The following is a 144179-nucleotide window of genomic DNA, read 5'->3' on the forward strand; positions in this document are numbered from 1 at the left end:
GGCTTCCCCCATCACACGCCATCACTCCCTGTCCCCTGACCCGGCCTTATCATGGCACTTACTCTTCCTGATCTCGCATGTATTGATGGTCTTGCCCAGAGTGTCGGCTTCATCGAGGCAGAGACCTTGTCCTGCTCTCTTTCGAGTTCTCAGCCCCTATACAGGGCTTCTCACTGACACTGAAAAGTAAATGTTGCGAGGAGAAAGAGCGGGAGGGACGGACACTGCTGTGACTCACCAACCGTGGCACATGTGAGAGGGCTTCCAGCTGGAGGTGTCCTAGGGCCGGGACTTACAGGAGGATTTGCCTGGGGTGGAAAAGAGAGGACCAGACAGCCAAGCAAAGGAAGTGGTACGTACAGGACTAAGGAGGTTGGAAGGAGGTGAGGCTGGGGGCAGGTGGGAATACGGCTGAAGGCCCTTGAGGCCAAAAAGGGGTCACGGCCTCGTCCCTGAGCTGTTGGGAATGATCCAGAGTGATTAAGCAGAGGACAAGAAAGGGACGGGTGTGCTGGGGTGGGGAGAGATGGAAGGAGGCCTGTTGGCCAGGAAGCACTTGATTTCGCAGTTTTCAGGTGGCGCCAGCAGGGAGGCAAGTTCTGGGGAGGGGGCAAGGGGTCCCCAAGTGCAGCCCAGTTGGGGCCTGGAGGGTTTCATGGAGAAGGTAAGCCCGGTACAGGCTCTGGAGCCCACACCAGATAGTAGGATGGCCGGAAAGGGGAAGAGAGCAGGGCAGGACGTCAGGCCAGCTCCCCATGGCTGACATGCCCACTCCTCCCACCTCTGCCTCCCCGTGATCACCAGCACGTTCACTCCAAACAGTCAGCATGGACTGAGGCTAATTATCCAGCCAGGAAATGCCTGCGTGGACAAGGCCACGTCTCCTGACAGCCCCAGCCCCGCCCGGGCGGCCTTGAGCGTTCCCTGCCTGCTCTCCTCGTCTGGTGCCAGCCCAAGGCCGGGGACTCACCCTAGACACAACTCGGCCCTCACCCTGCTCCGGACCTTCTTAGCTCCACCCTGACCCTCCACAACCCTGGCCCCCTCCCCATGACTGACCCTCCCCACCCTCAGAGGAGGCTTGGGGTTTCAGTCTCTCTGGGACCAGCAGGGCCTGAGCGAGAAGGGATGCAGGGCTGGGCTCCTCCTGCTTCTGCCCTTCAAAGGCCCCGCTTGGCTCCATCTCCCTCTCTGCCCTTCCTTCCACCTGCACTCAGGGAAGGAGGGCAAGGTACACCCACACAGGGCCCCCTGGTGACCCACCAACAAGCCCACGCCAGGCCTTGAGGAGGGAGATGAAGTCCGAAAATTAGCACGTCCAGAGATGCCACCCACCTCGCTCGGGGCTGGGGGAGACACATCATACTTACACAGCACTGCTCCTTATAGCTCCAAAGTCACTTTTTGGTGCAAAAGCGTGAAAAATGTATTATGTATGACTTGGTATCACATTTGATATATTTAGATAATTTTTCAGAAATGAAAACTAGCAAAACCTCTCTGGGAAAAGAAATTCCCATTCCCCACCCCCCCCCACCACCACCACCAAACTTTCAGGGTATTTTTGTGCCTTCCTGGCTCTGCTCTGGGGAGGGGAGGAGCTGGAGACACCACCACCACCCCCGCCAACCTGGGAGCCCACCCCTGGGAGAGGGGAGCGTGCAGCTAGCTCTTCCCGGGTGTGTGGCCCCACCAGGGATGTCAAATTGATTAACTTCATCATGGTAGTGAGCTCCCTAATGTTTTTCTTTGCAGTATCTCGGCTCTAAACGATCGTGACCCAAGGCAATTTACAGTTACTTCCATTTTTTTTAATGAAGTCTGATTTAATAGTCGGAATGGTTAATGGCCTCGTCTGTCACACATAATAAAACAGAGCCTAATTGTATTTTAAAAAGGCCCTTTTGGTATGAACAGAAGCAACAACTTGATTGCCTTGTGAGAGAGGGCTTTGCTGTGCGCTGAGATGCCTTCCCAAGGGCGCCACTTTCTCCCTGGGTCACCATTTCACCCTCCCCCACAGTTTTTTCTTCTAAAAAGGAATTCCTAATTCCCCAGCCAGTTAAAACCCTTGGCCATCCTGCCAGCTTCCTCAGGCTGCCCCATCCTCAGGCTCCCAGGGTTTTATACCCCTGCATAATTACAGCCCTTCAGGCCCTCCCCTTAGAAGCAAATAGCCTAACACCCATTTTACAGCTGGGAAAACTGAGACTGGCTTGTCCTACTATCCCAGAGCCCCAGGGTGGTGAGTCAGGGCCTCTGTGGTCTGGCTCTGTTACCAGCTCCCACCACTGACCCTCCCCTTTCAGACAGATAGCCCATGCCGGCTCCTCCCCTGTGACAGAACAAGGCCCCTGTGAGCAGGCCAGAGCCCTGGGCTCTCAGAGTCACTGTGCTCTGTGGGGAAACTGAGGCAGGGACGAGTGATTCCCCCAAGAGCCCAAGGCTTGTTCAAAGGGCCCTGAGATCTAATTTTGGTCCTTGAGCAAATAACACGCTTGCCTCCTATAAAATAAGAAAGTTTGGGAAATCCTACAGAAACCTGGCCATAGCCACTCCCCCAACCCCGCCCCCCGAGTCTCCTGGTCTTCTGTCCTCAGCGGCCTGTGTTCAGAGCCCTGCTTCCCCCAGCCTCAGCGCCCCCTGAGCGAGCCCACTCTGGAGCCTTCAGTGAGGTTTACCAGTTGGCCAAGCAGGTGTCCCAGGGGAGCCAGAAAGCTTAGTTGATACCACACTGAATGCATAGTAATCCTCCCCCTGGAAGTGAGGGATATCTAAGACAGGACCATGGACTTTGTGCTGTGAGCCATGTGACCCTGAATGTGAACTCCCTCTGTGAAACACAGTCACATCTGTCTCTCCCTCCCCTTGACAACCTCTGGCTGTGGGGGCATCTCCACAGCCCTGCCTTCAGTGGGCTCTTTGTTGAGGGCGTGGGGGTGCCAGTTAGGCCCATAGCGCCCCTGTGGGCTGGAGAGAGGCCAGAGTCCCATAGATGAAGTATCTGGCGAGGGGAGCGGCTTGAACCAGTCACAGTGTGCAGCCTGCAGGCTTGGGAAACAAGGCCTGCTGGACACTCCTGCCCTTCATCCTGGACCTCCCTTCAAGTGCCCAAGCCTGAGCAGAGGCCGAGGAGCAAAGAGCTTGTGGGCTCTTGTCCAGTGTCTTGGGCTGGAGGCGGGATGGGTAAGCTGGGAGATGTAACTGCTGCTGCCCCTCTGAGCAGGGCGCGGGCTGGGGCCTATCTGGCTTCTCTGAGAAGGGGAAGGAAGTTGTGGGAATGGGGACCCTTCTAGTCCCTCGCGGTAAACTACGGGGAGAGGTGGGCTTAGAGTCGAAGGACCAGGCTCCAGCCTGCCCAACTCCTGTTTGGAATGGACAGGCGGTGATTGTCAGGACCTGGAGGCTGTGGTCAGACCACACAGGACCATCCTCACCCACGAACGTGGAGAATCCACGGGAAGCAGAAGTCCTCCCTTCCCAAAGGGCAAAATGGGAAAGGAACCTGTGTCTCATTCGCTCGCTCTCTCCCTCCTGTCAGCTTCAATCTGAAAAGGACAAAACAAAAGTCGGTACCTAGAATAGCTGTGGCAGAGGCTCTGCTGGAATGAAAAATGAAAATGAGCCCTCGCGGAGAGGAAGCTCAGGGCCCCCACTGCTGCCAGAGCTGCACCTGGACACGGGGCACCCCCTCCTCGGGGATGCCAGGAGGAGCGCTTCGTCCCGACTGGCTCTGGCCACTCTCACAAATACTAGGGAGGAGCCTTGGGGTGAATCTAGCATCTCCCTTATCTCCCTCGTCATCCAGCTCAGGCTTCATTAAGCACACCCTCAACGTCCTGCATTCCCTCTCTCAGGCCTCCCTAGCAAAACCCCAAGAGTCTGTCCTCCCTGGACCTGCACTGGGTGAGATAATACAGTTGGAGAAAAGCAAGCTGTATCAGTCAGCAAAGGTCGTTTGTTGATCGGTTGCTAAGTCATGTCTGACTCTTGGTGATCCCATGAACTGCAGCACTCCCAGCTTCCCTGTCCTTCTCCCAGAGCTTGCTCAAATTCATGTCCACTGAGTCAGTAATGCCATCCAACCATCTCATCCTCTGTCACCCCCTTTTCCTCTTGCCCTCAGCATAAGTTATGCAGCAACAACAACAACCCCAGGTCTCAGGGCCGACAGAGAGCAGCTTCACTGCAAGCTGATGTGGCTCTGATCGCCAGCAGCAGGTGACACCATCATTTTCATTCCATGCTCCCTGAAATTGTCTCACGGACAACACTTTTCCTTTGTTCTCCTCCTACTTCACTGGTCATTTCCTGTTAATCTTGTGCTGTGCTGTGCTGTGCTAAGTTGCTTCAGTCGTGTCCGACTGTTTGCAACCTTATGGACTGTACTCCACCAGACTCCTCTGCCCCTGGGATTCTCCAGGCAAGAATACTGGAGTGGGTTGTCATGCCCTCCTCCAGGGGATCTTCCCGACCCAGGGATCAAACCCACGTCTCTTACGTCTCCTGCATTGGCAGGTGCGTCTTTACCCCTAACCGGAAGTTTAAGATGAGTTGAATCTCCTTACTAGGAGGTTTGCTGTGGGTGTCTTTAACTCATCTTTCCGACCCTTAAACCTTGGAGAATCCAAGGATTAATCCTCATACTCCCTTACTGCCCACACCCACTTCCTCAGTGGGCTCATCAGGCACAAGCATTGAGCATCACCTTTGCCAATATCTCCTCCACTTATATCTTTGCCCAGTCATCACCACTAAATTTCAGATTTGTACATCCAACTGCCAAATCAACAGCTCCACTTGGACAGGTGAAAGATGTTCAAAACTAAACTCTTGATTTTAACCCCCGAACCTACTACTCCTGACCCCTGGTCTCCCATCCTAGGTATTGGCAACTCCATTATTCAAGTCATTCAAGTCAGAAACCTCCAGGATGTCTTGACTCCACATCCAACTCATCAGCAAACTGTTTGCCCTGTCTTCAAAATACACACAGAATCTGAAATTTTCTCATCACTTCTGCTACCACCCTGATTCAAAACAACCAACCTCTCTCTCCTGGGCTATTACTGCAAGAGCCCTTTAACAGTTCTCTGCCCCTGGCCTTGCCCTTCTTCAGGATAGAGTGATTCTTTAAGTTAAATCAAGGCACTCCTCTCCTCAAAATCCTCAAGGGCGTCCATTGCAGAGTAAAATCCGGTGTGCTCACCACAGCCTACGAAGACCTACGTGACCCGGCCCATTGCAGCTACCTCCTTGGCGTCACCTCACACCATGCCTGTGTCCCCAGACTCACCAAGCAGCTTCCACATCACTTTGTACTGGCCCTTCCCTCCTCCTCGAATGTACTTCTCCCAGAGACTCACATGGCTTGCTTCCAGGGGTCTCTGCTTAAATGTGACTTTATTAGGGAGGTCTTCCCTTACCTTCTATACAAAATAGGATCCTCACAATTTCAGACACTTTATATTCCCCTGTCCAGCTTGATTGATTTTCATATTAGTTGTCATCATGGCCCTTTTCTGTCTCCCCAGAATACCAAAGAGAAGTGATTTTATTTGTTTTGTTCATTGGTGTAGCTCCAGCCCCTATAGCTCCAGCCCCTAGAGCAGTGCCTGGCATGAAGCAGGCACCCAATAAATATTGTTATTTGTCAAATGAATGAATGTGTGAATGAATTAATGGGGGAGAGAGCAGAGTACAGTGGCAGGAAGTCACTTATGTCCTTGCAACACAGGGCTATTTTTGGCGTCTATTTTGTGAGACATTGAGCTTCTTCACTATTTAGTCTAGTTTCAATTGAGTTTCTGTTCTTTTCAGCCAAGGATATCCTAGATGAATCACTGCCATTCAGGCCAACTGGCAGGGAGCAAGAGTGCACGGGTCCCAGCAGGAGACTGCTGCCAGCCGTCCTTCTGCGGCAGCATGGGGTCAGGGAGCTGCCCCTTCCAGTACGCTTCCTGGGCCCCTCCCCTAGCTTCTCATCTGATGTGGTGGGACAGTACCTCAGAACACGCCACCAAGCTGGCTGTGCACCACAAAACCTATGGCCACCCAGCACTCCAGGTCCCGGGGTAAGAAGCTTGCAGATGGGGAAAGGTTATAATAGAACTCTGGTACTTTTCCTTGCACACCTATGAACAGCCTCCTCAGCCCTTGCCCATGCTATTACAGGGACCGGGTCAGTGCCAGTCTTCCCTGGAGAAAGATGGAAGCACCAGGCAGTGCAGGCCGCTGCTATGAGCCAAGCATGCTAGTGCGTTTTACCTAGAAAGGAGTCTGCCATAGTGTGCTGGCTGTATCTTAACACCTACCCCTCTTTTTTTTTCTGTTGTTCAACTTCTCTTCAACTCACCCTGATTAGGCTTTCACCCCCTTAACTTCATCCATTAGCTCCTGTCACCGTCACCAGTGACCTCCAGGATGCAAACCTGGGGATGACTTCTTGGTCCTTGTTCAACTTGATCTCTCAGCATCAGCAGTGCGCGATGGTCTGACCCTTCCTCAAAGAACCGCTCTCACTTGATTTTCTTTCTTCCTCTGGCTGTTCGCCCTCCATCTGGCTGTTGGCTCCTCCTCACTTTTCTAATCTGTTGATATAGGAGTACTTAGAAGTACTGCTGTCTCTTCATAACCACTTCCTTGAAGCTCTCGTCCCATGACTTCGTATTAACTCACTGCTATGGATTGAATGTATGTGTTCTCCCCAAATTCATATGTTGAAACCCCCAGTGTGATGGTATCCAAAGATGGTATCACCTTTGGAAGGTGATTAGGTCATAGAGGTGGAGCCGTCATGATGGGATTCGTGCCTTATAAGATGATGAAGAGACCAGAGCCCTCTTTCACTCTGCCTGTTGAGGACAGGTCAAGAAGGTGGCCATCTGCAAGCCAGGAAGAGAGCCCTAACTAGATCCTAACCCTGCTGGCACCTTGACCTTGGAGTTTCCAGCCTCTGGAACTGTGCAAAACAAATTTTTGTTGTTTAAACCACCCCCACTATGGCATTTTGTTATTGCAGCTCAAGCTGACTAAGACACTCTTATATTTACCACTTCCAATATTCTTCATCCTTGTCTACTGCTATCATTTCCCTTCAGCCTGAAGAGCTTCCTTGAACATCTTTTCTGGTATGGGTCTGCAGAAACAAATTCTCTAGGCTTTTGTTTTTCTGAAAATGTCTTTATTTTACTTGCATTTGTTTTTGAGATATATTTTTGTAGGATATAGAATTCCATGTTGACACATCTTTTATCTTTCAACACTTCAAAGGTGTATTCATTGTCTTTTAACTTTTATTTTTCTGATGAGTCAGCCATCATTCTCACCGTTTTGCCCCTATATGACATGTCTTTATCCTCTTGCTGTTTTTAATGCTTTTTTCTTTATCTTTAATATGTTGTTTTAACTGTTAAACGATGTGTAATTAGTATTGGTTTTCTTTGTATCCATCTGGCTTAGGATTCACTGATATTCCTAGATCTGTCAGTTGCTGTTATTGAAGAACCTTGGAACGTTTTGGCTAATATTTCTTCAAATAAATATTTTTTCTGTTCCTTTCTTTCTCTTTTCCTTCTAGAATTCCAATTACATACAGCCCACACTTTTTTATACAAGTCACTGAGGCTCCGTCCTTTTTTTCCGCCAATATCTTTTCTTCTCGGTGTTTTTATTTAGATGATGACTTGTCTTCAAGTCATTTGTTGTAACCAATCCTCTGAATTTTTTATTGCTTATATCGTACAATCCAGTTCTCTGGTTACAATGTAATTCTTTTGCGTTTCCATACTTCTCCCGAAATTTCTTATCTCTTTACCAGTTAATTCATTATTCCTATTGACTCCTCAAAAGACTTATTAAGTTTATTTAGAGTTCCTATCTGCTGATGGCAACATATCTGTTATCTGTGTCTGCTTCTGTTGACTGATTTCTCTTTGACTATGGGCTACATCTTCTTGTTTATTTGAATTTTTTGTAATTTCAGACTATATATAGGCTATCGTAGGTGATTGTAGAGACCCCAGATTCTGTTATCTTCCTCTGAAGAGTATTGTGTGCTGTTCTAACTGTTAAATAACTCTTAGATCATCTTTATCCTGAGATGGCTGAATTTTACGATCTGTTATGGTGACTCTCTTTCAGTTTTGCCCTTAATCGTAGAGTGAGTCCCTTAGTCTTGGGGTATATCTTAACTACCGGAGTCTGGGCTTTCTGGAATTTCAAAGGGAACCCTGAGATCAAGCCCCTGTACATTCAGTGGGAAGCTGCAGCCTCTGCTGAGTTCTATCAGTTTTCCAGTCATCGTTTTCCTCTGGGCAGCTTGGAGTTTTGACCCCCTCATGCTTACCTAAGGAGTCAGGCAGGGGTTTGAGAAGAGCTCGTACACAGATTATGGGACTCCCTGCTCTGTGACTTCTTTCCACCTCAATTGCCAGCTTCTCTAGAAACTTCAGCCTAGTATGACCACTAATTTCTGCTTTAGTTCTATTCATTATACGGTGTATGGGCCAGGGAGTACCCTCAGGAAAATAACCTGTATAAATGTGGTTCTCACGCACCATGCTTCCCTTCTCTCAAGGGCTGAATCTCCTCTAGTATGTGTCTGTTGTAGGTCACTCTCCCATGCCCCCAGAGTTTATAATTATTGTCAGCAAAAGAGTTAGTCTTATGCAAGCTACTCTGTGGTTACCAGAGGCTGAAGCTTTATTTTTTTGGTTTTAGACACTCTATCATCATACAACTCCTGAATGTATGTCTATAGGCTCAGTCTCTCCCTGGTATCCAGACTTGTATATCCAATATCTTCTGAATTGTCAAGTAGGCATTTCAAACTATACATAAGCAGAAGTAATCCCTTGATCATTTCCCCTGCAAGATTTCGCCCCCTGCAGTCACCCCCATCTCAGTAAATGGTACCTCTGTCCTTCACACAAACTTTGAACACATCCTTGGCTCTCCTTTTCCCTTACATCTCACAGCTAATCCATTAGCAAAGTCTTATGCATATCCAGAGTGAAGTAATACCTCTGATGTTTGCATAAAAATAAAATGATAGGAGTGTAATGAAACAAGATCAGCCATAAGGTGATAATTGTAGCAGCTGGGTGACAGGTAATGATTATTTGTTATCCTGTCCTCTCTGTTTTTATAAATATTTGAAAAGAATACACACAGACACAAAATCAAACCACTTCTCACCACTTCCATTATGACCATCCTGTTTCAAGTCATCACCACTACCTGGATTATTGCATGTGGTTTCTATTCCTTACCTCTGTACAGGGATAGTACTCTCACCTCAAAATCTATTAACCCATTAATTGCTTTCCAGTATATTCACCGAAGACCAGCTTAAAACCCTAAGACCTCAGGATAGTCAACAAGGCTCATTGTTATATCCGTCTTCATCTTACTCAATTCTCTACCATTTGATCATAATTATTTTGTAGAACGTCCTCAATTTTGCTTTTTCTGAAGCTTCATCATGATTTGATTCAGGTTATATATTTGGTAGAAAACCCACTCAAACCAATGATCACTTTTAAAAAATATTTTTTTTTAATTTTTAATGTTTCTGGCTGTGCTGGCTTTTTTTCATTATGGCTAGCAGGCTTCTCTTGTTATAGTATTCAAGCTAGTTGCCCTGCAGCATGTGGGATCTTAGTTCCCCATCCAGGGATCGAACCTGCGTCCCCTCCACTGGAAGGTGAATTCTTAACTGCTAGACCATGAGGGAAGTCCCCAATGACCACTTTTTAAAGAAGGGTTCCACCGAGACTCTCCACTGTAAAGATACCATTTTCCTTCTTGTAATTGATAATCTGTGAAAATATGCCAACCCCTGATTAACTTTCACTCAATGGTTTTAGTGCCCAATGACGGTCCTTATGATTTAGTCATTACTCTGTTGGTTACATAATGGTGATTTTCTGCATTTACTGGCTGGTATTCTCTGTAAGAAGTGCTCTCCCCTCTCAGGGTGGGTACTTTTCTAGCTGCTGCGGTTAGTGCTGGCTTCGATGAAGTCTGAGGTGGTAAGTTTCAGTCAGAGACTGAATCGATGTAAGAAAAGTGAACCAGCAACTCCAAGGATAAGAACATGGTCAGCAAAGGAATAGACAAAAGTAAACCCCTGGAGGTGCGCATGCCTCGTGCACCCGAGAAAGAGTGAGAGGGTCTACAAGACTAGAGCAGAGTGGATGGGAGGAGCGAGGTGGCGATAAAGCCAGAGCAGTAGCAGGGCCAAATCTTGAGCACCTACTGGGCCATGCTCCAGGAGCTGGGATTCTAAGAACACAGAAAAAAACAGTGATGATCTTGAGCATAGGAGAGCCATAATCTGATTGACCTTTTTAGAAGATCAAGTCCTCTTACCATTGTTTTCACCTTTCAGATGGAAAAGCTTGAACAAGTTTGATTAATACACTGGGTTGATAAGGGCATGTGGCAAAAGAAATATTCACATTCATAACCTGTGGTAGTACACACTGATAAAAATTTCATGGAAGGTAAGTGCAATAACTCAAAATTATAAATGGAATTTGATTCAGCAAGTCTACCACTGAGAATGTGTCCTACAGATATACTTGTGGGTGTATAAAATGACATAGGTCCAATGTTACTCTTTGTAATATAGTATATAATAGTAAAACACTGGCAACAACCTAAGAATCACCAGCGGCCATTAAATATGGTAGAGTATCCATAACAGTGGATGCAAAAACAGAAATGAGAGTGGACTTTGCTGACTAACATGGAATATTCCCAAGAAATTATAACTGACAAGATTAAGTTACAAAACATTTAAAATGTAGACTCTAGATGGTCATGAACTATATCTTGGAAGGATATAAAAGAAGCTGATAACATTGATTACCTCTTAGGAAGAAGAAAGTAACTTTGATGTCCACCCTGTTAGGCTTTTTCAATTTTATACTTTATCAGTTCTGTTTCCTGTTCAAAAAGAAGATAAAACTAAGAAGACCACTCTGGCTTCTATGTGGAAAAGAGCAGAAACTGATAGACCAGCTGGGGCTGGGGGCTGTGTGGTCCTTCGCAGAGAACTGATGGTGCCTGAGCCCAGCTGTCGTGGGTGAACTGGTGTATCTTTCACAGCCAGTAGAGCCCCTTCTTCTCTAGAAATTCCGGGTGTTACTGTCTCTCAGAGACTGTTTCTGAAAAAAAGGAATAATCCCAATAGAATCTCCTTGTTGGGCCCAGAGAAGAGAAGGGCCTCGCCCAGACCACAGAGCTAGCTGGTGATGAGTCGATAGGAGATTGTAGGTCTTTTGAATCCCAACCCAGTGCTGACTCATTCTAATTACTAGAGTCTTGAAACCAAAGCCCACTTGCCTCCTGTCCCACTTTCCAAGCCTCCACCTTTTCCACACCCTCCCTGTGACCCAGAGGCATCACAGGTCCTGTGGCTTCTGCAGTCTTTTCTCTCTCTAGCCTTCCTTCTGGCCTGCTGCCCACCCCTGCCTTGGACCTCAGTTATCCTCCCCTCCTCCTCTCCGGAAGGCCCTCCACTACACACACACACACACACACGCGCCTGCACACAGGGCTGAACTCTTTCAAAGACCACCACCAAAGTTTCTGCACCCAAGCGACCTCCCAGGATGAGCCATCAGACCCCTGGCTTCTCTCCCATGCACCCACCAGCATCCTCTTCCTCCCATCAGGCTCCAAACTTGCCCATCCTATATTCCCACCTCTTTGAGTCCTTTTGGCTAATCAGTGTAATTAATTTCAATCCTACCTTCCACTCTCATAGAGCGTTTCTCCTACCAGTGCCCTGAGTCAGAGGCATAAGGGGCAGATATTTCAGGCGGCTTGCATTCAGATCCATCAACCACAGAGCTAGGGCACTCCCTATCACACCCCCCCTCCCCACATGTCAGAATGGGACCCAGGCCCCTAAACCCTGTGCCAGCTTTATATTCCTCATTCTACTCATTTAGTCTAATATTTAAAGTCAGAAGTCAATGGATTAATCCTACCCTGGTTTATAAACATCTGCATGTGAACTAGAGACTCTGGGAGCCACTGAAGAGAATAACTAATTCTTCTGTTAGGGAATGACAGTGACTTGGCAGCAGACTGGGGTGTTTTTCCGGAATAGGCTTTCACCTAATTCCAAAGATATTAAACACAAGGTCTCTCCATTCTTTTCCTGGAATGTGGTTGGGCTTGAGGGGTCTATGGCTTGGATACAGTTTTGTACTCTGGAAGCCTTCCTGTACAGACCCTGTCTTGCTCATGCATGGCGACACTTTGGCCCCGTGACACCACATGCACCCATGAAGAAAATAGAGCAGACAGGCTTCGGCATAGGCAAGTAAAAAGCAAGTAAAAGCCACAAACCTCAAAGTGGAAATAAGTTTCCCATGGGCTCAGAGGGACCCTGCCCTGGGCGCTAATGCCATCCTCCCTTGTCCAGTGGGTTTATGCGGCACGGCCACAGAGTGACATAACAAATGCTTTATTGACTATTCAACACACACTGTGCCATTCCCTGATCTGTTTAATGTGCTGTCCTTCATTAGCAAGGTGTGTTTCAGGGTGCTGTGCAAAATCACAACCAGCTCAGGGCACTAACATGACATTTCCATCCAGCTGTCACCATGCAGCTGGGGTAAGTGGGCTCACATAGTTTGTCTCGCTGGTTTTCACTGAGTCAGTATGTGACTACAGCATGTGCAGAAGAGGTCATCTCAAGAGAGCTCAATCAGGATAAGTAAATAAATGAATGAATGAATTTATCTACATTTTAAAACTTTACAGCCCCTCCTTAGTTTGCCAAGCACTTTTGCAGTTTGTTACCCCTGGCGATCCTCTCCTGTCAGTTACAGCCCGGAAAGAGGACCTAAGATTCACACAGACAGGGCCCTGAAGACATCGAAGAGCATCAGGGATCCCCAAGGGCTCCTCTTTTTTGTTTATTTGGCTGCACTAGGTCCCAGTTGTGGCATGAGGGATCTAGTTCCCTGACCAGGGATTGAACCCAAGCCCCCTGCAATGGGAGTGCAGGGTCTTAGCCCCTGGATCATCAGAGAAGTCCCCCAAAGGGCTCTTCTGTCCGAAAAGACTAGAAACCATGAGGGTATGTGCTGCACTCCCCTTTTACATTTGAGGGCACAGCTCTATAGAGACACAAATTAGAAGACAGAGCCCCTGCCCTCAGGGAGCACTGGGAATGTGACTATAAAGTACAGTACTCTGCCCTTATCCATGGGGGATTCTTTCCAAGAATCCTCCTGGATGCCTGGAACAATGAATAGTGCCAAATCCTACATACAAACATACCCATGATGAAGCTTGATGTATGAATTAGGTACAGTAAGAGAAACCACTACTCTTGTACCTTGGGGCCAATAGCTAAAATAAGTGTTACTTGAACTGCTATATAGCCCTGCTATCTTGAAACAGTTCACCTGATAACCTAACTGGCCACTAAGTCAATAAACAATGGGGTTTTTATAAGAGCCTCTTGATGAAAGTGAAAGAACAGAGTGGAAAAGCTAGCTTAAAATTCAACATTCAAAAAAAATCATATCATGGCATCTGGTCCCATCACTTCATGGGAAATAGATGGGGAAACAGTGGAAACAGTGTCAGACTTTATTTTTGGGGGCTCCAAAATCACTGCAGATGGTGACTGCTGCCATGAAATTAAAAGATGCTTGATCCTTGAGAAAAAAGCCATGACAAACCTAGACCGCATATTAAAAAGCAGAGACATTATTTTACCAACAAAGGTCTGTATAGACAAAGCTATGGTTTTTCCAGTAGTCATGTATGTATGTGAGAGTTGGACCATAATGAAAGCTGAGCACTGAAGAACTGATGCTTTTGAACTGTGGTGTTGGAGAAGACTCTTGAGAGTCCTTTGGACTGCAAGGAGAGCAGCAAACCAGTCAATCCTAAAGGGAATCAGTCCTAAATATTCATTGGCAGGACTGATGCTGAAGCTGAAGCTCCAATACTTTGGTCACCTGATGCGAAGAACTGACTCATTGGAAAAGACCCTGATGTTGAGAAAGATTGAAGGCGGGAGAAGGGGACGACAAAGGATGAGATGGTTGGATGGCATCACCGACTAGATGGACATAAGTTTGAGCAAGCTCCAGGAGTTGGTGATGGACAGGGAAGCCTGGCGTGCTGCAGTCCATGGGGTCACAAAGAGTCAGACACGGCTGAGCGACTGAACTGAACATTAGACAAAGGAATGGTTTCATATCTCAGGTAGGATGGAGTAGAATGGAGTGAGATTTCATCAAGCTACTCAAAACATGTGCAATTTAAAACTTCTGAATTGCTTATTTCCAGATTTTCCATTTAATATTTTTGGACCACGGTTGATATGATTAGCTGAAATCATAGTAAGCGAAACTGCAGAAAAGGGAGGATGACTGTACCACAAGTATTCTTAAATCAGTGGATCTGTTATGTTCTGATGAGAGATGCCCTTCAAAGTCAAGAGGGGCAAGGCATTGTCAGGGCTTAGAGCTCAAGCTCTGCTCCTTGAGCCCTGGACTCAAATCCCACCCCACCACTCATCGGTCAAGGGGCCTGGGCAAGATCCCAACCTGTGTGGTTTTCAGTTTCCCCAGCTGTGAAGTGAGGATGTTACCAGGAGTGTTGCAAGGATTCAGGGAGATAATGTACATAGAGCCTTTAGCGCAGTTCCTGACACACCAGCTGCACACCTAAGACAATATGCCTCTGTGAGCCTTGCTTTGCTGGAAATATTTCTGGACTCTAAGAATTTATATCAGGGCTTCCCTGATGGCTCAGTGGTGAAGAATCCACCTGCTAATGCAGGAGATTTGGCCTTGATCTCTGGTCCAGGAGGATCCCACATGCTGAGGAGGAACAAAGCCCGGGGACCGTAACTACTGAGCCTGTGCTCTAGGGCCCACGTTCCAGAACAAGAGAAGCCACTGCGAGGAGAATCCTGCCCGCCACAACTGGAGAGTAACCTCCACTCACTGCAACTAGAGGAAAGCCTGCTCGGCGACGAGAATAAATAAAGAAAACAAATAAAGCTCAGACAAAAATAAATAAATAAATAAATGTAAATAAAGAAATTTAAAAAAATAATTGATATTGGGGTAATTTACAAAGACAGAGAAAGGAAGTCCTATGGCTTTAGTTCTACTTCTGCCTTTATTGCTCATGACGAACAGGCCCTTACGTGGTCATCAACTGGGTCCTTTGGGCTGTTTCCAATGATGAGCCCTCTCCTAGTCAAGAACTGCTGAAGGTGTCACAGGCAGAGCTCAAAGGAGGATTCTCAGGCAAGCCTTCAACAACAGCATCACAGGAGTCAGTCTGTCCTCTGCGTCTTTGTCCTTGGTGGTGGCCAGCGGGGAGGGAGAAGCTCTGTGTTGCCATGGGAACAGGCAGTCTCTACACTGCAGGTCAGGCCTGCAGATCCTCTGGTCACCCCCACCCCCTTCCTTTTATTCAGTTCCCTAAAGCAGTGGTGGATGTCAGTGGGTGGTAAAGGGAAGTCAGTTATCCTGGCTAGAAGCAGGCAGGGTCAGGGGACAGGGGTAGGGGGACGACACCCTTCCATCTGGAAACTGAACCAGGGAGGAGGTTCAAGAAACCCACAGGAGGGGGTTAAAGTAGGCGAGTCAGTCTAGATATGTGCTGTCATGAAGAACAGCCCACCCCTCGCCCCCCTTCTCTGGGGCTAAAGAGCAGCCAGAACCAGAAAGACAATTAAGCACTCTTTTGTCTGTGTGCCAGGTCTCCCAGACCTCCAGGTCCAGGTCAGAGCTCAAAAACAGGGCCGTGACTGCAGTCTTTTAAGAGCTTTGCTGGATGACATCCAAGGTTCAGCCTTGTCTGTCTGCAACTCTCTTAAATCTTCTGAGGCTTCCCCACACAGAGCACTCCCCCGCCCCCTCCTCACCTGATGACTAAGTAGTGAGGGAGATGTCATGTGTTCCTACCACGTACCTGTTACTTGGGTGGAGAGTTCTTCTTAATTCTCAACCCCGAAGAACAAGCTACCTACTTCCTTTCGCTTTCTGGTCTGAGATGTACTTGGATATGGAGTGCTGTGGACTTGCTACAGAAAACATTTTAAGAGGAGACTAGGTACAATGTTTTTTTTGTTTGTTTTTTTTAGGTATAATGTTTTTAATCAATTCTCTTTTTATCGAAGGATAGTTGATTTACAGTGTTGTGTTAATTTCCGCGGTACAGCAGAGTGACCCAGTTATACACATACATACATTCTTTGTCATTCTTTTCCATTATCATTTATCCGAGGATACTGAATATAATTCTCCGTGCTATACAGTAGGACCTTGTTGCTTATCCATTCATATGTAATCGTTTGCATCTACTAACCCCAAACTCTCAGTCCACTCTCTCCCTACTCTTCCCCTTGGCAACCACAAGTCTGCTCTCTATGTCTGAGTCTAATGATTTAAATGTATGATAGATTTCCACCCCATTTGCCAAAAGCCATCCTAAAGAGGGCTGATAAAAGTCTGCTAAATGCTGGTAATTATATAGTGGAAACACGTACCCTTGCAGACATGAAGTCAGAGGGCTCCTACCATCCTGGCTGCCTAGACCAGTTCATCAGAGCACAGTCAGTGAGGAGCCACTGCCAAACACCACAGCCAGATATTGCAGGGCCTTGGAATGGCTTCTCATCCTAGGAAGAAGTAACCTGATGCCAGAATTCGAGGAACCCAGCAAATTTCAAATTGTACACATATGAAAAGAAACTAAACGGCCACCATTCAAGTCATTTCCCAGGTCTAGGACCTCCTGGGTTTTCTCTTTGCCCACTCCTGCTCTCTAGCACTCGCCCCCTGCACCTCCTTCCTCCACGCTCGCCATCCCCACTGCACCTCTGCTCAGGCTTTGTTCTCAAAGGCAGTGCTGCCCACCCTCCCCTCCCCGCCTTGGTCCACCCTGAGTGCTCCTTCTAGGATCCTGAGGCATTTTGTGCCCTCAGACTGTGCTTTTGATCTGATTCCACACTGCTTTATGATCGGAACTGGCTACATCCATGACAGCATCTCAAAGGTCTCTCAAACAGGTAGAGTTGTTCTCCAGTATCCACAGTAACCAGTGTTTCAAAAGACTAGTTGATCAAGCACCATATTTGATGTAGAAATGTAAATAAAAATAGCCCCAGGCATCCTCAGGCGCAGCTAACTGTGCCTGGACCCTCCCTCTGGCACCATCTTCTAGAGTCTGCATCCTCCTCCTTCCCTTGATTTGAGGGGTGCCGCTCCTGGTTTTCTCATGTCAAAACAACTTCTATGTTCTCCAAAGACATAATTATCGACCTGGAGGCTTTTCTGTGGAAGTGAGTACCACTGTCTCCTTAAGGTTTGGAGTGCCCTAGGGTGTTCCTTAGGACCACACTGCAGTATCTGCAGCTTCCACTGAGACCAATCTAACTCCTATTCCCCAGCCCTGAATAGAAGGTAAGGACTAAGCCAAGTTCACTTGGTTTCCAGGGGAAGGACGAGAACCACAAGGCTCATGGCCCCTGTTGCTTTGTAAAAGGCTGCCCTGGAACCCAGAGACGTGCCTTAGCACCTGCAGGTACAATTCACTTCCATGAACTGGGTTGGACTGACCCTCAATCCCAACCTCTCGCCCTGCTCCTACCCCAAACTCAGTCTCATTTCAGGGCTTGCCAGAACCTGGAGTCACCAAGGGAAAAATGAGAACAGCTGATCAAGAGGGAACCCCGTGGAAGGCAATAAAACCAAAAAATAAAAAAAGTGCTGCAGGAAAGAAAGAAGCATACTAAGCATTTTGAGGAAAACAACTTAAAAATTAATGGGCTCTCAAGAAAGAAAGGCATCATAAGAGGATCAATCAGGAGATTTTTTTCTGAGCCCCTGTCAGTTGGTCAAGAAACATTTATTGCATGCCCACTGCTGGAAATGTTGAAGTGGACACAGTGATGTAGGATAGATTTTTTTTTTAAATGTTTGGGAAAAACTGATTTTAGCCTCTGACCCCAAGGAGCTTATAACCTAAGTGGTGCTGATCGAATCTAAACCATTCTTCCCAAAGGCCCTGGTCCTGTTAAACTGTCGAGGTTCCTCTCACGTGTGCCCGTGTCACCCCACGTGCTCCCATGTGAGTTCTCGTGTATCTAATTCTCACGAGGTTCCAAGCGCTGCTGCCAGTTGTTGCCATGGTGGGAGGGAATTTTCAGTCTCGGTGGTTGGGGAAGACTTCACACAGGAGAGCACATTTAAACTGGGTCAAGAAGAGTGGATAAATTTGGAAGTGCCGAGCGAAGGCTGGAGAGCTTTCCAAGGCAGAAAGGAGCTCACGATTTAGCAAGGAAGTTGAGTGTACCTAGGCCTAATTATAACATGATAAATGCTCTCCTACCAGTACAGACACATGACAAAGGGAATGCTTAGAAGGACAAGGAAGTTTGGAGCGAATAGAGAGGTCCATGGTGGGGGTGAGATGTGAACCAGACTTTGGAGGGATGACTAGTGTTATATCAGATTGAAAAGGGAAGGACATTCAAGGTACCAGGACCAGAACAGGCAAACACGGAAGCCAGGAAGAGCAAGTCTGAGGTGAGAATGTCTATGTAGAGCCAACACTTTGCTGATATTAAAGAATCCATCTTCCTCCTACAGTCTTCCTCCTGTGGTCTTCCACTAAAGCTAGGCCCTGAGGCTTAATAATGGCAGGACAGAAAAGGATATATACTACATTAGTAGTAGCATAACTGTGACATTTAGAGTCTTTTTTATTATTTTACTATTCTCCGGCATCTCTAGGATGAAGATAAGGAGTTTTGAATGTCAGGTTTTATTGAGAATGAAAAAGGAGATCATAATTCCAAGAGTTCCATTCACATATCAAAAGCAAAGTTTGGACAACTGAATGCGGAGTTTTCTCTAGAACAGAGATGGGGGAACTTGGGATGTGAAGTAAGGAGAGTCATTTCATAAGGGAGAAAGTGGAATGACTCCTAGGGCAGGGACAGAGGAGGAGTCAGAAAGGAAGAGTAGGGTGTAAAGAAATTAGAACGCCCAGAACTTCATCTTCCTTCCTCTCAGAGTCAAAACTCGTGTGTGTGTGGAGGACGCAGGGTGAGGATGGAGAGTGAGACAGAAACAGCATGATGGGTAAGAGGACCGCTTTCCTAGGCATAACCTGGTGAGCCACTCAGAGAAGTCCTTCTTACGACTCAGAGGCATATGTGCAACACAGCACAGCTTGGAGGCACGAGCTCGGGACTGGCAGAGGGAACTGACCAGATAGTCTGATAATCGCCTGTTGACTCCCCAAACTTGAGCAAGATGCTCAGGACATCCCAAAGTTCCAATCTCCTCCTTTCCCAAGAGTCAACCAGATGAGTTGTCCTAAAGCTGGAAAATGAAGGCTGCTGAACAATGGAGACCTTGAAACCAAAGGCAATGGCAGACTGGGGTCATCAACAGGTTATACCAACATGTGAACAAAAGCCACGGAGTCACTCACATGCACCAGCAGATTCAGTAAGGGCAATAGCCACTGAACAGACAGCAGGATAGATCGCTGGCAGCAAGCCTGCCCAAGGAACTGAGCACACGCACTGGGGAGCCGCTTCCCTGTCACCCACCTGCTAAAGTCACCTCAAGGAGGAAAACTGGAAGATGCGTTGAAAAATGGAGCATTTATTCCAAAGGGGCAATTAGATGCTCGAGAATAAGAGAATGAGTTATCTTTGATTGGCAAGTGTAAGGTCATTTCCCACTTCCCACACCCTCCTAAATAAAGCTAGATGGGGCTCATGAGGAATTTTAAATTAATGATATGAAATGAAGAAAGTGCGACTTTCTTTTGCACGGACTGAGACACAGTGTGTGGGAGGTGGCAAAAGAGAACAGCATGGACAGGGCAAGTCTGAAAGCCCACAGGGGACGCGCTCTAAAGCCGGGGTTTGCTCACTGACCATCACTTCGGGCTTTCTAAAATGCAGCTCCCACGCTCCTTTCCAGACCTGCTCAGTCAAGATTCCTCAGGGGAGGCCAGGGAAGCTACATTTTCAAAGCTCTCCTTGTGACTCCATTTGGGAAACTGGTCATCGAAACCCTGGTATTAATTCAAGAATTAGCCTTGGACAGGACATGGCTTCCTTCCAGTCAAAGGGAAAAGAGCAGTGCAGCATCCAGAGGCAAGTGGAACAGAAAGGTGACTTCAGTAAGACGGTCAAGGGTGGCTGGTACAAACGAATCTCAACACACGTGGTGGGAACAGCGGGACAGTCCTGACAGGGTTGCAAGGACGTCTGTCTGCATTTCCTGTTGTCTTTTAGAGTGGGAGTTACTGGATATGTACAGGCTGTAGGAAGGGGCAAATGGTGACTGAGAATTGAAAATCTGAGAAGGAATGACTGATTGGAAGCCCTTTAGAGAAGCCACACAGAACCACCTGGGCTTGGAGCCCATGGCTTAGTCTTGACACAAGACAAGTATTCCTCTGCCATTGGACTGAGGAGGGGAGGGGAAGGAACTGGTGGTGAGGAGAAGGAAAATTCTGGAGCCTCACGTGGTACTAGCAGGGGGGACATCCAAGGGACAGTAAAGACACCTCTCAGCACGGGGCCTCTCAGAACCTGGAGATAAGATCAACTTTCCTTGCAAATTTTAGCTCCTAGTCCATGTTTAGCAAAGACAAAAATACCAAAGGCTTTTTTCAGGGTGGGCTGTGAAAGTGGATTGGAATGGAAGGAAATTCTTTTTTTTTTTAACCATATCTATGTATTGTTCAGAAGTTTTGATTTTTTTATGAAAAAAAATATCCTTATATAAGTGTGTAGCTTTTTAAAAAAAAATACCAAAGCATATTGTGACAGTTTTAGATTGTATGTAAAATATATACTTTTGGATAATACATTTTTAAGTTGGAAAATAAGACAGAACTTCACCTAATAACTGCCTAAGTGATTTACCAAAACATGAACAAGAAAGTAACCACAAATGGTAGTGTGGCATGTTTAATATGTAAGTCCAACACATTTTCTATGTTCATTATATCTGAACACAATGCTAGTTGATCAACAAAATTCCTTGGTTCCACTGCACACTTTTATTTTAGGACGCTTGCAACAGACATGACAAAGAAACGTTTGGTTCCAAATACAATAACCAAAGTAACTAGTCAAGGTGAGGCACATAAAAATATCATGCATGAAATGTCTAAAATCTGTCCAACAGCAAATTTTTGTGTTGCTCAAAGCAAGTTAAAAAAATACATGTCAATTATGGCTTGCTTAATGCATTTTAGAGATTTTTCTTATGATTTGTAATAGCTTCCTCTAACTAAATGTGTTGCTGGAGATGCTTGAAACATTTCCCATTAAAAATACATATATCCAAAGTAAGGAGGAGAGGAAAAACATGACACCGTGCAGTGGTTTTTTCTCTGGTTTTTATCTGGGTGGGTGATTTTTTTTTTTTCTGCTGGTGTTTTTGTATTTTACAAAAATAATGGGTATTTTATAATGTTAAATAAAAGTAGTTCCATCTCTATGCTTCCAATAAAAGTCCACAAAATATTTTCGTGTATTTACATGAATGTGATCATCAATAGTAGTAGTGACCATTAAAGGGGAGTGTGGGGAGCTCGTTCAAACTTATGCTTGAAGAGAAATACCCAGACTTCTGAGATATATGGTAAGGAAACACTGGGCACACAAAGCTGAAGGCTGAAAAGTCAATTCCACTTTCAGGGGCTACCAAGCTAGGCCGTATCACGAGACGCGCTCACCTGCCAACCTCCTCAACAGCAGAGACTCAGACTCTCCACACAACTGCAATATCTGTAATCAAGAGGACACAGATAATTGCGGTGTTTCTTTTTAAAATGTGTCAGAGTTACGACATACTGTGATCCGTTGTTCTTACTGGTGAAGCTTCCCTAAAGCATGCCAGGTCTCCAGAAAGGGTCAGCGTGAGGTACAAGAGGCAAACAGCTCCTTTGCACGTAAGAAGTCCCAGAAAGGTTTTGAAAGTGGTGTGAATCATGTAACATTCTGTCATGTGATGATGGCCAGGGACAACCGGAATTAAGAACCTAGAGTAGACAGAAAATACATGGCTTTGGTTTTAACTCACCTTCACGGTGTGTATTGGAAGAGGTTTCTACTGAATGCTCCATGGATTGAATACACTTGAGCTAAACAGATCCCAGCGTGGGACCTTCATCTCCTACTCCTCACTGGCAAGTAAGTACAAAGCCTGGGCATGCTGCATGGAGAGCCTCCGGCCCCGATTCGCACCTCCTGGCACCTTCCTCCTCCACTACTTCACCGTGGCGCCTTTCCATGCTGAGCTGAGCCGGGGGCTCCCTTCTGGGGAAGTCAGCAGGGAGGCAGGAGACCGGAAAGTGCCTTGTGGGGCTGAGCCTCCCTGCCGTTCCCCCCTGCACCCTCATGAAAACATGCCTGGGGCAGCTTCAGGAGGATGGCACGCAGAGGGGCTGAGTCAAGTCCCCCTCCCTAGTGAGCCAGGCAAACCTGCAACTACGCAGAGACGCCCCGTCTAAATCGCTGACCTAATTTGTATACTGCATGTTTATAACTGCATGCCACTGGGCTTTTACGGCTGTCGTGAATTACTTCTGTGGCAACCGAGAATTGCCCCCGTGACTCGACATCTCTTGGTATGGGATCTCTCGCAGCTTTTCTGAGACAGGTTGGTGGCAAAGACCTTCTTCCCTGCTACCACCTCCTGAGGCTCCATCGACTGTGGATTCAGTCCTCCAGCACTGAGCTCCTCTTCTGGGTGATCCTCCTAACCACCCTGAACAGCAACTTCCTCATTTTGGAGGATTGAAGGAAAGGAGGAACTTGAAGCAAACTGGTGAAATTATCTAAAGTTACCACAAATTGGCAGAATCAAGGCCCAAACCCAAGACCTCTGATTCTGAGTTCAGTTGTATTTTCCATTACATCAGAAATGATAACCAAGGCTTACAACGAGCAGAATGTTATTCTGTCCAAAGTCATTCAAGACAGAAAAAGTTTGTTTAAAAAGGCAACTGAGTTTTATTTCATTATTCAAGATAACTGAAGTAGTTGACCATTACAGGGCTGTTTTCTTCAAGCATTCCACCCTTAGCACCTTGTTGCTTAAATGTCTTTTAAAACATTGCTATTCACAGTTGAGAAACAGCCCGACAACCAAAGAGACTAAATTATATAAATCTCCCACCATTTCTCAGTTATATCTTAGATTTTATCTTCAATACTCCTCTTCGGCCAATCACTAATTATGTAAATTGTAAATGTGAAGATTAGTTGTTCCTTGGTGGCAACAGAGTGAAATACCAGTGAAAATATAAATTAAAAGAGAATATATGAAATATGTACCCATTTTAAAGGTGATCTTCTGAAAGATGTAATAACAAACCAGACTCTCAGACATCGCTCTCTTTTGTGATTTTGGCTCTTAAAAAAAGTTAGAAACAAATCATGAAATATTCTAAGATAAGGCCGTTTTCTAGGGTTACTTTAACTGCAGTTTATAAGGGTGGGCTGGAAATAGGGGGAAGCAGAACAGAGAATTAAGTAACATTTTGGTGAATGAAAGTCACACCCTTTATTATATACATATTACTAGAAATTTTACTTCAAATTTAGTTTAGCTTGATTTTACTAATATATTTTATACTTAGGTTAAATTTAAGCACCTAGATACTGGGATGATATCTGTTTAGTTTAAAAAGTAGTTAAACTTTTAGAGGACATCTTGTCAGTGGCTGTTGCTTTAGAATTTAAAAATTGCATTTCACTTTGCATCGTACTTCCTTTATACATATAACTTGGAGCAGAAAATTCCTCCTTTAACAACTTCAGAACAAAGCAAGAAACCACAGTGGTTTGCAGGCCACTAATTCTGTTACAGATGAAAGCATTCAATTATCTCTATAAAATTCAATTCCTTAGAAAATGTGTTTGTGATTGACTAAGTACATTTTTAAAATGTGTTAATACCACACGCTATTATTCAAGATCTTGATTTAAAAGTTGGAATGAAGTAGCTTGTGGTTCTTGCGTAAAACAAAGACTCTGTTTTTTTCAATGTAAAAATATTTTCAATACATCTTATAGAAAAACCTGAACGAACTTTTGGGCCAACCCAATAAAAAGGCAACCTAGAATACTTTTGATTCCAGATGTTAAGCTGGGCCTGTGAAAATTATTTTTTTCCACTGCAGCCCAAACATACTTCAAAAATGAAAACTGTTTCAAAGTGAGTCATCGATTATATTCTTATTTACGTAGCATTTATATTTAAAATACTGTGATCAAATACTGCCAAGAAGAAATTAATATCACTCAGAGTCAAGATCTCTCATGAAAAGAAAACCCTTAAACAAGATTTAAAATTAGAGTTAATTCTAAGCTCAAGATGGGTGGTCTCAATGGAATCGCTGCTGGGCAGTAGGTAAGGCCTCTCTGATGAGTACCACTTCTCACCATGAATCTGCATAAAATACATACACAAAATTCTGCATAAAATCTCAGAGGGCTCTCTATAATCCTCTCCAGCTGTGAGCAAAATGTTAAATTCCACTTAACACACACATGTATATGTACATGTTTAAGTTCCCCCTGCCCTAAACAAGCACTCCATCCTGGGCTGGGGCTATGGCTGGTGTTCTCATGTCCTCCAGCCAGCCAGCTCAGCAGCACAGTCTCTATACAGATGGAGACCCAAGGTGTAGAGCTAGCTATGGCTTTTACCTCCTGGCTATCTAGGTTTTATTATTAGGTGCGGGCTTCGCAGTAGCACCTTCCCAGCTCGTGGCTGTCAGCTTCCTGCTCACCACACATAGAGGTTCAGTAGTTGCCCAGCTTTCATGCACATTCAGATTCACAAGTTCTGTTCCAAGATCTCATTTTGACTGGCCCCAAAAGTCCTCTCCATCTCTTTGTGATATTATTTCTTTCCTAAACTACTTTTTAAGCAATCTTATTAGGTATTAATAGGTGCAAAGGCAGCCAACAACAAATGGAAGATTGTAAAATCTACGGCAGATACGTATCCCAAACTCCATTTATTCTGTAACAACCAATAAGGTCACGTAGCTTGGACTCGGACACAGTACTCTGTATTCTCTTGCACCTTCCCAAAGATCGTGTGGTCTTATCACAAACTTGCTACCCGTAAGTCTGATTCAATTTTTTTGCCCTCAGTCAATGTGGTTGACTTTAAGAATGCAAACTAGCATCTCAGTATCTATTCACTGCAGCAGCAAACAGCTTTTATATATGCTGTTTTCTTTTGGACTCCTACATTGGCAAACTTCTAATTTTTAGGTTGGGCTTATCTTGTATTACTTTGATGAAAAGGATGAGAGTGTGTTAAAAAGAAGCTGGACAACTGCATGGTACACATATATTCTTGAGCAGCAGACGAATGTGGTCTTCACTCTAGTTCTTGGGCACACCTGGTGCCGAGAAGGAGTGCACCGAAATACATTTGTTTGATATTAATAGGCATGCTTCCCACACTAGGACTTTCGATCTGTTTTGAAGCAAGTGGGATAAAAGCATTTGCCAAATGTGGAGAAAGCCCAAACATGCAAACAATACTTCTCTCCTACTCTTCGGCCCACTGAATATGTGCAATTAGGGACACGGGGGTTTGTCCTAAAAATCTCATGGTGCAGATAACCAGCATCGCTATCAGTAGGTTAACACGCAGGGATGTTCCCAGGGTGAAGTGACGACAGGAAAAGGATCTGTTTTAGTCATCTGTCAACTGAAGTCATGCTGAAAATCAATGGCTCCTTTTAAATTAATAGAGCTGTATGGTGTAGCAATTTAGGCAGGATTTAAGTAGGTTTCCTACCAATACAAAATTGTTAACAAAATCAAGCTAGTCTCTGGGCTCTTCGGTACCAAGTAGCATAGTGCATTTTAGCTTTTGAAGTCCTTTTTGATACATCCTAAAGTAAGCGTCTTAAATGGTCTGAAATAAACAGTCTGCTAACGATTCAGAAGTATTGATTCATCCTAGGAACTGAGCTCTTGCAAGGCACAAAGAAAGTCTGGTTGATGTAAAAAGTTTGTTTCTCAATTATTTCATAACAATGATACAATTATGAGTATGTATTATTTTTCAATGAAGTCTTTTAAAAATACCAATTGCTTTTTTTGCTAAGAGTACATTTTGAGAGTTAATGTGAATTTCACCTTCTATTCTGTTGTTCACTGAACAATCATGAGTATCAGATCATTAGTTTGGCACAGGAAAGCTCTGAAATAAACTAAAATGCTTAATCAGCTAGCTCTGTGAGGTATGTGCTGTGTGCGTCTATTCCAAGCAGTGTATATCTGTCTGCCAAGGGAGTGGGATAAACTTTTCATATAACACCAAACTTAAAAAATAAAAAGAGTCACTCAATAGCATAATTCCATTATGTGAAATACACACAACAAAACTTTTTGTTTCCATATAATTTAGAGTGTGGTCAGCAAAATATAATCCCCTCTTTAAAAAATCAGTTTAAATTAAGATCAATAAAAACAATAAAAAAATTAGTCCCATAATAACATGGTTAACAACTCAAATGGCTTTTTTTTTAATGCTAGGAAAAATGTTCACCTTTCAATGGTGACAGTACTGTTAACACAGGTAGAGAGTCAACAAGGTAAAAAGTGAAAGCACATACAGACACACACAAATATATAAAATTTGACCAGAAATCACAGGACATTTAAGCAATGTTTTCTTAAGTAGAACTATTTTTTTTTTTTTTTTTGTACTTTAAATAGACTAAAGTATTTGGTGTGGGTGGAGGGAAGGAAATCAGTATTTCACAACTTTAACTTGAAAACCAGCTGAAATAAAGCCTCAGCTCATTGTTTAATTTTTTAAAAATGGAACCACATCATACTTCTGACAATCATAGGATTAAAGCTTACAAAGAACACATCTACCGTCTACATCACAGTGCACAGAGAGGATGCAGTCTGCAGACTACCACAGGGGAACAAGAACAGACTCTGCACCCTTCATATTGCATTACAAAATCAATGCCGTCTTAGAGGAATCTTGCCTCCTGTGTCGGTGTCATAGCTGGCAAGCACCTGAGGGCTAGGAGGCTATCAGAACTGAGGGTGCTGCTCAGAGTGGATCAGAACACCAGTTCCTTGATCTGCCCCTGGCTGATGCATTTAGTAATCACAATACGACATTCACTGAGAATAAACATAAAAATGCCACATTTTGGCTTCTTGAGCAGGACAGTCTGGGGAATGCAGAAGATAGAGCATCAAAGGCCGTATCTTTCCTCGAGAGAAAAAATCCACGCTCCTCAGTTTTCTTTTACCATGAGAATTTAAATTTCAGATATAATAATTTAACCCCATAAAGACATGATCTGTACTTACATATACACACAGGTTCTGAAGAACTTCACTGTCTAGTTGCCTCTTCTGTTTCATTCAACCACCGGGTATCTTTCCTGGATTACTGTTAGTCTCACTACCAAGAGCACGTTGGTGCCATTAGCTATTATTTGTCTTAAATCTCACATTCCATCCACAGTAATAAGTGACCGGAGGACACGTGCCGTAAGGCAATTGAACTTAATTGAAACTAGTACAATGTTTAAGGTGAGGTTAAGTCACAAGAATAGCCAGGGCTATCAGCTCCTCCTTGCTGTGTGGGCCTGGGCTTTCCTGGGTTTAGCACTCACAAAGTTTTGCATCCAAGGGGACCACCTCAGTCCCAGACATGCCAGGGCAGGTTGCCACCCTAAAGAGCACTCCTCATTCCTCCCTTAGGATCACTAGAGGAAGGGTAAGAATCTTCAAGAGCATATAGGGCTACTTATGAGGGAATCAGCTCAAAAATCTTTTTAGGACACCTGCTAATCGCTAGTTCCTAGAAGTCCACAAATATCTTACTTTAAGAACAGGTTGATCGAACTTAAGCAAACTGGTGAGCATGTAACAGTTCATCCTTGAAGCCTGTTTTCACATAAATCCTCTATAGGTTCTTCAGGTTTTGTCCAGTTATATAGTATTTTACTATATCTTTTTGAGATTTTTCAGAGCTAAATGAATAATCCAGTTTTATATCTTTTCATATTCTTTTTTTTATGTGAAAATATTCTTTGCCAACCATTTCCCACGTTTGGGCTTCATATGTTAACAAGAAGACTGCCAACTGGAGCCATTTCCCTCAGATTATAAAGGCCCAGAATTATGTTACTTTTAACTGTGCTCTACCAGAAGGTCTGGCCTTGGGGAGAGACGGCAAAAAAAATATATGCAGATATGCACATTTTTATTTTGCCTACAACGCTATGATCTAGTTCATCAACTGCACAACTGCTTTCATCTTAATCTTTATAGTTTTTCTTGTTTTGCCGTCTTGTATTACAGAAATGGTTAGTGTCACAGTTTCACTATCAGTAATAAAAAGATATAAATATTTATGCCTTAAAGGCCCAGGGTCAAAACAGCAAAAATGAAGCCTGAGGTAAAGCTGGTCTAAGAAATGACCATTTTCGGTTCTACATTTTGCCAAAAAAATAGGGTATTTTTAAAAAATGTAAAATCCATGCATGTTACCTACATGCTATGTATGAGATAATTCTTTCTCCTGATTTAATCTGTGTATATACTAGTTACATAAAACCAACAAATGACTACATTCTTAATGCAGGTACATATACATTCATCAGAAAAGGACCCTAATCTTTTTCACCAACAATTTTTTTTGTTTGAACAATCCAAGAATGTGAATAAAGAAAGTGACAAACAAGTATCATCTTAGGAATTACTGAGAAAGGAAAATCTCTTTGGAAGAAAAAGACTTTAGGAAGACTTCTATGCTGAGAACCAACTTTATGCCACAGCACTGTAAACGGCAGGACTTAATACAGAACCAGAAATACAGCAAGTTACCTAGAGACTAACACTGAAAAACAGCCAAAAGCTTTAAAGCCACAGGGAGAAAAAAAACTGTCAAGTGTGAAATGAAAAATATATAATAGTTAAGTATTTTTACAATTCTAAAACTTCACTTCTGTCCTTAAATCAATATATTATGAATTTCACGGTTCAATAAATAAGCATCTTTAATCAGAAAAGGAAGTAAAACCCTTCCCAGCACCACCCGCACCTCCCCGCCCACCCCCCACCCCAACCCTGCAAAAGAGCAGACTGGAAATTCTGGAGAGAGTAAGAGGTTTTTTTTTTTTTTCTTTTTAAAGAGGGTAGAAGAATATAATCAGGGGTGGGGGGAGAAAAATCTAGAAGTCCTTTGTGTGGAGTTAATGAATACTCATTTCCTTCATCAGCGGCATTATTCTTTCAAAGGGCCCTTACATCTCAACCAACGGTGAAAATCTGGGTCTATTGAGGATTTCATGGCAGTGAACCAACAGACACTGAAGTTAACTCAGGCTAATAATACACTCTGGTCAGATCCTCTGTAAATCAGAAATGACCCAGAGAGTCTTGGAAAATTCATTTCTGCTGAGCACAGCTAAGAAAGTCATCTTTAGGCTATCCTTAATTACAGAAAACTTGACTTGGTAGTGGTACTTCCCAGGTTATCTAAAGCAGCAGTCTTATGCCAGGGGGAAAAAGAGTAGGGGCCCGGGGCACACAACCTAACATTATTATTTAAAAAAATCTTTTATGTAATCTGAAGTCAGTACCTTTCACAGAGACCACTCAAGAGCTTTTTTTTTTTTATGTCAGTTTCAGTTCTGATTCTTAATTGTCAAGCTGCCTAAAAATGGCATACTAACAGAACCACCAAATTAGGACCCTGGCAGAATAAAAAATTTACCCTGATGGTCTGTCCATGAAAGGAAGATGTCTGCAAGCCAACTTAGGAATTTTTTACTGAGATCTAACAAATAAAATCATTGAATACTGTTAAAATGTGTGCAGACAACCCCTACTGTTAAGATTTTTATATGAGTGTATATGTATATATAAATCCATACATACACATTATATAATTTATTTCCTACTAAAAAGACTTAAGGCAGTTATGCTATATATAAAGTTAGCTATAATATCCAAGAGAAAACAGTTCCTACCCAAAAAATTATGTGAACACATCAGACAACTTATCATAAAAGCGATCATGAGGCTATCTGTATCCAGTATAGCTCACATTTCCTGGTTGAGGCTCCCAACACAGGAATTCCACTCCCAAGATAAAATTTGCCCCTCGATCCCCACACACAAAAGGTAGTCTGAACAGACAAAATATTTATAAAAACTTTGAAATGGAAGATATTAAAAAGAACTCAACAGAATTCTGACAACCTCTGGACACCACACTCTACTGTTATTACTCTTGATTGTACTAAACACAACAACTCAAGATGCTCCAAGGTGGAAACTGGGCTGGTATTATGGGGAAATTATTGGCTGCAACTGCTGGAAAAGTTCATAATCCTAAACACAATTTAAACAAAACGTGATGATTCATGCTATTTGATCGTCACACACATACACCACACATATTTAACTGGACAGAATTTCTGAACCACTTATAAGTGACTTAACTAATCTGAACATCAACCTTCGTGGTGAAAAAAGTTAGGACCCTGGGTGTGAACAGCACCATCCTTTTTGGTCTTTAGTAAAGTTCAAAGGATAGAAACACTCTGATGTATGCAGATAAAACATGGTTGGAAAGGAAGGGGGCAATCAGCAAAACCACTAGGGATACATGCTGTCAAGAGAAGCAAGCAAGCAAGAAATTCAGCTGAGGAATATAAAGGGCTCAGTAAAACAAAGTTCATGAAGGAAAGAAAATAGGCAGTTATTTGTTATGTCTAAACCTCAACGCGTTGCACCAGAGTGAGAGACAAGATCATGGGTTGCTTATGTCCACAGACTACTTAATTATCTAAAGAGATACTGGGGGAATGGTGGAGGGGCAGCAATCTGTGAATCAGAACCACTCAGCTATGAAAGTCAAGACTGTACATAAAGACAGATGTTAAGAACAGTGAGGATTGTCTTGCGTTATATTACATCCCACCATCAACCAGACCAGGAAGGCGCTGATTATTGAATAAATGCTCAAAGTATTTAATTTTTTTTTTTTTTAAAGATGTGAAAGATATATTTGGACAGTTTTTGGAAGAGGTAGAGAAACGAACTGGGTACATATACTCTTTTATTTGATTTGAACTAGCAAGAGACTAGACTGATTGTTTTTCACCTTCAAAATCTTAGTCTTGATGAAACTGACAATAAAGGCACAAATAAAGTGAAATTAAAATAATTTTAACAAAGAAGAAAATCTGGCAATGTCTAAAGAACAGATGAAGTAAGCAAAAACGTTAAATATGATTTAAGGTTTAAAAAAAAAAACCTTAGATATTAACAACTTGCAAGTACACACTCAGAATACAGAATAAGAATACAGAACAAGAATATTTAGGTTTCAAGAAAAATTAGGCAGGTCTTCTTCTGACAAAGTGACAGGTCCTGAGGGAGAAAGTAACCCCCACAAGACTAAGAGTCAGTACCAAATCCCAGTCATCTTACCACTCAACGTCACACTGGCTGGGTAAAGAACAGGCATCAGTAAGTGTTCACTGAATGAAGGTATATCATAACGCACAATTACAACTAGTTAGTATGGTGTAGTTCAAACCCAGTCAGGAAAGTCAACCTTTTATTAAGCAGTGAAACTTTAAAAAAAAGAAATCTATGTAGAACTCCAATACAGAATAAAAATGAAGCTGCCACTGGCCAGCCAGGCCAAAGTCAGTGGGAATAAACTAGCCTCCAATTCCCTAAACCAGCCCTAAGATGTATGTAATCCAGTGTGAAAACCACCATTTATTTTGGAAATGTGATAGAGAGCATGATCCTTCAGTTCTCACGTTGTTAAACTGAGGACATTACCAGCACTGTGTAGAAGAAATTCTAAATGATGTTGCTAATTTAAATAAAGACAAAATTCTACAAAGAGGAGATCGTATCACTTAGAAGAACGAAAACAAACCCTGTAAAGGAAAAAAACAATCAGCAAAAATTAGGCCACAGTGGACAAAACAAAATGCAAAACCAGCATCTCATTAAAAAGCAGATTAAGACCACTGAACATATTCATACAAATGTAACCACCCCCACCATCAAGTCAACTGCTTGACTGGTCTAACTACTGAATACAATAGGGGCTTCCAAAGAGCTGAGTCCCAGCTTCATACTATGTAGAAGAATCCCACCACGACTGTAGAGACGTGATCCATTACTGAAATGCTACAGACGGTACTGCTTTGCTGAACATACCAATGCAAGAGTAACAGCCAGGACTTTCCACCATTTTGAGTTGTTCTTTGACCCCAGACAAGGAACAGTATTCCCTAACATCACACAACTTCCCAACTACAAAGGGCAGAGCCTCCACACTTTCAACAGGTCTGAGGGTGGCGATACCTGGGACATTTATACCATCCACAAGACGGGCTGTACAAGTAGTGATCAGTGGGCAGCAGGACGTCTGGAAGCAAGCAGCCAGTTGCGACAACGGTGAAAATTTGCCCAAGGCAGAATTAAAGAAAGGGTTATTCCATTAAATGGTAGTGACCTGGTGCAAGCTTTTTATAGTAAGGACTTGAAGAAGAGGAAACACTAACAAGAATGACACATGAAGCAGTCCATTACAAAATAAGGCCACCATTATAAATTGTAGACCAATCTGATCCTCAAGTTTGGATCTGTGAAGAGGTTTTTGTATAAAGCATAAACACCTAATAAGTGATGAGTTTCCTTTAAAATATGCCTTTGCATTTGATGCCATTTTCTTTGCCAAGAATGCCTATTTTCCCCTGGCTCTCCGCATGGCTTGCTCCTTTCTCACGTGTTAGCTCAATCATCACATTACAGAAGCTTTCCCTCTGCTTTGCTCGATCACAGCCCCCTGTTTATCTCCTTCATAGACAAATACGCTAATTGTTAGAGTAACTGCTATCTCGGCAAAGGTAAGGGCCACAGCTGTCTTGTTCACCTTTATCCAAAGGCTAAGAAAGTTCCTGGCACACGTAACAGGTGAACAATAAATATCTGTAGAACGAAAAACCACTCTACCAAGTTTACACGAACATATACATGCATATACAAACATAGGAAAACGCGGAGTATCTGACAGAAAACAATCAAATGCGGAAAGTACTGAAAATAACACCTGTACATACAGGTGAATGTGGTTATAAAACACAAGTACCAACCAAAGAAAATCTGTCTTTAAAAATATGAAAACTTACTAGAAAGGGACCAGGAGTGGTTACTGGCTGTTTCTATTGAGATGCAAACAAGAAAAGTTTAAACTGGAATGAGTTAACAATAAACTAAATAAAATAAGGATTATCTGCTGTAGAATGACTTCCAACAGAGCTTTTGACACCTCTGGTCGTGCCTGTCCCTGCAGAGCATGAAGTATGGTGGCTTCTAACAGTCACCACATATTCAGGATTAGTTAAGAACAGCTCAGACCACAGGTATTCATAAGATAAAAAACTTGCTAAACGGCTTCTCCCCCAAATTTTACAATTCAGAATTCATAATTATGTAAAATAACATAGATTTTATAAATTTAATACAACATACCTTAAAAACAGATGGCCCCTATCTGCTGATCAGACCTCAGCACCACTTTTCTAGGTATTCTGCCGAAGCAATTACATTTACAAAAGTCCATTTTGTAATACAGTCTGGTGATTAAATCCAATGAAATTCAACTCAAAAGAGGTTTGCTACTGAAATATTTGAAAGTATCTTTTAAAAAGGGGGTTTATATTCTTAGATTGAATTTTCAGAAAGGATAAATATATTGAAGTAATTGCAGTATATCCCTGAAAATAATTATACTGCCACCTGTGCATTTTTTATGAGGTGTAAAGATAAATCAAAAGACTGCCAGGTTACACAAGTCTCTTATTACCTGTTGAAACTGAAATTTGGTGTAAGACAAAGGGACTTACTCCATATGAATTATCACTGTACTCAGAATTAACTGGTGCTGGCAGTATCAGTTCAACCATTGATGGTGATGGATGTCATGCTACACTGTTTTGGTGGAAAAGTAGAAATGGAGGAGAGGTTTAGAAAGATTTCCATAAAGTTTCCTTATAATGAGATTTAGCAGTAAGTAAACAAACACAGAAAGAATGAATATTTAAGACCCACTGAACACATTAAGGTCAAGGATTTCAAAAGTTAATCCACTTTTCTTCCCCCAAGAGTTTATTTTTGGTAAAAGGCAGAAAAATTAGTTTTTCTACAAGGGAAATCTGCTTCTAAATGATAATTTGAAAATCTTGATATATATTATATATTAAAAAAGACACACAAAAATAACAAAAAAGTGGGAATAACAGATTAGGTACTGTAACTTTATAAAGGCTTGCCTAAATCAAGAAGCAGCACACACACACCTAATTTATGCAAACTAAAGATGTATATAAACAGCACAATACTGTGATACTGGATCATGATACATTACCTGTACACATAACTACTACTGTTATTAATAAACCTTTGGGACACTCAGGTTTATGCCCAACAAGACATCAGTAAGTCTTTAAAATCTTCTCTTCCTCCTTTACGGGAGAGTATTTCTAGACATTAATTTTCCCATCTAATATTCGAACATAGGAAACCACTTCCACAAGGTGCTTTAATTGATGAGACCTCAAGTGCTGTTTTCTCTTGAATTTTTGGATAGTAAACAGTCCACGGGGACCACACACAAATACTATGACAGAAGAGTTGGTACATTAAGTCTTTTGATGGGACTTGATTGGTGATGAAGCTTTATGACATGCTTGAGCAACGCACTGAAGGGGATCCCATCTGAGTTAATACTTTGTCCAACCACTGTAGAGGTCCATTCAGATGAAGTTCAATCCAGCAAGGAGTGCTTGTTACCGTCTGCCTTCTGTTTAAAAAAATGAAAGAAAATAATTACGAAATCAAAAGAATAACAGGGATATGGAAGAACTAAGATAAATCAATAGGCTGTATATACGAAAACCTAGATTCTTTTTTGAACGAGTATTAAGTTTGGACATCTATTATTTTGAAAACTGTTTAATCCTTAAAGTCTAACAAAGTACTTATAACACTATAAATAATCACTGGCAGGGCAAGAGATATAAACCAGCACTGTCCCAAGCAAATCAGAATATACACAATCACTTTACTTATTAATCATCCGAAGAATAGAAAATACTCAAACAGAAAATGAAGTCCAAATGGAACAGAGTTCAGACTTAAAGTACATCAAAACAAAAATTCTGACCCAAGCTTACCACAGAATGTTCAAAGCTGGGGTCCAATGTCCCCTGACAAAACCAACAACCAACATCCCTTTTTAGCAAAATCATGCAGGTTTTTAATAAGAAACACCGCAAGTACTTCAACTAAACAAGCTATCCTCTAAAAATCGCAAACTGTTCAAGGACATCCTGTCACTTTCACATACAGATTTTAGTTCTTATTTATTATATACAGTAAGTCAGTAAGTCTATTTGCTTCAACGTGACAACGCTGCAAACATGAGGAAAGGCCATGATCAACTCTTCACCTCCAAGTGACACATGCTCAGTATAACCTAGAACTACCATTGTATTTCAGAGGATGTGGTTTTCTGTAGCAGCTGGTGTTGGTGCTCTGCGACTCCCTTCAGATTCTCAGTGTTCTCCAGCCCACTTCTAACTGTAGGTATCTGCATTTCTGTGCCTGCGAACCTCTGCTCTGTCCATATATGGAACAGACCACAAGTGCCAGTGAATTAACATCTCCAGGAACAGACCTCAACCAATGACACAGGAATTGGCATTTAAATGCCCAGTTTCCTTTCCCTCCAAGTGGCGTAATTCTGAGTGTCCTTTACTCTTCCCAAAGTTTTCCTAAGGGAACAGCTCTAGTGGTATGTGTCATATTCCCTCCCTTGCCTCTCTTCTTTACTTCCTCCTTCCTTGGCAGTGTTCCCTCCATTTCCTGAGTAAACGTCTAGCAGGCAAACCCTTGTCTCAGGGTCTGAGCCTCACATTATCTGTGCCCCTGCCTGATTATTCACTTCAGTACTCACTCACTTAACTGAGACATGAATTCTTTACACATCTGTATTTCCCCTTACTGTGTCTCCTGATTTTTATGCTGGGAATCAAGCTGGCACTTAAAGAAACTGAAAAATAGTTTAGAAATCCAAACATCAAATCTATCTCCTCAGCACCTGTGTCATTAAGGGTAAAAGGTTCCACAGTTCACAGATATATGGGTATCTAAGTTATTTTGATCTGTAAATGTTAAAGGAAACTTTATTATCCAAAGTAGATGTACCTGAAACTCCACTATCCATGAATACATACTGTATATTACTGCTTCTTGTATAGATTTTATATTATCTCTGGGTTAAAGAACAGCAGAGACCACAGTGAATGAAAGACAGTATCTCTTTCCACCAATCAACGTTGGTCTTAGCAGGAGACCCATAGATACACATGGCATTCTCCCTGACCTATGTAACTCATGTTTAATGCCACTCCATTTCTACCATGTTTCACAACATTATAATCTTTTGAAGGAGAAAAAGAATGTCTGACCTAATAAACTGGTATCAGACAGTACTATCCGAATCTAATTTTAATATCAACTCAATCCAAGTTCAAAGGAAAAAAGAAACTTAGCATTGTTTAAAGTTATCCCATCTCAAAGGGGAAATGATTAAAACAAAAGAGAGCTACAGCAAAGTCAAAAAATGAATTCTTGCACTAACATAACTTGGACAAAACAGTGACAAGTCTCACTTTAGATACAAATATATAACACATTGTATATTTTTATAGAAGTAGTCAAACCAGTAGATCTCAAATCTCATCATCACGAAAGTCATACACCTCAAAATTTAAGACAGGGAATCAAGTTCAAATGAAATAAATTCTAAGAAGGGTGCAAACTGCTGAATGAAACAGGAGTATTATTACTATACCATATGAGTATCTTCTTAAGCAGACATTCAGACTGTAAGTAATGTGAACTGGAGAAAAGCTAAGTATTTTATTTATAGTTTTATTCATTTTATTATGCTGATGAACTATTCCCTTTATTTGATGTGGAATCCAATCAACTGTTTAATCTAGCAACAGCCTAATTGATCTTACTCCCTGATGACAGATTGGTTCTGGTAAAACTCAATTATGTAACTGCTACTACTATCCTTAGAGAAGAGTCAAGGAGAGCTTTCCTCAGGTCCCATCTCTACCACTGAGAACGTGTCCTTGGGCAAACTATTAAATCTCACCTAAGCCTATTTCCAAATAAATATTGAGTTTGGACCTTCTTTTTTTTTAAACTTTACAAAGACTGCAACCTTATAAAGAAAGAATAAAAACAGCGACAGTAATTCTTAGCCATGCCGAGAGGCGTGAGATACTGCATTTAAAACACAGCACAGTGTCTGGTACCCAAATACCCCCTTCTATTACTGAATAATGTTCAATCTTTTAACCTTATATTAAAGTCATCTCAACTTCTTTGTCCAGTCCTATTATTCTTTACTTTCTATACTCCAGTCAAACTGAACTGTATTCTACTGCCAGGATCATCACTTTCCACCCCTGTACACCTATGACTACTGATATCCTAGACACCTTTTAGAACCCAGACTCTGGGCCATCTCTACCTCTCCTGGCCCCAGCAAAACAGCTCTCCTTCCATGAACTGGTAACCCTTCCAATATGCCATTTACGGTGTTTAACACTCTGCATTCTGTGACAGTGCCTGTCCATACACGTTTTAATTCTATGTTCTATGGTGCCAGCACAGGAATTTGCAATAGTTTTGAATCTAGAGGCCTCCAACTTTCTTTTGTTATTTTACATAAAGATTTGCTCTCTATAAACTTCAATGAAAATACAGATAAACTTCAGAAGATTCAAGGAGTGGAAGAAAAAGAATTACACTCTAGAAACTTAAGAATTGAATATGTATTTCATACCGGTATTCTGCTCCCCACCCTTTCACAAAACTCATTCTTATGGTGCACATTCTAGTTAGCTGATACACGGCTTCAAAACCCTGATTAACGGACTGAGCCAGCAGAGCAGCAAATTCCTGGTTGTTGAAGATCTTCAGATTACAGCCTACAATTGAAAAAATATATAAAAACATTATGTATGAAGAAGATAGTATAAGAGAATCATTTTAAAAGAGCTATAGATATTAGAATGGTGGTGGTGGTGCAGTTGCTAAGTTGCGAAACCCCTTGGACCCTAGCCAGCCAGGCTCTTCTGTCCATGGGATTTTGCAGGCAAGAATACTGGAGTGGGTTGCCATTTCCTTCTCCAACAGACATTTAAATATGAGCATGCAAATCATCTGATTTCAAAAATTAATAGCAAAGAAAAATTCAGCAAGTTGACATGATAGGCCCATTTATATTGCTGGATCCATACCTGGTGGAATTTTACACACGGTTGCAGGGTGCCAGCCGTATCTCTGATTACAGTTGGGGCTCTGCACAAAGATTGCACTGTCACTTAGGCACTCGGCAAAAACTTCCCCACCTATGTAATATAAGCGCACTCCTCTTCCTACAACGAAATATATATGGAATTAGTTTTACAACATTTACTACTTCAACATCACTTCTGAAGGATTCTTAGAGGAAAAGTAAAATGGTATAAAGTATCGTGATGATCTCTCCCACAGCTAGGCTTTTCTGAAATCTAACTTTGAAACATACTATTATTTTTCCAAGTATTTTTCAACAATGATTTTATTGATTCATAAAGATAGTATGTGCTCATTCCAAGTGCTTAATGTAGAAAAGTGGATAAGCAAAATAAAGAATTTCAAACAAATCATATTTTTGAATAAAGCAATTTAATTTATTTGAAGGAATTAACTAATGTCTAGATTAATATGCCTTCATTAAGATACACAGTTTTTCTTTTTAAAGAACCCACTATGCTTAAGAAAAGAAATAATAAAAATTATCATCTGCCCCTTTTAAAACTATATATTATTGTGGTAACCAGATCTCTATTTACAAAAGCAGAATGAGGTAAGAAAAAATTATATTGGGAGATTTTAATATACCTCTTTCAGAATTTGACAAATCAAATATACATAAAATATAAGAAAGACAAGGATTAAAAAAAAAAAACTGTGCAAAGCAGAATTCTAAGACGGCACTTAACATTCTCATCCCTGGTGTGTTTATCTTCTCAATTATTCAGTCAAACACTAAGTAGTGCTTAAATGAATTTTTCAGATGTATAGTTCTTAAATCAACTGACCCCAAGAAACGAACAGTATCTTCGGTGGGCCTGACTTAATCAGGTGACAAACCTTAGAGGGACTGGGCTGGTCCTGGCAAGAGAGACTCAAAGTGGGAGGGGAAGAACTTAACAGTCTTCACTGCTGACTGTAAAGATGCAGCAGAGCATGCAGCTGGCCTCTAGTTGCTGAGAGTAGCCTCTAGTGGACAGTCTGTAGGAAATGAGGATCTCACTGCTACAACTTCAAGGAAGTGAACTCTGTAGTAATCACCTGTGAGCTTGGAAGGGGACCTCAAGCTTCAGATGAGGTAGGGTGAAAAAGCAGGGTAACCCTACTTATTTAGAAGTAAATACGGTAAAGTTAACCTCCTGTTACATTTCTATGCAGAGCCCTAATGAGAACATAGAAAAATCAGAACTATTTTAAAGAAGGGTTAAACTAGTTAAAGAAGGGTGGATATTCAGAGGCCTTCGTCACTTACAAGACATCTGAGTACCTCAGTGAGATTATGTAAAGTTTATACATCAAGCAAGATCTGAGAAATTTCACACGGAGCCAACAAACATCTCTGAAGTCACTAGCACTTTGCAGTATCACAGACTCTTCAGTGATCAGCATTACTTCTCATAGGAGGTAATGGTTAATTAAATGAAAACAGAAGCACACTATTATTAAAAGAAGTTTCTTTAAGGTGATGAGAATTATGTTCAGTTATTTTAGTAGCACTCAAACTATTTCCCTCATTGTCAAAAAACAAAAACAAACAAAAAACCCCAGTGTGCCAAAATGTTGCTATTCATATGTCTTAAATACATGCAAACTTACCACACTATGTGTTAAAACTAAAGATTCAAAAAAAATTAATTCATTTGAAAATCAAAATAGTAAACTTACTACATATTAACATAAACAAGTTTATGAAAACTAACTATTTCCCAAAGTAAGGAAAAAATTAGTGAGAAGAGTTTTATATCTTTGCAAACCTCTTAATGTCTGGCTTAAGACAGAAGAATTCTCATCAGAGTCTATGTTTAACTTCTTGCAAAATCGCAAGCCTTGTAAGCTCTGGAACACTTCACTGTCGAATCACAAGAGAATGAGAGTGAAAATGGCAAATGGCACCTTAGTACCATTACGAAAACAGTTTTCACCTCATAAACTCCCTGAGACGGTACCTGGGACAACCACATTCTAAGATCCTCTGAATTATTTCTGAACAAGTTAATGGTGGTTTTTGTTTTAGATATCTTGCTTTAGATTAATAGTGTACAGATCTATGAATTCACTGAAGCGGAGAAAAAACTAGGAGATGTACACAAACTGAAAAAAATTCATGATTTGCTAAAATTACAACCCTAAAATCTGAACATGACAACTTTATGACTGGTAGAGGCTCAGCAAAGGAATTTTAACACATATTTACTGACGGACTTCCCAGTGTCGAGGGTGCCAAATAAAGAGAAACTCAAGATAAAAGTTCGCAGAGAGAGGAAGGATCACCAGAATCACTATTGAAGGCGGTGAAGCTGTGCAACCTGACTGCACTTAAGCTGACAGAGAGAAGGCAGGCTTTCCTGCACACAATCTCTTGATGTGGTAAACCACGCAGTGCTCACGTTATGAGTAAACGGCACTGGTTTCTCACAAGGAAAACAAACATACCTATGTGTCTTCTTGTCATTTCTACCGTAGCATTTCTGTTTACGTTGGAGAGTAAACCTAGGCAGAACCTCTCAGAATTTGATGGATCTGTGAAGCCGTCTACGGTGAGCGAGGGCTGTGAGGCATGGAAGGTCTCTCCAACCCTCTGGTTTAATTCATAATATGCTATTGAACACCAAAACGCAGGCTCTGAGTAAGTAACTGGCTGCAAGTCTGGCAGAGGGGAAAAACAAACCCATAAAAGAAATGTTGTGTGAACAATTCAAGCCATGTCAAGCCAAGAATAGACTGAATATCATTATCTTTACATGTTCTATGCCAGCCTATACTGGCAATAGCCCAGGAAACAGACTTAACATCTACATCACGAACCCCAGATTCCAAAGATCACAGCAGATTTTCAGTTTCTCAAATTTCCCCTATCTCCTTAAGTCATCCAAATCTTCAAACATCTTTTTTAGGCTTTATGGTGCATAACTTGTTCCACTAGTAATTCTACCCCAATTGTACCACATGTAAAATAAGTCAATTTGCATTATACAATTAATTTTGGGTAGGATCGAGTAGAACAAAGCTAAAGCAAGGATTAATACATCAACAGCCCAAGATTAAAAAAAAAAAAAAAAAAAAAACCTGTCATGACAGGATACAAAACATGACATATTTTTGACATTTGTCGATTTTAACATGAGTTTCTCACTGAGTTACCCTAATTACAAAAAGAGAAAGCCTGCATATACACAAGAAATAAAAATACAACACAAAGTATGCAAGTGGAAACACAATGTAAATCGAAAGAATCTACGTATTTCATGGGAATACAAAGACCATATATATTTAAGTGCTGTAATTTTGATTAAATTGCGTAAGGAATACCACAGGAAAAAAATGACAATTTTGCAGAATAAATTCCAATGTGTAGAAACTAAAGAGAAATTGTGAAACTGTATAAAATGAAGACCAAGGTGCATATACACCCACAAACATACATATGCACATGTATCAATACAAATACATACACATTAGCAATCACACATATGTATCTCCCATATCACATGTATATGCGAGCAATATGTCTCTATATTTATCACAGTCTCATATTAACAACTGCTATTATAAAATATAATAGAAACTAAATATACCCATAAAGTCTAGCCATATAGGACATAAAATTCCTCATGAACAATGCATATGATTTCCATGAATAAAAATTAACTTCTTATATTCATTATGTGCCAGGAGAAAGGTGTTTTAGTAATATTGAGGCACATTATCAGTATCATTTTTAAAAAAGCACTAATTTGAACAAGCATCTGTTATTCATTGAGCTCTCTTTCTCCTATATATGGAAAATAATTACCAGAAAGGACATTTAAATAAAAAGGTGGAAGAGTACTTCTAAGCATTTGCAACTTACCCAAACTATGATTAACAGGGGAAAGAGTAGTAGGAGATAATTCTGCTGGAGATCCTGAAACAAAAGGATTCAATTTTAAAACAGCTTATGAAAGAAAGTATTTTCAAAACCTTTGACCAAATAATAAAATTTATTGTATCTAGCTGTATTAATAATCATAAATAATAACACAGATAATTTGCCAAGAATTCAAATGCTTAAAGGGACGTTTAATTTTGGGAGCTTCAATATATAAAAGATAGAAAAAAGTCCTGGTTTCAAGTGACCCTCTTGCAAAGGCATCTAATGTTGCCAGTTCTTGGTGTACCTTTCCAGAAATATTCTACAAACCATACAAGCAAATTTCTGTGCCTCCTGCTTTTTATGTACAAATGGTAAACACAATTCTGAACTTTGCTTTTTTATTACATATTCTTCTGTATCAACATCTAGAGATGCTGGTACATTTCCTTACTATTTACTTACACATCTATCCATAACATTACATTATAGTATATTATGATCCCATGTTGACAGGTGTTCAAGAACCAAGATTCCAATGAGCAACTAATCTTGCACATTTTGCATACTCTGAATTGTATCTGAAGAATAGACTCTAAAAGGGAAATTGCCAAATCAAACGACTTTCCATCTGTAACTTGGATAAGTTTTGCCGAAATTGTCATCTACAAAGGTTGTATCAGTTTACACTCCCAGTCACAAAATAGTGAGGGGAGGCTCATGTGTTATTGCTGATAAATGAGAACAAGGTCTCAACAAGTATAGTTTTAATTTGCATTTCCCTTATAAATGACACTCAGCAGCTTGATATTTGTCTATATTTTATTTCCTTCCTGTAAATAGTCTGTTCTTTTCTTTTGCTCAATTTTCTATTGTGGTGTTGATCACTTTTCTCACTGATTTACAGAAGGCTCTTTATGTTTTAGCAATATTAGTCCTTTCATTGTACGGGATGCAAATACTTATTCATCTGTCTTATTTTTCAGCCCGATTTTGATTAAACAGTATTAAAAAACTTCTATGTGACATAATTAATCAATCATTGGGGGGTATGTGACATTTTGATAAAAGTGGTGATGGGGAAATTCTTTTCTTACTCTTAACTTTAAAGAAATACTTCTAGTATTTGCCTGTTAAGTATGATGCTGGTTTTGAGGATAAGAGATAAAATTCTTTATTTAGAAATTTTACATAAATAATCATAAGCAGTAAAGATCTGTAGATTTATGTTATAAGCACAAATGTTATGCTGCTTCATAAAGTCAAGCTAGAAGCTTTATGTCTTTTCTATGTTCTGTAACAGTTTAAATAGTATTGGAATAACATATGCTTTAATAGTTTGGTAGAACTCCTGTGTGAAATCATTTACAGTTAATCATTTTCTAGGGTTTATTCTAAGACATCACTCTATTTCCTCTACGAAAGATGACTGTTAAGACAGCTCTACTCTCTGGAGTCAGTTTCAGCAAACTATATTTTCTTAGAAAAAAGTATTTGTTTCTTCCAGTTTGAGGTAAACTGGTTAAATCTAATCAAGAAAATAAGGAAGGAAGGGGCACAAACACAAAAAGTTAAGAAGAAGAAGGAACACCACAGACAGAAGAGTGAGACATTACTTCACTCAATTTCAGGCAAATTTTGAAACATGTTTGCCGTAAACTGTCGTTAAATAATCATAACTGTAGGATACACTTTGTTTTCTCATTATCCTCTACATATTTTGAGAACGTTACCCAAAAAAGCAAGACCTACAGCTCCCCAGTTTTAAAATTATAGCAATGGCGCCGATGTAGAATAAGGCCAGAAGCCCCCTGATGTGCCCCTCCCTCTCCACACCACCGTGAACTAGAACACCAGGCACACAGGTGAAACGGCGGCCCCCACGCGAACAAACGAACCAACAAATACAGAACAGGTGATGATTTCTGAGAAGCCAGAATAGCCTTCTGTAACAAAGTTCTTGTGTTCTTTTTTGTTCCTCAGTTTGAAAAATCTGTTGGCAAGTCATAACAGGTACAGCTATGAAAGGTCAAAACATATTTAGAACAATGAACTAAAACCCACTGCTGTTTCCTGAAGCTAAGATAAAATAAACAGAGCCACTATTAGAAATGGAGGAAACGGCCCAATTTTTCATATCTTTTAACTGCTTACTCTCTCTATTAAATACTTATTAGAAATGACCAGTAGAGTCATGGTTTATTAATTTTGACTGAGTCCAGTCGTATGTGATGAAAGTTAGAACTGAAGATTATGAAAAGTTGGTTATAATCACATACAAAATTTTTAGAATTAAGATAAAAATGTATTAGGTGGCAGAAGTTTTTAGAAACTTAAAAAAAAAAAAAGAGCCAGGTTAAATCATGATTACTCTGTTAGTTATTCATATATACATGCTTCTACTGAAGTCTGGGACTCGCAGTTATGAGAAGCAATAATCTCACTATTTAAAGCTAGTTTCTATTACTTGCAGCTAAAACATCTAGAGAAATCCTTGTGCACACAAGTTTGCATATATTTGTAGGATACATTTTTCAACAAGCACATGCTGAGCAAAAGGAATGTGAGGTTAAATTTTTATAAGGACCCTCCCAGGACGTTCAGTCCCACCAACAATTTATGAGCATTTCTTCACGCCATGTCACTACCTTTTGACATACAACAATTTGAAAGATTTAAATGGGGCAACTCCTACATTTAAAATTTTTATTTATTTTTATTTTGTTATAAATAGTGCACTCATGTCCTTTATGTCCATTTATCTATTAAGCACTGTCTTTAACCTCTTGATTTGTAGGTTTTAAATCTAGAAATCAATTATGAGACTTCTTATACATATTTCCCCCAAGTTTTTTGGTTTTATCTTTCAAAATAAAAAAATTTTTAATAACATTATTTTTTAGAGCAGTTTTAGCTTTACAGTAAAATCGAGCATTAATAATGTACAAGAGTTCCCATTTACCCACAAATGTACAACCTCCCCTGCCATCAGTGTCTCAGATCACAATGTACATTTACGACAACTGAGGAACCTACACAGACATTATTACTCAAAGCCCACAATTTATATTAGGGTTCATCTTTGGTTGCTGTACATTCTATAAATTTTGACAAACGTATGATGACTTGTATTCACCATTATAGTAGCAGCAATCTGAATACTTATACTGTCCTAAAAATCTTTGTGTATTAATCCCTCCCTCCCCTTGAATCCCTAGCAATCACTGATCTTTTTACTGTTTCTATAGCTGTCTGTGTCTTTTCCACAACGTCATATAGTTGGAATCATAGAGGTATGTCCCCTTTTCAGATAGAGTTCATTTGTAATATGCATTTAAGGTTCCATGTATTTTCATGCCTTTATCTGGCAGATTTCTTTTTAGCTGAATAACATCCCATTGTCTGGATGTGCCATCGTTCATTTACTCATTCACTTACTGAAGGACACCTTAGTTGCTTCCAAATTTTGGCAATTAATGAATAAAGCCACTATAAACATCCAAGTGCTAGTTTCTGTGTGTACCTAACATCAACTTTCAACTTTAGGTGACTACTGAGGGGCATGACTGCTGATTGCATGCTAAGTATGTGCTGCTTTGTAAGCAGCTGCCAATCTGTCTTCCAAAGTGGCCATACCATTCATTTTGCATTCCCATTAGCAATGAATCAGAGTTCCTGATGTTCCACTTCCTTGCCAGATTTCAGATTCTGGTCATTCTAAAGGTATGGAGCGGTAATGTTCTAAAAGTCATTTACTTAAGTTTATCAACCCTTTCTTCTGTGGTTTTATATCTTGCATAATTCTTGCTCAGATTATTTTAAAACTTCAAGTTCTCTCCAAATGGGATTCATGTTGATATGACTTACATATTTAGTATCTATTTTATAACTTTTTGAGAAATATTAAAATTAGTTTGAATTTCTTGAGCAAAATTAATGGCAAAAAAATGTATATTTTACTTTTTTTAAGTTTCAGTATATAAACTAACCATAATTATCATTCAAATAAAAAAATAGACTTATTCTTCCAAAAGGAATACATGGGAGGCCAGAAAAGTTAGTTAAAGGCCTAATTAAAATAATTTCATTTTATCATCTTTAAATTAAAATTACAAAAAAACAGTCCCAAAGAACTAAAATTATCTATGATTTTGTTTTTATACCAAAAAAGGCTTAAACATATGATTTTTTAAAAACTCATTTACTGAATACAGAGACCAATCACATTCACAAACCTTTCAAAAAACTGATCGTCATGCTGGCTTACTCCTTCCACCATATCCCTACCTGATCACCAACCAAATCCTACCTCAGCAAATACTGCAAAAGCAGGCATTTTTCTCCATCTCTTGAGAAACACGCCAGAGGAAGCCTATTGCAATAGTCAGGAACAGAATTTCTAGAATCTGAGATCCTAGGTGCAAATTCCTCTCTTTCTATCTATCCTTCTATGACATTAATTGTGGTACTGCTTTTTATGAATTAAATACCTGCTTTTAATTTTTCATAATGAATATCCACTTGTTGAATAATTCAAAATGCTGCATCAGAAGTTTAATCTGTAAAACACTGTCGAACTTTTGACACAGAATGGTAAAAATTTGAGATTAAGCAAAAATAAGACATAGAAACTACGTAAATCCAATATAAAAACTACATACTTCCTTCGTGTTTCTTTATTATGTTCTATGTGTTTCCAAGTTTTCTATAAGCATGACTTGTGTTCAAAATGAGAATACAGTTGCTCTCCTTTTGTTTTTATTAGTAATTTGTAGAGGGTTCCCCTTATGGTTAGAATATAGAAGACTGTTGGAAAAACCCTTACTCCTACAATAAGAAAGTAACAGAAACACTAAAAAATTGTATTTTTACCAAAAGTGACCCCAAAACTACAGACTCATTTAAATTGTAAGTCATTTACCGAAAGGGATGAGCTCTTCCTACATTAAGTAGGGAGTGGTAACCATTTTCATTGCTGGGAGTATCTGCCAAGTTAGCACACACAGGACTATTCTTGCCAAAGGACAAACCAGCTAAAAATTTAATGGCCACACACAGGCAACTGGAATATGAGAAGCTCAAGCACAGATACAGTCCTCTTCACTAGCCAATTCTAACTCCCATATCTGACTTGTTGAAGGCAGGTGAAAATTCCGAGTAAACCGCACCCTCTATCAGACTAGAAATGAGGGAAGGCGTTCACAGTCTATGAGGTTGGAATGCGGACGTCCCATCTGGGTCCCTGATACACGCAATAGAGATACGAAAACAAGCAAGATCTCTGAACCAATGAAAGCTTGGGTTCATCATTTATACACAACGTTGATGGATGTTTATGTTTATATGAGACACATTTTATAACAAGAGTCACTTCATCAGAAGGATGTAATTCGAAATGTGCACCATTTAATAAAAGACTCAAAATACATGAAGCAAAAACTGACAGGACTAAAAGGAGAAAGAGAGAAACCCAAAGTCACATTTAGAACCAAGTCAGAGTTAAGAAGATTTAAACAGTATCAGCAATGACCTCAACCAACAATGACACCTAGAGGAACACTACAACTGCACAAAATTCTTTTCAACTGTAAGTGGAACTGTAAATCAAAGTAAGTATACCACACCACAGCATAAAATAATTCTTAGTAAATTCCAGAGGCCTGAAATCATGAAACATAATGGAATTAAGCTAGAAATCAACAAGCTATCTAGAAAGCCCCTACACTTCTAAAAAATCATGGATCAAAGAAATCAAAGAGGAATTAGAAAATACTTAAATGATAACAAATAATAATGAAAAATAACATTAAAATTTGTGGTATGAAGCTAAAATAAGGGTTGGAAGGCAATTTTCAGTTTTAAAAGCTTATATTAGAAAAGAATCAATGGGAAAAAAATAGAAAAGAATCAACTATCTAAATTTAAACTACAATGCTCTAAAAAGACCAAATTTAATGCAAAGTTAAGTAGAAGAAAATAATGAAGAATAGAAACAAATCAAGTAGTAAAAAGAGAAACACAATAGAAAAATTTAACAAGCCCAAAACTGGGTATTTAAAAATATTAACTGATACAGCCCCTACAAGATTTATCAAGAAGAAAAAAAATAAATTATCAGTATTTTAAGTAAATAATCAAGATTTGCATGATCTTGCAGACATCAAGGGGATAACAAAACATTAGAAATGACTTTATAGCAATAAAATTTACCTCTCAGATGAAATGAACAAATATCTTTTAAGACACAAGCTACCAAACCTACATGAAAAATAGAAAATAGAGAATCTAAACAACTCCCAATTTTAAAAACCCTTCCCTTTAACAGATGGTTTCTCTAGTAGGAGCTATCAAGTAGTTAAGGAAGAAATAACAATCCTATGCAAAATTTTTCAGAAAATAGGAGAAAATCTCATCCAATTTAGAGTCCATTACTGATATTGAAGCTACACAAAAACATTACATGAAAACTAAAGACCAAAATCTCTTATAAACACAGATTTGAAAATCCTTTTAAAAATTATCAAATCAAACCCACAAAGATTTTTATTAAAGTGCAATTTATCATAACCAAATAAGGTCAAAATTGGTTTGTTATCAGAAAAATCACTTTGTGAAATTCACTTCAAAAAGGAATAAAACTGTATGATCCTCTCAGGAGACGCAGAAAAAGTATGGACAAAATTCCACGGCCATCATTACAAACATTCAAAGCACCAGGAACAGAAAGAAATATCTTCAGTCTGATAATCTATTAAAAATCCATAATAATTAACATCTCACTTATTCAGGAATTATTAAATGTATTCACCCTATGATCAAGAACAATGTAAAAATATCCATTCTTAGTATTTTTATTCAACAGTTTACTGTAGGTCTTAGCCAGGACAGAAAAAGAAGAAAGCATAAAAATGAGAAAGCAAGAAGTAAAACTGTTTTCAGAAAATCTTAGGAATCTACAGAATACTAGATATGAAAAGTGACTTTAGCAAAGTTCAGGAAAAAAAACCAACAGACAATAATCAAATTTTACTCTATATTCTAGGGATAAACAATTAAAAAATAAAATTGAAAAATAAATTTATAATAACAGCAAAAGGTTCAAACAGTGAAGTATGCATCTCATAACAGCTATACATCTATGCTAAAAACTATAAAACACTGCAGAGATGGCACACCCAGTAAGACCATTACTCTCAAGTTCACAAACCTGACCCTTTTTTCCTGGCAAATTACTTTCCTATTTTGAGAAGATCCTAATCATGACAATCAACTGCTCCTGCTCTGAGATCTCAATTCCCTCAATTTATTTCTAATCTCCATGCAGTCAACTTTAATGGTTAATTCACCTTTTTAATATTTTCTCTAAATACACTCATACAGTATTTACTATGAGTTAGGTTCTATAATTATCCCTAGTTTACAGATAAGGAAACTGGTGCCTACATCATCAAGCAGAGAGCAGAGGGACAATTCAAGTCCAGGCAGTCTAGTTCAGAGGCCAGTCATGCTATCCAGCAGCCATGCATCTGGTTAGAGATGCTGTCTTCTGAGTATAGCATGTGAACCTTATCTAGGGGTACACAAAATGACCAGGTTGCAAGAAAAAAAGGTTAGAACTAAACCAAACCTGTATTTCTTATGATGTTCATTCAGCCTGATCCCTAAAGTCCACAAGCTTTAAAGAATGAAGGCTTGACCAGAGAAATTAAAACACAAAGCAAAGCAAAAAATAACATGTACCTGCTCATACAGTTCTGTATTTTACTTTATTTGTCCTCTGGCTTTATTATTATTTTTTTTTAATTTTATTTATTTATTTTGGCCCCGAGGCTTGCAGGATCTTAGTTCTCCCAACAGAGATTAAACCCGTGCCCTCTGAAGTGCAAGCACAGAGTCCTAACCACTGGACCACCAGGGAATGCCCCCAACTATTAACTCCTCCTATTCCAGAAGGGTTTCAAAGATTAATTTAATCATGTCTTCCCTCAGGAAAAGCATGGACCAGAGTTTAAAGAGAGGTCAATTTTGTTCTAAATTGGGATCCTGCAGCAGTCAGAAAATTCTTGTCATTGCACTAAGAGAATAATAGATAGCAGGTGGAGGACTAGTATTGAAGCAACTTTTTAGCATCTCATGAATCAAATATTCACACTGTCACTGTCATTAGAGTAAATACTTTTAAATGTGTCATTTTGAAAAAGATAGTAACATTTCCTCCATTGAAACAGAATTAGAAATATTAGGTTATGTTCAAAGCTAGCCCCAAAACAATGAATTCATTTTGATTCAGCTTATTCCCCCACACTGGATTTTGACCCATTACCATAACTAAGTCATGTCCGACTCTTTGGGCTCCCATGGACTGCAGCATGCCAGGCTTCCCCATCCTTCACTATCACCCAGAGTTTGCTCAAAGGCACGTCCATTGAGTCGGTGGTGACATCTAACCATCCCATCCCCTCTGCCACCCCCTTCTCCCTTTGCCGTCAATTTTTCTCAGCATTAGGATCTTTTCCAATGAGCTGGCTCTTCCCATCAGGTGGCCAAAGTACTGGAGCTTCAGCAGCAGTCCTTCCAATGAAGAGTCAAGGTTGATAGCCTTTAGGAAAGACTGGCTTGATCTCCTTGCTGTTCAAGAGACTCTCAAGCGTCTTCTCCAGCACCACAGTTTGAAAGTATCAGTTCTTTGGCTCAACCTTCTTTACAGTCCAACTCTCACATCTGTACATGACTATTAGAAAAACCATAGCTTTGGCTATACAGACCTTGGTCGTATAGTCATGTCTATATGACACGACTACAGACGTCTCTGCTATCTCTGTATACGCTGTCTAGGTTTGTCACAGCTTTCCTTCCAAGGCAATCATCTTTTAATCGCATGGCTGCAGTCACCGTCCACAGTGATTTTGGAGCCCAAGAAAATAGTTTGTCACTGTTTCCATTATTTCCCCATCTATATGCCATGAAGTGATGGGACCACATGCCATGATCTGAGTTTTCTGAAAGCTGAGTTTTAACTGAGCTTTTTCACTCTCCTTTTTTCACCTTTATCAAGAGGCTCTTTAGTTCTTCCTCACTTTCTGCCATTAGAGTGGTTTCACCTGCATATCTGAGGCTGGTGATATTTCTCCTGGCAATCTTGATTCCAGCCTATGATTCATCCAGCCCGGCTTTTCACATGATGTATGTGAGTTAAACAAACAGTGACAATATACAGCCTGACACAGTCCTTTCCCAATTTTGAACTGGTCCGTTTCTAACTGTTGTTTCTTGACCTGCATACAGGTTTCTCAGGAGACAGGTAAGGTGGTCTAGTATTCCAATCTCTTTAAGAGATCACAGTTAGTTGTGATCCACACAGTCCAAGGTTTTCTTACAGTCTTGTAGTTAGGGATGTCCTTGGCATAGATCAGCTTGTTGGAGGGCAAGTCTTTGCCCAACTTGTGCTTGGATGTGGAGCCAAAGTTCATGAAGGTCTGGGCCACCACCAACAGGCAGTGGCTACCACCATCACAATGGCTATCCGTGAACCTGGTCTTGGTCAAACACAAAGTGTGTTTTTGATCGCATTCATTCAGAAGCACAGGGAAAGCTGCGGGCAGGTGGGCGCATGGTCAGCCGGGCATCAGCAGCCCTTGGGACATGGGGAGAGGAGCTGGCCTGTGGCCTCCCCATCCTCCCAGCTCTGGCCTACACGGTGACCATGGATTTCCATGCAGCTGGGGAGACAGGTCCAGAGAGCCAGGCAGTGAGTGAGGGCTGTTCCCGCTGCACCATTGCCCCACAGTCCCAAGATGAGGTGTGCATACCCAGAGGTGCTCTCACGTGGGGTCACCCATGGGCATGGCCATGGTCCTCTAAGCCTGAACACTTGCTCAGGACTGGGTTGGCTCCGGGAGACACAGCCCTGCAGACAGCTGATCTCTGACCCCAAACACCACCTGTACGACAGCCATCAGCTGGGTTACCAACAGCCTCTAGCCACGTGTCACTGTTTAAATCAAATAAAGATAAAAATTCAGGTTCTTGGCTGCACCAATTATGTCAAGTACTCCTAGAAGCATGTGGCCACGTGGACAGCACACACCTAGAACCTTCCACCATTCCAGAGAGGTCCCTGGACTGTGGCCCACCAGGCTCCTCTGTCAATGGGATTTTTCAGACAAGAAAACTAGTATGGGGTGCCATTTCCTTCTCTAAGGGATCTTCTAGATCCAGGGATGGAACCCAGGTCTCCCACACTGCAGGTGGATTCATTACCAACTCAGCCACCACGGAAGTGCCTAACCAGTGATTATATTCATCTTACTGCTCTTTGGATGTTTCACCTATATTATCCAATGGGCACTAATTGGAATCCTTATGCCCTTTTGTGCCTGGCTTCTTTTACCTAATATAATGCTTTCAAAGTTCATCCATGTTGTAGCATGCACCAGCATTTCATTCCTTTATGTGGTTGGATAATATTCCCAAGTATGGATATAACTCACTTAATTTATCCATTAATCATCTGATAGACAATCTGGGTCATTTCTACTTTCAGACTACTATGAATAATGCTTACATTTATGTGCAAGTTTAGTTTGGAAATGCTTTCAATTTTTTCGGGTGAAACTGCTGGGTCTTATTGTTATTCTATATTAAACTTTGAAGAACAGCAAATCTTTCCAAGGCAACTGAACCATTTTCCCACTAGCAACGTATGAAGACTTTTAACTTCTCCGATCTTCATCAAGACTTCTTCTTATTCTTTTCTGATTACGGCACTTCCTTGGTGGCTCAGTGGTAAAGAATCTGCCTGCAATGCAGGAGACCTGGGTTCAATCCCTGGGTCAGAAGATTCCCTGGAGAAGGAAATGGCAACCCACTCCAGGATTCTTGCCTGGGAAATCCCATGGACACAGAAGCCTGGCAGCTACAGTCCATGGTTTCACAAAGAGGTGGACTTTTTGATTACAGCCATTCTAGAGGGTGTGAAGTGATATGTCATGATTTTATTTGCATTTTCCCTGATGACTAATGATGTCATCAGAGTATATTTTTATGGTATTCATGTCTAAGTGTCACAGAAGCAACTGTCTATCACAGGGCAAAAAGGAACATGGCTGATTTAGGAATACAGTTCTGTGAGGTCCAGTGGTTAGGGTTCTGTGCTGAGGGTAGGGAATGAAGAACCCCATAAGTCATTCAGCCACAATTAAAAAAGAAAGAAAAAGATTCACAACATGCTGTATCAAATGATCATCATCTACTTTTCTTCGTTATTTACTATTCTGAAAAGCTATAAAGTATGATTAGCTATAGCAGAATTTCTTAACTTGGAAATCGAAATAATGAAAGAATTTAAGCAACAGAATTATTGTAAAGCCAACCACCCAAGCCCTTGCCATTTAGAAAATCACTTAGATTATCATAAATATAGAATGCCTTAGTATAAACTGCGTAGAAAAGCTATGCTATAACTTGGCAGGTTGTGATATTAAGCTGTCCAATCCTTAAGATGCAACCAAGATGGAATAGATCAAGATATACAATTACAGGTACATCACAGCTACTTCACTGGTAACCTACTAGTTATGATGGGTTATACACATTCTATTATATAACAACTTTTCTATGTGTGTAACATTTATTACATGTCCAAATTTTTTCTTCATTGTGTTTAAAGTTGACAGCTAAGTATTAGAAATTGAAGTAGGTCAAGTACAATATACAAGGTACTTTATGTAAACAATCTACTATAAGTCAGAACTATTAAGTTAAAAGAGCACTAAAAAGCTGATCCCCCTATCTTACTTCCAAGTTCCTCTGAAAACCTGTTATTGGGTTAATTAATTAGAGTCTTTCATCACAAAGACATTTATTCATAAAGTCCCTAAAACTTTAAACAGAAGCACACTTGAAAACACTTGAAAAATATCTGAGTGTTCCCTGATTTTTATTTAACTCTAATAAGAGAAAATCTTAACAATTATTCTGCAGAGTAGTACATGTTAATCTTTCACTGACAAAGAGGGTCCTCTCTCTGATTGCTCAAGTATGATTAAATCAAAATAAAAGATTCCATTTTTTTGGATAGGCGTCCCAACTTTTCTAAATATAAGGGTTAGTAATAATTTTAGTGAATTTCAAACACGACAAAATTGTGTATTTAATTACTGAGTAATTTTGAAAATATTTTTTACCTGTATCCATACTTTGGTTCAACTGTTGATCACTTGTTTCTCCATCTTCACTGATATATCCAGGAGGTGGCGTTTCTACAAAAGTTTAGAACAAATCAAGCACAGCTTCAATTTAATCTCAATGCCTTTTCTCCCAGCTACCAAAGATACCAACAAATCACTCCAAATAACATATGAACGTTATATAACATCACTATAAAAAGCAGTACTGGATACTGAGGGCTTATGATTCAGGTTCTGACCCAAACCTTATAGGTGAATCCTTAAAACCCACTTGTAACACAATTGAGCTCTCTGTGCATATTTTCTTAGCATTATTTACATATCTGGCTCATTCTCATTTGTATATTTTCTGGGGCAAGAGCCAAAAATATAACTTCAAAGATGCCTGTTCTTAATCAGAATGTTTAAAAGAAATTAGTAACCAAAGAGAATTTTTTAACTAATGGCTGTCGTAAATGGGTACTTAGACACACAACATAGGCACACAGGTTTCAGGATTACAAAGTAATACAGGCTGACATACTATACTAGGTTCTATAGGGCAAAATACGGTAATATAGTTCAGGAATGGTCTAGCCTGAATTCTATCTAAAAAGTGGATTGCTTGAGTAATTTCCAGACAGTAAGTCCTGAATGCTTGAGGCAGAAAATAAAATTCAAGTAAGACTGCTGCTACACAAAACTGAGGTCAATTACTTTCTGAAAATACGTAAGATTCTAATGTGTCATTTCCAAAATGACAAAATGTTTATATTCAGAAATATATGAGCAAAATGTTTATATTCAGAAAGTACTTGAATATCTGAATAAGCTTCATGTAAAATACAAAATTTATACAATTTTACCAATCATAATTCCAAGCAGGAAAAAAAAGTTTAGGTGATACAGGTTAAAGGTCTCCTTCATGAGCTCTTAACAATCTCTCTTCAATAAGTTAATTTCAAGTTTTAACTTAAGTATCAAACTTTTCATTTTAAATGTCAGTGCCCCCCAATTTTTAATATGAGAATAAAATAAATTCCTTCATAGTAATACTCGAACAACAAAGAATATAAAAATAAGAATATATACAGTTATGTGCTATTTTATTTTATTTTTTATTTTTTATTATTTTTTATTTTTTTTTTTTTTTGGGCCTCGATCAGAAGGACTTGGGCCCCCCACAAGCGGCGCCGGGGAGTTATGTGCTATTTTAAAAGTTAAATCAAATAAAATTAAAAACAGCTAAGCTTTGCCAGTTTAACCACAATGTCTCAAAGGTGTAAATAGGGAAAAATACTGAACTGATAAATATGCTATTCTTTTTCATTTTTCTCCATTATTATTTATATATAAAATAGTAAACAACAAAGGTATAATACTAGTGTCTTGGAGGAAATGTTACAATTTCTTTCGCAGTGGAATAAAAAGTGAACACCAAGGTTTTGCTCTCAGTTGGAGCTGGGTAAAGATCCACTGTCCAGAAAAGCAGGTTAAGTATAATCCACATGTGATTTTCCACTTTGTAAAAGACCCATATTTAAACAAAGATGATGGAAAATCAGCCCAAATATCTCCACAGGTAAAAGTCAAACATTTTGATTAACATCCTTCTACATAATCACTGGGTAGGTGTCTTACAAGAGCGAATGCTTACACCTCAGTTTCCTAAGGATTGCTGAATTATACTAATTTCCACATCAGATTTAAGGACTCCCTCAATCCAACACACTACTCACATGTAACTACTTACAGCCAAATTCCTCTCCCTACAAAATGCCTTGTGTTCACCTTGCTTCCACTTGTCCTAGCCCCCATTTTCCACAACAAACTCTTTGCCCCGTACTAACTCCTCAAAATGTTTATGTTTCCCAATAAAAGCAGCTTTAAATCTTCTTTTGGAATAAATAGTAATAAAAGAAAAAAGCATTAAGATAGTCAGAAAACACTTTTTAACCTTAAAATTAGCTGTTTTTAAAAAGTCTTTATTTACTTTATGTTTTCAAAATTACCTCCAATGAACAAGCATTATTTCCATGATGAGACACATTAAGACAATTTCTCACTATAGCTGAAACTTGAAGCTCCTTACACATCTTCAGTGGTATAAATAAAACATAAAAGTGGAATAGATAAATACTACACACGGAGAAAAAAATTCAAACACCAAAAAATCCCATATACAGCTAAATGCTCATGCTTATACCTTTAGTTTATACTGGACATGTAATGTAATAGAGCGGAATTTGAGAATCATGTAGTTCATTTATTTTTCAGCATTACTGAGTCTCAGATGAAAAAGAACTAAAATGTAAGTTTCCTCTACAACATACATGTTGCTATGTCTGCAGAACTAAAATTTTTTAAAAGCCAAACCATAACTTATTATTAATAGATGAATGTTTATGAACAAAATTTGTATCTATCTCACAGTTTAGGAGACTCAGAAGGCAAAAATACCTGGGATATAATTACTCTGTGGCTCGATTCCTGCTGGGAAGTTAGTGTTTTCTGGAATGGAGTGGGTGTAGTCATCCAGAGGGGGCAGTTCCGTTAGGATCTCGGTATGCCGGGGCACCAGCACCGGGGGCAGAACTGAAAGAGCCAAGAAGTCCAAGTCAACGGCAAGCAGGTGAGAGCGGGCCCTGCTACCAGAAGCTTCCACAACAAGGAAGAATTAGCCCGATTACTTTCTGAAGTTTAGGATCGACTTATTTGGTATTATTCGGCTGCTGAGAAACTGACAAACCTGATTATGATTTTAATTTACCACGAAGTCCACAATCTAAATCTCCAAGTTCTGATCTACCTCGTACTTCTGGAGAAAGAGTGATCCTGATCATATTATACGACCACAGAAGTTCATAAATCCTCATTGGAAAGGTTGCAGAAAGATTTGTAAAATCAAGTTTTTTTCCCCCTAAATATAGCAGCATTCTAGTAAGTTTCAAGTACTAAGTAAACTGAGTAAGTAAACTGTAAGTCCTGCTGAGTTTTACTAAACTGCTTAGTTACAAATGGTATCATTAAAGTACATCAAAAAACCAAAGAGCAAAATGAATTAAAACAGTTAATGCAGCAGATAGGTAATGAAACTTACTCAGTTCTAAGCAGACTGCTATCTATAGGATTAGAATTTCCTAGATATGTACGTTGATGTGAAATGTTATTTCAAGAAACTAACATATCTTTCCCTCTAAGATATATTTTCCATAACATATAATCAACATTTTTTTAGTATTTTTAATTACTGCCAAAAAATATACTGAATTCAAGGTAACTTTAATTAGAGTTTTATGCTCCCCTGGGGGGTCAGACGGTAAAGAATCCCCGCCTGCAATGCGGGGGACCTGGGTTTGATCCCTGGGTCAGGAATAAAAGGGAATGACAACCCACTCCAGTACTCTTGCCTGGAGAATGCCACCGACAGAGAAGCTTGGTGAGTCCATGGGGAAGTAAAGAGTCAGACACAACTGAGCAACTAACACTTTCACTTTTCACTATTAGAGTTTTATACCAAAGTTTTCCTGGGTCAATTAGGTGTAAGAGTACCTAATATACTTAAATTCAAGCATTTAACTAAAACGAGGGAAAAAAACTAATTTTCCTACCTGGTGTCTCAACTCTCTGGTAGTGGTAAGGGTTTACACATACTTCATCCTTTTTAAGATTAAAAGCATATTCGCAGTTTTCAATTGCTTTGAGTTCATGATGACTGTGAAGATCAGGCCAGCGCCATAATCGGCAATATATTACATGAGGCAGTCCTTTTCGATGGGACACCTGAAGACGACCATCTAGAGACCTGTTGGGAAGCAAGGGGAAAAGAAAGATGGGAACTTTTAAAAAAATAAACATACTCAATTGGGCTAAACTAGTACATTAAGAGCATAAAGAAAGGAATGACAGACATTTAGTTAGTTTTAGTGAGTACAAGGAAGAAAAACGTACTATCTTATGGATCTGACATAAAGGTAAGCAGCAGCACTAGGGTATTTTTCTTATAAACATGCTACATAAATGACTCAAATGTCAATCAATGAACAGGGAGCCGCTTGGGGAAAAAATGTTTTTTTAAAAAAAGTCTCAAACAGCTACATTTGAAAAATGTTATCAACTTCTATCTCTAGTGACTCAAACTCTTACTTAGGGAGGCTTAAGGACATTACTTCTGTAGGTGACTGAATTATCAAAAAAAGGAACTAGTGTGAAGAATGATAAATACCAACAACAATGTAAAGTAACTTACTAAAACTAACGTAGTTCATTACCCAGTTGTGACCGTTTTGAGTACTGAGGTGTATTTTCTATAGCTCACACATAAATGCAGATGGTGATGAAAATGATGAGATGAAATGGACAAATACCAATATGCTCAAAAAGAGAATAAGGTGATTAAAAAAAAATAAAGAACCAAAACGAGTCAGCCTAGCATTAATTGTGACATAAGGGGTTCAGTAAATAACCATGTACTTATTAGTATAAAGATGAGATTTAGATGACAGCAAGAAATTTAGCAAAAACTGGTTATGTATCTACTGGAAAATTAGGCCAACAACAGATTATAATCTACCCTCACACTAAAATGAGAATATAGTTATCGAAGCTCCTATTCTTTAGGGGATGCAGTAATTTAAAGAAGATTCAAAACTAGAATTTCATTGATCAACACATCAGCGGAAACATTTAATATATTTTTAATACTGGCAAGCAGTTATTTTAAATGCCATGCCTTATTTTACATTAAGGAAACATCCTAGGCAAAATCATACTAAGCAACCCACGTTAGGTCTTCCAAAACACCCTCCCTCCCACAAGATCTCTAGGATTCCATAGAGGGCAGAATATTCACCTGGTTTGTTCAGAGAAGCTGTAAAGGCCTGTTGTATCCCACTGATCTATCGTATTTGGTGTACTCAGTCCCCAAATTTCAGAGCAAGTGCTGTGCATAAATTGAAAAACAAAAAATTGATGTGAACATGGAAGCATGGTTATTCAAATTACCATGATGTAAAACATGGAAAATGTACAGAATACTTCCTTCACCCAGAAAATATACACTGCTTCACTTTTTCACGGGCATTTAGTGCTGATTTCTATATTTTCTATATGAAGGAAGCCAATAAATGGAACATGTGACTCCAGATAAATTATGATTATGTTTTTAAAATGTGAACACCAATGCTCTCTAGCTTAATGAAATCATACCTGTGCCTTTTCCAATTTCCTCTACTCACAACAGAGGATCCTATGCCATTAAGTCTTACTAACAGTGCTTCATTTTATAATGCAGTTTTTAAAAAAAAATCTAAAAATGGATGTCAAATGGTATTTTTAACAAAGATAAAATTTCAATTAAAACAGACATATATCCAGTTAAAATTTCAAGCTTATTTAAGATACATACATATTCAGTTTTACTGAAAATTATTATTGCTCTTAAAACTACAAAGGACAAGGAAATGGATTTTGACATCATCCTAGCGTAGCACACTACCTGAAAATTTTTAAGAAATTGCTACAAGGATTAAAGATATGTGAAAGCACAAAATTTGTAAAAGACACTATGACTAAGTTGCTGTATCTAGTTTTTTTCATCAATTCACCTGAAAGACATACACCAGAAAGATTTTTTGAAAAATCTTATTTGAAATTTCAAAATCAAAATTTTTCTTCCACATTTCTTTCCAGAACAAGGACAGTCCAGATATCAGTCTGCCTATTTTCCCTGCCACCACTTCATCTGTGTGAGACGAGGAGAAAAGAAGAGCTTAATAAACAGTCTGGAATCGAAGTACTGACTGCCAAAGGGGTCTCAGATAGCAAGTCGTACTTTTTAAAAAATGAGAGTCAAAAGACAATTTCTGAAACTCCATTCCAACTTCTTACCTGTTACAAAATCATCAAAACTTAAAGGAAGAGAAAGAAACATCTCAAAACCACTTTTGAGCATCCTTTGCTAACGAGCTCACTCACTCAGCATTTCAAAGGGCACTGGTGAAAAGCGCTGCCTTCCTGAGGCTGGGCAACTCGTCCAGGCCGGTGGGGCTGCTCAGGGCCTCCTGTAGGGTTACTGAGCTGCACTCGCGGTGGCTTTGCAAAATGCATTTTCAGACACTTTGGAGCAGCTTGTTGAGACATTTTTACAGATTCTCTTGGATTTTTTAGGCTTCACAAGTTTAACTTCCACTTCTCAGACTACAAAAGTCAGAAAAGGCCAAACTGGAGGCTAATTCAGACCTTTTTTTTTCTCCCAAAGGTGCACTGACTACAAAACCATGACATAAATGGTTCTTTTATTTAAGATACTTATCAAATATCTACTGGAAACATATAGCACCAAGTGGTTTACAACACAATGAAACCAACCCAACTCTGGTGTTTCATGAATCTGAATTCAAACCTCCGAAGGAACAGTATACACCTTCCTCTCTTTAAAAACAGCCGAAGGAAAATGCCTGAGAAGAGTACATAATGTGGCTATTCTGCTCTTGAGGCTAAAATAAATATTTCACTCAAGAAACTCTGGAACTGTCATGAGAAGCAGAAATATAACAGGGCATGAAGAGCTTAAGCTGTGCTTTATTCAAGCCCTGAAATTTATCAGAGAACAATAAACAGTAGCTGTTAAAAGCGTGCAATCAATCTAGAGGCAGACAGAACTACGTCCCAACTCTTAACTCGGCTACTTTTCCACTGCCATCATGGGGCATTTAAGCCTCAGTTTTACTGACCATTGCAATCAATCTCTCTCATGCAAAGTGGAAGGTTTATTTAAAAATAATAAATTTGCTTCTATCAAGTAAAATTTTTCCTCATTTATATATGAAAATTTTCTTAAAGAATCAATTTATATCAAAATATACAAAATACCTAGGATAAATGTAATTATAAATGTGTCAAAACTACTAAAATAAATGCTTTATTACTAAAGAACATAAAAATCAACCAAAGAGAAAAACATACATCTTCCTAAATAGGAAGCTAACATAGCAATATCAGTTCTGCCTAATTTCTATATTTGATGGACTCTAAACAAGAATTTTAAAAAAAATTTAAGACTCAAACAAAATTGCCCAACATATAACATATCAAAAAAAATTACAAGAATGACCAAGAAAATATCCACGAAGAAGCAACTGGCTCTACTAGTTCCTGAAACACATTATAATCTTCAATAGTGGGAACTGTATGAAATTAATAAAGGAATACACAAACAAAACAGAATGGAGGTTCTGCAGTAGAACAGCCTCAATCAGGCAAAACTTCCTGTGGATAAAAATGACAGCCTTTAAACAAAATATAATAAAATTAACTATTTGAAAACAAAATAAAATCAACTATTTGATAACAGTGGAGAGACAAAAAAAACAGACACAAACTGAAGGAAAGTCAACCTCTCTACGGGGGTCCTGCACCAGGTGAGATGCATTTGCGTGGCTCCGTATCTAAAGGCGCCCCACAGTGGACGCTACCCAGGGGAACCAGACCTGAAGCAGAAAACAGCGCTTTTAACGAGCTGCAGAATCAGAGGGTGGATTTGGGGCTACCGGAAAGGCTGGAAAAAGAAGAGGGAAATCCCATAATGAAGCAAAGAAGCCACAAAGGGGGGGGGGGGGACATCAAAACAGGAGTGTGAATTCTGGCCAGACCCTAAACTGTCCCTGTGGGAGAGGCTCTGGAGGCCTGTTCAAAACCAGCACTTCAAAGTCTAAAAGAACTAAGCTCAGATTTCAGCTACTCCTTTCCTCAGAAGCAGTTTGCACTTTAAGGTCACCCAAAACTATTTGTAAGAACAAAAATCAACACTCTTTAGAGAAAGATAAAGAGAATTTAGTCTCTATGATATTTTGTCCCAAATATCCAATACAAAAAAAAAAATCACAAAATACTAAACATGTGAAGAAATAAGAAACTGTTACCCTCTGGTTAAAAGAAAAAACAGCCATTAGAAACAGACCCACTAAGATGGATCAACAGACAAGAATCTTGAAGTAACTATTATGAGCATGCTCATGGACTTAATGAACCAATAGGAATTTCAGGGAAACTATTAAAACAAATGAAAACTCTAGAACTGAAAACTACAAAGTCAGAAATTAAAAATTAACCTGATGGAGGGAGAAGACAGAAGAGTCAGTGAATTTAAAGATGGATCCATAGACGTTATCTAATTAAAATTGAATAAACTGAATAACAAAAGTCTCAGTAGCATGTGCAGTCCCCAAAAGAGGACAATTAAGAACAGACAAAAATATTTGCAATAATAATAGCTGAAACTCTTCAACTTCAGTGAAAAACTAAACTTATACTTCCCAGAAACTCAGTGAATAATAAGCAGTTTAAAAATAACACCCATGAAACAACCAAAAACACACTAGGGCATATCACTGTCAAACTGCTAAAAACAAACGCTGAAAAGAAAATCTTTAAGCTGGTGAGAAGTATGAAAACTCTTTCGAAACACAAAGGACTCCATCCAAACCTCTGCAGTAGAAGACTTGACCAAACTCTAACATGGCTTCTAGAAACCTAAGGCCTTGTCGTGTGACACAGACCCTTTGGAGTTCCTGTCTGGAAATGCTCAAGACTGCCAAAAGAATTTACCATTTATCCCAGCCAATACTGATACACAGGCTTCTGACCTCCTTTTCCTGCGGAGCATCTATTTAAAAAAGCTTACAATTGTAAATCCTTCCTGTCTCTTTGAAATGTATATATGACTCCTACAACTCAGGAGGGGAAGACCTGAAAACCATTCCTTTGAAATGTAACTGATCATCAGGAAAAAAGGGCCTCTGTCTGCCTCCCAGTCTGCCCTCTAAGGAAAGGCAGAAGCCTAACTTCTGATAAACGCCTTTCGGCAAACACAGATGGCCTACATCAGTGACACTGACCAAACCTCTAGCCTACTTGTGTATATGATTTTTCACTTCCCTGACTATGTTGCAGACCCCACCCTTGACCCCCGTGCTACTCACTATTCCAGTCACCTCTGGGCAAATTGGAATTGGGCTCCCATCTTACCACCCCGATGGCAATAGTTACTGAATAAAATTTGCTTTTTATCACCTTTAACCAACGACACGCAGCTTTAACTTTGACAGCGGCCTAACCACAATTCATACATGGAGAGGCATAATAACAATTTCTCATTAGAAACAATGGAAGCCTGCAGGTAATGGAATAGCAGCTTTAAAGAGCACCAAGGGAAAAAACCCTCAACCTAAAATCCATAATCAACAAAATTCAGGATAAAGAGAAATGACAACAGATGTAAGTTAAACCACAGGGGAAATTTTTAAAAAACTAGAAAGTAGAGGTATGTAAGCAAATATAAAAGATAGTATTCATTTCAGCTCTTCATTTCTACAGAAAGATGATGACGAACAACAGAAAAAAACCTATAACTAAAGGCATGCGGGTATAATTTAAATGACAAGGGCAGCAGAAGAAACAGGAGGCTTTTTAGAATTACTACACTATTGCGAAGCTAAAAATACATACTATCACTGGGAAAGCAACCCCCTACTTAAACAGCCAGTAGAAGACTTGACCAAACTCTAACATGGCTTCTAGAAACCTAAGGCCTTGTCATGTGACACAGACCCTTTGGAGTTCCTGTCTGGAAATGCTCAAGACTGCCAAAAGAATTTATAACTAAAGAGCATAGAGAAAACTATTAATAAAACAAAATACTAAAAAACAAGTCCAACGGAAAGAAAGAATAAATAAGAGATGATAACTGAAAACAAAGTGTAAAGAGTGAAACAAAGAATAGCTCCAAGCCCATCAGCGTTAACATCACATAAACACACCATATACTCCAATGAAGAGAGACGTGTCAGAGTGAATACAGGATGCAAAATGCCTACCAAAAGGGTGTACTTTACACATACAGATGGGCTGAAAACACAAGAGTGGAAATATAGTTCATATAAGCAGTGAGTTTAATAAAGCATAGTACCAGAAATAGTAAGACTCATGTCTAAAAATATTACCAGAGATAAACAGACATATTTCATTGAGAGGGCCAATTCATCAGTAGACCTGTATGCATTTAAAAGTTCAAAATACATGAAGTAAAAACCGACATATCTAAAGACAGAAATGAACAAATCAGTCATCAGAGTTATCTCACTAACTCTTAGGACAGTCAGACTATCAAAAAAAAATCTATATATCATAATAAGAGCTGTACAATACTATCAACGACCATCTAACTGACATTTATAGAATCTGCTTCAAGTACACACAGCATATTTAACAAAGAGAGCAAAACAGTGCCTGACAATCAGCGGGTGGGTGGGTAAGTGCCTGGTTGTTTAGAAGAGGTTAGAAAATTGCCTAAATTTTTCTAGAAATGCTAATTTCTTCCCAGAAATGGCTTTCAATTTACATCACTAAAAAAAAAACCAGACCAAACTTAGGACAATTTTCTCTTTCCTTCTAGTCTTTATGTTCGGGGACATGTAGTTCAAGACCTCCCAAGAGGACTCTGTCAGTTTTCATCATCATGTATTTTAACAAGAATGGCATGTAATGAGAAGTTATCCACAGATCTACGGTATGTTGTTGTTTAGTCACTAAGTTGTGTCCGACTCTTTTGTGACCCCATGGACTGCAGCCTGCCAGGCTCCTCTGTCCGTGGGATTTTCCAGGCAAAAATACTGGAATGGATTGCCATGCCCTCCTCCAGGAAATCTTCCCAACCCAGGGGAACTCTCGTCTCTTAAGTCTCCTGCATTGGCAAGCGGGTTCTTTACCATTGGAGCCACATGGGAAGCAAAAGATCTTCAAAAGCAAAACATCTGGAAAAAGAAGAATTATTGATACAACATGGATGAATCTCAGAAATATTTGATTCAGAGAAGCTGAACATGAAAGACTAGATTCTGAACGATTCCATTTACATAAAGTTCGAGAAGGGACAAAACCAACTGAAAGTGCAAAAAATCCCAACAGTAGTTGCCTCTGGAAAGAAAGAGAAGGAAGAACTTCCCGAGTGACTGAACGAAACCTTCTTTATCTTGATATACTGTAGCGATGGACAGGGAGGCCGGACGTGCTGCAGTCCACGGGGTGGCAGAGTCGGACACGACTGAGCAACTGAACTATGTGCATCTGTCAAATCAAAACCTACTGAGCACCATGATTTGTGCACTTTATGATCTGAAAATTTTACTGAAAAATACAAGCAAGGGGGGGCAAAATTCAGACACTGAAATAATAAAAATGGAAAGTAGCAACAAAAAATTATATATTAATTTAGTATATAATAAAGGTCCCTATGAATTGACAAGGAATGATCTCTCAAATAAAATATTAAGTTGAAAAAATGTACAGTATTTTTAAGCTACTCTGTTTTAAAAAAGAAAGACAGTAAAAATATCTTCCAATGTCTGTACAAGCGTACAGGAAAGACACACACACACACACACACACACACACAGAGTGAACCGGAGTTACTTGAGGTGGGGAGAGGGAGGGAAGAGAAAAATTTTCAATGTTTGTTCATTCTGTTTTTACATATGCATGCATATATATGTTTACACATAAAATATATACAGATTTTAAAACTATGCCAACGTATTGCCTTTTACCAAAATTAAACAAATCAAACAAAAGAACACTGCCACAGAATTAACGTAAGTCAAGTTGTCTTGACATTTCTATTAAAAGATATGCTTCTAACCTTAGATAACTAAGAATAAGAAGTACAGATTGTTATTTTCTATTCTGCGCCATTTCAGCTCACTTAGGGCATTATATAGGAGATAACAAATGCCAGTCTGAGGCCTGTTTATTCTAGCCAAATGTCCTCTTTATCTAACATGAGCCTTTGGTACCCATTTTCTTCCACATGCATTTATGTCAATGGCCTGCACCTAGCCCCCTTTTAACCTGACTACTAATTCTTTAGGTATGCCTAGCAAAACAGGTTAATTTTTAAGACCTAGTAGTCTAGGGGATTTAAATCAGGCAGTTTTAATTACTCCCTCTTCTTTAAAGAGTCTTTCTACCCAAAGTTTTAATTTATGAACAAAATAAACCCCATAAGACCTTGAGCTTCCAAAGGTCTCTGTATCCCTACCACATAGCAAGCAAGGTAGCTGGTGACTAAATTAGTATTTTTATAGCATAAAACTGAATCAGAATGTTCCTGGGCACACTAAATCATAATACTTTAAATAACAGTGAGGAAAAATGGCTCTCTCAGGTTTTCAGTTTGTTAACAAGGAGTGGCAAGTTATAACTGCAAATATGGACAGTTCCTAAAAGGTATTAAAAGAAAAAAATGCAGGAAAAATGTCAGAAAAACAGCACTGATTACAACTACTTTATAAAACTCTTGTACATTCTCTATTTCAATAAGTCCAAAATGCAACATTATCTTATACTAAATAAGGAAAAACTTCCAATTTTATTTATATGATGTGTCCCAAAGTGAAGAAATGTACATCTGAAAACCAGTGAAATAAGTAATAACAATTACCTTTGTAAGTTAGCCAGGCCATATGCCAGGCATAATTAAGACTTTAAATGTATTATGGACCTCATAAGAACCTGCAAGCTACTTGCTATCTCACTTTAAGGTAACTGAGCCTCAGAGGGACAGTAAAACAATCTCCTAACAAGTGGCAGGGCCAAGATTCCAGCCCACTCTTGTCCAACACTTTCCACTTCACCAGGAGCTTTCTGAGTTTTTGTTTTCACAGCACTTCTGTCAGCATTTCTGTGACTAAAACCTGGGGATCCCTGGGCACCTCAAATACAGTACGGTCAGGAGTCTCCAATAATTTTTTTAAGTTGTATTTTCATCCCGAGTAAACAGTAACATAAACCTTCTAGCCACGTGTTCTGGATAACCTGGTAAACACCAATCTCGCTCTGCTGCATCATCTCAGTGCCTCAGTTTGGATCAGGGTTTGACAATCACCTCAGCACCAAAGGTAAGCAGAGAGACTGACTTAACGTGTGAGTGATGAGACCACACCAAAAAGGCCAAATGGTAATAGGATGTGCTACATAAACTATGCTTCCTAGTACTCTTAGAGAAAAGAGGTGCAGAATTTAGCGATACAGGGCAGATGATAATATGCTGACCTTAAAAGAACCTTAGTCATTCAGCACCACAATCACAATGGAAACAAACAATCAATATTAACAAATCATTGACTTAATGCTAGAATTTTCTGTTACAGAACTCAGTATAAACTGGCCTTTTGATAATCATAAACCTTCACTAAATTATGTTTCTACACATTTAAACAACAAGAAATGTCTACATATCACTTGAAAGTGAAACATATCAACGCTTCACTGTTATAAGGAAGAGAGATGGGTCTGAAAACATTAAACGGATAAAAATACTTGATAGGAGAAATTCATATGTTCCAAAGAAAGTATTACACTTTATTAATTACAAAATAAACTGTAGTAATAGCACTGTCCCATACACATTAGCTCAACATCTCCTAAATTTGACTATCTGACTTTAGGACAGTCTAAATACTCAAAAGTTTAAAAAAATTTGTATGCTAATTGGTTAAAAACAAAAACTGGTCTCAGATAAATTCAGCCTGGTCAAAATTTGATATAGATATAGTTCACCAATGCAATTAACATACAATAATATGCTGAACTAAGACACAAGAGACCAAGCGTAAGTCATTTACAAAGCTGTCCTTGCATAGATTCAGTCAGATGAGCAAGCATGTCCATAGCAGAATCTCATGCAAAGTCCTGCAGACCTTGTACCAGAGATTTCTCCACAATAAACCTCATTATGTTTTACTAATTCATTATTTTTCATGACTTTATTGCCTAAAGAGTTTATTTCTTCTACAAATCAAAAGGAGTAAGGATCTAGACCGTCATGGGGAAATCCATATATACAACGCTGAACACTGAGTAAAATTAACAGAATGGCATCAACAAAAGAACTTTTCTGGAGGCTCCAGTTCGATTACTGATGTACTCATGAGATAACGAGGGGTTTCCCAGGTGGCACAGTGGTAAAGAATCCACCTTACAATGCAGGAGACACAGGAGACACTGGTTCAATCCCTGGCTTGGGAAGATTCCCCCAGAGTAGGAAATCGCAACCCACTCCAGTGTTCTTGCTTGGAAAATTCCATGGACAGAGGAACTAGTGGGCTAGTCCATAGGGTCGCAAAGGGTCTGACGCAACTCTCAGCATGCATGCAGGATATATGAACACATATGAAATAATTTGCATTGACCCATCTAAAACTATTTCTACTTACAATAGAGGAGGTCCTTCCATTTTGTATGTGACTAAAAAAGGCTAAAAGTTTATATCAGCTCAGGAACCAAGAGCTGATAACTGTAATAAAAAAATAAATTCTTGTCTCTATAATTCTGTATACTGTATGTATCTGTATACTCCACTTTATCACCATTATACAGCTGAAGTGTGGGATCAGAAAACAGGAAAACGCCTACCTCCAGATAGTGTTTAACCTTCCCTCCATTACCAAGAAAGGAGCTTTAGGAACAACCTTGTTCTTAACAAATTAGCAAAGGATATAAAGGAACAATTAAGAAATTTTCATTGGCTACAGAAAACTTAAGGAAAAACTGCCAACATTTATTTTAAGCATTTGCTATGTACCTGGCACTATTCTTCATATGTATTACATAATTTATACTCGTACCAACCCTATAAAGTGAATTAACATGAACATTGTTTTCATATAAAAAAAATGAATGTGAGCAGTTAAATAATTCAAAAGGTCACAAAGCTACTGAGGTAACAGCCAGGATTTGTATCTACTTCTGGCTGGCTTAAGAGCCTAAATTTTTCAAGGTATACCTTTGCAGAATGATGGTTTAAAATCTGTAGTTTTAAGCTTTTATATGAACATGTATTAACCATATTTTCTCATTTTCTGTATCCTTGACATGCTGGCATCTGGAGCTTTGATTTCAGAGAGACTACCCGCCTCCCAGGTCTAGAGACAGCAAGGGACTCCGTTGAGAGCTCACCTTTCAAACACAAATCAACAGAGCTCACACCTCTACTATTAATCAAACTCTGACACACCAAGCTAATATTCTTCCTGCCCTACATCAACCTAGGGGTATGTTCCTAGACATCTAGGAATCACTCTGTAGCCCAGAGACTGACCAAAATGACTAAAACTTCCTAATCCTAAACTAACTCAGCATGTCCATCCAGCACTGTCACTCCTTCCCTGGAAAACTGCAATGAAAGCGCGGAGCCACGCTGTCCTTGCCCCAGTATCTATTTATCAGTCCATCTTATTTTTGATGTATTCAAAATTAAGTTGTAGATACTTTAAATCTAGACACTGAAAGCATACATATATCGCACTGTTCACTCTTTCTTAGAGGTAACATTTACACAGAGTCAAACAGATCTTAATGGTACCATTTTGTTAAGTTTACATTTTATCAAATACATAAATGGGTAACTGTATCCTGACAAGAAGTCCCCTCCTACCCCTTTCTCAGTCAATCCCTGCCATCCCCTCCCCACCCCCAAAGGCAATCTTTTTTCCACTGCGATGGCGGCTGTGCAGTGGTATTTCACTGTGGTTTCACAATGTGCGTTTTCCCAATGACTAACAATACCACACACTTTCTATTTGCTCAGCGGTCCTTTCCATATCTTCTTTTGCGATGCATCCAAATCCTTTGTCCATTTCTAAAGTAGGCAATTTCCTTCTCACTGCAGAGTTAAGAAATACTTTATAAAGTGCGGATACAATCCTCTTTTTAGTTAGAAATACGTTCTGCAAATATTTTCTTCCACTCTGCAACTTGTTTATTCATTTAATAGTTTTTGATGAAATGCTTTTTAATATTGATGGAAGTCTAACTGAATGTCCTCTTATTGCTTTCCATATCCTTTAAGAAAAAAAAAAAAACAAAACAACACTTTGCCTACGTCCAGGTCACAAACAGCTGAGAAAAGAAGAGAAGAGAAAGGCAAAGGCAAAGGAGAAAGGGAAAGATACACCAACTGAATCAGAGTTCCAGAGAACAGGAGAGATTAGATAGCCTTCTTATGTGAACAATGCAAAGAAAGAGAGGAAAACAACAGAATGGGAAAGACTATAGGGATCTCTTCAAGACAATTGGAGGTATCAAGGAAACACTTCATGCGAGGACAGATATGGTAAAGAAAGGACAGAAATGGTAAGCACATAACAAAAGCAGAAGATATTAAAAAGAGGTGGCAAGAATACACAGAACTATACAAAAAACGTCTTAAGGACCTCGATAACCACAATGGTGTGGTCACTCACTAGAGCCAGACATCCTGGAGTGTGAAGTCACTGGGTTTTAGGAAGCATTACTAGAAACAAAGCTAGTGGCGGTGAGAGAATTCCAGCTAAGCTATTTCAAATCCTAAAAGATGATGCTGTTAAAAAGCTGCATTCGGTATGTAAGCAAATTTGGAAAACTCAGAAGTGGCTACAGGACTGGAAAAGGTCAGCTTTCATTCCAATCCCAAAGAAGGGCAATGCCAAACAATGTTCAAACTACCATATGATTGTGCTCATTTCATGAGCTAGCACAGTAATGCTCAAAATTCTGCAAGCTAGGCTTCAACAGTACATTAACCGAGAACTTCCAAGATGCACAAGCTTAGAAAACACAGAGGAACTAGAGATTAAACTGCCAATATCCACTGGATCACAGAAAAAGCAAGGGAATTCCACAAAAGTATCTACTTCTGCTTCACTGACTAAGCTAAAACCTTTGTGTGGATCACAACAAACTGTGGAAAATTCTTAGAGATGGGAATACCAGACCACCTTACCTGTCTCCTGAGAAACCTATATCCAAGTCAAGAAGCAACAGCTAGAACTGGACATGGAACGACTGGTTCAAAACTGAGAAAGGAGTTTGTCAGTGCTGTATATTGTCACTCTGCTTATTTAACTTATGCAGAGTACACCATGCAAAATGCTGGGCTGATGAATCACAAGCTGGAATCAGGATTGTGGGGAGAGAAACATCAACAACCTCAGATATGCAGATGATAACCATTCTATTGGCAGAAAGTGAAGAGGAACTAAAGAGCCTCTTGATGAAGGTGTAAGAACAGAGTGAAAAGGTGGGCTTAAAACTCAACATTCAAAATACTAAGATCATGGCATCCAGTCCCATCCCTTCATGGCAAATAGATGGGAAGAAAGTGGAAACAGTGGCATTTTATTTTCTTGGGCTCCAAAATCACTGCTGATGCTGACTGCCTGCAGCAATAAAATTTAAAAGATGCTTGCTCCTTGGAAGGAAAGCTGTAACAAACCCTTGTGTGTTTAGTCGCTTCAGTCATGTCTGACTCTTTGCGACCCTATAGACTGCAGCCCACCAAGCTCCTCAGTCCATGGGATTCTCCAGGCAAGAATACTGGAGTGGGCTGCCATTTCCTCCTCCAGGGGATCATCCTGACCCAGGAACTAAACCCACCTTTCTTATGTCTCTTGCACTGGCAGGCAGGTTCTTTACCACCAGAAAGGTTCTGAGAAGCCCTAGACAAACCCAGACAGTGTATTAAGAAGCAGAGACATCGCTTTGCCGACAAAGGTCCAGACAGTCAAAGCTATGGTTTTTCCAGTAGTCATGTACAGATGTGAGAGTTGGATCATAAAGAAGGCTGACAGCTGAAAAATTGATGCTTTTGAACTGTGGTGCTGGAGAAGACTCTTCAGAGTTCATTTGACAGCAAGGAGATAAGCCAGTCAATCCTAAAGGAACTCAACCCTGAATATTCATTATAAGGACTGTTACTGAGGCTGACTTGGCCACTTGATGGGAAGAGCTGACTCTGTAGAAAAGACCCTGATGCTGGGAAAGATGGAAGGCAGGAGAAGGGGATGACAGAAGACGAGATGGTTGGATGGTATCATTGACACAATGGACATGAGTTTGAGCAAGCTCCAGGCGATAGTGAAGGACAGGGAAGGCTGGTGTGCTGCATTCCATGAGCTCGCAGAGAGTCAGACATGACTTAACTGAACAAACGTAATTCAATTTGTTCACAACAAATTAGTCAAAACAAGGTCACAAATTATTTTCCTATACAAGCTTGACAGTTTTAGCTTTTAGATAAGAACTCTGATTCATTTAGAATTACTTTTGTTGAATGGTATAAGATGGGACCAAGGTTCCTTCATCCACATGGACAGTCCAATTCCCCCAATATTATTTGCTGAAAAAGACTTTCCTGTCTCTATTGGATTGCTTTGGCAAACCTGTCAAAAATCAATAACCATTTGTTGGTTGTTCAGTTGCTAAGTTCTGACTGACTCCTTGTGACCCCACCGACTGCAACACGCCAGGCCCCTCTGTCCCCCACTATCTCCTGGAGTTTGCTCAAATTCATGTCCATTGAGTCAGTGATGCTCTCTAATCATCTCGTTCTCTGCTGCCCCCTTCTCCTTTTGCCTTCAATCTTCCCGAGCATCAGGGTGGCCCCAATAACCAAGAACCCACATCTCTTACTGTTTTATAGAACCATCTATTTTAAGGTTCTCTATTTTATCTTATTTATCTGTTTTCATGACAGAATCACAATATATTATTATTGGAGCTTCACACACAGTCAGATAATTTAAGTCCTCGAACACTGTTGATCATTTTCAAAACTGCTTTGGACATTCTAGGTCCTATGTATTTCCATGTAAATTTTAGGCTAAGTGTGTATATTCTATGAAAAACAAATACATATATTTTTAGGGTCTGATGGAGATTGATTTGATTCAGATTAAACTGGAAGAGAACTTAATGCTACTGAGTGCATCAATACACAAATATATGTCAGTTTACGGCATGATAGTTTAACAGGAAGGTTGTCTCAGAGGTGTCTCCATCGGTTTCCTCCTGAGAAAAGGTCCCATTTTCTTTGTTCCTCAGAGGTTGAGTAACTTAAAAGACTGTATGTTGGACGCTGAACATCACATGATGGGGATGCTAGATTCCTCCAAGTGTTAACTGGGTTTGTTTTGGCAGGTAATTAACTTGTTTGTACTCAAACTGCGAACTCTTAAGTCTTCAAGCAATTTCCATCAGTTTTTACCTTCAGCCAGACTGCACTAACTCAACCCCACACACATGTGGGTTTAGGGGTCAGCCTAGTGATTTCGGCAGTTTTACAGGAAAACCTGAGACTCCCCTTCAGTGGCTCTCTCCATGCTAGAATTCTCCGGTCACTCATCAGCAACTCTGGTTGTCCTCAACCCTGATCTCTGCTTTGTCAGGCCAGAAAACGTGAAGTTCATATTGAAATTTTAGCTACTCTATCCATTCTGCATGGATAAAAGCAATAAAAACAGAAAATTTGCCTGTCACTTCCACCCAAGGGTCAAATCTCCTTCAAAATGTCGATTTTGTTTACTCTGTAGTGCCTTATTTTTCTTTGTATTCTGTGCAGAGTTGATAAGGTTTATCTGAGGGAGTGTGAGTCTGATAAAAAGAATTATCTGACTATGTGAGAAGAATTCTCTTACTTATTTAGTCCTTAATTTTTAAGATTTGGAATTTTAATATACAGATCTTGTCTTTAAAAAAATGTATTCTTAGATATTTTAATTGTATTGATGCTATTTATAGAATTGTTTTAATATTAATTCCACTTGTTTGCTGTTAATGTATTGAGTATTTAATGAAAATACAACTCATCCTGTAAAATGCAGCCTTGTTAAATTTACTCATTTGCTTTAGTGACTGTTTTTGTAGATCCCTTGTTTCTTACATAATCACGTCATCTACAAAATGTAAGCGCTCTGACCCATTCTTTGAGCTCTTTATGCCTCTTACATTTCATTTCCCTGCCCCACTGCACTGCCTAGGTCTTCAACTATTGATAAAATGATGAACTGAAGAAGATATAAGAATGGATATCCTTGTGCTCTTAGGGAAAACATGTTATTTTGTAAGTATAATCTTAAGCTGTCAGTTTTTCTTAAATGTGCTTTATCAGACTGAGGAAATGTCTTTACATTTCTCATTAGCTGGGAATGTTTGTCATGAATGGATGATGAATTTTTATCAAATGCTTCTAACCAAGTACAGTGATCACATTGCTTTCCCCCTTTGTTATTGCTCTGAATTACACTGATTAATTTTTGAATATTATAAACTACCCTCTCACTGTTGAGCTAAATCTCACTCAGTCATGATGTGCTCTTTGTATATTGCTGGAGAATATGTGTTTTGTTAATTTTTTATACCTTTGCTCATGACTAATACTAATCTGTAAATTTTCTCCTTTTTGTGCCATCTTTGTCAGGTTTTGGTATTGGGGTTACAATGACCTCATAAAATAACTGTTTTTCTGAGTTTCTGTGAGACTGATGTTATTTCTTGCACAAATGTTTTGAATTTACCAGTAAAACCATCTGGACCTGGAGTTTTCTTTGTGAGAGAGATTTTGATTATGAGTTCAATTTCTTTTTCACTGATATAGGGCTATCCAAATTTTCCACTTCTTCCTGCACCAGCCATAGTAACATGTTCTTAAATTTGACCATTACAAATTACTGGCATAAAGTTGTTGAAAATATATTCATAGTATGCTTTTAATGTCTAGGATCTAGCACAGTATCATCTCTATCATTTCACACACAGCTGATTCGTGGTTATGGGCTCTTTCATTCTTACGTCCATCAGTGTTACAGGAGAGTTTATCAGTTCTACTGACCTTTCTAAAGAATCAGCTTTTGGATTTATTATCTCTATTGTCTCTTTTCTAATCACTGATTTTCTGCTATTTTTTATTTTATCTTCCTTCTACTATTTTCTTTGACCTTTTCTCATTTCCTAGGTGACATCTTAGATAATTTTTCTAATATAATTATCTTAAAGCTATAAACTTCCCTGTAAGCATTGTTTTATCTACATCCCACTTATTTTACATGGTGTAATCTGATTATCCTTTAGTTTTGATATATATTCTAATTTTGCTCACAGTTTTCTTCTAAATAACCCATGGGTCAAAGAATTATGATAATTTCCATTTTTTAATACATGTCTTATTGGTATTGATTTCTAATTTTGTTCTGTTCTTGGCAGAGAACATACTCTGTTGACTTTTAATCTTTTAAAATTTACTGAACCCTGCAAATAGTCTTTCCTGGTGAGGGTACCATGAGTACTTGAAAAGACTTACTACACTGATTTAGATCTACTTTTCTATAAATACCAAAATAGTACTGTAATTTAGATCTTCCATGTCTTTACTCACTTGTTTGGTCTTATTTAACTCTCTATAACTACAAATTTGTGATTCTGATACATTAATTCTATCAAGTTTTACTCATATATTTCGAAACTTTTATTAACTAGATACATGTTTATGGTTATGGCTTCTCAGAGATGTCATTTTATCATCTTCTGGCCCCACTGCTTCTACAAAAGGTTACATGTCCTTCACATCATTATTTCCTGGTATGTAACATGTCACACTGTTCACTGGCTGCTTTCAAGACTTTCTCTTGCATGGGTTTGACTATGCTGCACTTGGTGTAGCTTACCGTCATTTACCCCTAATGAGTTTAATGAGGAATCTGACTATATTTTGATGTTCAACTGTGGAGAGTTTCAAGTTCCACCATGTCTTCAACCCTCTGCCTCAAATGTGAGCAAACTGGTAAAGAAATCCTTGTGGCTGGTCGGAATTTTAAACCAAGAAAAGTTTGGGTACACACAGGAATGCGGGAATTATCAACCCAGCCCCACGACTCCCATTACTTCTTTCTCAAGTAATTTTTGGACCAGTCTGGAAGCCTGTCCTGCTTTTCCCGAAAGCTTTATCATATGAGCAATAATCTTTTTCATTCCCTTTTAATATACGTTTGGCTTCATCAGTCTCACATCAAAATCAAATCTGGGGAGGGATCCATCCCATGTACAGCTCACACAGATCAAGCACTTACTATGTATCGGGCACAGCACTAATCTGTTACATACACTAGATCACTTAACCTCCCAACAGCTCACAAGTAAGGCAGTTCACCCACTTGACAAATGAGATCATCAGAGCACAGAGATAAAGTGACACGTCTAAGGCTGCACAGCTAGCAAGTGGTGGGGCCAGAGGCTGCATTCTTAACTCCCAACTCTACTCTGCCTCTTACACAGTTCAACAAAAATAAAAACATGGCAGATAATTAAACCAATAACTTTGGAACAGCATTTAGATAAATAAAGCATTATAGAATGTGCTTAACTATAAAAACTAGAGCGGTCACTGTAAGAGTTAATTTCTCAGGAAAAAAACATTCTTTGGACAATGAAATTAGTAGAGTCACTCCCAAATCAAAACAGGAGGAGACAACACAATTTCCATAGAGTCTAATAAGATAAAAGGGATACTTTTATTCTTCTTGGTTTGGAACAGCTCTTCTTAGAAACAGAAGAAAGGACCAAGAAATGACTGAAAAAGTTACTGACCTTTCTCTTTAAATGTTATGTTGAAAATACTCTTTGAAATCTTGCTAGGTGCTTCTACTGCCTTTGAAAAATAGCAAAATATCCCCCACACAAATAAAATAGTCCCTATAATTGGAAAGATTTAAATATCAATTCTAAAAATAGTTGCTCAAAATATTTCAAGTTCTTCCAAAAAACAGAAACTATTACTTAAAAAAAAAAGCCAGCACCAAAGTAGGCTCAAGGACATTTATTTTAATAATACAGCTGATGGATTTTTTAAGTTTATTTTAATACATATTCTGTTTTTAACAATTAAAAAAATAGTATCCTAAAAGACAAGAAATCCTAACAAAATATAACTTTGTGGTCATTTCAATCTATTAAATGCATAAAACTTAAAACAAGAATTGCACTACAGAATAGAGTTCTGTAAAAAACTCAACTTATTAATCACACATTATTGTGATGCTGTATTTGGCTGTAAAGAAATGACTTTCTAATTTGACAATTTTAATATTAGCATCCTAGAAGATAAAAATTAACTCACATTTGTATACCACTTTGAAGTTGACAGTGGGATTTTACATGTAGAGGTTAAAATGTTTTACATGGTTAATGTAAATTATATAAGCAATCACATAAAACTTATGGGAAAAATTACTGTAAGTTAATTACTTTTCATTATAAATTTCTGTTCACTATCTAACTCTGAACTTTTACATCATCCTTAATAAAAATACAGCCTCCCTTAACTTCCTCTCCCCCACTGGCCTAGCAAACTTAGGGTAAACCAAGTTACGGAAAAATTATATCCTCTTAATACATAAAAAGCCGTAAACACAAGCAAGGTTCATAAAAGAAAAAAGTCTGGGATGAGGGAGATAATCAAGAATTTTACATGTTTTAGTTCTAATTTAAGCATTATTCATGATAAGTTTCATACGAGTCTCAAGACAACCAATTCACATTGTTTATAACAACCCAAAAGCAAAGCTAAAATAATACTGGATTTTGAGAACAGAGATTGAACAGTTCAAGGGGGAAAAAAAATGTGATGGTAATAAAAGAAAACTCTAGTTGTAATAAAATCGTTCCTGGGGAAAAAGCATCATTGGATAATTTAACAGGTATACAGTCAGATTTTTGTAAAAAAAAAAAAAAAAAGTGTTAAAAGGCTGTGCACTTCATGTAGACATACGTAACATTCCTCCATTCTCCCCACTCAGTTTGCTTGTCCCCAGTGTCACTAAATGTGGATTCCCTAGTTTTCAAAAGGAGAACATAGACAGTTTTTAGAAAACCTGTTCAGTATTCCCATATCATTACCCTCAAGCAAGCTCCTTTTCAAACTGTTTTCCTCATTTCTGCATAAAATCTCAAAAAGGTCACATGGCTGTTCTAGTACACAATATATATAAAGTATATATATATATATATACACACACATATAGTATATAATACATATAATTAAAAACTTCTTTGAAAAAATTTATATTGTACTACTCTCATCTAAATCGAAACTTTTATTCTCTCATTGAATTTTGCTAACTTCAACTCTTCCAGAACTCTCCAGCTGTTACTTTTAAGGGCCCTGTGGGTTCTGGAATAGCAAGAGGGGATTTTAGAGGAGGAGGGAAGAGCCCTATAAGGTCAGAAGCCCAAATGCTACCTTTTTCCTGCAGTTAGTTTCTACTGGAAGAGTTTCTCTGGCTGTCCGGTTTGGGTCACTTTGACTCTCCAAGTTGAGCCTCTTGATCTTTTCAAGATAAGTCAACTTCAACTACCTTAGAAAAGTCCACCTGGCCCATGGGAAACTTCTACGGATACAGAAGCAGCTCAACTGTTCTCTTACTTTTTTTTTAGGCTTTTTCAGGTGACAGTCAAGTACCAGTCTATTTCCCACACCTCAATTCAAACTGAGGAGTTCCCTGACGCCCCTCAATCTGGATAAAAGGAGAAGGGAAATGCCAGAGCAAAAACCTACTCTCTCCAAGTTTTCATATGGGATCTCCCTCACGAACTCATTATCGTGGGAAGCAGGTCAGTAATAGGTTAAACTTAACAATACTTGTCTCAGCTAATCTTTCCTGCAATTCCTGCATAAATGGTATAGCACCTCAATTCTGATTGTAGGTTACTTGTAACCAGTTCTCACATTTGGGGGGGTCTCTGAATATATATCATAAGAAGTCTCACTTTAATTAGCTGTTACAATTTTACTTCCAGGTAAGATATAAGCAGGTCATACATAGCAAGCTAATGTTCCCTGTTGCAAAAACTAGAGGGAAAAAGGTTAACAAAAAAAAATTTATTCAAAGACAACAGTGAGCACAGCGAGCAATTAAAGCAATGAGATCCAAACGAACAAAGACTGAGAGAAGAGAAAACACTTTCTGGTGAACAGAAAACTGTCTGCGCCATTTCCTTCCCTGGAGTCACTTGTACATTCCAGGTACGAGCTGAGCACCAGGTTCAGTCTGGGAAAAGAAACTCTAATGAAGAAAATGAACACGGCCAAACCTGTGACAATCACAAGATTCTCCTCCCTCAAAGATGTCTGCCTAATTTTAAAAATGCAACCATCAGGAGGATCAAGCACCAAACTCAAATTATGGAGGAAGAGTTGATATGAATCTCCCACAATGCTAATGACGGAAATAAATAAATAAAAGGTATGTGCCAGTGCAGACTAAAACAAATTAAAATGGCAACCAAGCCTCAACCCAGATCAGCCACGAAGATTAAAGTGATCAGCCTGTCTACCTAAGAAAAAGTTAATGACTCTTTGGGGAAGACATCATTTGTAGCATCTATAAACATGGCTGCAATTTTTTAGATGCGTATTATTTTAGCTAGGTTGATTCTAGGCAGTTAAGTGAATTTTTCAAAGCAAAATACATCAGGTGAATGGGACAAGAAAAGTGAGGATGATGTTTACTGTAATGAGTGTTAAATTTAAAATTAAATAGATAATAATAAATCTGGGTAATAATTCTGTAATTTTATAAAGGAACCTAGGTTCTAGGGCAGGTATGTTTTCTCTGATAAGGTAAATGATAAAAATGCCCCATGGAAGAATGTATTATATACACACACAAAAGGACTTTGAATACCAGGATCCTACAGCATGTGCTACCTCAGAAAAAATAAAAATGTAAATGTAGGCATCAGATAAAAGTTAAGGATCTTAACAATGTGTCTTTCAAACTGTGTTTCACAGGAGCCTAATGAAGTGTTCATCAGAAGTGCTTTCACAACTTATACACAAATATTGCAGACAGAAAATGACAAGCTGGATGCTGAGGCTGATAGTCTCAAAGTTCTAGTTTGCATTTATACACTGTTTCACTGTTTTGACTAACTGATTTTATATTTTAATAGTTATACTAAATCATGATAATTATCTGGCAGAAGTGTTTACTAAGCAAAGACGGACAATTATAATTCAATATGAGTTCTCTGAGAAAACCTGGAAGGAAAATGAAGACATGGAATACCTGGGAACATTTCAAATAAATCATATTCATGACTATAGTGCTTTATAGCTTATAAACCAATAGTTATAGTATTTCAAAAGACCCCAAAAGAGTACTGTGAAAGAACTCAAGATAGTACTGACCCCTTTCACAGATGAAGAAATAGTAAAAAATACAGTTACACGCCTCAGGATTCACATTCATCAGTACTGAAGCAGCTTACAAGTCACCAAACTTAAAATTCAGAGTTCTTTCTGTCATAGTACTCCATGTATATTATCTCACACACACATCTATGTATGAGGGAGGAAGAATCATTCTTATTTTCTTCCGAAATAAAAAAGCACTAATTTAAGAAGAACAGAAGGATACTATAGTTCAGTTTTTAAAGACTTTTCTTTAATTCTTTCTGGGTTATCCAGAGAAGCAAAAGAGTAGGAATATGAAAATAAAAATAAAAGCTGACAATCTGCATAAAGTTTACTTCAATTACTCTGATGCTTTAAAAATTTGGAAGATGGAAAACAAAATCCCAATGTCAGTGACAGTATTAATGAGATACTCAGTATCCTGGAAGGATATATAAGACAGTAGTAATACAACAAGGTGAGGATATGGGTGATGACAGGAAGGAGAGGGAGGAGTTTTCCCGCTGTATAATCTGTGTTCGAATTTGGAATCATGTACAACACATACATACTAAACTTTTATCTTTTTAAGGAACATACTTTTTAAAGGAAAAAATATAAACACGTGTATAACATGTTAAGAAAATGAAAACATTGTTTCTCTGTAACAGGAAAGTTGACTTAATTTAAAGGATTTTAAAAAATATATAAGAATAGTCTAAGTATTGCCAAAAAAGTTCTTCTTAAACATTTAATTGTGCTGACTACAAAAGTAAAGCATACCTTCATAGATAAATACCAGGGAAAAATTATAGGACATTTCTCTTTTTAGGTAATCCATAAGTAATCACTATTAACAATTTGGCATTACTTCTTCTAAAGTTTCAAGATTAAGCATTAACATTTTTATACTTTATCAACTTATGAAAATTCCTATTCCTAATTTGTTAACATGAGCACTGGATTTTATAAAAAAGCTTTCTAGATCCATTAAGATCAGAGCTTTCATAAATACGAATATGCAGTGTCTCATATTAATGGACCTCCAATAGGTCAATCATACTAGCATTTCTGCAGTAAACCTTACCCACTCATGATTTGGTGGTTTTGTTTTTATAATTTGAGCTTTTTTATTTATAATTTTTGGATCTATTTTTACGAGTAAAGTTGGTACAAACTTTACTTTGCTATTCAATTTTACTTCACCATTCAATTCTGGTATAAAATGAGTTATGTAAGTTTCCTTTATAGTTAAGGGAATTATGGGTTATGATTGGATTTATCTAATTCTTTGCTATTAAAAACAATGCTGAAGTGAACACCAGATATCTTTGACCATATTCCTGACTGTTTCTTTAGGATGAACCATCAAAATGTCATAAATGGTCAAACACAAAGTATCACCTTAGGAAAGTCCTTATAATTGATGTTTATAAAAAAAATTCTGTATTCCTGCTTATTTATGTACAACGACCATTATCAAATTAGCATTCAGACCTCATAGCCTCCTGTTTTTAACTTTACAAGCTCTCCATCTCCACTGCTGTCTGGATTTTGTTTTTCTGTAGATAATATGCACTGAAGGCCAATTTTTCTTCTTTTGACTGATTCGTTACCTAAACATCAATTGCCATTCTGATTTCTGACTGAGTTGTCTCGCGATGGAAAAGCTTCATGAAACTTTATTCATACTATTCAGCTCACTGTAGCTTAGTAGGTTAAGTTTTACCCATGAATCACTTTGTGTCCCCACATACAACAGTAGGAAGGAAGCAGTGACACATATGTGCAGCTACAGCTATCGCTTTCTTCAGAGACAAAGTGATGAAGGCAGAGCTAATTATATGAGGGGGATGGGAGGGACATAAAGTCAGGTCTGGGTTTCTTTCTACCCACAATTTAGTCCCACTCTAACATCAGCAGATGGAAGCAGAGGGAAAGAAACGGTTGAGAGTCAACGAGACACTAACCATTTAAGAATATCTGCCATTTTAAAAATTAAGTAATTTATGCTTCATGTTCATCAATACATGATGAAAACATCAAGACATCAATACCTAAAGGTATTTTATTAACAACTCAGTTGCAATTTTAAGCTAACAGACTTACAGTAAATCCATTTTGCATTACATCTTAAATAATTTTGCTTAAGCTGCGGTTTGGATTCCTCCACAATGGGCCCTTTCTGCACCCACTCTCCCTGTTTTACAGTTGACACCATGACGAGTTGACCAAATGTTTAAGGATATTCAGGAGTTAAGAAATGACTAATAACCTGATACAGTTTTCAACTATTAACAAGAAAGCAAACTTCAAAAAATATATGGTTCCAAACAGTACAAGAAACTTAAATTTTTCGATAACAGCCAATATTAAATCTACTTTTCTTGCAGTATTAAAAAAAAAAAAAAACCACCAAATTAGACAAGCAAGTTTCTAAGCTTCAATGAACTTTTATTAAAGAGTGAAAAACAAGATAGTGGACAATCAACACTTCACTTTCATTAATCGGGTAAAAGTGTTGGGGGAAAAATCTTTAAAGAAAAAGAATGTAAAAGAAAAAAAATCTCTGAAACTAGTGTGTAAAATGAAAAATGGACAAGAAGGAAAAGAAATCTGACTAAGGGGACGTCCACGGTTTAAATACAAAGTCTATACATTTCAATCAAGAGGCTGCTACCTACTGAATCTCCTTAAGAGGCAGGACTGCACGACTCTCCTTGCAGCTCCGCTCCGTCAACACTTCACTGCACTGGCAGCAGAGCCTTAAATGAAGCCGTGCAGAACCACGGCCCCATGTCTTCCTGGACCGGACCGCACCGCTCCCTTGGATGAGGAGGAAACATACTAACCAGTCTCCCACCTCCACTCTTGACAGTCTCACAGCCCTTTTCCTCACGTCTTTCCTAAGACTCTCTGATGTCTCCCCCCTCACCCAATCCCCAGAGCTCAGTGTGAACGGCCAGCATGGGATGCAGCGCTTCCTCACTACCATGCAGCCTCTGAGGCAGGCCGTCTCCCGTCTCCTCCCCTACACTCCCAGGACTCCGGTGAGCAGCCCTCCCCACCCTCCCCACCTCCACTCTGGGTGAATCAAGCTTCTCCTAACTACATTCCTCCTTAACATCCATCCAACTCGGCCACCAATCTTTCTTCAGGAGGAAAATTTTCACAAGCTGCAGAATAGGGAAGGCTTCCCACTTTGGACAGAACTCCCTGAGCATACATCTTTCAGAAATCCTACTGTATGTTATAAAACTATCTTTCTTGTTTTTTCAAGTTTACCTCCCTTACTAGGAAGTAAGCAACTCAACAGCAAAGACTATATGTTGATATTAACAACTGTTTACTGAATTGAAATGCCAGGCATCTATAAATATTTCTAAAATGAAAGAATAAACCAGGAAAAGTGACACTTACTTAAGAAATACATGAAACAAGCAAGGTAAAAGAAATGGATAATTAATCTACCAAACAAGGCAGGAAACATTCTGTTAGTATTTGCAAGTCGATAGGCTGGTGTTACTAGGTCTATTATCAACAAGCATCCACAGTGTATTTCCCAAAACTCATTAGAAACATGTCAAGTAGAATGGCTTCACGTGCCATGTGCTAGCCTGTGTGTGTGACACTGCAAACAGTCATTTTAGAAAATGCGATAAACTGACACTCCCTCACACTCTGTAATGTGCACAACTATGGCAGGACAAATTAGAACCACTTGCTACTTTATTTTAAAACACTGTTTCTGAGAGTGGTACTACTCTGAAAACGATTAAACGTACACTAATAAAACTTCAACCTCTTAGGTAACACATCCTTCTAATACAAGAGGCAGGTCTTCAAGACAGGTTCTGACCAACTACGACACACAGGAAGCTGTCTTACATACGGTTCTTTGTTAGAAGTAATGTTGTAACTCAAATAAAAACTATACAAAATTCATCACAATGTGAGCTGTCTCTGTTAACTCCTTACTGAAGTTTTGACCAAAGGAGGAGAAAATGGCCAGTCACTACTGCGCTAGTGATAGAAAATATTTGACTCTTTATTCAAATTCGATCACAGAAATTACAAAAGTATACAATGAAGCATTTAGGCAATGAAGGTAAACGAAGATAGTGAAGATAAAAATACAATCTAAGTATTTTATTTTGCTTGATTAAACCATCTCACTGTTCAAGAAAATGATATATAAGTCTTAATGAGTCAAAATTAATGTGATAGGTTAAGAACAGCTATCTTATTTTAATAATCACTACTGACTTGAAACTAAAAAAATTTCAGTAACGTTCCCTTAGATTCCTTTAAGCAACTTTCAACAGTAAGGCCCTCAAATTTCTTATCTAACAACACTTACCTTGGTATGGTAACACATTTAGTATTACAATTCTGAGTGGTGATGGCTTTCTCAAGCTCATCTAATCGTCCTGTTTTCTTCAGCTTCTTCACCAAACTTTTAACTGCTTTCTCACACCACTTTTCTTCCTGTCCATTCTGCTCTCCTCCACCAGCTCCTCCAGATCCACCAGCTGACTTCTTCCATCCCAACAGTCTCTTCACAACTGGTGGAGTGAATGGCAAGATGGACGACATGTTCTTACCAAAAGCGGTGGTCCACTCTAAGAAAATATCCTCCTTAATCTAACCTAGAAGAGACACCGAAAGAATAGTTTAGAGGCTAACTTTACGATCAACCACTAGTTTCAGCACAGTACCAAAAGGCAATTATGAAACAGAAATTCAAATTATTACTTTCACAACAGACGTTCAAAAGTTATCTTTTTCACCCTTGAAAATATCTTTACTAATTTAAATGAACTGTGAAAAAAACAAATTCTTCTAAAAACAAGACAATGTTGTAAGTGGATAAATGTAATACTTTTGCAAGTGAAACCTTGCATCTTTATCAACACTGGACAAGTTTCTCATCACCCATGTGACTTTATGTTTAATTTTTAATGGTATCAATAAAACATTTCACCAAAAGAAAGTTTTCCTCACCTTTTGGCATTTCAATCTATTCTCAAAACTTGTTAACAAAAGATACTTTTTAATTTACAAGCCCAACAACCCCAAAGTTTTAAACTTTCATAGCGAAGTATCATAAAGGAAAATCTAAAGTTAAAACAATGGAAAAGGCATCAAGTGTGAAGTAAACAAGAAGGAAGAAATAAAAGTAAAAAGAGTCTGTGAAGAAAAGACTTGGTTCACTTTTACCATTCCCTGAGAAGACTTTTAATTAAGCTTCTTTTAAAAAAATGTTCATTTTTATCTAAGTAACAATATGTATAGGGAATAAAGTCAAATACAGCTCCTCTTCCTACACCAAGGTACAAATTCCCTAAAATCTTTTAAATTTATTCTTGCTATTTATACCTCAGTAATGACAGCCCTTGAAATATCAAGTTGAGATATACTTATCGACTTTTCTACAGGAAAATCAGGATTTACACCACAGCCACTTGCTTTCCTCCAACTTTAAAAATAACCATCTCCCAACTGTAGCTTTGTACCTGATGATATGAGCAGTAAACTACTGTATCATCATGAGCTCCTTTCTGTACAACTCTCTTCCCTACAGCTAACTATGTTAGTTTTCCATTTGCCCAGTTTTCTAAGCAGCTACTGCAAATTCTTCCCACACTCTCCACAAGCCCCTCAATTACAATTTAATGTCAATGGCTTTAATCTCAAAGTAAGACATAAGATAATTTGCCACTTGAGGACAGAACTGGAGAGTTCAGATTTGAGAAGAATGGAAAATATTTCAAAATCTAGCTCTGAGAAATTCAGTAGAAAATCCAACTACAGCAAAGTGAAATAACAAACTTTATCAGGTATTTGCTAGATTATATACCAGAAAGTATTCCATAAAGGAGTTCCACTTCTAATTAGGATGTAAAAGATCACAATAGATCATCACTTTCACCCTAACAATCCAAACAAGACAGAAAAAGATATAAAATCATGGTTTTTCTGAACCCATCAGGAAGTTTAAGATGCAAAGTAACCTGAGTGGAACTAAATTCCAAAAAGTGTGTCTTGATAGAAAAAGGAACCCACAGATGGTCTCTTTCCTGGTGGAGCGGCTATGGAGGAATAATCCCACCACAGTGAGAATAAGCAGAAATCAACCTAAATTTTAATACATTTTAACAGCAACATGTAAGCTGACAAGATATATTAGAATTCCAAGGATTCCACAGAACAAGTCTGCACTACTCAACCACTCAATCCCACAGACCTGCACCAAGTATTGGCCAAAATGTGCCAAAGGGCAGAGGACAAGGCTGGAGAGCTGAGCTAACCCAAGAAGCTAAAGGTCCTCCTCAAAGGCCTTGCAGAGGAGAGGTAAGAGAAATTAATCCAAGAGACTCCAGACATTGAGCTAGGCTGAGGTGGGACAGGAGAGCTGAGACAAGAACTTCTACGGAGATACTCTGTAAATTGAACTACCAAGGCTAGGGTAGGAAAGGATTGCTGAGAGAAAGCACTGGAAGATATAAGAGCCTGGGGCAGCACTCCAGAATCACAAGAACCCAGAGAAAAGCAGAGAAATCACCCACAGTTCAGAAAGCTGATGGCTCAGATACAAAGCATAGGGAGAGAACTAAAATTACAATAAGACAACAAATCTTATAGAATGTGAAGTCTTAACCCTACTCTTAAAACACTTGAGCTTATCAAGCTAAAGTCGCAAACAAGCCGAGAACTAGGTCAACTACACACACATCTTATCACTTAGCCTCACAAGAAATGATGGGCCACTGCATTGATTTTACACAAACATTCAGCATTCACTCAAAAATTACAAGACAGAGAGAGTAGCAAACCACTGTCAAAAGAGGACAGTATTAATATAATCAGATCAGAGGTTCTAGATTTGGAGATTATCAGACATACTTTTAACTATGATGAAAACTGATGGAAGAGACAGCATGAATAACGAAATAGAGATTTTCATCACAGACACCGAGCTATAAAAAAAGATCACGGGGAAATGTGAGAAATGAAAAATACAATATCAGAAATTAAAGATCTCTTTAGATGGATTTAGAAACAGACAAAAATAAGCAGTGAATTTGAAGACAGGCCAAATTAAAGTGCTCAGATTTAAACACGAAGAGAAAAAAAAAGTGTGGAAAAAAATCCCAGAACATCCAACATCAAATGTGAACTTGGGTTTAAGTGGAGTTAAGTGGAGTATAACTGGGGTCCCAGGAGATGAATGGGACAGAAAAAGCATAAGAAGAGATAATGGCCAAGAACATTGCAAAAATGATACCAGACATCAACCCACAGATGCAAAGGAAACAGCTAACAGTCAATCTGCTGAGTATTTCAACCTACTGAATATTAAAGATAAAAGATAATGGAGAGCTCCTCCCCGTTAAGCGGCCATCTCACAGGAAACAAAGGCTTCAGCCAGGAGAGGAGATGAAGGAAAGCCTCCCACTTCCCAGGCCCAGGGGAAGATCCCCTGCCTCAGAGGGAGGAGCAGAACCCCATCTGGGAGGGTGGGGGGAGCCAAACCTACTTGTGCACCTGCCACGCGACAAGCGGCTCACGTGTACCATCCCTACGGTCTACTCCTAGAGGAAGGCAGGAAAGAGCCCCCCCACCAGCAGCAGACAACGTGCCCTGATGCTGAGGAATGAGTACAAAGAAAAGCTGTCTGAAAACGCTTCCTAAGACCTACTTGACTTCACACTCAGCATGCCTGGCTCTAGATGAGTGACCACACCATCGTGGTTATCCAGGTCATGAAGACTTTTTAAATATAGTTTTTCTGTGTATCTTTGCCACCTCGTCTGCTTCTGCTAGGTCCTTACAATTTCTATCCTTTATCATGCCCATCCTTGCATGAAATGTTCCCTTGATATCTCCAATTTTAAGAGATTTCCAGTGCTTCCCATTCTATTGCTTTCCTGTATTTCTTCCCATTGTTCACTTAAGAAGACTTTCTTATCTCTCCTTACTATTCTCTGGAACTCTGCATTCAATTAGTGTATCTTTCCCTTTCTCCCTTGCCTTTTGCTTCTCTTCTTTCCCAAGCTATTTAGAAAGCCTCCTCAGGCATCACTTCATGGCAAATAAATGGGAAAACAATGGAAACAGTGACAGACTTCATTTTCTTGGGCTCCAAAATCACTGCAGATGGTGACTGCAGCCATGAAATTAAGACACTTGCTCCTTCGAAGAAAAGCTATGACAAACCTAAACAACATATTAAAAAGCAGAGACATCACTTTGCCGACAAAGGTCCGGATAGTCAAAGTTATGGTTTTTCCAGTAGTCATGTATGGATGTGAGAGTAGGACCATTAAGGCCGCTAAACACCAAAGAACTGATGCTTTTGAAGTGTGGTTTTGGAGAAGACTCCCGAGAGTTACTTGGACAGCAAGGAGATCAAACCAGTCAATCCTGAAGAAAATCAGCCCTGAATATTCACTGAAGGACTGATGTTGAAGATGAAGCTTCAATACTTTGGGCCAGCTGATGCGAAGAGTCAACTCATTAGAAAAGACCCTGATGCTGGGAAAGACTGAAGGCAGGAAGAGAAGGTGACGACAGAGGATGAGATGGTTGGATGGCATCACCGACTCAATGGACATGAGTCTCAGTAAGCTCTGGGAGATGGTGGAAGAACAGGGAAGCCAGGTGTGCTGCAGTCCGTGGGGTTGTAGAACAGTCAGACAAGACTGAGCGACCAAACAACAACTTCAGACAACCACTTTGCCTTCTTGCAGTTCTTTTCCTTTGAAATGGTTTTGGTCACCACTTCCTGTACAATGTTACGAACCTCCGTAACACTGTAGTTCTTCAGTCACTCTGTCTACCAGATCTAATCCCTTACACCTATTTGTCACCTCCACTGTACAACCGTAAGGAATTTGATGCAGCTCATACCCGAATGATGCTGTGGTCACTCACCTAGAGCCAGACATCCTGGAGGGTGAAATCATTGGGCCTTAGGAAGCATTACTACAAACAAAGCTAGTGGAAGTGATGCAATTCCAGCTGAGCTATTTAAAATCTTAAAAGATGATGCTGTTAGAGTATTGCACTCGTATGTCAGCAAATTTGGAAAACTCAGCAGTGGCCACAGGACTGGAAAAGGTCAGTTTTCATTCCAATCCCAAAGAAGAGCAATGCCAAATAATGTTCAAACTACCATACAACTGTGCTCATTTCACATGCTAGCAAGGTTATGCTCAAAATCCTTCAAAGCTAGGCTTCAACAGAATGTGAACCGAGAACTTCCAGATGTACAAGCTGGATTTAGAAAACGCAGAGAAGCCAGAGATCAAATTGCCAACATACACTGGATCATAGAGAAATCAAGGAAATTTCAAGAAAACATCTACTTCTGCTTCATTGACACTAAAGCCTTTGATTGTGTGGATCACAACAAACTGGAAAATTCTTAAAGAGATGGAAATACCAGACCACCTTAGCTGTCTCCTGAGAAACCTAAATACATGTCAAGAAGCAACGGTTAGAACTGGACAAGGAACAACAGACTGGTTCAAAATTCGAAAAGGAGTTTGACAAGGCTGTATATTGTCACCCTGCTTATTTAAGTTCTATGCAGAGCACATCATGAGAAACGCTGGGCTGGATGAATCACAAGCTGGAATCAAGACTGCTGGGAGAAATACCAACAAACTCAGATATGTGGATGATACCACTCTAATGGCATAGAGTGAAGAGGAACTAAAGAGCCTCTTGATGAAGGTGAAAGAAGAAAGTGAAAAAGCTGGCTTAAAACTCAACATTCAGAAAACTAAGATCATGGGAACTGGTCCCATCACTTCATGGCGAATAAATGGGGAAAAAGTGGAAACAGTGCCAATTTTTCCAAGGAGCAAAACTGGTTTACCAGTTTAAAAAAAAAAAAAAAAAAAACCAAGCACCTCATTTACAGTATATAAGAAAAATCCTTATGATTCTCTTAACTGATGCAGGAAAAGAAAAGCATATGACAATGCTAATTTAACATCTATTGTTGTTTAGTCACTACGCCGTGTGTGACCCTTCTGTGAACCCATGGACTATATGGGCCACCAAGCTCCTCTATCCATGGGATTCCCAGGACAGAATACTGGAGTGGGTTGCCATTTCCTTCTCAGCAATCTTCCTGATTCAGGGATCGAACCTGAATCTCCCGCGCTGGCAAGCCGGTTCTTTACCACTGAGCCACCACAGAAGCAATTTAATATCTATCCACGATCAAAAACTCTTAAGAGAATTAGAAACATAGATTAGCAAGAAGTTCTTCATTCTGGAAAAGGATAACTATGAAAAACTACAGCTGGCAACATATCTAATGATGAAACATTAAGTCCCTTTCCCTTATGACTAAGACAAGGATGCCCACTGCCACCATTTCTATTCAATAACGCACTGGATGCTCCAGCCACTGCAATAAGGCAAGAAAGAAGTAAAACACATAAAGACTGGAAAGAAAGACGTATGTTCTCTGGTGATATGACTGTCTCTATTGGAAACTGCATAAAAATCTATAAAAACACAGGTAAAATTAGTAACTGAGCCAGTAAGGTTTTATGATAGAAGGTCAACATATAAAACTAACTGTATCTCTACATACAAGCAAAGAACAAATGGAAAAGGAAATTTAAAGAAATACAATACACAACTGCAACAACAAAAAAACCTACAGGTCCATCTAAATTAAGATACTCAGGACCTTTATACTAAGAAATGCAAAATACTGCTAAGGTAAATGAAAGAAGACTGAAATGAATAGAGACCATGTTTATAAACAGGAAGACTCAATATTATTTAAATGTCTATCCTTCCCAGTTTGACATACAAATGCAAGCCCTGTTGAAATTTCAGCAGGATTTTTTTTTTAAAGAAACTGATATGTTGATGCTAAAATTCCCATGGAAACAGGAGATCTAGAACAGTAAGACCAATCTTGAAAAATGAATGATTTTGGAGGACTTATACCACCTTATTTCAAGACTTAGTAGTCAAGATCATAGAGTAGACATAAGAAAAATAAACAGAGTGAAATACAAGAGTTCAGAAATAGACACACACGTATTCAGTCAACTCATCTGCTAACAAGTGAAGTGAAAGCCACTCAGCTGTGTCTGACTCTTTGCAACCCCATGGACTATACTGTATAGAATGGAATTCTCCAGGCCAGAATACTGCAGTGGGTAACCTTTCCCTTCTTCAGGAGATCTTCCCAACCCAGGGACTGAACCCAGGTCTTCAGCATTGCAGGCAGATTCTTCACCAGCTGAGCCACAAGGGAACCCCAATACTGGGGTGGGTAGCCAATCCCTTCTCTAGCAGTTCTTTCTGACCCAGGAATCGAACCAGGGTCTCCTGAATTGCAGGCGGATTCTTTACCAACTGAGCTATCAGGGAAGCCCTTGCTACAAACATTACCAAGGCACCAAGTCAATCTATTTTCAACATTTTTTCAACAACATGGAAAACAGTAAGCCTCAATCACTATCTTATACCATTTTCAATGTGAAAGGAAAATCTTATCTCCAGAGGGAAACAAAAAATACTTTTATGTCCTTAAGATATAAAGAGCACTAACCATAAAAGAACTGTAAGTAACACAAACCTCATCAAAACTTAAAATGTTTGCTTACCTAAAGACACCTTTAAAAAAACGAGTAAGTCACAGATTAGAGAAAAAATGTTATAAATATATTTGGCAAAGGACTACTATTCAGAATATATAAAGAACTGAAAGTCAAAGAAAAACATGAACTCTGTTTCTTAAAAAAATAGGCAAAAGACAAATTACAGATATTTCATGAAGAGGATACAGGAGTGCAGTAAGCACATTAGGAGATGTTTAACATCAACATTCTTCAGAAAAATACAAGTTAAAACCACAATGCATCTCACATCTAAAACGGTTTAAAAATACTCTGACACCACCAAATGCTGGTGAAGACACAGAATCTACTAGTTTGCTATTGCTGCTACAACAAATTATCACAAACTCAGTGCCTTAAAACAATATAGTTACCGAAATGAGTTTCAATAAATTAAAGAAAGTCTAAGTATTGTCAGGATTGGTTCCTTCCGAAGAGTCTAAGAGGAGACTTTGCTTCCTTCCCTTCAGCTTCTGTTGGCCTCCTGTATCCCTCGGCTTTGCCCCGTTTCTCCATCTTCGAAGCACATCACTCCCATCTCTGCCTCCGCTTTCTGTAATCAAACGTCCTTCTACCCTCCTATTAGGACACTTGAGATTACATTTAGGGATCATCCAGATATTTCCCCAAAACCTCCACATCTCAAGATCCTGAACCACACCTGGCAAGTCCCTTCTGCCATATTAAGTAATATTCACTGGTTCTGGGGATTAGAACATGGGTGTCTTTGGGGACCATTACTCGGCCTGACATGTGTAACAGGCGGAATGCTCACACCCTATTGACACAAGTGTAAAATGGTTCTGTGCCTTTGGAAGACTGGCAAGCTCCTACGAAGTTCAATATACATCTACCCTATATCAAAATAATTCCACTCCTAGACATATGTTCAAGAAAAATGAAAACTTAGGTTCACAAAAAAGAGACTTGTACAAGACTGTTCACAGCAGCCATATTCACAATGGCCCAAAACTGGAAATAGCCCAAATACCAAGAAAACTGGAAAAAAAAAATTAAATTGCCGTATATTTGCACAATGGAATACTGCTCAGGAACAAAAATGAGCAAACTACTTATACACTTCACAACACAGATGAATCTCAAAATAATCATGCTGGGAAAAAAATAATAAAGTTATTATTTAAGAACAAAATATACAAGATATACACTGATTCCACTTATGACTTCTAACAAGTGGGGAGACTAATGTAGTGACAAAAGTCAAAATAACTGTCTCAGGAAAAGGTAGGCGCACACAGCGGAATGCTTAGCCAGAGGCACAAATACTTTTCTGGGGTGATAAAATTGTTTTCTATCATATTTTGAGAAGTAATTACATGTGAGTACACAATTACGAAAACTCATAGAACTGAAAATTTAAGGTTTGGGCATTTGTCACATGTAAATTACAACTCAAAAAAATTAAAAAGCACCTAAACAAATACACTAAGAAGTTCCAAATAAACAAAGTTAAAAGGATTTCTTAACCAAAAACTTACCAAACCTTCAATATGCCAACTCATACTGGAAGTTTCAGAAGCGAGGCAGTGACAGCTGCCCAACAGTATAAGGAAGCCTGCGTGTGTCTGCCCACACCCAGAGGTGAGCCTCACGAGCGCTTCTAGCCGTATGCTGGGGACAGGGACAGGTGAGGTCGGGGGAGGGGCTGTTGTCTAAGAACAAAAACTGAGAGCCCAAATGACATCCAGTCACAGACTTAATTGGGGCAGTGGTGGCAAGGCTGCTGTACAAGGGGAACACATTTACTATTCAATAAATAAGTACAACTCTCAAAAAAGGACTCTGAATTCTCCAAAGGTCATTCTCAAAAATGATCTTCCAGCTAAAGATACTGAGGCCTCGGTATAGTTTGCTAGAAAATAAAGGTCACAACCTAATTATCAATTATTATAATCATATTCATTCCCCTCAAAAGGAAAAAACAATTAAGTCCCCAACCTAATTCAGGAGACTGTCCCAAGGGTCCCAAATTTCATAAATTTACTTGGCCACAGTAACTTTTTTATAGGGACGTCTCTGGAATTCTACATAGCAACACTGCCCCGACGTCCTTGATAGCCCAACTGTGATTTAGATGCTAAAAATTTGAAAGAAGTAAAAAAATAAGATTATGTGACTTCCTTTAAAGTTTTCCCACTGTGAGGTAAGTAAAGAACAATGAGAACTGCACAGTAGATAGCACCATTAAGCTGTACATAGAGTGAGATGCTGTAAAAGTGCACATAAATAAGCATACATACAAATGCTATATATTATAGTATACCAGAGTAAATATTATAATTGAAAAATACTATAGCATATAAAACCACAACCTGACAAAATAAAGCAGACACATAAAACTTCACCAAACACAGGTAGACATTTACAAACCAAAGCAGACATTTGCAACTAACAGGCAGCAAAAAGCATATTTGGCTCCATTTTAAACTCTGCTGAGTTCCTACTGTGTGTCACAAAGCACGCTCTAGTGGAGCCAGCTGCATAAGCCTCAATATCATGTGACAGTCTTATCCGAGCACTGAGAATATGCTTATTAATTCAACCTCTGGAAGGGAGACATATCACAAAAGCGACAACAAAGCAGAAGTGTGAAGAGAGAGAGAGAAAACGAACAGCAGGCAGCAAGTTCAGTATGTTTGAGAGACAGGAAACGTTTTAGGAGTTACAAAAAAAGAAGAAAAACAAATGCAGGTATTGCTGGAACACAGAGTACAAGGAAGCAACACAGTAGGAGAGAGAAAAAAGCGAGGCCGGTCCAATTTAAAACACTGAAGACAGAAGTTACCGCTAATATTAAGAGCATTACTTCAGTGATTGCACAAACAATTCACATGTGTTTCTGGCCAAGTGGATACGGACAGTTTAGGGAAAGGGAGGATCTGAAGATAATGGTCACTAACCAGTGTAAACCAAGCAGCACGGAATAATGCATTAATCACTATTCAGAACACAGAAACAGAGGCCAATCTGAAAACTAAGGTTACAGGGTCTGTATTAACACATGGCCTTACTCGTGTTCATCACATGACCGGGGGCAGCAGAAAACACAGCAGAGGCTCAGCAGAGGGTAGTCAGTGGAGGAGAGTGCACACCCAGGCAAGGCACAGCACGCAGCCCTGTGGAGAAGGCGTGCGTTCAGAGGACCCTCCAGGCACCGTACAAGCTCCACACCCATTTTATCCTTAGAACAACTCTTATTCCTAAGTAACAGGAAAGAGCCCTGTTCCTTGTGAAAAACTGCCAGAACAAGCAAATACAACAAGATGCTATCTAAAAGTGCCTATACCTTTAGTTCAATTAGTTCAGCCATAAGAATTACAGCTAGGAAAATGAATAAAAATCAAACTTTTCTATTACCAGCAAAATGAAAGGGATTCCCAGCGTCAGGAAGAACCTGAGTAAACAGGGTCTCTGTTTCACTTTTGTTAGGAAAAATGTTTCTTGTGAGTTAAGCTGTATTCTTAGGGATCTGAAAACTTTCTATAAAGTCTTTTATAAAAACTTTTTTCTTCATGGAATTGAAAACATGAAAAGTTTAAGCCTATTCTGGGTCATCTGAATGACTTCATGACCTAGTACGGCCATGATGTCAGTGCCCCATGTCTTAGAAAGAGCAGTTATGATCACTTTGGAACTACGTCATCACTTAAAGTTACCAGTCTTAACTTGTCATGTCTTAGTAATCATGGCTGGTTAACTCCTGGCTAATTATCTCTGGAGAATTTTTCAATTATGCAATAAAATAATTTTTTCAGTAATGCTAATATAATTAGTTGGGCATTTTAAATAGCTAAGGTATCATATATTTAGCCAAAAGTTTTGAAATGTAAACAGATTGAGTTTAGGTTTTTGTAAGATATCGATTTCTGCATGTTCCAACTTGAGGACAAAATAGAGTAAGAAAACAAGAAAATTAATTTATGATCAAGTTATCAAAATATGAATGAATCTTTTACATCATACAGATTTCCTTCAATAGTGTGGTAGCAAGCTCTGTACTCAAGTCAGAAATGTTTTTCTCAACATCTGCAAGAATTGAAAAGTTCAGATACTAACCCTGCTTCTAATTCCAACTGTGATACTTACATAGTGCAAATTTCAACAGAATAGGAAAATTTCACTTCACAGCCATAGAAGAAAGCTTATCAAGTGATATTTTAGTAAAACTGGGATTCCAAGATTACTCACTGCAAAGTTTCAGTTAAGAAGTCTGATTATCCCGAACTAGCAAATAAAGCCAAGTTATTAATAACTGTAAAACAGTTTTGCAAATGGCATTCCCTACATTTCTTCAGTCTTCAATTTGCTATTCTTCGTATACTGTTTTTTATTACGATAAAAAACCCTATCAACTGAATGTGTATTACAAAAAAAAACACCTCGAAATCCTCAGAATGTTATTTTATTTCCTTACATTGTCTTTTAACATACAAATTTATACTTAAATCAAAATCTTATGATACAATTTTGTTAATTTCTAAAGAAATCTCTTTCTACATTCAAATATAGTAGCAAACATTTACTAAGTGCTTACTCAATGACACAACACATTAGTCTAACAGGTAAGCATTAACTCATTTAATTCTCTTAAGAATTCAGTGGGGTGGGTACTATTATTTACAAATGAGGAATCTGAGACACAGATACCTTGATTTTTTAAAGATACTGCTCCTTCTAGTTATTCTTATAGTTTACATTTGCTTTTCACATTTAGGTTTTAACTTAGCAGGAATTTCCATTTAAGGGGTGAGATGGTAATCTCAGTATCTCCTTTAAGGATACCTATCTTAAAGATATGTGTGTGTGTGTGCATGCTCAGTCTCTCAGTTGTGTCCAACTCTTTTCGACCCCATGGACTGTTAGCCCACCAGGCTCCTCTGTCCAAGGGATTCCCCAGGTACGAATACTGGAGTGGGTTGTCATTTCCTCCTCCAGGGGATCTTACTGACCCAGGGATGGAAACTGCATCTCCTGTACTGCAGGCGGATTCATGACCACTGAGCCACCTGGGAAGCCCATCTTATAAGCACCGTTTATTAAATTAGTTTATCTTTTACTAATTCAAAATGCCACTCCTGCCACATACCAAGTCCCTGTAAATAAATGTCTCACTGGGGACTTCATATTCTGCCCCCTGGCGGGCTTATTCACGCCTACACTCCTGCTACTGCTCTCAGGCAGATTTCGATATTTGAAAAGCGAGTCCTCCCTTACTCTTTTTTTTAATATGGATGTTACTTTTAATTTGATGGACTTCCCTGGTGGCTCAGTGGTAAAGAACTGTCCTGCCAATGAAGGCAGCTCAGGTTCGATCCCTGGGGTGGGAAGATATCCTGGAGGAAAAAATGGCTCCCCACTGCAGGAGTCTTCCCTGGGAAATCCCCTGGACAGAGGCGGCTGGTGGGCTACACCCACAAGGCTGCAAGAGTTGGATGCAACTTAGTGACTGGGCTTCTCCAGTGGCTCAGCTGGTAAAAAATCTGCCTGTAATGTGGGAGACCTGGGTTTGGAAGATCCCCTTGAGGAGGGAACGGCTACCCACTCCAGTATTCTGGCCTGGAGATTTCGACGGACAGTAATATAGTCCATGGGAGAGTCGGACGTGACTGAGAGACTTTCAATTTCACTTTAGTGACGACTTTTAATTTGATGTTGTCAAATTCCACCACAACCCTAAGAATTTTCGAAGTGTGATGAATTTGTATTAATTTATGACACTATGTTGGAGAAGGCAATGGCACCCCACTCCAGTACTCTTGCCTGAACAATCCATGGATGGAGGAGCCTGCTGGGCTGCAGTCCATGGGGTCGCTGAGAGTTGGACTCAACTGAGCGACTTCACTTTGACTTTTCACTTTCATGCATTTCCAGTGTTCTTGCCTGGAGAATCCCAGGGACGGGGGAGCCTGGTGGGCTGCCGTCTCTGGGGTCGCACAGAGTCGGACACGACTGAAGCGACTTAGCAGCAGCAGCATGATACTATGTATTCTTATTTATGCAAATGAAACATTTCCACTTATTTTGGACTTAATACCCATCAGTAAGCTAATTTTCTGTATAAAGGTGTTACACATCTCATTAAATTTACTTTTCCCTCCAGTTATCTTGAATTTTATTGTGGCTAGAGTGTTTATTTTTTTAAAAAAATAAGTATTTCAGTCATACAAAAATATATATTTAAATACCCCTGGATCTCCCATCCAGCTCTGTCAACTCTCAGCATTTTGTAGTATATGATTAGATATAAGACATGACAGATGGATTTAGCTCAAGTCTCCTATGAACACCTTTATTATCCCACTGTCCTTCCTCTTGCTTCTCAAGAGATAGCCATGATTTTGACTTTCCTCCATGGTCATTAAAAGGTTTTGATACACATGGTATCCGTAACAATAAAGTTTTGCACACTTCCATAAATTTGTGTCAAGCTTTGACACTGCTCACGTCACTTCACTTTTTTCATTCATTATTAGAACTGTTCATGCCAATACATAAATAATCTTCAACTCTAGGGCATTCATTTTAGCTGTCATATAGCATTCCACTGTATGACCCCAACAGTTCAGTGTCTGCTGCTGCTGCTGCTGCTGCTAAGTTGCTTCAGTCGTGTCCGACTCTGTGCGACCCCATAGACACCAGCCCACCAGGCTCCCCCGTCCCTGGGATTCTCCAGGCAAAAACACTGGAGTGGGCTGCCATGTCCTTCTCCAATGCATGAAAGTGAAAAGTGAAAGTGAAGTCGCTCAGTCATGTCCGACTCTTGGCGACCCCACGGACTGCAGCCTACCAGGCTCCTCCGTCCATGGGATTTTCTAGGCAAGAGTACTGGAGTGGGGTGCCATCGCCTTCTCCAGTTCAGTGTCTAGTCTCCTTCTAAAGAGGAGGTTGTTTCCAATTATCCACTCTTACAAACTCCCATCAGTAAGTAGTTTGGCATGTAACTTCTCATTCATATAGGAGAACTCTTTAAGGACAGAAGCTTCTGAACTTCCTGATCAAAGAAGAAACCCCACAGCAAGAAAAACGGTTTCTCACTGTAGCCTCACACACACACTTAAAACAGGCATTTTTATTATATGTTACCCTCTGCCATCTAAATTGAGGGTTGTGAACTACCGATGACTATGAAATCAACTTAGTTGATCCTGAGCAGTATCTTTTTTAAAAGAACAGAAAAGAAAAAAATAAAAACAGAATATGTAGAAAACAGATCATACTCGATTTCAAAATTTTTAATTCAGCCGGTGTCTCGTATATCAATATATTTCCCACCATGGGTCTGTAAAAAACATATGAAAAACAATGCCTTAGGACATATACCAACGAGTGGAAATGCTGCCTGGCAGGACATGCACATATACATCTTTACCAAGTACCAACAATATGATTACACTAATTGTCATTCCCACCATGAAAAAATGAGTTCCTATTTTACCATCATCAACACATTATTTGGTCCCTCAAACTTTCATCAAAAGCATGAGTGCAACAGAGGGGAGGGCTGTCAACACTTAGCATCTCCCCAATTACTAAGAAATTTGAGAATATTTTCATGTTTACTGACTTTTCAGCTTCCTGTTCCTCTGAACCATTTGTTCACATTCACCATCTTTTTCTTGCCCCTGTGCTTAGTCACTCAGTCGTGTCCAACTGTTTGCGACCCCACGGACTGTAGCTCACCAGGCTCCTCTGTTCATGGAATTCTCCAGGCAAGAATCCTAGAGTGGGTTGTCACTTCCTTCTCCAGGGGAACTTCCTAACCCAGGAATTGAATCAGGGTCTCTTGCATTGCAAGCGGATTCTTTACCAGCTGAACTACCTGGGAATTCTTCATATAATCATCTTTTGTTAATTACACAAGCCACATATATCTTCACCTAGCAAGTGACTTTTAATGGTCTTTTTTTAATAAAGTATTTCACTTTAAAGTGCTCAAGTTTATCAGTATTTTAAATCATGTATACAAAGAAATAGAGAAAAACAACAGAATAGGACTAGAGATCTCTTCAAGAAAATCAGAGATACCAAGGGAACATTTCATGCAAAGATGGACTCGATAAAAGACAGAAATGGTATGCACCTAACAGAAGCAGAAGATATTAAGAAGAGGTGGCAAGAATACACAGAACAACTGTACAAAAAAGATCTTCACGACCCAGATAATCACAATGGTGTGATCACTCACCTAGAGCCAGACATCCTGGAACGTGAAGTCAAGTGGGCCTTAGAAAGCATCACTACGAACAAAGCTAGTGGAGGTGATGGAATTCCAGTGGAGCTATTTCAAATCCTGAAAGATAATGCTGTCAAAGTGCACTCAACATGCCAGCAAATTTGGAAAACTCAGCAGTGGCCACAGGACTGGAAAAAGTCAGTTTTCATTCCAATCCCAAAGAAAGGCAATGCCAAAGAATGCTCAAACTACCGCACAATTGCACTCATCTCACATGCTAGTAAAGTAACGCTCAAAATTCTCCAAGCCAGGCTTCAGCAATACGTGAACTGTGAACTGCCAGATGTTCAAGCTGGTTTTAGAAAAGGCAGAGGAACCAGAGATCAAATTGCCAACATCCTCTGGATCATCGAAAAAGCAAGAGAGTTCCAGAAAAACACCTATTTCTGCTTTCTTGACTAAGCCAAAGCCTTTGACTGTGTGGATCACAATAAATTGTGGAAAATTCTGAAAGAGATGGGAATACCAGACCACCTGACCTGCCTCTTGAGAAACCTATATGCAGGTCAAGAAGCAACAGTTAGAACTGGACACGGAACAGACTGGTTCCAAATAGGAAAAGGAGTACGTCAAGGCTGTATATTGTCACCCTGCTTATTTAACTTATAAGCAGAGTACATCATGAGAAATGCTGGGCTGGAAGAAGCACAAGCTGGAATCAAGATTGCTGGGAGAAATATCAATAACCTCAGATATGCAGATGACACCACCCTTATGGCAGAAAGTGAAGAGGAACTCAAAAGCCTCTTGATGAAAGTGAAAGAGGAGAGTGAAAAAGTTGGCTGAAAGCTCAACATTCAGAAAATGAAGATCATGGCATCTAGTCCCATCACTTCATGGGAAATAGATGGGGAAACAGTGGAAACAGTGTCAGACTTTATTTTTTTGGGCTCCAAAATCACTGCAGATGGTGACTGCAGCCATGAGATTAAAAGACGCTTACTCCTTGGAAGGAAAGTTATGACCAACCTAGATAGGATATTCAAAAGCAGGGACACTACTTTGCCAACAAAGGTCCATCTAGTCAAGGGCTATGGTTTTTCCAGTGGTCATGTATGGGCGTGAGAGTTGGACTGTGAAGAAAGCTGAGCGCTCAAGAATTGATACTTTTTAACTGTGGTGTTGGAAACCCTTGAGAGTCCCTTGGACTGCAAGGAGATCCAACCAGCCTATTCTACCTAATCAGTCCTGGGTATTCTTTGGAAGGCCTGATGCTAAACCTGAAACTCCAGTACTTTGGCCACCTCATGCAAAGAGTTGACTCACTGGAAAAGACTCTGATGCTGGGAGGGATTGGTGGCAGGAGGAGAAGGGGACAACAGAAGATGAGATGGCTGGATGGCATCACTAACTCAATGGACGTGAATCTGAGTGAACTCCGGGAGTTGGTGATGGACAGGGAGGCCTGGCGTGCTGAAATTCATGGGGTGGCAGAGTCGGACACGACTGAGCGACTGAACTGAACACACTTATACCTTCTTAAAGATCCTTGAATATGCTGTCACCTTTTAAAAGTCAAATTGCAAAGTTTTGCTGTTCACCGTTGCAATCTATTTTGGTGTGTGATGTAGGGTAGGTATCTTCTCCCCAACAGAAATAATCAAGTACACCAGTACCATATACTGAATCACTTCCCTAGTATTTACAAATGCTACTTGTGTTTCTAGGCTTTTTTTTTCCTTTCCTTCCATTAGTCTATATCTGAAACAAATACCATCATGTCTTAACCATGAAAGCTACAGATTATGTCTTGGTATCGGACAAAATGAATTCTCTTTCACCTTTCTGCAATTTTACTTGGAATGACACTGAATTTATAAATAAATAGAGGAAAACTGGTATTTCTGATACTGTATCTTCTATTCATAAATAGAAATATATTTTCTTATAATTGAATATTATATGGGTCTTATAATTTTTTCCATTAAGATCCCACATATGCTTTTATTTTTTCCTAGGTATTTTGTAGTTTGTGTTGCCATTTTAAAGGGTGTCTTTTTTAAATTCAGATTTTGCTTGTTGCTGGCATATAGTAATACATTGGTTTTTATATACAATTGAGCCTTGAACGAGAAGATTAGAGATGCTGACCCTCCACACATTTGAAAATTCACATGTACCTTTACAGTTAGCCCTCTATATCACAGTTCTACATTTGAAGATTCAATCATGAATGGGGTAGTACATAGTTTCTGGGGGGGAAAAAACACACACACACAGAAGTAGACAGGCACAGTTAAATTGTCAACTGTATTAACTTAAAAAAAAAATCAACTTTATTGAGGCATAGCTTACATACAATAAAATGCACAAGATGTTAAATATGTAATTCAGTGAGTCCTGATAAATACATACCTCCATATAATCACCATCCCTGTCGAGATACAGAATATTTTCACTGTCTCAGAAAGTTTCCTTGGATCCCTTCTGAGTCAATATACCCTTCATATTCCTGATTTATATCAAAGTAATTTTCACCTGTTACATAAATTCAGAAAGTTGTAAGCATGCCGCAGGTACACTTCTATTTTTTTTAACAAAGACCATTTACTCAAATTAATAAGTTTCCTTATATTCCTAATATTCCAAGAAGTTTTGTCAAGGATAAGTACTGAATTTTATCATATGCTTTCCTTCACCCATTGAGATTATCATAGAGCTTTTTCCTCTTTTGATGTGTTAATGTGATGAAGTTCATTTACAGGTTTTCTAATGTTTAATCATTTTTACGTTTTGAGACAAACCCTAATTAATCACAGTGGCTTTTTTGTTATAAGCAAATACTAACATTTTATCTAAAATTTCATTGCTGTGCTTATTATTGAGGTATAGCCTGTATGTTTCCCTTCTGATACGACATCTGTCCTGACTGACGGCTGGTGGTACTAAAATTACAGTAGCCCAGCAAAATGATTTTTTCTCATATATTTATTCACTGCATCTCTTCTCCTATCAGGACCAGACCACATAACATTTTACATGACACTGGAATTACTGGCTCTTCGTAAGTTTTGTAGAACTTGTCCATCTGGGATTTTCACTTGGGGTTTGGATTTTTTGAAATTTTTATTTAATTTCATTTCTTTGTATTTTCTAACTATGAATTAAGATTTTAAAATTATAATCAAGTTTCATATCCTTAAGCCACTTTTGGTAGTTTATTTTGCTGCTGCTGCTGCTGCTAACTTGCTTCAGGCATGTCCGACTCTGTGCGACCCCATAGACCGCAGCCCACCAGGCTCCCCCGTCCCTGGGATTCTCCAGGCAAGAACACTGGAGTGGGCTGCCATTTCCTTCTCGGAAAAAGAAGGCACATATATATTAGAAATGAAAAAGGGATAGGACTGCAGACAAACTGAGGTTTCAGAACTGAGATACATGAACAGCTTTTGCCTTTCGATTGGAAAACAGGTTGAATGGAAATTTATTTTGCTAGAGATTTCCATTCAACCTGTTTTCCAATCGAAAGGCAAAAGCTGTTCACGCGTCTCAGTTCTGAAACCTCAGTTTGTCCGCAGTCCTACCCATTTCATTTCTAATATATTTGTGCCTCTTTTTCTCCTCTGTCAATCTTGGCTAACTTAGTCTTTTCAACTTAGCACCTTAAGTTTAGTCATTTCAATTATATTTTCCCCCATTAATATCCCTCAACTTTATTTCCTTTTGCTAACACATTACATTGTATAGTTAATGCATTTATTTTTCTTTACTAAACATTCTTAATTCTTCAATAAACACTTGAAATTCTAAATTTCCCAGGTAGGCAAATGAGCTTTTGTTGTCTCCCAGTTTTGATGACTAGCATTTTCATCACCCTAAACATTTCTCATTGTTTTCCAGCATCCACTATGGATTTGGGAGCTGGCACTGTCCTCCTGCTGTTTCTGACTTAACCGTGCTAGGGTCCCAGAACATGACTCGCAGGGTGAGAATTCTTAGCCATTTGTCAACATTTGCTTTGAGGTTTGATACATAACTAAGTTTTAAAAATTCCACAGGTATCAGAAAAGAATATATTGTCTGTAACTGTTGCATGCTTGCTAACTGCACATTTCCAATCCTGTATAACCTTATTTTTTATCTATCTTTTCTTAAATCATTGTGACGTATACTAGAATCTCCTAGTACGATTATTACACATTTGTTTGTTTATCCTTGTAACTCTGCCAATGTTACCGTATAGATCGCTACAGACCGTCCCTATCACACCCACCTTGCCCTGCACCCAAATTCTTAAGTACTCTGAAGCTGCTCAGTCACGTCCGACTCTTTGTGACCCCATGGACGGTAGCCTACCAGGCTCCTCCGTCCATGGGATTTTCCAGGCAAGAATACTGGAGTGGGTTGCCATTTCCTTCTCCAGGAGATCTTCCCAACCCAGGGATTGAACCTGGGTCTCCCGCATTGTAAGCAGCCGCTTTTACCGTCTAAGCCACCAGGGAAGCCATCAAATTCTAGGATGACATAATTTTAAAGTAAAGAAATGCAAAAAGTTGTGCTAGGCATAATCCCCATTCGAGCTGCTGTAACGGAATTCTGTAGACTGGGTGCCTTATTAAACAGTGGAAACCTCTATTTCTTACAATTCTGGAGGCTGGGAATTCCAAGTTCAAGTTCAAGGTGCCATCAGATTTGGTGTATGGTACGGGCTCGCTTCCTACTTCATAGACAGCTGTCTTTTTCCTGTAACCTCATACAGCAGAAGGGGGCAAGGGAATTCCCTGGGGTCTCTCTTAAAAGGGCATTAATCCCATTAAGGAGGGCTCCACTCTCATGATCTAATCACTTCCCAAAGGCCCCATCCCCAGATAACATCACACTGGGAATTAGATTTCCACTTAATGCCTAGCACAATTTTTTGCATTTCTTTACTTTAAAACTACATCATCCTAGTTTAAGAGGCATTTAATTAAACTTTTTTAAGTTTTCATTCTCCTTTAACCAGTAAGCTTAATGTGAACTTATGTACTGGTTTATGGACATACTGAAGCTAACTTTCTATCATCTTATTTTGTTTTCTAATTCCTAAGCAGTTTCTTCGATTCTTTTTCCCCTTTCCTGGCTTCTGCTTGATTGATCACTACTCATCATTTCAACCCCTTCATCCCCGCTGATTTGGAGTTACACATTCTATTCCAATTCTTTCAGGAGGCACTCCTTAAATTTTTAATGGAAAACTTTAATCAGTGGTTGTAGGTGAAGACAGCAAACAAAAACCAAAATAACACACAAATAAAGGAATTTAAAAAGAAAAGACTCTCATGAGGATAGGGTGAAGAGTAAGAAGAAAAGCAAAATTTTGTAACTGGAAAATGGATGGACGAGTAATAACTGTGAACAGATTTCAAAAATTACTACTAACTCTAAGCTACCTGTGGAGAACCATTCTATTTACACAGCAGAATTCTCAAAAGGTTAAGTTGTGGACACTACCAGGCATAGCAGGAGCTGAGGACCGTGAGGGGGAAGGAGATAAAAGAGACAGGATTGAGTGAGGATATCTGAGAAGCAATTACCACCTACTTAGATCCGCTCCCCCGCTGGGTAACTAACTGCCCCTTTCCCTCTGCAGAAGACTAAACCTTTATTCTTGGCAGAGAAGAAATCAGTCTACCTGGACTGGGGAACGGTCTGGGTCCTGTTAGAAGAGATGGAGTAAATGAACACAAGGCATGCTAAATGCAGACACTCCCCAGCCCTTTCCTTCACTGAGTTCTGGTTCCCAAAAATACTAGAAGCCAGACCTTTACCCATTTCGTCAGAACACGACTCCTCTCTGGGGTACCTAACCAACCTAGGAGGAAAAATATACAGACATTGAAATCAAGACTTTACCTACAAACAGTCCACTCAGATTATTCTTCAATGAAACTGAAAGGAGACATGCCTCACCCAAATGCATAGTTTCCAATCAGCTTTTCAGACCCCTACTTTCTTAATTAAGGATTACTTGGATTATTTGAGGAAAAATGAAGCAAAAACAGAAAAACGCAGCTTTAAGAAGTTTATATAGAGAAAGAAAACACTGTCAAAATCATCACTACACTCAGAGAAACAAGAGACTATAGCAACCCTGACCAAGAGCGCATGTTTTACAGAGGAAACAAGCTTTACAAAGGGAACCATTCAAACAGTAAAAGAAGAGCTCTTGGACTGCCCAATGTTCAAACATCAGAGATGACAATGGAAGGAGGGGGAATTATCAAAGAAATCAAGAAATATCTCCTGAACTGAAAGATGGGAGCTTCCTGATTGAAAAGGTCCATCAAGACCCCAGGCCAATGGATCAAACATGCCCACATAAAGGCTGGTGGCTGTAAAACTTCTGAATGCTGAGAACACAAACGAAGAGCCAAAAGTTCCCAGATATAAATTTTTTAAAAGGTCATATAGAAAAGAATCAGAATGGATTTGATTTTCGGAACAGTAAACTAAGTGAAGCCAACAGAGCAATGCTCTCGTAATTCTGAAACACAATTATTTTCAACCAAGAATTCTATTAGCCACCCAGGATTGAATAAGGGTATTTTCAGACATACAATATCTCCAAATATTTTCCACATACATTCTCTCTCAAGGAAAGTCCTGAAGGGAAGGATACGTTTTATAGAAAGAAGGGAGAGCAAAAGAATAAGAAATCTAGCAAAGGAGAAAGGCTAAGGAACCCCATGAGAGCGGAGGGGGATCCCAGGACAACTGCTGCATCCCAGTGTCGGCAAGCAGTGCAGAGTGGAACAGGTTCAAACAACATGCAGCAAGAATGATACCAGGCTTCTCTCCAAAGTGGACAGACATTGTAAAAGTCAATGGAAGCATGACTGCCACTGATGAGACCCACTAAATGTTGAGAATGAATGTGACAATAAATAACCACCGGGTCTCTTTTAACTAACATCCAGATTTCTGATCCTATAGATTAGAATGCAAAGGAAAAAAACCTGCCGGTTAAGAGGAACTCTCATATCATACGTTCAGACATGTTTATATACATATGGAATTTTAGACCCAGTGCCGCTCAACAAAAATAGCATGCAAACCACATATGTATTTGTAAACCTTCTATCAGCTACATTTTTTTTTTAAAGTAAAAATAGTTGAAAGTAATCATAGTTAAAAGTCATCCGCCAACAGTCGGACTCAACTGAGTGACTGAACTGAACTGAATCATTTTAATAATGCAATCAGTTCAGTCTAGTCACTCAGTCGTGTCCGACTCTTTGCGACCCCATGGACTGCAGCATGTACTAATTTATCCTACCATATCTAAAAAGGGTTTTCCCAGGTGGTTCAGTGGTAAAGAACCCGCCTGCCCATGCCGGAAACATAGAGATAAGGGTTCGATCCCTGGGTTGGGAAGATTCCTTATAGTAGGAAATGGCAACCCACTCCAATAAGCTTGCCTGGAGAATTCCATGGACAGAGGGGCCAGGCGGGCTGCAATCCACGGGATCACAAACGGTTGGACATGACTCACCATACACACAAGCATCTAAAATATTATCTCAGTGTGTAATCAGTATTAAAGATGAAAATACTTTATTTACAGTAATTTTTTTTTTTTTTACTGAAGTATTATAAATCCAGTGTGTTTTATACATGCAGCCCATCTCAGTTTGGACTAGCAACATTTCAGGTGTTCAAGTGCCACACACAGCTCGTGGCTATCTACTGAACACAGCAGCTCTAGAAAGATACAGAACTGGATAGTAGGAGGTAAGAGATCTGAGGGAGAGTTACTTTTCATCACTTACTATTTTGTTCCTTTTGAATCTGGCATCATGTGCTCTTATTATTCAAAAAATGAATAAAATACATTTCCTAAAATATACTATAAATGTAGATATCCTCTGACCTACTTCTAGAAATCTCTTCTATGGATGTATATAATGATGCAGAAACAGTTATTTGTTGCAGCACTATTTTTAACACAAGACTGGAAATAAACGTCCATCAACAGAGGACTGATGAAATATATTATAGACACACATACAAAAAAATACTGTGCAACCAAAAGAAAGCTAAAAAGTACTTATTACATTCTGACAAGGAATAACCTACAGGATGCATTATTAAGCAAAATACAAGACCATTTTTTGTACTAAAAGGTAATGCATAGACAAAGTTGCTCATATATGCGTAACACTTTCAGAACAACACAAGAAAACCTCATAATGCTACTTGCCTTTAGAAAGGCAACTGAGTAAGGCGTAGCAAGAGACTTTTCAGTGTGTATCTTCTGAATTTCAAGTTTGAATACAATAATGTATTACCTACTTAAAAAGCCCACTATTCATAAAAACCCCCCAAAACCCAGTATTCTACATCTATAACTAGTGTCTGCTTTTTATTTACCATGCTTGGCATTCATGGGATACTTAAGCCCATCTACAAAGACTAGTGTTTTTCTAGTTTTTCCATAGAGAAGCTTGAAGCTTGTTTTTCTCAGAGTCCATAGAAGTTTCAATGTTATTGGAACAGATGTATATATATATGTGTGCATTTTAGTATACAGTTTCCAGAATTTTATCTCCTTTTCCCAAATGGCCATAGAACCCCAGCCCAAGCTACTGGATTATTTATCTAATAAATTCCCCAAGGCTTTTCCTTGACACTAACTGATTTTCTAAGCTTCTGATACCTGGAGACTTTTTTCTCCTTTGCTTCCCTCTCTAGATCAGCTATATATATATAGCTGATAAAAAAAGTTGTGCATTTTATTCAATATTTGAAGGAAAAGGAAAGGGCCTAATCTGTGTCTCTTTGTATGATTTTAAGAAATCTAGATAAAGGGAGTATACAGTCAATGATGGCAAACACTGAAGCAGTATGATAATGGATGAAGACTGCTAAACTGGGCAGTTCAGAATTCAGTGATGACTTTTTTAAGGACAGCAGGAAGGCGATATGGAAATGGCTGACAAAAAAACCACGAAATTCAAGTGTCGAACAAAGAAAGTCATTCAGTGCTGAAAGTAACCGTGGATGTCAAACATCTTCAAATTGCAAATATGAAATATCCCCCAAATATCTATATATTTATTTCAAAAGAAAATCAAGTTAGACATTTCAACATAAAATACGTGAAATGTGATGGTGCTGCCTCAAAAAGAACACCTAAGTTCCTGCTGAAATAATAAAAAATCACTATGAGATTTTTGGCAATCCACATTCAAACATGTATCACACAGGATAGGGAAAAAAGCAAGATGTATTAATGACCTGGATTTTTACAACTGTTTTAGTCAAAGAAACCAGGACAATAGAAAGCATTAATGAACACACACACACATAAACGCCAGTTTAAAAAACCATTTCTCAATTCTCACTGTAACTGTCTTATTCCCAAAGTTGTACACTAGTAAGGAAAGGCACTGCCAACTGGAAACCCAAGTTGGCCCCATGGAAAGCCTTTTAAAAGGTAATGTGCCTTTTAAATAAAAGCAAAGAGAAACATCCATGTGTTCAGTTTTACGGAGTGTTAAAACGTAATGTCAGAGCTTGAATTTAACCCTAAAAAGCAGGTCACTAGTTGAGAGAAAATCCACATTAACGGAGGACTGCTGAGCAGAGTCTATCTGTTCCTCAGTTCAGCTACTTTCCTTTCACTTTTAATGAGTTGTGTGGAATCCATAGGCCTATATTCAGCTTATAAACATAAAATTACATACTCGTTTATCATCCCCAGATTGTAAAAAAGGATGCAATTATTGAGACTACACAAGCCCAGACTCAAATCAGCATAAATATTCAGTACTCCAACTTCTCTTCAAATTCCCAGAGTCTGTATTGACCTTCTGCTGAAGCAACAACTTACGCCCACATCAACAGGGTGCAAGTCCTCAGAGTGTAAAAGTCCAACTAAAACAAAAACTAGAGGATGCCCAACAGAACTTTCTTTAAAATTAACTAAAATTAAATTCAATATTCATTTCCTGTTACAGTAGCCATACTTCAAGTGCTAAATAGTCACATGTAGCTGCCGTCTATGGGGTCGCACAGAGTGGGACACGACTGAAGAGACTTAGCAGCAGCAGCAGCTGGTGTATACTATGTTGAATGGTGTGGGTCTACACCAAAGATCCTTCTCTACAATCTATTATTCCTCTAGAGCTTCAAAGCCTGCCTGGGGGTAAAAGAATGACAGGGAAACTGCACAGGCAGGACTTCAGTAACTGCCACTTGGCTCACATTCTGAGATTCTGCATAATGTTGCTGTTGCTGGCAGGAGCCTTCCTTCTGGTTGCTGCTGAGTGTACATAGGTCCGTGTGAGGTTTAAAAAGTGGTTTAGAGCAAAAATGACCAAGGCACAACCCTCAGGCCAAAGCAGGACCCTCCTGATACTTAAAACATTACACAAAAAGTTTAACTGGCCAGCTTACCTGAACTACAGCCTAACCACCTGTCTATAAAGTAAAACATGGTCTAAACAAGGAAGATTTGCATTCACTGCCATAGATAGAGCAACTCTAGTCAACAAAAAAGTTTCCATAGTTCATTCAAATCAAGGGAGAAAGCCCATGTGCTCAGCTTCCACTGTACCATTTATCAGGAGTTTATTCTGTGAACTTTGAACACCAGATTCACCACCCCACATTTTGTAATGAAGGGTGTGATTAAAACGGAGCACTTCTTTTAATATTTACAAATCCGTAACCATTATCTCTTTATAGAATTTTTGGAAAAAGCTGAAGTAACATATGCAAATGTACTTTATCTTAAACAGGCAAACTACAAGATCACAGATTTACTACACTACGTCCTCACATGGAGTTTCTGAATTCAAAGACTCAAGGTAATAAATTTGATGAACTTGCAGTGGCTCCTCGCAGTTATTCTTCCTTACTAGCTGAATACTTTAAACCTGAAGCTAGGCCTACCCCCTCCAAGAGAAGAGAGGTGGTGGGAAAGGGCACTACAGACTGTTTAAGGAAATGCAGGTTTTCAGATGCAAACTGGACATGGGTACTGAACAGATCAAAACTAAAGTCTGCACTCACATTCCATTGTTCCAAAGTGATCCCAAGATTTTGAAAAATTACAGAACTATCTGGAAGAGTTAGTGACAATTTCATAGTAAAATTTTAATGAGAATGAATCACTTTAGGATTTGTTTTCTTAAAAGCACAAACCTAAAGACAGATCTAAATGACCAGGTATCTGTTCTCTATCAGTGTGGCTCACTTATTATCCAAAAGAAACCCGTACACTCTAGAATGTATGGCAAGTGTGTTAGTGACAATCACCTTAACTACCTTAATATTTCTGGCTAACTAGCCAAACCAGAGGCAGGGTCCAAACCCATCTGACTTGGCAAAATTACATTCTTTCTACATGAAACTACTGAAATTGAAACTCAGAGCTATCCTTGAGATGCCTACCTATAATCAGTATTGAAGTATGTCCTAATTGAACAGATCACAATTATACCAATCTGGAGAAATGATCAAAATTAAATCAGAGATAAGCAATAAGCCTCAAACTGCATTTTTAAACAAAAAGGGCTGGATTACTTTTGTACCACTAGTTTTTTTTAAAGTCCCTTTTTTTTCCCCCAAATAGCTAAGGCTATAATTACAAGGTCACCAATTAATATTAATATTTGATGGAGTAGATGGTTTAGAAAGTACAACCTGGAGATAGGAAAGAGGAAGATCCAAAAAAGTTATCAAGGCTAATATTGAACAGAAGTCACTTATAAGAGGCATGAAATCCTCAATAGACAGACCAGCCAACTGTCCACACTGGTTCTAGAAATCACTAGCATACTTACTTTATCTTAAAACCCAAGTGAACAATTGTACATGACATCCCTGCAGATTGACAAACAGAATGACTTCCTCTGAAGAACAGGTATGGGTGCTATACCATTCACATCACCTTTCTTTACTACTGGCCTAGCAGGAAAGATTTTTCAGTCTGGAATCAAGGCCCCCAGAAAGGCAAAACTAAAGAAAAGCAGCTTGGTCACGGTAGGTACTGTGGATCTTTCATGAAATAAATCATTAGAATCACGTTCTACTCCTTTAAGAACATGTGTTAATCATCCTGAATGACGATCTAAAGTATATTATGTCGATTACCACGCTCTTTAAATAGATTTTCCCAAATATGATTTAAGCTAATTGATGAACATTCATTACTATGCTTTCAGGTCTGGTCCTGCACTGAATGGTTCCAGACATGCTAGTTAGGCTCTGAGTATTTGTTTCTGTGTCTTGCAGATTATCTCCATTATCCTCACCAAGCTGCTATCTGTTTTATCTTACAATGGACAGTAGGCTAACAGTTCCCCATCCTCCTAGTCCACTCCCCATTAGCCTGGCCTCAACCTCCCACATTACCCACAATCTATTTGTCTCTAATCTTCTGTGGGTTAGAAGTAAGATAACTTTGCTTGTTAGAAACATACGAAATAAATGCCAACGGGATCTAATTAAGGGCAGCGATAACGCTCCCGTGACTAGGGCTATAAGCTATGGACTCGGGACAATCTGGCTACCCTTGGCCTTTCTGCTTAGTGTGTTTCTCATATGTATGTTATCATAGGTCAAGGAGAAGAGGGTAGGAGAGTTGTCTGAATTAGAAAGAAAACAAGTGAAAACTACAACCAGAAGAGAACAAAAGAGATACCTGAGAAGACCCTTATGTCTTCTCAGCCACTGTTTTAGATACCTTCATACCCTCATCACAATCATTTACTCTTTCTAATAACCTTAAGAAGTAGGTGCTATCAGCTCCATTTTCAGTCAGAAAACCAAATCCCAGGAGTTAAAAGTAATTTGTCCAAAAAACTGAGAAACTGACTGTAAGCCTTGGTCTCTCTGACTCCAACACCCAGGGCCTTTCCACTACACAAGATTACAGCCCAATCCTTAGTCTTGGTTGGGTAACTGTTCTTATACTTTATTTCTGGTTCTTTCATTGGAACCTGACCAGTTCAGGTTTGCTTTCTTTCCCTAACCATTTTCTATCAAGTGAAGCAAAAGTCACTCAGTTGTGTCCGACTCTTTGCAACCCCACATGGAATTCTCCAGGTCAGAACGCTGGAGTGGGAAGCCTTTCCTTCTCCAGGAGATGTTCCCGACCCAGGAATCAAACCAAGGTCTCCAGCATCGTAGGCGGATTCTTTACCAACTGTGCTATCAGAGAAGATATAAATGGCAGTGGAAAATCAAACCAAGGCCAAATGAGGCTAGCTCTTCAAGTGTTCACCTGCTCAGCAACAAATACTCATGTCTGAAAGACTGGTCATACCTTCAATTTGTAGAGACTGTGCAAAACTGGTGACAAGTTCCCTCTTTCCAAAAAAAATACATGAGCTGTTCCCAGAGACGATGAGAGTGAACATGTGACCCCTTCCCCAGTGCTGTGCTCTATGCTCAAAAGAAAGCGGTGCAAGCATACTTCAGGAAGTGGCTCAGTCCTGTATTACAATCTCCCTTAATTTGTATCAATACATGAACATGATTTTCTAAACACTGGAGAACAGGGCAAGGAGACATGAAGACTTCCCACTTTTCGAATTCCATTAAGAAACAGGGTATACTTGTTCCGTTACTTTATTGCCTAGTTCAAGGCTTGACACACAGCAACACATCATTTTACTGTTTAATAAATGAGTAAATGTTATCTGTTCAATAAATACAAGTTACGTGTTAAATAAATGCATAACCTTCCTGGACTGGTTTTGAAATCTTTTTGTTTCACATTTTCTGACATACCTTTGTGATACTTACTGGAAAACATCTTAGTGGAAAACATCTACAGATAAAAATGGCTCCTCTACTCCCATCAAAAGACATGCCCCTCTCCAGCCTCTAAAAATGACTCTTGTCCCAAGAATATGAATAAGGCTCCATCTGCCAGACTGCACTAAATACAGATTTTATATGCATTACAGAAACACCTGTATAAAAAAGCTGCTACAAGAAAGGAGGCCTCAGAAGTCCTAAAGTACAAAACCAAACAAGAATAAGGAGTGCTTTTGGACTTTTTATAAAAGCCAAAGTTGAAAATATCTGCAAAATAACTATTCAATAGATCTTTGATCAGCAGGTTATGCAGCTGAACTATTCTGTCACTCAGATTTTCCCTCAGCGTGAAGTAACAAGATGTCAGCAACACGTTTGAGGTATTTACAGTATGAAAATGAAAAGGAGACCTTTTGCCATCTTGAAGTAGAAACAACCTTTGTTCTTACTAAAGAGAATTTCTGCTGAAATATACAAAACTATCCCCAAATTCCTACATAAGAGTTAAAGCACATACCAAGCCTGACAAGCCACAAACAACAGGAAATTACTCTGCACAGTTTCTTGCAAACTATTATTTCATGAACCTTACAGATGTGTGTGTAGAGGTTTGACCATTTATGACTTTAAAAAGCCAAACTTTGCTGAACATTTACAATGTGAAATCACTTTAGAAGGTATAGCTACAAAGTATAAAAACCAAGTTCTAACAGCAATTTCATACTAAAAAAAACCCAGAATGGATGTTTCCAAACACCTTACATTAATTAAAATAGACCAATGAACTACTTCAAACTCAACTTTAACATTAAGGGTTTAAGTGGGCACTCATCTTAGAAATGCCAATAGATTTGAACTATTCTTATTTACTACAACAACTAATTTTACAGCAGGAAAAAAACTTAAGAAACTTTAAAAATAAAATCAGTGTTGGTCTCTGACTTTGATATAAATGTTTGCTAAATGAACTTCTGGTGGAGAAAATTCTATCAATATCCTGTATGGTATTTTTTTAAGGCAAATGAAAAAAACATTTTCAAACTATGACACATTTATGAAGACCATTTTACATTATTTCTTTCATCTCTGTGAATATTTGCTTCATTTACTTGTTCACAACTTACCAAATTTAACTATTTACCTTACACATTCCCTAACCCTAACTTTTTTAAGGGATCAAAACTAAAACAACTAATTTATTATCAAAATAATAGAAAGTGTATTATCTATTAGTCTCAAGGAAAGCATCCTTAACAATCAGTGGTGAAGGTTCAATTCATATGAAATCAAAAGAAAAGATGGAATTTTTGAAAAGATGCAATTACTCCAAGCAAGTTCGCGAGATCACTTATTTATTCACAACAAATTCAGCTGTGTCGTGTTAAAAGTTTAAAACACCACAATTTAGGATACCCCAAACTGTAACAAACATGACAAGACTGATGGAAAAATGCTACCTCATTTTCGTTTTACCTGGAAATGTTTCTTTTTAAATAAAGGGTTAGTTGACAACAAACCGGCAGTATTTAGCTTTTTCAAGGGTCAAGAGGAAGGAATAACAAAACCAACCTAACTACTGTTTTTTCTTTTGTTCAGGATCAAAAGGAAACCATTAACTACGAAAGGATTAAGTAAGTAGAAGACAAAAGTACTCAATCCAAGGGCAGTATTCCCCAGGAGAGAAGAAAACAATTAAAGAGGCAGGATTTGAAAACCAAGTTTGAAATACGTGAAATCAATTAGCGTGCTCTCTAAAGGCGTGTGATTAAAAAAAAAAAAACTAATAGGCTCCACTCACAAGAGCAACTTTCACAAGCTAGTAGAGAAGTTATGTGGACGGAGTACCAGCCGTGTGCGTGTTTGTGTGAGAGCACACGCTCGCGATTCTGAACCCCGAGACCAGAATGGTTAACAAAGGTTACAGCACCAGAGGAGGGGGGGAAAAAAGTGGAAGCAAAGTCTCGCATGCTCCTAACTCGGGCTTCCCAACAAGTCCCCGAAACCAGAGCTCCGTCCCTGCGGGATTTGAAAATCACCACCACAAACTACCGAGGGTGACCGCCACGGAGGAGGAGGGGACGGGCCGGGCCACACAGCCGGCCCCCGCCCCGGGCCGCGCGCGCGGGCGGGCGGGCGAGCGGGCGGGTGGCTCCAGCGCCGACCCCGTCCCCCCGGCCGCCCCGCCCGCGCTCCCGCAACCCGCGAGCGGCCCGGCGCCTCGCCACACCCCGGCCCCCCGGCCCCCCCGGCCGGGCCAGGTGACGCGGCCGGTCCGCCTCACCGACCCCGAGCCCCACAGAGACACACCCCGGCCCCGAGGCCCCGCCGGGCGCCGCGGCGTTACCTGGACCGAGGCTCCGGGTCCCGCCCCGTCAAGAGCCCGGGGGGGTCCGGGACCTTTGTTCCTTCCTCTTCCGAAGGGGATGGAGGGGCCGGGAGGGGAGAGGGGAATGGGCCGACTGGAGGCGGAACTGAAAACACTCTGGCGGCCGCCCCGCCCCCCCAGCCGGAGCCCGGCCGGCGGCCCGGCGCGCGGGGAGGGGACGGGAGAGGGGGGCGGCGCGGGCCCGGCCGCCGCCCGCGGGGAGGACGGGGTGGGGACGCGCGTCCCGCCGCCGCCCCCGCCGCCCCTCCTCCCCTCGGGCGCGCGCCCGCCCGCCTCGCCCCCACCCGGGCGGCCCCCGACGGCCGAGCCGTCCTCCCCCGCCGCGCCCGCCGGCCCCACCTCCGCTTCCGCCCTGCGCCCTCCGCCGCCGGCCACAGCGGCGCGGCGCACCCACCTCCGGGCGGCTCGCTCGGCGCTCGCTGGCTGGTGGCTGGGAGCTGCTCCTCCGCCGCCGCCGCCGCCGCCGCGGCCGCGCGGTAGCCCCGCCTCCCACCCCGGGCCGCGAGCCCCGCCGATTCGCCGGCGCAGCCCCGGGGGGCTGGCACCCTGCCGCCCTCTGATTGGTGTCCCCGGACGCCCGTTAGGGGCGCGAGGTACGCTGGCCGAGCGCGCGGCCTTGGGGGCGCGCGCGGGAGACCCTGGGAGCGAAGAAAGGGAAGGGGTTAGGCCTGAGCGCCCGTGTTAGGGCCAGGGCGCGAGCTGTGGGCTCTGAGAGGCGCGGGCCGCTACCTCTCCCCACCTCCTTTCCCTCCGGCCTCCCCGCCCTCCCGGCCGGACCGGCGGCGCACGCAGCCAATCAGCGCTCTGGGTGCTCGGGGTGTGAGCCGCGCGTCGGGGGCCTCGAATCGGAAGGGAGACGTCGCTCGCTGATTGGTCCCGCCTCCCCCGTAGAGCGTGAGGCAAGGCGCGGCCGGGCGGGCGGCGGAGGACTTAGGCGGGGTGGGATGCCCGCGGTTTCGGTTGGCTTCGTCTCTCGCGCGCTCGCACGGGAAACTCTGGGAAAGGGAGTCGGGGGCGGGGAGGGGAGGCGCGTAACCTGCCGTGAGGGCGACCACCCTTCCGTCCTGATCTTGGCCCTGGTCCTCCGTCCCCGTCTTTGGCCGGCACCACTGGGTGGGGCCTGTCGGAGGCCGCCGCCCGGCCCACCTACTCTGTAGTCAAGCCGGGAGTGGAGGCGTACTTATCCTCGGGGTGGGAGGCCCCGACGGTGGGCGAGCTAAGGGGCCGCAGAGGGGTGTGCCGAAGCCTGCGTCCCGGACCCACGCGCGGGGCGCCTTGTGCGAATGAGTGGGCGCGGCCCTCGTGGTGGTAAACGGGGGCGGGGTCCGAGATGTAAATAAGCCCGGGGCCGAGCTCTTTGCTTGGGCTGTAGGGTCTGGTGGCGGGGCGGGGGGTCACAGGTATTTTTCTTGAACGGGAACTTGGTCCTATCTTCGTGAAAAAATGGTGCTCATCATGCGTGCTCTGAATGCTCCTTGTGAAGTCTAGAACACAAGTGCCTGGCAAGATATCCCTCAACTGCTGAGTTATCTGTTCGGTTCTTCATGTCTGCACTTCTCAGGCACTGTTCTTAGACCCCATCCTCGCACGTCTGCACTACAAAGCCTCTAAGCTGCTAGAAACTTTGGTCGCCTTTACCTTGCAGACCCAGGGCCTCTGCCTGAAATCTTGAACCCAGCCAATCACATCAAGCGATTATCAAGCATGCACGATGTTAGGCAGAGAACACCATAGAACTTCAAGTTGAGAAGAAATTCGGGTCTCACATAGGTCGTTGGTGGCAGAGACTAGACTTGTAACACGGTTTTGTTGGTTCTTGTCTGGCACTCACATGTACACTGCTTCGTGAATTTAACAGAGGACTCGAGGCAGAGCAGCACTGGCAATACAAATCAGCAAGCAGGAAGTACCAAATGACCGTTACAAATAGAAAGGCTTTCTGAAATGCATTCTTTATTTTCAGAAATGAAGGCTTCTCTTAGGAGGATACCTACTGTTGAACCTAGAGAGATTCAACTCAGATCCTCTGAGTGTTACAGATTTTCCAAATATCCTTTTAAAAAAAAATCTCCATATCTACTATCTCTCTCCTCGAACATGGAAGTACTTTTCTCATCAAAAGTTTGTGATGAAGAGCATGAACCCTGGAGTTGGGCAAATTGTAGTTTTGAATGCAGCTGTGCTTCAAATCAGTGACCTTTTTGGCAAGTAAAATTCTCCTGCAATGATAGCTGCTTAACTATAGTTGTGTGAGGGAGGTGGGAGGAGGGTTCAGGATGGGGAACACATGTACACCCATGGCTGATTCATGTCAATGTATGGCACAAACCACTACAATATTGTAATTAGCCTTCAATTAAATAAATAAATATAGTTGTGTGATGATTAAAGAAAGTAGTAAATATGAAAGTGAATAGCACATGGTTTTGAAGTTCGAAGAAAACCAATAATCGTTATCATTTCTTCTCTTCTGTTGCCTGCAGGCACATAGGTCACGATGAACCCACTCAACAGAAATCTTACCTTCAAAAGTTTACCTCCAGGGTGGCCTCTCCTCTTGTAAATTTAGAGGCAGTTCTACTCACCTCTTTCTAAAAACAGCTTGTGAAGGAGAGCTAGGAAGCCAATTGGTGGAGCTGTTCCACCTCTTAAGACTTCCCTTTCCATTTCCCAGAGCCACCAAGGAGGATGTTCTAGGGCAAAGGCTATTTGATGTAGAAGTAGGAAGGCTGTTTATGGTTTGTGGTCCTTCTTCCTACTAACAGACCACCAGTTTTTAAATGAAATAGCCCATAAAAAGCTACCTGGGTCACACAAGTGTTTTCTCCTATGTGACCAGGGTGTGCACTTGGATGTCCCTGTGAGTGAGGACAAATAGAAGCAGATCTGACTGGAATTCCAGAAGAATCTGCTCCCAGTGTGAGAGGTAGGTACTTTGAGAGGCACATTAATTCAATGGATAATATACTTGAGGTCTAAGACCATCTCTCCAAAGTGTCAGACTTTGAATCCCTAACTCTTCCATTTAGGAAGCCTTCCAGGATTTGTATGATCAAGTAAAGGGGAGGAGGGGCAATCTGGCTACCAATGCAGTCCCCAAAAGGCTTAGGAAAGGAGCATGCCTTCTGCCACTCAGCTAGAAATGCATCTGAGCCGAAGTGGATCAAGATAGAAACTGAAGGCAGATGGAGCAGGGATCGCCGTGGCAGCAATCAACTTAGAAATTCATTAGGGCACCTCAAGATCTATCAGTAGGCCCCAATTATATGTTATATTTTAAATCTTATGTTTATATGAATAGACACCTTGTTTAACACTTTATTTTGCATGATACTGAAAAATCAAATCTATTTAAAAGTAGTAAAATGTTCCAGAAAGACACATAAGGAAAATGGTAACAGTGTTTGCTTCTAGAAGGAGAGCCTTGAAGTCATGAGTGGAAAACTTTTATCATTAATTCTTTTGTAGTTTGAGTTTTAAAGAATATATGTGTGTGTGTGTGTGTGTGTGTGTGTGTAATCTCCATGTATTGATTTTTCATAAACTAGAACTCACATTCCTCCTCCTTTCTGCTAAATCTGTTAAGTTCTTCCTTGTTACTCCAGCCCAAAAGATATCACTCACCTATGAATTTTCTCTCATGGTCAGAAAGATTTACATACCATGACTTTGCTTTGATTAATGTCTTGATCTATTAGTTTAGTCTTGAGTAGTTTTTTAACTTCTCATGTGTGTGTTTTGTCTTGCCATTTAGATTGTAAATTCCTGAAGGACAAGGACAGTAAGCATCTTGTTCTCAGTTGTTTCCCCACAATCTGAGATAAAATACCACATAATTGGAGAAATATGAAATACAGCATTTGTATAGCAGAAAAAGGCCGTATGTGTGTCAGAGGTCTGCAAGCATTCTACACAGCTTTGCCCCTTCCAGTTTGTATTTGCCCTCAATAAAACGTTTGAGTATCTTGTGAACATCCAATCTCTATATTTGTTCATCCTCGTGGAACGAAGTTGCGGTATTACATCTCAAAGATTCAGTTATTTGCGACTGAAAGGATACTGATTAATGAGATGACCTGAGTAAAAGTTGTAAAGAACAAAAGTGTGGGGTTATTTTTGTTGTAAATGAAGAAACCCGATACCAACTGCATTTTTCTCTCAGTATGATGAAATTTCATGTTTTAAATGAAGTTATGTTGAAGATGTGTACACCTGCCTCTACAAACACACATTCACATGCTAATTTTTACTAAAAATAAAAAGTATGTAATATCTGATAGGAAATGCTGGAGAATAAAGCATAAACAAGAAAAAAGAATTTCAGCAAGTATTTATCAGATATCTCTTATATGCCTATCATAAAAGCATCGGTTCTTCATGGTAGAGAATTCTCATTCCATGGCAAAAATCACTCAAGAAAATAAAACATGCAAGTGGTTTTTTGATTTAGAAAAGAAGAGATTGGAAGAGAAATGACTGTGGTTGAAAAATACATTTGGAGAAAACAAGTTATATTTATCATCATTATCCAGGCATCTGATAATATTTCTATCTGTACATTTGAAAGCATAAAGAATCACTGGATAATTTATGGTGAGATAGCTAATCCAATGATTGTTCAAACATTACTTGGAAAATTATAATTCCAGTGAAATGAGCATTCCCATAAAGGCATTTAAATGTTATCTGAGATCTCTGTATTTGAAATAAACTAAACAGGGGCCACTGTCTAAATCCTAGAAGGACAATGGACAAATTATTTAAAGTTCTATTGTGAGAGGGATAATTTGGTAGTCAGTTATCAACAATAGGGCCTTATGCCTTGATTATAATTGTCTGTGTGTGACAATATTGAGTGAGCCAGGCTGCTGCTAGGCAGGATAAATGTATGAAGGTATAATACACTTAGAAAATTTCAAGCTTATTAGCATAATTGTTCTGATGAAGACTGAAGAGCTTACTTAACTGACTGGAGTAGACAATAGATGCATAATCAGTGTCCTAATGATTGAATTAATGAGCCCCCATTGTTTGTCCTTACTGTAAGCAGTCCTCGGCTATGAAAAAGACATTTTGCTAAAAGAGTCTGACAATTGTGTTAGCTGATGAGTGGCCAGAATGTAATTAATGATGGAAGAGAGCTGATTACTATTGGGTCCTAAAGACTTCAACGGTGGATTTCAAGGGGCGAATTACATAGCTACGGAGAAGTTTCCTATCAGCTCCCCCTTGCCTTCATACAATAATGGAACCTGATCAAAGCTCTTATTTGCAGCTAAGGAAACTGAAGCCCGGGCTTTTCCAAAGTCCTGTGACCACTTTAGGGGCTATACATACATTGCCTCTGCTGCTCTGGCACTGCCTGCCGACTTTGACCTGCCCCTGGTCTACGCCCTCCCCTATGCCTTTGCTACCCTCTTCAGTCTCCCTTTTACCTTCTGAGCACGTGTCCTAACCAAACTTCACAATGAATATGGGACAGGTTTCTCCTCCACACCTGAACCTCAACACTAGACAAATATGTCTGTCTCCAGATCTATTCTCCAGACATTTCCTATGGAAAACCCGCTCCTCTGCCCGTGGAAAAAGCTTCTAGCTATTCTCTGTTCTAGATTAGAATCAACCCTTCTACACACACACACCTATGACACTCTCATATCACCTTTAAACTTTTTTCTTCAGAACTCTTATCATTATCTGGAATTATATCTATTTATTTCTTTACTGATTTATCATTTGTCACTTCTCCCTGCTGAATGTAAGCTCTGTAAGAGCAGAAAACTTGTCTGCTTTATTCACCAGAGTATCCCCTACTCTAGCATGCCTATTTCATTCTCCATATTGTCCCTAATTCAAGCATACCTGGAGGTACTCAATACATATTTTTGAATGGATGGATAATTTCCCCTCACACTCAAAGCATGTGAACAGTGAACTCATTATCTTTTGTTTTACTCTCTGGTTGTGTTCTATCCCAGTTCCCTAGAAAACAGAGCCTGAATCAAGAAGGCTGACGCTTTCTTTAGGAGATATTATTCCAGGTCAGGGACAGGGAAAAGGCAAGAAAGAATGGAGAGCAGCGTATAGCGATGCATGACTGTGCTGAACACCGCTTCACAGCAAGCCTTGACAAGCGCAACCACTTGGCCAGACAGACAACATGGAGCACTCATGCCTTGGAACATCTGAGGAAGGAAGGAATTTTATCTTATGTCTCTAGTTGCCCACTGGTCACAGCTTGCCCCACAGGGGGCTAACTTTCCCATACTTCCCAGGTGTGTGATCTGTATCCTTTGGCAGCCACTCAGAAAGCAGGTCCCTGCCCTGGAGGCCAGAAGGGGTAGGAAAAAAAACTTGGTATGTGGCTGGTCGGCCTTAGGCTGTCAAATCACGAGGGACTTCACTAAGTCACTCATGGTAGCAGCTAAGACAGAGCAAGAGGCCCAGAAAATCTGAGAAGACACATGAATGGGGCCTGCTGGAGAGCAGTTGTTACCACAAGCATAAGAGCACGTCAGCTTCCTTCACTGCATTATAGCAGCGGCCACCCACAATAAGTGATAAATATTTGTTGAAGGAATGTGTGTAAATGGCATCACCATCTCTGACTGATGTAAGCCAGAACCTTGGAATCGTCTGTGATCTTTCTTCTTCTTGCCTATATATCTAATTGACACAAATTCCTCCATCTCCTTAATACATCTCCGATCCAATACCTCTTGTCCAAGGTCACTGCCTTGATTCAGACCTTCAGCGTCTTTCATTGGAATTCTTGCTATAGCTCCTTAACCGGTCTTCACATCTTTAGTCTTCCTCTCCAATTCAGTCTCCTTCCTGCTGCCAGGAATTTTTTTTATAGCGTATTTTCTGAATGCAAATCTGATAATGTTACTATCCTGATTAAATTGATAGTTGTTTTTTTTTTTAAGATAGAATCAAGCCTCTTTAGCATAACCCAAAAGATCCTTCATGATCCGTCCTAGGCTACTCTCTTTAGCTTTACACCTCCTCCCACCCTGCCCTTGTACCCCAGCCAAGCGGAATTCCTGGTGTGTTTCCCCACACACCATACTCTTCCATGCCTCAGTGCCTACGTTGTGCTCTTTGTTCTGTCTGCAACGCATTTGTGCTTGATGAACCTCTTGTTGTTCTTATTTAGTCGCTAGTCACTAAGTTGTGTCTGACTCTTTGCAACCCCATGGACTGTAGCCTGCCAGGCTCCTTTCTCCATGGGATTTTCCAGGCAAGAGTACTGGAGTGGGTTATTTCCTTCTACAGGGTGTCCACCCGACCCAGGGATTGAACCCACATCTCCTGCACTGGCAGGTGGATTCTTGACCACTGAGTCACCTGGGAGCCCTGATGAACCTCTACTCGTACTTCAAAACACTGTTTCCATGTAACCCCAGTTCATCCATTGAGGATCCATCCACCCACCCACTCATCCATCCAGGGTTCACTGTAAACAGGTTTCTTAGTTGCAAGCAGCAGCAGAAGCTGATATTTGCTGAATTAAGAGAAAGGCAGTTCATGAAAGGATACTAGGTGACTGACAATTGCTGGGAAGTCTGCAGAAACAGTCTCAGACAGTAAGCAAGAATAAGGAAGTCTGGGCAGCAGCCAGGATCACAACCAGTATAGTGGTACAGTGCTTCGAAGGAGGTGACCACCACCATTCAGAACAGGATACCGCAGCTTACACTTGCAGTCCAGCAGCACTGGACACGGTACCATCCATTACTGGCACAACCAGCACTCTTGGTCCTGGAAGGCAGATGTCACTGCAGTGCCTGTTATTGCCGCCAGAATGGATTCTCCACCAAACCTACTTTGTATTACTCGGGCTCTCTCTTTGAAGTCTGTGGCAGACCCATTAGGCTTGCTAAGCTTAACACATATTCCTTGCTCTAATTGCAGGCAGCTTGGGAATGTAAAGAGGTGACATTTTTGGACATCTGTGTTGTAAATGGGATCTGCTTCTCTCCAGTAATCTTTAGATTACCCCCCCCCAAAAGGAAAGGGGATCAGATTTTGGGAAACCCCAAATGACAAATGTGCTCAAGTTCTGTCAACATATAAATTGACATCTGCCTGTATTAGGTTCTCTTGGAGGCACTAAGGATACAAAATTGACTGAGGTGACTACACCCACTGGCCTGGTCAAAAAGAAAATAGCAAGTGTTAGCAAGGATGTAGAGAAATCAATGGGAGGAATGTAAAATGGTGGACTTCGGAAAACTGGCAATTCCTCAAAAGATCATACAGAGTAACCATGTGCTTAGTCTCAGTCGTGTCCGACTCTTTGAGACCCCATGGACTGTAGCCCACCAGGCTCCTCTGTCCATGGGGATTCTCCAGGGAAGAACACTTTAGTGGTTTGCCATGCCCTCCTCCAAGAATCTTCCCATCCCAGGGACTGGACCCAGGTCTCCTGCATTGCAGGTGGACTCTTTACCATCTGAGCCACCCAACAATTCTACTGTTAGGTATATATCCAAGAGAAATGGCAACATATGCTCACTTAAACACACACACACATGTTCATAGCAGCATATTTATAAGTGCCAAAAAGTGGAAACAAACACCCATCAACTGATGAGTGGACAAAGTGTGGAGTAGCCATACAATGTAATATTATTTGGCAGTGAAAAGGAATGAAGTCTGAAGCATGCTACCACATGGATGAACCTTGGAAACACTGTGCTAAGACAAAGAAGCTATTCACAGAGGACCACATACTGTATGATTCCACTTATATGAAACATCCAGCATAGGCAATTCTATAAGGATAGAAAATAGATTTGTGGTTGGCTAGGTCTGAGAGCCAGAGATCCTGGAATGTGAAGTCAAGTGGGCCTTAGAAAGCATCACTACGAACAAAGCTAGTGGAGGTGATGGAATTCCAGTGGAGCTATTTCAAATCCTGAAAGATGATGCTGTCAAAGTGCTGCACTCAATATGCCAGCAAATGTGGAAAACTCAGCAGTGGCCACAGGACTGGAAAAGGTCAGTTTTCATTCCAATCCCAAAGAAAGGCAATGCCAAAGAATGCTCAAACTACTGCACAATTGCACTCATCTCACATGCTAGTAAAGTAATGCTCAAAATTCTCCAAGCCAGGCTTCAGCAATATGTGAACCGTGAACTTCCTGATGTTCCAGCTGGTTTTGGAAAAGGCAGAGGAACCAGAGATCAAATTGCCAACATCCTCTGGATCATGGAAAAAGCAAGAGAGTTCCAGAAAAACATCTATTTCTGCTTTATTGACTATGCCAAAGCCTTTGACTGTGTGGATCACAAGAAACTGTGGAAAATTCTGAAAGAGATGGGAATACCAGACCACCTGACCTGCCTCTTGAGAAACCTATATGCAGGTCAAGAAGCAACAGTTAGAACTGGACATGGAACAACAGACTGGTTCCAAATAGGAAAAGGAGTACGTCAAGACTGTATATTGTTACCCTGCTTATTTAACTTATAAGCAGAGTACATCATGAGAAATGCTGGGCTGGAAGAAGCACAAGCTGGAATCAAGATTGCCGGGAGAAATATCAATAACCTCAGATATGCAGATGACACCACCCTTATGGCAGAAAGTGAAGAGGAACTCAAAAGCCTCTTGATGAAAGTGAAAGAGGAGAGTGAAAAAGTTGGCTTAAAGCTCAACATTCAGAAAACGAAGATCATGGCATCCGGTCCCATCGCTTCATGGGAAATAGATGGAGAAACAATGGAAACAGTGTCAGACTTTATTTTTCTGGGCTCCAAAATCACTGCAGATGGTGACTGCAGCCATGAAATTAAAAGACGCTTACTCCTTGGAAGGAAAGTTATGACCAACCTAGATAGCATATTGAAAAGCAGAGACATTACTTTGCCAACAAAGGTTCGTCTAGTCAAGGCTATGGTTTTTCCTGTGGTCATGTATGGATGTGAGAGTTGGACTATGAAGAAGGCTGAGTGCCAAAGAATTGATGCTTTTGAACTGTGGTGTTGGAGAAGACTCTTGAGAGTCCCTTGGATTGCAAGGAGATCCAACCAGTCCATTCTGAAGGAGATCAGCCCTGGGATTTCTTTGGAGGGAATGATGCTAAAGCTGAAACTCCAGTACTTTGGCCACCTCATGCGAAGAGTTGACTCATTGGAAAAGACTCTGATGCTGGGAGGGATTAGGGGCAGGAGGAGAAGGGGACGGCAAAGGATGAGATGGCTGGATGGCATCACTGACTCGATGGACGTGAATCTGAGTGAACTCCGGGAGTTGGTGATGGACAGGGAGGCCTGGCGTGCTGCGATTCATGGGGTCGCAAAGAGTCGGACACGACTGAGCGACTGAACTGAACTGAGATCTGAGAGCAAAGAGGGATGAGATAGAGAGTAACTGCTAGAGTTACATTTTTATCCCCAGCAAGAGTTTCTTGCTGGGGATAAAAATGTTCTAAAATAGATTGTGGTGTTGATTGTACAAATCTGTGAATATACTAAAAATTATGAAACTGTATACTCTTAACTGGGCTTCCCAGGTGACACTAGTGGTAAAGAACTCACCTGCCAATGCAGGAGATATAGAGCCGTGGGTTTGATCCCTGGGTCGGGAAGATCCCCTGCAGGAGGGCATGGCATCCCACTCCAATATTGTTGCCTGGAGAACCCCAAGGGCAGAGGAGCCTGGCAGGCTATAGTAAATCGGGTCGCAGAGTCAAACACAACTGAAAGGACTTAGCACACGTGCACACTTTAAGTTGTTGAACGTGTGGTCTGTGGCTATTTTTTTTTTTAATGAATGAGATAGAAAGCTCTCTCCTCAAGGAGCTGACATGCTTGCGGGACAGCAAACAAGCAGGTAACATACAACTTAAACTAAATGGTCAGCCTCTTCCTCGTTCCTACCTCTTCTTTCTTTATTCCTCAAAAGAGAATAGATCCCGCCCCCTCCCCTTCACAACACTTATTATACTTTTTAAAATCATCTTTCTCTGAAAAATAAGATCCTTGAGATAGGATGTGTGCCTTTGAACTATGAGTCAACAGGAGTAGGCACAGTGCCTGGCATGTAGTAGGCTTATAATAATTGTCTGTTCACTGGAGAATAAACGACAGAGCCAGGACTAGGAGGTGGGTGTCCTGAGTCCCAGGTCAGCACTCCTTCCAGTCACAGCGGTGTCTGACATGAAGGCTCCCCAGATTGGACAGCTAACCGGGAGAGTCTACACGGAAGCAAAGGTGCTTTTACAGGCGTCAGTCTCCAGGTACATGTTTACGTTTTACGCTCTAAGCGTAATTGTGCTGTTTCCTCCCTCGTTCCGCATGTCCTTCGAATAATCTTTCTACTCACCTCATTCACAGCTTTCTCCCTAGAGTTCATCACACTATAGCAGCTTGGCTGGCATCTTTAGCATCTTGTAATCCTGAATACTCAGCAGTGACTGGGGCTCCCTGGACTATGCACGCAGGAGTTCAGAAGCCCAGATTTTGGTTTTTTAATTATTATTATTTATTTTTGGCTGCAGTGGGTCTTCGTTGCTGCCTGTGAGCTTTCTCAAGGTGCAGTGCACAGGCTTCTCACTGTGGTGGCTTCTCTCGATGTGGAGCACAGGCTCTAGAGGACAGGCTCCGAAGTCGTGGCACACAGGCTTAATTGCCCCATGGCATGTGAGATCTTCCTGGACCAGGAATCGAACCCATGTCCCCTGCATTGGCAGGCTGATTCCTACCCACTGGACCACCAGGGAAGCCCTGAGGCCCAGATTTTAGAGATTTGGTTTTTCACTTATCAAGAACCACCAAGTAGAACTTTTACAAGTAAGGATTACCTTTAAAAAATTATTTTTTTCACAGCCTACTGAGATTATGATTTTGCAATGAATGTTCTCTACTTCTTTTCCGAAACAGCTTTTTTTGGAGACATAATTCACATACTATGCAACTTGCCCATTTAAACTATACAGTTCAATAGTTTTTAGTATGTTCACAGAACTATGCAGTGATCATCACAACAGAACATTTTGTCACCCCCAAAATAAACCTCCTACCATTGCATCCACTTCCCTTTCTCTTCGCCTTGCTGCAGCCCTAGCCAACCACTAATCTAGTTTTTTGCTTTTGTAGATCTGCCTATTATGGTTCTCTCATGTAAACGGACTGGCTTCTTTCACTGAGTACAGTGTTTTCAAAGCCCATGCATGTGGTAGCATGTCTCAGAACTTCATTCCTTTTCACGGCCAGATGATACTCCATTGTATGCATATGCCACACTTGTTTATTCATTCACCCGTTGATGAGCATTTGAATTGTTTCTGCATTTGAGCTTTCATGAATAATGCTGCTTTGAGCATTCTTATACGATTTTTTATACTACTGCGTAGATCCTAACTTTATTCTCAAATTTCCTCTCCCTTTCTGATCAGCTCTAAATATGCTGTCCATCAGTCTACAAGATTCTGCCAGGCTTTTTATAAAGAATCATTCATGGATATTGAAAGCTTGGCAAACATACAGCCTTGCTGCTTTTGGAGTTGGCTGCCAATATATAAAGTATTTCATTGAACTAATGAAACAATTATCTCTCAAATGACATTTTGTGACTTCTGTTTGGAGATGCCAAGAAGCCAAGTTTTCCTTTCATTCGACAGAGCTGTGTGTTCCTGGAGAATCTCCCCTGTATTAAGGACTGTGCACTGTGCTGGGAAGAGAAGGAACAGGGCACAGTCCTTGCCCTACAAGATCCTTTATTCTGTTAGAGGAGGCAGCTCGTTGGGTTTGGTCAGGGTAGGCTTCCCAGAAGAAGAAGCAACTGTAGCCAAGATGGTACCATCCGAAGTTAACCAGACAAAGAGTCAAGACAGCAAAGGGAAGCAGGTGTGCAGAGGTCCACATGTGAGAGGAACATGTCTAGATGGGAAGGAGGAAGGAAAAGAGAGAGAGAGGAGGGGGCATGAGGAGGTAGGGAAAGAGATGAAACTGAACAAGAATGCCAAGTAAAGAGAAGATCACTGCCTAAAGGGGAAGGGTTAAAAATTCCGCAGAAATGAGCAGTCACAGAATGGTTGACTCATAAAACAAACAAACAAACAAACATGAGAACTTGTTGGAAAACATACACTATGAAAAAGAAATCACGATTTGTTATTTTTCAATCCTCTTTTGGGGGAAACAAATATATTTCTTTTTAATCAAAAGGTTCAAATTTGGTATCAACTTGTAATACTAGTAATGTTTTAAATCACTTTAGTAAATATGAACTCTTCATAAATATGAACTCACTTTTAATAAATATGATTACTCACTTCTCTGAGGCTATAAAATGTTTCCTAATGCTTGGATTTTCACTTCCAGGCATTATATGGTAAATCAAGTAAGACATGAAGAAAGTGAAAGGAATGCAAAAATATTTTATATATTATATGTATTACTTAGAAAAACAGCACTACAAAATAATTCAAGTCTGGGCACTAATCTCTCTCCTTAGCACAATTATAATTAATGAAATTTAAAAATAAAAGAGCCCTACACCAAGAGGCCTTCAACTAAGAGTCTTTTAAATATTTTTGCTTTGGAAATCTTTCTATTCTCTAGTTCAATTCAGGGTAGAACAATGGGAGTGTAGTAAATACACATTTATTAGATGTTACAAGCAAAGCACTATTCTGTGGGCTATGAGGATAGGAAGGGTACAAAGGATAAAAGGGTCCAAAGCATGGCAGGTGTGGTTCCTTCTCCCAGTGACCTTCAACTGAGAACAAGGGAGCTCAGGACAGGGGAGACAGCGAATGTTTATTGCTAGTCCTATCACTGGATGGCTCCTAAAGCTTGCTTTATCTCCATTAATTTTCAAATGACCCCAGAAATACGGAATTTTTCTTCTAAACAGCAAAGTTTCCAAAGAGGTAAAATAGCTTGCCTAAGATCAATAAGCTACAGCGGACATTTCCAGTTGAGCTAAAACCCAGGAAATGTGCACCAAGTGCAGACATCTGGGCAACCTCCTTGTTCTGCTGAGCCAGAATGAGGCTGGGTTCTCTCGTAATTGACCTTCGGGGGTCTTGTTTGCATATCTACCCTTTGTGGAAGGCAATGAAAGGATGTTCTGAGACCTGGGGATGGGACCTGGGCAGCCACCCAACACATGTGGGTGTGTTTCTGCAAGGCGTTGATTCTACTTCCAGACCTAGGAGGAAGCACAGGGGCAGGCACATTGCTGCTCATGCCTGGGTCACCCCAAGACATTCTACCTAAATCTCCTTGGACCCCCAAGATGTGACTGTATCCTTGGGTGCAGGTAACTCAAGGAGTAGGGCCAGGGAGCCCAGAGAGGTCATGAGTTGTAGCTGGGAGCAGGATGCTTTCTCCTGGATACAGCAGGAATGTAGCCCAAAGGCACCAAAGCCACAGGGCTATGTGGTCAATGGGCTGCATTTCAGAAGGACTAGAGATGGAAGTGTTCCCAGCAAGAAGACTGGGGGACAGTCAGGCTTACTGATGCAGGGGGTTTCTGCTACAGTGTTTTAGCATGGCCTTGCCTGGAATGGACTTCCCTTGTGGCTCAGTTGGTAAAGAATCTGCCCGCAATGAGGGAGACCTGGTTTCAATCCCTGAGTTGGGAAGATCCCCTGGAGAAGGCAAAGGCTACCGACTCCAGTATTCTGACCTAGAGAATTCCATGGACAGTATAGTCCATGAGGTCACAAAGAGTCAGACACGACTGAGCGACTTTTACTTGCCTGGAATGGAGGAGCTCTTCCCTAGAATGGAGAGCATCTTGTCCTATCATATTTACTAAGCATATGCTGTGTGTCAGACACTGTTCTAGACACTGAGCTAAGTCACTTCAGTCGTGTCTGACTCTGCAACCCTATGGACTGTAGCCTTTCAGGCTCCTCTGTCCATGGGATTCTCCAGGCAAGAAAACTGGAGTGGGTTTCCATGCGCTCCTCCAGGGGATCTTCCTAACCCAGGGATTGAACCCACATCTCCTGTGGCACCTACATTGGAGGTGGATTTTTTACCGTTGAGCCACTGGAGAAGCCCATTCTAGACCCTAGAACACAGCAAATAGTATTAAACAAACAAACAAAAAAATCTCTATCCTCTTGGGGTTGCTGCTAAGTCACTTCAGTCGTGTCTGACTCTGTGCGACCCCATAGACGGCAGCCCACCAGGCTCCCCCGTCCCTGGGATTCTCCAGGCAAGAACACTGGAGTGGGTTGCCATTTCCTTCTCCAATGCATGAAAGTGAAAAGTGAAAGTGAAGTCGCTCAGTTGTGTCCGACTCTTAGCGACCCCATGAACTGCAGCCTACTAGGCTCCTCCATCCATGGGATTTTCCAGGCAAGAGTACTGGAGTGGGGTGCCATTGCCTTCTCCATCCTCTTGGGGTGCTGTATTCTAATTGTGGGGGCAGGAGGTAGAACATAAGAAAAATGGGCAGTAAATATCAGGGAGTTAACTTTGGAGGAGAGAGATAAAGCACGGAAGGAGAATAGGACATGCTGGGGTAGGGGAAGAGGGCAGCTTGCAGTTCTCAGTAACACAGAAGCTGAGACCTGCTGGAGGCGAAGGAGCCAGCCGAGTAGACGTGTGGGGAGGAGGTTCTCAGGCAGCGGGGAGTGAGGGCAGTGGTCCGGGGGCAGGGGCAGGCCAGGCGGACCAGTTAAGGCACAAGGAGGGCAGAGTGAGCAAGGGAGAGAGTGGGGAAGGGGCGGGGTGGGGCTGTGGGTAGGGGCCATTTTAGGGACTGTGCCTCTAAATAAGGCACAGAATAAGATGAAGATCCTGGGCATATTCAGCTTTGAGGTTGTAGGGGTGGAATAAAGAGATAGCTGGATTGGCCAGGGTTGGGCTATTGCCACCCCAAAATAAAGAATTGGGAGCAGGCAAAGGAACGAGGGGGCTTCTCAGGTGGTGCTAGTGGTAAAGAGCTCACCTGCCCAAGCGGGAGACATAAGAGGTGTGAATTCAATCCCTGGGTCGGGAAGATCCCCTGGAGGAGGGCATGGCAACTCACTCTAGTATTCTTACCTGGAGAATCCCGTGGACAGAGGAGCCTGACGGGCTACAGTTCATAGGATGGCAAAGAGTCAGACACGACTGAAGCAACTCAGCACTCATGCAGGCAAAGGAATGAGGAGTAATTACAATGATGAATTATTCCACTTACCACTGTTGTGGAACCAGCTACCTTAAAATACAGAAACAACCACAGATGCTGTGTGTCAGGAATTGGGGTAGGACACAGTGGGGATGGCTTTTCTGTATTTGATGATGTCTGGGGTCTCACTTGGGAAACCTGAAGGTTGGAGGGTGGGCCAACACGGTTCATGCTGCCATAGGGGGGCAGCTTCACTTCCATGTCTGGCGGCTCGCGCTGGCGGCTGGCCAGCACACCTACACACGGTCTCTCCCTGCGGCCCAGCTCCTCACAGCCCAGGGGCCTCGGCAGCCTAAATGGCCACTCAAGGCTCCCAAGGCGAGTGTCCTGAGAGAAAGTGGAAGCTGCCAGTGTCTTAATGGGCACAATGTCACCATGTTCTACTGGTCAAGTAGTCACAGAGCCCAGATTCAAGGAAAGGGGACATAGGTTCCATCTCTTGACCGGAGAAGTGGCAGAGAAGAATCATGTTTAAAATACAGGACCAGCTGAACTCGTTTAAAGAGAAAATGTGGTTAAAGGGCAAGAAAAGGCCATAACAACATTCTTAGAGTGAACTCTATCATTTGGAAGTAAGAAATATGAGGAGAATCCAGCCAAGGAGAATATAATGGTAGTGGGAAAAGCGAGATAATGTGATGATTGTTTCAAGAAAAGGGAAATGATCCACTGTGTGTGGTGTTGCTATTAATAACAGGTCAGAAAGATAAGCCTGAGAAATGCCCCTGGGCATGGCAAAGTGGAGTATGTTGATATCATGACAATGACAGGCTTAGTGAACCCATGGGGATGAAAGTCTGATTGGAATGGGTTAAAGATAGAATGGGGGAGAGAAGGTAAGGACAGCAAAGATAAGACATGTCTTTTGAGTTATTTTGTAAAGAGTAATAGAAAAATGGGACAGACTAGTAAAGGGAGTTGCAGATTAAAGGAAAATAAGATGGAACATAAAAGATTTTATAGGCTGAAATGAACGATCCAGTAGAAAGAGGCATAGTGGTGGGAATGATGTCCGTAAGTTGGCGAGAGTGGATGGGACCTGGTGTACAGTGGATGGTTTCATGTACAACATGGATGGGCCACCTGATGCATACCTGGTTCTTACTCTTTTTATGTATAGACTTCAGATATAGTATAGAAACAGATATGCAGAGTATCTATAGGACTAATATTTCATGGGGGGCATATTTAGGGAAGAATATATCTAAAAAGACTTCTTTAAGGAGTGTGGTAATGAAAAGAAGGGTTGAGAAATACTAGTCTATTATAATTGAAAAGAAGGCAGGACGTATGTATAGATAGTAGGTATTTGGGTGCTGTGGTAGGGAAGGTGGAAGCTCGCTTCTGATAACCTCTATTTCCTTAGTGAAATAGGAACAAGAAGAATCAAATGTTAGGAGATAAAAGGGAGTTCTGCAGGTTTGACAAGAGATGAAAAAGTTTGAAATTGATGTTTTGGCAGTTAGGAGTGGGAATTAACTAAGGGCTCACTTGATGCCAGTGAACATTTTAATATGAGACTCATTGGCACATTTGTATGCGTTTCTCCAACCACATTTAGCTGCTCAGTTTAATCAGAGGTTGGGGAGGGGCCTATCCCAAAGAAGGACTCTACCTGTCATCATTGTCCCACCCACTCTCAGTGGTCCCCATCACAGTGAATGTTGCCGGGTTTCACACCAAGCACCTGCAACTCTCCATCTGAGAACTTCCCGTTGGCCTGTGTTCCAGGCAGGCCAGGAGTGCTGGGAAGCCAGTGCCCTCAGGCGTCATCTTCAGCCAGTGATAGATGGGATGCCCCCATCTCCTTGCCCCTGGGTATGGCAGGGAGGGAATAGCCTCATGAGTGTTTGCATACCTGCTTAAAAAACGCCCTTTATTCGCTTCCTTCCCTTTCACGTCTGACTTTCACATATCCCTACCAGTGCTTTCTGGGATCACTTCCCAAATATACTGCTTACACTCAAATTCTTATCTGAGGGTCATCTTCTGAGGGAACCAAACAGGACAATGATGAATCATAGCTTTTAAGCCAGGAAATGAGATAATTAAGTACATGATGGAGGGCGTGGGGGATAAAAGGGTTGAAAGACAGTAAAAGGTGATAGGACCAGCACGTCTGAGGAGCCAATGAGATTAAAGATTTGGAGTCGGGTTCCAGACATAGTGATTAGAGAGTAGGACACTTGAAACTGAGATTATGAAGTTATTGGTGAAGACAAAGTTTAAGGTATGACTTTGGGGATGTGTGACTTGGTGGGGTGGAGAGTGAGATCGTTGCAGGTAAAGGATCAAGGAACTGAGAGGCCAAAGACTAGGCAAAAACATGTAGGGAAGAATGATTATCTTTCCTTTGACTTCTGCCTCTCCCATAGAGTTATTCTGAAGATTAAATAATATAATCCGCCTAAAGGTGTTAGTATAGGGTTTGGCACATAGTTAGTGCTTAATAAATGTCTGTAGAGACCCACAGATGAGCACGTGATGTAAACCACATCAGTCAGTCCTTCCCAAGGAGTGTTACAACTCAATCCGTTGAGGAAGCACTGTCTTTCCTCTTTGGTTATGAGGCTGGAAGTTTGCAGCTGCCTAAGATAAAGAATCTGCCTGCAATGCAGGAGACCCAGGTTCAATCCCTCAGTTGGGAAGATCCCTTGGAGAAGGAAATGGCAACCCACTCCAGTATTCTTGTCTGGGATATCCCATGGACAGAGTAGTCTGGTGAGCTACAGTCTGCTGCTGCTGCTGCTAAGTCGCTTCAGTCATGCCTGACTCTGTGCAACCCCATAGACAGCAGCCTACCAGGCTCCCCCATCCCTGGGATTCTCCAGGCAAGAACACTGGAGTGGGTTGCCATTTCCCTCTCCTATGCATGAAAGTGAAAAATGAAAGTGAAGATGCTCAGTCGTGTCCAACTCTTAGCGACCCCATGGACTGCAGCCCACCAGGCTCCTCCATCCATGGGATTCTCCAGGCAAGAGTACCCGAGTGGAGTGCCATTGCCTTCTCCGATAACCAGCTCTACCTTCCCTCATTTACAATGATTGCTTGATTTCAATAAAACTTTTGTAAAACTTTTCATTTTGTTTGGCTTGAACTAGTTTGAGTAGAGTTTCTATCATTTGCAACAATAATAAAAAAAATAAAATAATAGAAGAATTTGCCTCTTGCTTTATGCTAGCCTGAGTGATCAAACCCATGGTTCATACATGGAGATCTTTCAGAGCCCTAGAGAGGAAGAAGTATGGTGAGATTCGAAGAACATCTGACAAAGATTCATTCCTGAGTTTGTCTCAACTCTGCCATTTGCTAACTGAGTGAACATTATACCTTGAGATTTCACTGGGAGACTAGCCTTCCTAACTTAGGTTTAGCAAAGTCTTTGTCTGCATCATCTACTTCAACTCACATAGTAGATGATGCACACAGGAGACATTTGTTTTAGAATTCGTTGCCAGAAAAAAACTTTACTTCTCTCAAAGAATTGGCAAGGGTTTTCTTCATGGAAAGCGAGAACTACATAATCAATTGTGTTTGTTCACTTTGGCTTTTCTGGAAGCTCAGAGTACAGCTCAACATGGAGGACCTTATACTCTGCATATGTGAATATGTGAATTTTATATTTTCCTCCTAATCTTAGTATTCTATTCTTCCCATGTGGCACTAGTGATAAAAAAATAATAATAATAATCTCTTCTTCCAATGCACGATATGTAAGAGATGTGAGTTCAGTCCCTGGGTGAGGAAGATCCCCTGGAGGAGAGCATGGCAACTTACTCATGTAGTCTTGCCTGGAGAATCCCTCGGACAGAGGAGCCTGGTGGGCTATGGTCCATAAGGTCACAAGGACTCGGACACGACTGAAGTGACTTAGCATGCACACAATCTTAATATTCAATTCTAGTCTATTTTTCTTAAAGCATATTTATATGTGTTATATAAAAATTTTTATATGTGTTATATAAAAATTCCTCAAATTATTTATGGAATAAAGCATAAATAAACAAGTGAACACACTAGTATTTAATCTGAGGGATGTTCCTTCTCCCTTTACTGTAAAATGATGGAGTTAAAATTTTCAGCGGAGATGGCAAATTCTCAAGCCTCCATTTTACTCCAAATTATAGTAGTCATAGATGGCTATAAAAAATGAAATGAAAACAACACAACCAGGTTCAAAAACAAGATAAAAATCTCCATCACCCAGAAACAAAATAGAAACATCAAGAAATAAAAAGGGCTGAAGCCACAGCTTGCTAGGCTTTGGGTCTAGAGGCAGCAGCCATGGCTAGGAGTTCCACTTCTGCAGAATAGTGAGGATCAAATGTGCTGCACATGCAGTGGAGTGTTGCAGCCACCAGCACTTACCTGACCAGGAAGGGAAGCTGAAAAAGCAAACTGTTTTGACCAATGTGTGAGCTTACAGCTTTTATAGAGGCAGGAGGGAAGTCTAGGGAGGTAGGAGACAGACACACAGGCCCACAACCAGGAACAAAAACAAGCAGCTCACTGGCCTGGTGACTGGATCTGAAGCATCCTCAGTAATGTTATAGGGCAGAACCCCCAACTGCATGTATATATATGGTGCTCAGTCATTCAGTCACGTCTTACTCTTTGCAACCCTGTGAACTGGAGCCCACCAGGCTCTTCTGTCCATGAGATTTTGGGATTTTACAGGCAAGAATCCCCAAGTGGATTTTTACTTCCTTCTCCAGGAGATCTTACCAACCCAGGGATCAAACCCCTGCCTCCTGCATATCCTGCATTGGTAGGTGGATTCTTTATCCTTGAGCAACCTTGGAAGCCCCTGTGTATATATAAGACCAACATTTCTAAGACCTAGATTGAGACACTGGGTTGAGGGTAGGGGGAAATCATAAGAAGTAACCACAAACCTGCTAAATAGGGAAGAGAGAAAAAAAACAAATATCCCTCTCAAAATGAATTTTCAAACTAAAATTACTGCAAGGCATTTGAAGACATTTAAGGCTAAGAAGACTGTAATCATAATCAGTAATGAAAATACAAATTTACTCCATTAGAAATGCATTTTAGAGGCTGTTCTAAAGAAGACTTAAACGTAAGTATTTCAGCATGCTAAAATCACATCCATAATAAGAAAGATAGGAAAACAAACAAGCAAAAGTAGGAACAGTTATATGTGGCAAAAAAATGATTCAAAATTTGAAATAAAATTACAGATTTTGAAATTAAAAACCTCATAAGCTACTGAGTACTTTTTAAGAACAAAGTAGTAAATTTGATGACAGTATCACAAAATTTCTCAGAATGCAGCACAGAACACATAAAAAGTTTTAAAGAAGAGTTAAGAAATGTGGAGAATAAATTGAGAAACTACACAATACATCTAATAAAAGTTCCAGAAGAGAAGAATGCAGGGAATGAAGGAGAAACAATAGGAAGTGGTAACTGAAAATTTACCAAAATTAAGGCATAATACAAGTTCTTGGTTTAAAAGTATGGAATACCAAGGAAGAGAAAGAGAATTAAATCCACACTTAGATACTTTAAAGTAAAACTGCAAACTATTAAATGAAAAAAATTTTAATTGTTTGAGATAAAGACAGATCACCTAAAAATAAATGACTACTAGAGGTTTCTTATTGGCAACAATACAGGACAAAAGGCAATGGAATAATATCCTCAAAATGCAAAAAACTATATTTGGTGACCCTGAATTTTATACCTAGACAAACTGTCATTCAAGATGCAGCAAAATATAGACACACCCACGTAATCTAAGAGACTTTACTACCTGCAAATCCTCACTAAAGGAGAATATTTACACTTTTTAATTTAAGGAAGTAAAAAGTTGAAGAAAAGAAAAAAGGAAGAAAATATTCAAAGAAAGTAAAGCAAAGCCTTGAAATATAGGCATACCTTAAATGGCATGTGATGGGTTCAGTTCCAAACCATGACACAAATAGGGAGATCACAATTGAGCCACATAAATTTTTTTGTTTCCCAGTGCATATAAAATCTATGTTTGTGCTATACTGTAGTCTGTTATGTGTACCATAGCATTATATCTAAAAATAGCAATATATATACCTTAGTTTAAACGTCCATTACTGCTAAAAAAAAAAAAAAATGCTAACCTTCATCTGAGCCTTTAATGAGTGTTAGTAGTAACATCAAAATCACTGATCACAGATCACTGTAGCAAATATAATAATAACAAAAACTTTGAAATACTACGAGAATTACTAAAATGGGACACAGAAACGAAGTGCGCAAATGTGGGTGGGAAAATGGCACTGAAAGACTTGCTAATAGAATTGCTCTGTAAGGGCTGCCACAAAACTTCAGTTTGTGAAAAATGCAATATCTGCAAAGCACAATAAAATGACATGCCATAGAATGAAGTATGCCTGTACAAGGAGAAATGGTGAGTACAGAATGAGAATGTATGTTTCCATAAATTTCACTACTACTACTACTACTACTACTACTAAGTCTCTTCAGTCGTGTCCGACTCTGTGCGACCCCATAGACGAAAGCCCACCAAGCTCCCCTGTCCCTGGGATTCTCCAGGCAAGAACACTGGAGTGGGTTGCCATTTCCTTCTCCATGCATGAAAGTGAAAAGTGAAAGTGAAGCCGCTCAGTCGTGTCTGACCCTCAGTGACCCCATGGACTTCAGCCTTCCAGGCTCCTCCATCCATGGGATTTTCCAGGCAAAAGTACTAGAGTGGGGTGCCATTGCCTTCTCCGTAAATTTCACTAGTACTGACTGTAACAAGAATAAAATATGATTATACATGTACAAAGGGAGGGTAAATTAATTAGAAGACTGTGGGCACAGTGTGCAATAGCTAAAGTGTATTCATGTTATCATTTTTAAAGAAGGATATAAATATTTAAAAAATTAGTTAAATATGTACAAATTAAATATTTAGAATGATCACTTTAAAGAATAAAAATAGTATCTCTAGCTTCTCAAAGAGGGGATTTAAGAATAGAAATATAGAAAATTTTATCTATACACAGAAGTGTGGAACGGAGATGAAGAAGCAAAGAAGAATATAGTAAATAGAAAACAAATTAAGATGGTAGAAACAAATATGTTAACAATTTTAATATATAGAAAAGAAATTCACATAATAAAAGATAGATTATCAGATTGGATTTTAAAAATTCAACCATATGTTGCTTATAAGACACACCTAAATGAAACCATATAAAAAATGTTAATAAAAGAATGGAAAAAATATATACCGTGCTAATACTATCCAAAAGAAAATAAGGACAATAGTAATAACACCAAACAAAATTTACAGCATGGACTCCACATAGGGCTAAGGGGTATAAAGTTAAAGTTAGTTACTCAGTCATACTTAAATCTTTGTGACCCCGTGGACTGTAGCCTGCCAAGCTTCTTTGTCCAAGGAATTCTCTAGGCAAAGAATACCGAAGTGGGTATCCATTCTCTTTTCCAGGGGATCTTCCCGACCCAGGGATCAAACCTGGGTCTCTTGCATTGCAGACAGATTCTCTACCATCTGAGCCACCAGGAAAGCCATATAACAATAAAAGTAATGATCTTAAAAGGATATACAATATTCATAAACATATGTTTACTAATCATGTAGCTTTTAACTACACAAAATAAAAAGTGATACATTTATAGGGAGAAATGGACAAATCTGCCACCCCAATGTAGAACATTAACCTGCCTCTTTTAGAAATTCCTATATCAAGCGGACAGAAATTAGATAGGTTATGGAAAGTTTGAATAACAATAGTAAGAAGTAAGACCCATGGATTGTTTAGAAAACCCTGCTGGTTGGAGGAGGGTTAGCAGGCTCATTGGGAGAAGATTAGAGCAAAAACTCACAGGCTTGAGCCCTGTGTCAAGACAGCATCTGCAACCAGCAAGCTCAGGCCTACATATTTTGAATTCAAGGGCAGGGTCCCAGAGGAGCACACAGTAGGACAGGGACTTGTGGGGAGGGGATGGCAGGGAAGGTCAAGACATGGCCTCTACCTTGACTGGGCCACTTTGGGCAAATCACTTTGATTTATCTGCTTCAGTTCTACAAAACAGAGATAATAATTAAGACATATATCTCCAGGTTTTGTAATGAGAATCAAGTCAATGTGCTAAAAAGAAATTAAAGTGGCTGGCACATATTGAGTGCCTGCTATATGCAAAACATGGTAATAGTTGTAAAAATTATAAAGGCAATCACAGAGAACCTGCCTTTAAAACTGTTCAATTCAGTTCAGTTCAGTTCAGTCGCTCAGTCATGTCCGACCCTTTGCAACCCCATGAATCGCAGCACTCCAGGCCTCCCTGTCCATCACCAACTCCCGGAATTCACTCAAACTCACGTCCATCGAGTCAGTGATGCCATCCAGCCATCTCATCCTCTGTCGTCCCCTTCTCCTCCTGCCCCCAATCCCTCCCAGCATCAGAGTCTTTTCCAATGAGTCAACTCTTCGCATGAGGTGGCCAAAGTACTGGAGTTTCAGCTTTAGCATCATTTCTTCCAAAGAAATCCCAGGGCTGATCTCCTTCAGAATGGACTGGTTGGATCTCCTTGCAATCCAAGGGACTTTCAAGAGTCTTCTCCAACACCACAGTTCAAAAGCATCAATTCTTCTGTAAGATGATGTTGTCCAGCAACAATTTACCAGGGATTTTGCTTCATCACTTAGCCAGACAAGCACCTGCTTTGGTATCAGACTGCACTCAGCTCCACGATTCTCTGTCCATGTGCCTTTTTTCCTGCTCTGTCAAATGGAGGTGATGACAGTGCTTACCAGATTGGATTTTGGGGAGAATTAATTGGAATAACACAGTAAGCATATTTTCAGACACATCAAAATATTCAGTAAATAGCTATTAATATTACCTGTAGGATTCAGTAAATAACTACTGCCATTAATAATGTTAATAAGATTAAAACGTGAAAAATAATGCAATTAGGATAAATGAAGTTGAAGAAACAAAAAGAATTTAGTTAGAAAATGTACTTGGTCAATGTACCCAAGTCCAGAATGACAAAAGAAACAATATGAGTTGGAACTAGAAAAGTATTTATCTCCCCTTAGTCTAACACTTTTTATGTGATATAGGATTATGAAATCTAACCAGTCATTGTTTTTAATTCCCCCATAACAATGGCCACATCACAGTTATTTTCTAAGAGCCAACTGATAGAAGCATAAAAGCCTATAATTAGGGATCTTACTTGGATTGTGAAATCAATAAGAAGAACCTGTCATTTTCTGATGAGGGAAGTGATGTTACCAAATAATGCCTGAAGATTAATCTTAATTTTCTAGCACATATTATTGCATTTCCTATGTTACCAACACTTTTACATTGTTAATTTTGCTCTTGTGGCTTTACAACACCTTTCTGAAAGAGGTCTGGGCACATAGAATTTTCCCTATGTGAAGAAGAGATGGACGTAGAGAGCTGAAGTACCATCCTAAGCTAACTGCTGCTGCTGCTGCTGCTGCTAAGTCGCTTCAGTCGTGCCCAACTCTGCTCGACCCCATAGATGGCAGCCCACCAGGCTCCCCCGTTCCTGGGATTCTCCAGGCAAGAACACTGGAGTGGGTTGCCATTTCCTTCTCCAATGCACGAAAGTGAAAAGTGAAAATGAAGTCGCTCAGTCGTGTCCAACTCTTAGCAACCCCATGGACTGCAGCCTACCAGGCTCCTGCGTCCATGGGATTTTCCAGCAAAAGAGTACTGGAGTGGGGTGCCATTGCCTTCTCCACCTAAGATAACTACCTAGTTAGAATTTTATATAATAGTTTAAAACCAAAGAAAATAAGTCAATCAATCCAATGAAGATGTTGCCTGCTTAGACTAACCATCTAAAAGATGAACTGATGTATGTATTCTTTTAACAAATAGTATTTGCCCTGGGTCTGGGAACATATGGAGTCTCAGTCATTGCCCTATCAGAGAAAAGGACCTAGAAATACTTTCACAGGAGAGAAAAAAGGTACAATAGACTCACAACACTGCTCTGGTGGTATAGTGAACAATGAATATCAATATTTGCCTGCCCATAACATTCCTTTCCAAACTACTCCTCTTCCACTTAAGAGGATCTCACAAGGGCTGCCATCTTCTTAGATTACCTCAATCCTATGGCCACAGTTGATTGGCCTGGAGGTGAAGAGCATCTGACTTCATCTGTGGCAATGAGAACCCTACCTAGGACCACTACCAGCCCATATGGCAACTTTGTGGGAATTAGAAAAGATGTCCCTTCCTCAGGACTCTTTTTATGGCCATCTGTGAGGAAACTGGGAGAAGGAAATGGCAACCCACTCCAGTATTCTTGCCTAGAGAATCCCGTGGACAGAGGAGCCTGGTGGGCTGCTGTCCGTAGGGTTGCAGGGTCAGACACGACTGAAGTGACTTAGCATGCATGCATGTGAGGAAATTATTGAAATCTACAATGCTTACAGTATGAACAGTGCCCCTGAGTTTGTGCAGTGACTTCCTTCAGCAGGATTTTTGAACGTCAAACTAAAAACAGTATGACAGGCAATGTCTTTGATGATAACATTCAGGAGCCAAGGACAGTCATCCACTCTGACACATGGAGAAGGCTGATCTGCAGTGAGACAGAATGAAGTCAGTTGGTGGAAAGAAGCCAAATACAGAACAGAGGGAGGTGGTTCTGATCATTTTGGGGCCACGATTCCAATTGTTCCTGGAGGCTCCACTGCCTCCCTGCCTCTCCCATTGTTTAGATGTTCGACTCTTTCTATTTTTCCACAACCAAAACATTCCTCTTTTCTGCTTACACAAGATCAAATGGAATTTTTTGTTACTTGCAACTAATGCAGCTGTGAGTTTCATTCCACTAATTTCCACATCCCTCAATTTTAAAAGCTAATGCGGGAGGACACTTTAGCTTTAATCTCAACTTGATCAAGTATGATTTTTACACAAAGGGAAATGGCTCTGTCTCTATCTATTCCAACCCAGTAAGTAGTTTCTCATTCTATGTCCATGCCTAAAAAGAAAATTACATGTTGGCTGCCCACTTTAATTGTTTGTAATCACTGAAATTTGCAATCCCATCCTGTGGTGTGTTCTGAGACCTCTCCTCATGGGGCAGTCTTTCAGTGTGTTCTGTTGGCAGTCTCTGTAGCAATTAGAAAATTGGGAAATGTATAAAATCCAGAGGGATATCAATTTTGGCATTTCTTTTCTTCAAACCACGTTGTTGTTAGACATGTGTGGAGCCCTTAAAAAAATTAAGTGGAACCATAGGTTTTACTACTGACTACATATAGAGCTCATCTTGGTCCACGAATTCTTCGTTGCCCCACTGGTAAATTCAAGTCTCTTACGTTGGTGCAAAAGTAATTGCCGCCTTGCATTGTTGAACTTTGCCATTTGATTA

At 40.2% G+C, this 144179-nt stretch overlaps 1 protein-coding gene and 1 long non-coding RNA gene across 4 annotated transcripts; one reads left to right on the top strand and one right to left on the bottom strand.

The window, feature by feature from the left end:
• Window positions 1-26574: 26574 nt before the first annotated feature.
• SMAD2 (SMAD family member 2) lies at window positions 26575-117143 on the bottom strand. Of its 3 annotated transcripts, none has more exons than XM_070779005.1 (11): window positions 117023-117143; window positions 84940-85228; window positions 59394-59483; window positions 58153-58346; window positions 57002-57136; window positions 54560-54634; window positions 42375-42428; window positions 40958-41170; window positions 38467-38604; window positions 38010-38154; window positions 26575-34946 (listed from the first exon to the last, which is right to left on the bottom strand). In XM_070779005.1, the coding sequence occupies exons 2-11, from the start codon at window positions 85173-85175 to the stop codon at window positions 34823-34825; spliced, it is 1404 nt and encodes a 467-aa protein (XP_070635106.1). In that variant the 5' UTR covers window positions 85176-85228; window positions 117023-117143; the 3' UTR covers window positions 26575-34822. The 3 variants fall into 3 exon arrangements, with proteins under 3 accessions (XP_070635106.1, XP_070635107.1, XP_070635108.1); XM_070779006.1 differs by lacking the exon at window positions 117023-117143 and adding an exon at window positions 116587-116782; XM_070779007.1 differs by lacking the exon at window positions 59394-59483.
• Window positions 117144-117298: 155 nt separating this feature from the next.
• LOC139179473 (uncharacterized) lies at window positions 117299-120602 on the top strand. Its single transcript, XR_011563841.1, has 2 exons — window positions 117299-119554; window positions 120383-120602. It is a non-coding gene; the product is annotated as an uncharacterized lncRNA (long non-coding RNA).
• Window positions 120603-144179: the final 23577 nt, after the last annotated feature.

Source organism: Bos indicus, chromosome 24 (assembly GCF_029378745.1).
Source record: "Bos indicus isolate NIAB-ARS_2022 breed Sahiwal x Tharparkar chromosome 24, NIAB-ARS_B.indTharparkar_mat_pri_1.0, whole genome shotgun sequence".
In the NCBI taxonomy this organism is placed as follows: Eukaryota; Metazoa; Chordata; class Mammalia; order Artiodactyla; family Bovidae; genus Bos; species Bos indicus.

What these genes read in the sequence shown, in the direction of transcription:
- SMAD2 (XM_070779005.1), bottom strand. Translation starts at nt 85,175, where the DNA reads ATGTCGTCCATCTTGCCATTCACTCCACCAGTTGTGAAGAGACTGTTG. An exon ending in AAATGTGTTACCATACCAAG is followed by an intron (nt 59,484 to 84,939) that starts GTAAGTGTTGTT and finishes ATTTATGCACAG; the next exon opens with CACTTGCTCTGAAATTTGGG. An exon ending in AATGACAAGAAGACACATAG is followed by an intron (nt 38,605 to 40,957) that starts GTATGTTTGTTT and finishes ATTTCGTTGTAG; the next exon opens with GAAGAGGAGTGCGCTTATAT.